This window comes from Tauraco erythrolophus, chromosome 27 (genome assembly GCF_009769465.1).
Source record: "Tauraco erythrolophus isolate bTauEry1 chromosome 27, bTauEry1.pri, whole genome shotgun sequence".
Classification (NCBI taxonomy): Eukaryota; Metazoa; Chordata; class Aves; order Musophagiformes; family Musophagidae; genus Tauraco; species Tauraco erythrolophus.
In genome coordinates, this window is record NC_141491.1 from 1,906,045 (window position 1) to 2,036,778 (window position 130,734).

Sequence of the window (130,734 nt, forward strand, 5' to 3'; positions counted from 1 at the left end):
GCAGCCTGTCCTCCGAGCGGCAGCCTGCGGGAGAGAGAGAAGGGCTCTGTTTACACACGTACGCCCACCCCGACCCGAATTTCGGTTGTTCGGTTGCAAAGGCCGCAGGCGCTGCGGTTTTATCGCCGACGCCGTTCCTTTGCGCAGTACCGTAGAAGGGAGGATGCCATTTCCGACGGCAGTGCGGTGGTAGGAACAGGGAGGGAAGAAGAAAACAGGCAGTAGGTGCCACTCCCCACTTTTTTTTCCTCTCTCCCATCTCCACCTTTTTTGCCTCCCCTCCTTTCCTGCCAGATTCCATAGGGAATTTCAGACTCTTACTGCAGTCGTCACAACCCCTCCTGACTCACTGAGCCTTCGCTGGCTGGAGCTGGCTCCCTCGGAGCATCCTTGCCTCCTGCAGCGCCAGTTCCGCAGAGCAGGGGAACAACAGGAATAGCAGCGACGACGGTGGTCCCTGCAGCAAGACGGACAGGCATAAACACACACACACACACACACATGGGAACAGTACGAGGCAGCCATGGAGGTAATCCTGTACAGCCAGGAGCTGGGCTCAGAAACGGTGCTGAGTTGCATGGAAGACGGGTGGGTTGAGTCTGTTTTACCGAGTGCTGTCTGAACGGACAACCCTTTGCGTTTTTCCCCGTCGCAGTTGTGGGGCAGAGGACCTCAGGAATTCGCAAAGCGAGAGCTTCTTACTGGCGTTTCTCAGTCCTTTGGAAGGAGACGCAACTGGCAGCCAGTGCACTTGCTCGGGCGTATGCGTAGTTTTTTGAGTGTCTGCCTTCAGCACAGGGATGCGTTTGGTTTTATTCCTTTCGCTACCGTCTTTCTGCCACAGTGATGGTTTGGTTGTGACTAAAGGCAGGGAGGGTAAGGAGACGGAGACAAAAGAGGAGTTATTTCAATGTTAAACTTCGGCTGTAAATCTCATTACTCAGGAATTGAGGTTACTGTCAGCAGGTAAATCTGTGGGACTGGCAAGAAAAAAGGCTAAGAAGGGGGGACACGGCATATTTCTGTAGGACAGCGGTGGTTTTGCGCAGAGGGACGGTGGTGTTACTTTATGTGAGCTGTACGTGGCTAACTGCTCCGTAACGGTTTTCTGCGGATTGCCGCAAAAGGACTTGGGAAAGCTGTAATTCCTTCCTCCCTCTGACACTTGTGTGTGTGACCCCTGTGTAAGCCGAACAGTTTTTCTGTATTTTGGTTTCCTTCCTTTCCAAAGTGGGGTTTATTGTATCTCTCAGCCTTAGTGCGGCATTGTGACGCAGTGTTTGTTAATGCATTGGGGCTGTTGGCAAAACACACGCAATTTTCCTGGGAGTTTCGACTGTTCGAGGGCTGCAAAATTTGTTAAAGGAAGTTAAGGACTGCAAATGCTCCCGACAGAAATTTAAAAGCATTACCATCTTATTCTTCTCTGATACCGAAGGGAGGCTCTGCCTGACGAGACAGCCATGATCCTTCTGCACTTGTTTTGCCGATGGTCATGTTACAGCTGTGACGCAGTCCCATTTTGCCGTCGGTCCCTGTCGGCGCTTTACGGAGTTGAGCTGATGAGGGCACAAGCTTGAATACAGTCAGAAACATTAATTCAATATTGATGTTAAAGTTCGCAGCCGTACCTGAAGCGGCAGGGGTATCGGCACCCACCGATTTCGCCACCCACAAAGGGCGGCGGAATGGGAATGTCGGAACACGACAGCACCCCTGGCCATTTTGTTGCTGGCACAGGAGACTCTAAGCCTGCAGCGCTGCTGCTGCTGCTGCTAATTTCCATGTCATCCAAATACAGCGTTGGGCTCTGTGTCAGGAGCTTTCCTGATGCTGTGAGAAGCTTAAAGTCTACGAGCAAATGTTTTTCTTTTCTTGTTTGGGAATATTCATTAAAACATCCAAATGCCAAGTATTCTACCCTCACTCCTCTTACGAATCACTGCCAGACCTATCCAGAAAATTCACTGCTGCCGTGTATTTTTTTCTAAAACTCGTTCACGGTGTTTTCTTACAGTTGAATATGGTTGTGGCTGGGGGGTAAGATCTGAGTCAGTTAAGCATCTGTATCGCTGATGTTAATGGACAGAGACGTAGGCATGAGATGTGAGTTGCCCATATCCTCTATGTGTCTGTATATATAGATAGTCCCAAGCCTTGGTTGTGAAGATGCCCTCGTTATGGAATAAGAAGGGAGCACTCTATTCTGTCCCCTCACCCACCCAGAAGTTTTGGTGCAAAGGCAGCAGCAGAAGCGGCCAACGCGGGAATCTCACAAAATGGTTTCAACAGCAATTCAGGGACGCCAGTGCCGTTTATACTGGCACGGCTCCGAGAGAGGTACTGGGAGCTGCCTGCTGCAAGGTCATTCCCCTGACTCATTGTAAGCGACCAGTTGGTTCAGGAACTCCCAATCCACATTTCTTGCAACCGTGGCAGTGCTCGAGTCCTGAACCTGGAGGTGAGGCTTGAAAATTAATGCTACTGCAGCAGTGGGCCACTGAGTCCAAAAGTGTAGATCCAAAAAATCCTGCATCTCTGAAGTGTTTTAAAATCCATATCTATAATTTGTTTCTTGAGCTAACTACAAAAACTTTGCACTAGTTCCCTCATCCCCTTTTCCCCCAAGACTTCCTCTGGGCTGCTGGGAATCAGGAGTGGCGTGTATTTAAGGACTAGGCATCAACTTACACTGTGTTCTAGAAAAAAAAGAAAAAAAGCATCTGCATATATTTGCATTTCTGCTCCTACAGTCGTTATCAGGTGGACACCGCAGGCTGCTCTGAGTTCACCAGTGTCTGTCACACTGGTGTCATCTCTCACGTGCTTTCGGCTTCAGGTACCTCAGCTCAATAGCTGTCCTGTCCTCTCCCAGGTTTCCACATTTTTCTCTGGTGTTCCTGTTTGTCCATGGCACTTGTATTTTCAGTTGACACAGGACCACATCAACCATGGGTATGTTAGGGCTGGCTCTAGTCTTCTCAGCTTCGCAGGCAGCAGTGGAGTGGTTAATGACTCAAGGATCTTGAGCAACAGAACTTATTTTGTCCCCATCTTTGCAATAACAAAGTTCAATTTAAGGGCACATTATCTGGCTCCTTTTGAACAGAGGGACACGGGGGCCAGTGCAGGCCAAGCCTGGACACCAGCGGACCCTTCCTGCTCCCGGTGGTGCTGGCCCACCTCCCCAAGCCTCCAGCCCTGGGCAGCCTCCTGCCCTGACCGTGCCTCAAGTCAGCCTTAGCCTTCAGTGCCATTATTCTCTAGTTTTCCAAGGGAAAGGACCTGGCTGCTAATCCCGATGCCAGTGACGACTCTTCGCCTACAGGGAGGCATATGCGATAGCTTGTCTGCTAAAAACTGAGCCAACACAGCGTGATTCAGACCTTAAGCTTTCCAAGGAAGAGAGCTATTTCTGAGTTAAGCACATCTCTTCAGCTCCCCACACAAACATTCTTTATCCTGTGTAAATGCTGCATAGTAGGTGTCCACCAGCAGCCACTGCTTTTGTATTTGGCTATACAGCTCAAATGCTTCTTAAACATTGACCATGGGTCTCAAATGATGTTTCAGTGACAGAATGATGGAAATCCTGGGAACAGGTACAAACCAAACAGCTCACGTGCTCAGGGGAGTCAGACAGGAGTTTGGTCAATGCTTTTCTCCAGCTTTTTCAGCAGGTCCTTCTCCTGCAGATGGCATTAAGATAAGGCCAGGTACTGAAGGTGTGTTTTCAAAAGTCTGGTTTAAGGGCAGGTTTTACTTCAGTGAACATCTGGCAGTATTTGTTTCCTTATGCTCTTCACTGGCACAGGACATTCTTTTGTCTCTTGAACGACAAAAAAGAAAATATGACTTCCCTTGACACTACCTGAAGTAGCTGGAACGGCGGTGTAGGGGGAACACCGTGTTCCTGAACTGACTATACAAATCACAACAGTAACCTCCCTGTGACTGCCTTCAAGACCTGCAATCAATACTTTATATTCTAAGGTGATGCTTAGGTACAGAAGTTAGGAACAGAAAATTACTTTTCTGGTCTCAGCTACTTTGGTGGATAATTTTTTTTAGTGTAGTTGCTTTTGTAAAGTGCTGTTCAGCCAAGCTGTGTATGGCTCGATTTGATGAGTTTTCACTGCTGCACCTTCCTACTGCTCTTCCTTGACCCATGGCACCTACGTGCAACACTTTTCTTCCCCTGTGTAAGCTTGCCCAGTCTCACCTCACTGTTCTTTGTGAAATCTGACATCCTCCATAGGACTCAGTGCTTCAGTAGTTCCCGTGCCCTCCAAACAGGCTGTGGATTCGCCCAGGAACTCTCACGAAAGCAAAGGTGGAAGAAAACTGTGTGACTCCAGGCAAGGCAAAGCCATTGCAGATGAGCAGCCAGGAATGACAAGCTCGGAAACTGTAGCCCTAATATCTGTCACTCCTAGAGTGGTCACGGTGCTAAAACCACTGCCTTCAGGTCAGAATAGCTTTGGGGCAAGGAACAGCAAAAAGAAGTAAGTGTTAGATTTTCCTTAACAGTCTGAAACAAAGTTCTGGGATGTAAAAAACGCAGATCTTGCGAATAAATCCTGGTTATTTTAGTGATGTTGCGCTGTCACGAACTAGCTCCAAGTTTCCCCAAAAGATCTGTAATGTGGAAATTAAAGGTCTCTTGCACTTTTTTTAGCCTCCTTTGTTGGGAGGAAAACGTGGATCAGTACAGCAGAACCTTAAAACGAAGGCTGGTATGGCCCATCCCATCCCGCCCCGCGGGATCCGAACCACCAGTGCCAGTTTGCCAACGCCGACTGCCAGACCGTGGCTCGGCGTTGTTCAGGAGAATCCTGGTTGGCACCAAACTCGTGCTGGGAACGAGCTCTATTAGAACTCACCCTAGTGAGGCACTGGGGTGCCTTCAGGGAGGCCACCAGCAAAGAGAACAGGCGAAGCTGCACCTCTCAGACCTCATCACCAGCCAAATTTCAGCCATCACGGACACTACCTATCACCTGGCCTGTCCGAAATTATCTGGAAAAGCTGCTTCTCCTTACATTAAAGGCAAACAAAAACCTGGCCTTCCCCTCACCCCCAAACCCTTGAACAACTGGACCATTTTAAAAAATGGGTTGGAACGACAGGCAGCTCTGCTGACAGTTCAGCACAGTGAGACAAACACCAGTGAGTGCTCTGACAGATTACCCTTAATAGGGACTGAAATTAGTCACTCGAATGTCAAGCAGAGCGACTGTCCCATTGCTCAAACAGAGCTAAGTGGGACAAAAGGCTCTAATGGGTTTTAAGGGCAGCACACCACAGCCCGCCGCTCACCTGCCTTTGGTTTTTGGGGTGGGGGGGGCAGACAGCACGAGGGTTGCAGACCCAGAGTGCCTGGATTTTAACTTTACTATTTGTACTGCAATTGTAAGGCTAAAGTAGTAGGACTAATGGAATAGACCATGTTCGCTTTGGAATGTGATCTGGAGTTTTTACTCTGGTCCTAATCAAGGCAAAAAAACCCCAAACACCATTACGCTGTACGCTCACGAGGGAAGTCCATGTTTTTGCTGCCAATATTTGCAGTAGCATCTCCAGAGCCGCCTGCTAGTCACGATCATCAACTCCACTACTCAACACAGTGTCTACTCCACCTTTACTCAGCCTCGGTCAGTGCTGCTGCTGACACAGACAGCATTACACACTGACAACTGGCTCCAGCTGCAAGCTCGGGCACATCTGTCCACACCTGACCCGTGCAGCACCACACAGTAACAGAGCTGCACAACAAACAGATGCAGTTACCTGCTCCCCCGGGCTGAGGAAGCTTCTTTGAAACCTCAGAAGTTCACTCATTTCAATTCCCCTTACAGGTCACCACTTGCACTGTCACACCCCTCTGTCCTGCACCTGGCCCCGCTCTGACTCATTCCTTGACGGTGAGGATGATGCATCAAACTCAGATTTTTCTGCACTTAAAATGGGAGCGTTTTCTCCAGGGGAGACCAGAGTCTGATGAACCATGAGTTTCATTCCCTGATTTCAAAATGGAGGAAAAAAATTGATGATGCACACGGGGTCATGCAGAGATCTGTTTTGCTTACTGTGGAAACCCCAGAAGTGCCTTAATTTATAAACTGGAGGTTGTGAAATATCAGGTCTGTGACATCCAGGCTTGCCTTGTTCCTGCAGACAAGATTAAAGGCCTTTGGCGAGGGAGGAAGCTCCCTTTCATGGGGGAGGCAGGGATTTCTTCCCTTTTTGCCTTTGTCTGGTGTAGAAGGTATAAAGCAGTGTGAAGTCCATGAAAGACTTTGAGATGTTCCTCTGAAAGAAGCTACAGGACAGTACTGCTACTAAAACCTGTCTGAAAAAGGAGGAAAAAAGCAGAATGATAGCATTGTACTTTTCTGCTATTATTTACTGAAAACTCCGGGACACTTTTGTCACGCCAACTATGACCGATAGTTTTTGCCTGTCTCCCCACACCCGTGTGTGTCCATATGTACCCGAGTGCTTGAGACAAGCAGGAGTTTATTTTCCTGGTGTGCATATTAATAGTTGGATGCTGCGCATCACTCGATACTGCGTCTTGAGCTGCTCTCTTTTTCCTCCTCCCCTCCGCCTGCTCGAGCACGCTGTTGGGTCTGGAAAGAACAGCATACGCTGCCACAGATGTATCCTGCGTGGAAGGTGTACCTGCAGCCTGGCAGAAAGGACCAACACCTTCTGGCTGCCCGGAGGGAAGGGGAGCTCGTTAAGGCGATAGGACAATCGTCAGGTAGCCTGGAGGAGGGGCAGCAGCATCTTAATTACGCTGAAGTGAAACCTGGTTTTATCAAACTATAAATAATGAATGAGCCATTGGTCTTCAACTGCTGCAAGGTATTTCTGGAAAGGTTAGTCTCCTTTGGAGAGGGGAGGGGAAGGTGTGGATGGGTGTTCAGACCCAGTTCAGGCTCTGTAAAGAGCAGCTCTCATTTTCAGCAGCTCGAGCATAAGTGACATTTCCACCAACTGTTTTTGAAAACCCTAACAAAGAGTTCTTTTTACTTTTAAGGCACATGCTTACTACTGAGACAAGAAAAAAACCAAAGCAACCCTCACTGTGAGCCTGTTTCTGAAAGATGCTGCTGTGGGACTTTATCTGTGCTGCAGCTGACCTCTCGTCAGCAGGAACTCTCGGTCCAGCTTTTCAGTAGTAAATCTTACGCTGATAATACAGGGTGCCTCATAAATAACTGTGCCAGCAAGACAGACACTGGGGAGGGAGCCTGCTTTCCACTTGTCTTTCACCCTGTTGCCCCAGATAATGGATTTAGAAACTACAGTAAATATGCAGACGCAGTAATCTGGTACAGTTCTTTCCCCTTCCTCCACCTCCCTGTTCTTGGAAGGACACGCTCTTTTTCTCTGAGCTTTTCCTCTGCTGCCTGTGGGTGTGCATTAGGACGTAGGCACTGAAGCAGATTCTTGGACCTGGTTACAAAACTAATGCAAAGAGTTGCCAAAAAACCCAGGGCATCGATAAGTGGAACTCCCAACTCCACTTTATTCCGTTTTACATCCCCTTCTGCATCAGCACAGGTTAGACACGGTGACCAGGGTTTGACAGTTCCTGAATTACACACTTGTGTAGTCGTTCACAGGCCTCGAGACACCCCATCTCATCCTGCCGTGCCAGGACGCGCGGGCTGCGGGTGAGCTGCCCCAGCTGTGCTGCCCCCCAGCACCACTCACACCTATCCCATTTCCAGTCACCATCAGCCGCTCATTTTCACACTCTCCTGCTTCCTCAACAACTTTTGTTGGAACCATTTACAGTTAGATTTGCAAATGCTCCTTCTTAGGTTTCGTTCTGACCCACACTCAAAGTAATGTCCATGTAATTTCTTTCCGTGTCCCTACAGAATTTAAAACTTGTCTCTCGAAAATCTGCAACTCCTTGCTTATGAACAGCAGGCTATTCCCAGGCTGTGATGCAGCTGACAAAGGAAGTTCCACCACTATAGTCACAGTTCCTTTCCCTGTCACAAAAAGCACCTGACCTGTCCTGTCCTCGCTCATGATGCTGAGACCAGCAGGTGATGGAAAGCCAGAACACTCACTACCTTAGAGCAAACGAGTTACAGCCTGGTTCTATCCACCATGCCATGAAAAAACTGTCCCTGTGCAACACAAACTTCCCTCGCCACCCCACCAGTATCATGCTCCGTGCTACAAAGAAGGCAGACCTTTTTCACAACTTGCTGGTAAGAGCTTCAGCTACGAAAGGAGATGAGCGGAGCATTGCCAGAGTGGTGGGTTCCTTCATCACGTGTTTCATTTCTGCTACATCAGCCACAACTAGTCACAAGATGCCAAAACACGTGTGTCAGTAAAGTTAACTGTCTTACTTTCTAATAAAATTAAATAAATGAATTTTTCTCTAGGTACGGTGGAGATGAAGGATTTTCTCTCTCAGCCTGCAGCCATGCACGAGATGTGTCTTCCTCTGGAAGCTGGTTTCACATGGTGGCTTAGATTTTCCCACTTTGTATCTAGCACCATTTGAAATCAGTGTTCTAGGAGCAAGAATTACAGCGTGGGAGGAGATCAAGCAGCTGCTAACTTCACCAACAGCCTCTACTCCTTAAACCAGCACTTTTTCCAATGGTTATTTTTTTGCCAGCCATCCACTTTGTAACATCATCTGATTTCTAGACACTTATACAACCACTGTATACACTCTCTCAAGCTAGGGCCACAACAGGAACAGCTTCCTTCAAATGTATTTCTACTTAATAAACAATGGATATTGAGTTAAAGTTGTCCAGAGTAAAGTGATCCGAAAGTTGCATGAAAACCAACATAATTCTTCTTCCATCCTGACAGGCAGAGTACGTTTCCTTTATTATACGATCAGTAGGACCCTAACATTTAATTCACTAATTTAGAGCAAATGTATTTCCACTCTATGCTTGGGGACTCTATTGCCATAGAATTACCATTCCGTAGCTCCCAGAGACTTGCTCTGCAAACACAGAGCATTCCCTCCAACGATTTGATCTCAGTAGTTAAGCACAGAAGTGCCTTCAGCAATCATGATGATGTCACACTGGTGCACACAGAATCCACTCCTTTTTTAAGGTTATTGCTGGTACCTTCTAGTAACGTTTCAGGAGACTTCTATACCCTTGCATCCAAACCACCAAAACGAAGCTGAGCTATTTTTGCTTGACCTCGCTCTTGTCAAACACGTTACTATACACAGAAAAGACGACCGCTGTGTGGATGAAGCATTTGATCAGAGCACTGAATAGTCTTCTTTAAAGAATGCGTAGCTGTCATCTACAAGAGGATTCTTCTCTGAGCCAGGACAATGTCTCTTACACAGGCTGACCGATTTCTCTTGGTGTTCAGAGTCTCAGTTTTTGTCTAGCACCATTTGAAATCGGTTATGATGTAGGGGGAAAAGCAACAGTAATGGAAAACTTCATTCCCCCACCCCCCAAAGTCCTTACAAGCAAACACCATCAAAAGCACCACCTCGCTTCACAAACATGTTCTGTTATGCTCTTCTGTTCTCTGACCTGAAGCTACACCTACAGGCTGAACACCCTGCCCACAAGGAGGACAGTCAGCATCACGGCCAACTAGGAGGGATGCTTCCAGAGAAAGCGAAGCATCTGCTCAAACACCTAACTAAGGTTCTTCAAGTCAAGCAGCCAGGGCCCACGTGCGAGCGCACAGCCACCTCACCTGCTGACCAGTTCTATTCCATGTGCTATTTGTTTGCCTTAACCTGTTATTTACTCACATTTTTTTTTTTTTTTTCTCCTTTTAAATAAAATTGTGTGCTACTTGGTATTGGGCTCTGTCTCAGGTAGACAGATAACACGTTTCCCTGCTGGACGATCTCTCATTGCTGCAAGTCTCTTCGTTTCAGTCCCCAGCTCCACTTCTCCCCCCCCCCAGCACGAACCATGCTCAGAAGTGACCATTTACACGGAACTTAAGTGTAAGGTTGAGAAGCCTACCAACCACAGACACACCACACAACATGGCATTAAACTAGGAGATGCTGTACCCACGTTTTGCTACTCCAGCCGTGAGAACACAGCTGCTTTTACCAGCAGATGGCAACACCACATTTTTATTACATCCAGCCTTTTTCTTAGCACAAAGTTCATGTGTTCATGACTCTTAATTATCAGTTCCAGATTCCAAAATGAAATCATTCATGTGGGACTGAGTTTCAGAAAAATGGTGCAGAGCTCATGACAATTAAGACAAATTAATTTGTAGCATTTAAGGCACATTGCCTAGTAGCTGCCTGTCCCACCAGTGCTCACAGCAATCTCAAAAATTCATAGATTGTAGAGCTGTGCAGTCTACATACTGTCATCATTTGTAGTCCACACCAACTGATTTTGAGCATCACAATCATGAATTAAAAAAGATACAGCATATTAGTTTCCTATTCCACTCTCTGAAAGGCTTCATTCTATAAGGCAGCTGACTCCACACATTTCTTTGCAAAGAAAATTAAGTACACTTTGAGTGTGATCCTCATGCAATTAAAAATAATCACATTCTATTTCACATTTTACTTAAAAACAACTAAGCTGTTTTCCCTAAGGATTACATCTGTCACACACTGGACAGAAGTGCCAGAATGCTCTCTGGGCTTTGCTCTTGACTTGGTGTCACATCAGAACAGCCACAGGAAAACCTGCTGCTTCTCCATCAAGTTTTCACCAAGTTTTTCAGCAGTGAATACCATAAGGTTTTGGAGGTTCTGGGAAATTCTCTGCACTTCCAAAAGAAAACCAAAAGGCTATGAGACTGTTAAGCAAATTAAAAGACATTCTCTATGCTACCATTAAGTCATTCTGTGCACAAACTGCAAACTCCCATCTCAGCAGTCACCACCTAATGCAAGTTTGGTACATGAAAAATCATCTTAAGAATAATGGGAAAATACTGCTTACCACATGACGAATGAAAGACAAACACTTACTGCTAAATAATTTCACATTTTTATTTGCAATATTACAAGTTATCACTAGACTTTACATCTGGAAAAAAGTGTAAAAATAAGGCCATTTTTAACAGGTATTTTTCACTTTAGCATTAAGTGCATTTCAGCATATTTTAAACATTGAAGATACCATACATAATCGAGCTACCTAGTGACCACCACACTCGGTTCCCAGTATAGTATCACAGTGCTTACAAGCAATTATCAAACTAGGCATCAGCTAGGCAATGAACAGCAGTCATTCTGCGTGGCCAAAACCCCTTTTTAATAACCAGAGACTACTATGAACTCTGAACACACAACTGCTGGGATTGTCCCCAAGAGCCCTACAAAGCCCTAAATAGTTCTACGTTATTCAACCAAGCTGTTCGTGGCAGGGGAGAGCAGTGCCCATCTACCACGGGCAGGCAAGAATAGTTCCAGTGCTGCCTCAGCCATCTGAACTGAGGCAATTTGGTTCTTCTACCAAAATTGGTTCTCACAAGCTGCCTATATGTTGACAGCAAACTCAGATATTCACAAAGCCAAAACCTGTCTTAATTAAGCTTTTGGTTTTAATAAGGAATTAAAAATAGCCAGTATGCATTTAAAGTGACAGCTATCAATACGCATCCTGAGTCGCAATTCATGGCAAATTCTGTGATGGGAGCTCCTGGAGTCACAGTCTTGACTAAAACACTTCATGAAGCAAGCAGCTATCTGAAGACACCCCACATGTACCACCACTGCCAGCATCCCCATGCCTTCACCCCTGCAACTAAGCTGGTCTGGTCTTCCTTTGACACAAAAAGAGAAGGATCAGACAGGGGAAAGGCTTCTGCTTCTCAACGGGTATCTGATGGTAAATCTAGCATTACAGATTTAGTACCACAGTCTGTATACAGACATTGGAAATGCTCTATGTGAGATACATGATTTCAACAAAAAAAAAAAAAAAAAAGCAAGGACCCTTTCTATCCTGAAACAGCAAAATTATCTCCGAAACTGACATCAAGGCTCAATAAAACTCAAGCATCCTACAGAACGTACACCGTGCTCCTGACAGGAGATGGCTACTACTGATTTCTCAGCAGTTCTTTTAATTATGATTCTATGATCTATAATCATCTATAATCTACAATTCTATGAATTAGGTACTTTGTGTCAAAAGGCCAACAAATTCAAAGACAGGGGATACCTTTGCTACAGAAACCTCCAGTTTTCCATTCCAACAAATCCACTGTAGTATATTTCTGGGACTATATCGAAGAGCTAGAAACATATATGGCTTTTTTCCTTCTCAAAGGCAATGGAAAAGCTGTAAAACTCTGATTTAAAAGCACCCTTTTAATTCATTAGATATACAGAAACCAACTTTGGCAAACAAAGAGGTAGTATATACAAGATCTAAACTATGAGAGTTTCAAAAAGACACAGCCTTAAGTGGCACCAATCTCTTAAGGAAATTAAATCATTTCAGAATACAACCACCAAAATGAACGAGAAGCACACTTAGATTTTAGTGCGCAGAATTAATATTGGATAGTCTTCTGTAAGAAAAGAGGTGGCACTGAAGGCAGCAGCAGCTGGTACTAGGACAGCTGCTCGTACCCCGTACGCCCACTGGCACACTTGCACACTACACGTCTGTGCCTTTAACACCATTTCACATACACAGAAAAGACACTACGACTGGCCCATAAGTAAATATATAGAGAGATATATATATATCCTTTTTAACCTATTAACAAATCTCCTGCTACAGTTCATCAGTAGTATAAGACATAGTACAAGATATTAATCTACAGAAACTCAATGCAAGTGCAATCGTTTTCCATTTCTGATGGATATATTCAACTGCAAATTCCCTCCCATCCCAAAAAAAAGGGTCATTCATGCTTTACAGATCTTATATTCGGCAGTACATGGAGTGCTGTCACGTTTCCTACAAACAAAAAACACAAGTCAAATCAGACATTTTACATTTGAATAGCTTTTACATTTAGTCTGAAAGCACATCCTTAGTTTCATCATTAAATCAACAGGTAAACTCACAAAATTAAATCATTGTTTGGCCTCTTCTTACTAAGCAACTGCTACACTGAGAAGATTTTTGCTCCATTTCATGAAGCATACTGTTCTACTACCCACAAAGCAGAAGAGCATTTGATCCAAATGGATAATTTCAAGCCATGAGTGGACCATGCCCGAGTATTATCAAAAACTGAACACAGATAGAACATTAACAGGATTCCTGACTAATTTGGAGACTAGATCAGGAGCATCCCTTATAATTTATTTTAAATACAGTATGTTGTTTAGTATAGATTTTATAACCCGAAGCTGAATATTAGTTTGTGAGAATTTTGATTTCGTAGTCGGCTAACAGCAAATTCACAATACTTAAAAATATGAGGATTAAAATTCATAATTACATCCATATATATGTTTTCAAGTTCTTGAAAAACTCCTGTTTTGCTTTACATTAAAAAAAAAAAAAATACCAAACCCTCTACACTATTTTCTCTCCAAAAATAAGTCCAACTAACCCAGAAAACTAATCCTATCTCACTTAGAAACATCTTACTTCAGAGATAAAGATGATATTCCTTAATCTATACTCTATTCTGGAAGAAACTCCAAGCTTAATCTTCATATATGCCATCTCAAACTTATCAAAACCACAGAAAAGTCACTTGAAAAGTAAATAAAATCAAGATTATGCATTTTAAAAGACCTTTGCACGAAGTTAGAGACATAATGTTTCAACCATTACATCTCAGAATTTGTGCAATGGAGAAAAGTGACACAAATGAAGATACCAGTTTCCAAAAGTATCTGTAGTGCAAACTCGAACTGTTAAGGCAGTAATGACAAAACACTGACAAGGAACAGTCCAACTAAGCTGCCCTGTCTAAAATCTGCTCTGTTGTAACAAAGTTTGAAGTCAGGTTTTTAAAAGAGCTAATTTGACTCTACACAAGTGCAGGAGAATTTGCAACTGTCATCAAAACCATCTGACTACTGGACTAAGCAGTAGTTTAAAAGATAGTACAAAAGATCAGTTCCAAACAAGCAGCTCTATTTCGTCCCGTTTTAGGGCTACAGAGCTCTGAATGTGAAAAGGAAATCACCCTTTTTATAAAAAGGTTTAAACAGAAGACCTCGTTTGCATCTTAGTTTATTTATTTCATTTTTCTTAGAAAGCTGAAAACACAGATGATCAAAGAAAATCAGATTACAGGTGTCTCAGAACTCCTGAAGCACACTACCTCTGCAACTCTAGTGTCCATGTAATGCAGCAAAGGTGGCTTCCAGCTCCAACAGGCTTCTAATTATAGGAAATTCTACTATTAGCTAACGAAAGTAACTCGCCACTGGAATCCATCTCACATCACTGAAACAAGTGCAAACATCCTACTGAGTATGTGTGTAGTTTCTGTCTTACATTACTCATTTTTTTTAAAGACAGCCTAAAACTGAGATATGTGATACACAATCGGTGGAAGCTGTCATTTACAACGCTGAATGGTAACTCTTTAGGGAATATATCCCATTCTCCCAGAATGAGTGAATGGTTATTACAGTCCTTCCGACAGGAAACTGAGGTTCACAGCTAGCTAGATGCCACACTTCTCCTGAAATTCTAAGCAACCACAATAAAAAAAGACACTTAAGCTTCATTGCAAAAGTCCAAATTAAGTGGAAAGTGTATACCTTTTTAAGATTCACTTAATTCATTTGTGCAGTTTCTTCCATCTCAGCTGGTACATTAGTTTTTAAAATACACGTTTCCTTGCAACTCTCATCAACTGTGTACGCGCTGAACAGCAGAAGGGGAAAAAGGTCTAATTGAATGTCCTATAAAACTGGCAGATTAAACACACAAGAAAGAGGGCAAGACAAGATTTTTGCTGTAATTTGAAGACTACAACCCAGCAAGTACGAAGTACTGGAAGCACAACAGTTCAAAGACTCAGCTACATCAGGAACACAGAAAAAACAAATAGGGACATCTAGGCCTTAATAAAAGGAGATTAGATCAGGGTTTTCAGGCAAGAAAGAGGTTTAATAGCCAGATGTTCACAGCAAGGAAGCTTAAGGAAAGCACTGGGTGCAATAAGACTGTTCACGTAAAATTTTCCAGAATATAACATTCTTCAGTTTTTGATGATGTTGCTTGAGATGCCTCCTGCTTTCTACACCATGAGAAGTTTCTCTACAGGTGAAGGCAGAAAGTGCTGCCCTAATACTAATAGCTCCCACGTACTCAGACCATCCAGATTGCAGACTGTTCAGGTCATGGATGAAGAGCAATTGCTCAAGAGCATGGAATTACTGAGCAGCACACAGGTACACAGTCTCTCTGCTTACAGAGCTGTTCTGGCCCTTGGAACGAGACCCTACTGCCTACGTGTAAGATACTAAGGCTAAAACCTCACTGGATAGAAGCTAGCATCAGGGTTCTCCCAAATAGTACTGTGTGTACTTCGTTACAGATATGAACCACAGGAATAACTCCTCTGGTTTTCTTTATTTATAGCATCCCTTCCTTTGCTTCACCTACCCCAGATAAATCCCAACAGATTTGGTCAAAAGGTTAAGTCAGTTTTGATGAGATGCTTATCGTAACATTCTATGCGTACCACCTAACTGGCTCTGAATTTTCACTGTTTTGCATGTTACAAACTGTTTCTCCAACAAAACAGGCTTTTTTCAAGAAGATAAAATACGACGTCACTGCAAGAAGCAATGCACAAAGAGGCATTTAAATCTCCTACCACCCCTCCATGAAAAAGCATACATAACAATCAGCTGTTTTGAAGATAAAAGTTCAAAAGGCCCTGTAAGTCTCATTAAAACCAGAACACTACTACTTATGAATCTAATATTTTACAGTTGATTTTGCAAGTCCTCAACATAGGGACACCAATCATTGCTGCTGCAGGAGAAAAAAAATCAAGTGGATCCACACATTAAACATTCTAGTGGCAAAGCTGACTATTTGCTTTTTCGAACAGCACAGGAGCACCAGCTTGGGCCAATTTTGTTTTTTCTTTCTTTCACATTTTCCTTTTAACTAAGCCCATATTATTTTCTTCAAGGTGCTTCCGGTCCAAAACACAAAACCACAGTGGTTCTCCAGTTACCCTCCACAACCATTGGTGCATTTTATGTCGAAGAGAGGAAGCTCCTTAGTTCATCTCCAAGGCTTCCAGTTCATGTAAACCACTCTGGCTGCTAAAGCCTGTGAGACCCAGCGATGCCAGAGGGTATCCAAGCAATAAAATAACACAAGCCAAAACTACCACTGGTTTTAAGAGGCAAACTGACATGTTTTCAAGTACACCTGTGCTAAATACCAGCTTAAGAGCAGGGATTTTCCTTCCTTGAAATTAGTGCAAGTGTTAATTAGCAGCTTATCTGAATAGCAGACAAAAAAAACAAAGACAAATATATTGTTAGGCACTTTAGCTTCCCATCAGCTGCTGTGATAAGCTCACAAATAATTACCAGGCATTTGAAAGAGAAAGAGCAGATATAAGACCAAGAAACTTACATACATGTTAGCACTGCTTTTGCTCAGTCATTAAGAAATTTGCAATAATAATAATAATAATAAAGTAGGCTTACTCACCCATTTTGTGAAAAGAATTTCTTATAGATCCAGAAGGCTGCCAGGAACACCACAATTGCCACAATCACTTTAGGAAGAATTAAAAAAAAGCCTTAGAGTGATAAAAACCATCTCTAGCTCAAGAAAAAAGCCTCAAAAATTTTTAGTAGAAACAGCACTGTCTTTATCCACAGTCCCATACAACTCCTCCCCCATGAAATTAAAAACAAACCTTTAAATTTTGTGTGGCTTATTTCACAAACATGTTTTTGATGCTTTACTAGAGGCTCTTCGAGATAGTTCAGCTCCAGAACAGTGACCATCAAAACAGGTACATCAACATCCTAACATTACTTTTTACAAGTTTCTAGGAAAGCAGCAGGCTTACAAAAGTGGGTAACAAATTCAAGGACAGAAGATGGATGAAGCACTTTTGTTCACAGTTATTCATTTGTGCTCCCAGAAAACCCAAGCTCTGAAAAGTTTAGGAAAGTGACTGAGTTGTGGAAGACTGCCTTTGAAATCTGACTCCTCACATGCATGAAAAAAACAGCATATTTTATATGAAATTAATCTATAATTGCTGAGTAATCATAATGTTTCTTGAACTATGCAGTTTTAGGAGCAGACAAGCATTTTTAAAAGAACCAAAACTCCAAAATCACGTTATATTACTGCGGTCACAGGTGATGACCAAAATATCAATTCCACAAAGAAGATACAACGTGGTTGGGATCTTGCTCAGGTTTTGTAAGATACTCACCACAGATGATGGCCGTAATATACGCACCTAAAAACAGAGTGAATCAGTATCACAAGAGGAACACACATGCTTCTTATTCAAACACCATTATAAAATATTCATAAAGTTATTTCAAAGAGATCAAGCACTTCTGTCAACACAATCCTTGCAGCGGGACAGTTAATATCATAACAGTTACTTAGCTTAAAATATTCCTATTTTAAAATGGATTTTACCAAAACCTATTGTTCTTACATCAAAATAAAAAAGGAAGTTTGCATGAAATGATTTCTCCTAAACACAAAAGAATATCCCCAAGAAGTAAAGCATTTTCATTCTAGCAGAAATTCTTGCAGTTCATACTTACTTAATTGGCAAGTTGGTACTCCAGGAACCCATTTGTTTTCTCCAACATACTGAATACGAGCTTCACCATGCAACGTGTAGCCTGCATAACATTCAACTGTAATAAAATCCCCAACAGAATACGAAGGTTTTTGTCCATCAACTACTCTACCATAACTTATGTGTGGAGTGACACCAGAAATTTCAGACCCACCTGGAAAGAGAGGGGAGGGGAAAAAAAAAAAAAGAAAATAAAGTCCAAGAACAGAGCTGGTACATGAAGCAGATTCAAGAAGTTGCCATCAGAAAGCCCCTACATTTGTTTAAATATCATAAGCTTAAACTTTAAGACATTTTACACGCAAAGGTGTCCTGCTTCCAGAGGCTGCAGGCAGACACACTTCTGACGCACCAACAGAAATAACACATCTTGCCTTCGTTGGGACAAACAGTTGCATCGAAGTAATGACAACCTCTGTCTGTATTGTAACAAGTGATCGATCGTGTGGTGCAAAGTGAGGTGAGAATAAAGTCCACCATCATTAAAGACAGAATTTTCACAAAACACTCCCAGGACAGATCTTTCACACTGGCTTTTGAACTTTACCAATTTCCATAAACTAAACTAAGATGGAACGAGGACTCCAGCTCTACTGAAAAACCTTCCTCAGTTGCTGAAACTCCACCCCGTGACATCCACAACCCTCCTAACATAACCTGGTGGTGCCCTGCTGCAAGACCCTTCACTTTCGGGGTCTGCACCTTATTATGGCAGAAATTTGGAACCTGCCATTCGGCCCTTCATCCTACCAACTACGAGTTTTACTCACACGAACAGTTTTGTAAAGAACTCCACGTATTTTGTCCTTGACAAGTTGCTGTCATCTCTCCAGTGCCATCATGAAAAGTACAGTAAGCATTGCACTTTATCTGAACAGACTCTCCTCCTTCATACACAGATTTCAGTGGAATCACTACTCCATGTGTGATCTTTGGGGCACCACATGCATCTTCAGTAACTAAAGTAAGTTTAGAGATAGTAAAACTTCAAATATTTCATAAATCATTAACTCACTCCACAAGCATACGTTGCCTTTGTATGAGAAAAACAGATGTGCATATCTGAATAGTTCAACTTTACCACTACGCATGTCTGCAACTCAACTCGCTCTCATCCAAAAACTCTTTGGAGTTAAGAGTCACTCAAACCCCTAAAATGGTTGCCCAGAGATGAGGCTCCACGTCAACTTCCTTAGCTTCTGATTTCCAACTACAGCGTTACGATTTTAAATTTTAGCTAAGACAGACTTACAACATCCTCAACATCCAAGAGAAGTCTGATTCTTACTTAAAAGGCTTACTTTTTTCACAAGTTGGTTTTGGAGGAGACCAGGTGTTATTTTCTCCACAGGTAATTATTGCTGATCCGATCATGACATAGCCTGGATCACACTCAAACATGACTGAGTCCTTATAGCTATAGGAAGGTCCAAATCCCGTTTTTTTTCTTCCATTTTCAACTTTCGGGTTATCACATTTGACCACTGAAATAGGTAAAAGCAAAACAGCTCTGAGACATTTGTTAGCAATATTTTTACAACAGACACAGCATCCTTTCACTACTTCTAAGTTTTCTTATCTAACTCCTCAAACTGTCTTGGAGGCACTTTTGAAAAAGGTTATTCTGTTGAAGGTGGAGAAGGTCCTTGTTTCAAGCTGTTGAGCTGTAACAGTACACAGTCAAATAAGAAATTGCAATAACTGATATAATCATGTTCCACTTTCAGAAGACATAGTCCTGTACAGAGGCAGAATTTCAGAAAACAAAGTGATGTTGATTAGGGTTCAATGACAACGTGCAGGCATCTGGTACTTCTCCCAGCATCTGCAAAGCAAGACTTCGTGCTTACTGGGCTTTGCATTTATTTCTGCACTTGCACAGTAGCTGGGTTTTGAGAGTTCTTCCTTACCTTTTTGCTAGCCATAATCTAGTTTCCATGTTCTTGCCCCTTACACAATTTTTCTTCAGCTACCCAGGCTTTATGGTCTCTCAGCTCCTTCGCTTTGTCCTTGTCACTTCTACCAACTGCACGCTCATACATGTGTTTTTAAAGTTTTAACTTAAATTTTAGTCATATTCTGTGTCATAATCAATCAGTATCCATAACGCAGTTGATCTAATCTCCACTGGAACTACATCAAACTTAGCACCAGAAGATCTGTTTCTTTTCTACAGAGAAGTCCATCCCACCACCACCCCCCCTTTCCAAAAAAGGGACAGGTATTGATGTTTTGGAGTCACACAGGCTATAATAAAGAAGTATACTACAAAAAACAACCACCTCTACATTGTGGAAGTGGTTCACTCCAAACTCCATTTGAGTGTTCATCGTATGTGCAGAAAATAGTAGCTGGGCCAATCAGCGAGAAGGGATCTGCGCCTCTGGATGCAGCATCGCACGAATAGGTCACCGCAGTTTGATAAACATAGCTCTGCAGTTCAGTGTAGCGCCCGTTGGCTATACTTGGAGGTGGGCCACAAGGAATTACTAGAAAAAAAAAAAAAAAAAATCACACAAATTGTGAATTTTGACAGAATTTTGCTGTTAACTTGTCCATCTCAGAAACAGCGAGCCTTGATTTTCAAGTAATTTCATTTAAAATCTGACATACAGTTATTTCTACGACAAGCTACAGTTATAACTGAGTTACCTATGGTTATTTATTATAGGGAGTCTCAATCTGAAGAAGAGGTTGACTTTAACTAAACATGAGCTAATTATCAAAATAACTGGTATTTTTCAGTGGTCATTCCTCAGGCGCGTCCCCAGTAGCTAAAAAAAACAACCAAACAAAGTCCTATTTTATCATCATTTCTTGTACTGGAAAGTTTACGGCACAGCTGCTTTTAAATAACTACCATCATCTCAATATAAACTAAAACATGGTAGGAATTTACTTACTTTCACAGAAAGGAAGATCTTTATTCCAGTCAACAACATTATTCTTAATCACACAGGAAATTTCATCAGTTCCACGTAATCTGAATCTAGACAGGTAAAAATTTTTAAAGAGGTGAAACTTAAGAAATCTCTCTTTTCTCCAACAAGCCACTAGAAGCGGCTTATATAATTCTGTTCTGTGATTATGGGGACACGACATACCAAGTTTTTTGTTGTAAGGGGAATAGTATCTTAAATTGTTTATTTTGCTAACAGTCTCAACTTTGATAACAAAAGAGAAGCAAACGAGACATCACTAAAGGAAGTGATGCAAGTCTCACAATTTTAAGATACTAATGCCTTAAAGTTACTAATACTAAAAAAAATAAGCTGTTAAAAGGAAAGGGAGGGAAAAAACCTTGCGAAAGGTTAGTGCTTTTGACTTAATATGCTATATGCAGATGGGTGGGCCATTATTCAATATCATAATGACGGGTGATGAATAATTTGTTTACTCCCTCTGCCACAAAAGCATTAAAAGAATTTTAGTCATTAGAGGTAACACTCTAGTTTTCACTTTGCAAAACCTCGCTAAAAAGCTTAAACCTCAGCTGATGTAAGCAGCAAGTAAAAACAGGGAATCAAATCAAATTTAACTGTAATTTCATTTGCTCCAGGTAGAATTCAGGAGACATTTCAAGTCAGAACTAGAATGGAATCTGTGTAAGAAAATTTGGGTTTGGTTCAAATCTGGTCTAAACAGAAAAAAATGAAAAAGGATTCATTCACTTCACCAAAATACTTACCCTGCTTCGCAAGAAAAAGTAGCCTTTGAACCAAATGTAAGATCTGTCACGTTAATAAAGCCATGTTGTAATTCTCCTGGGTGGTTACATTTTCTCGCTAGGGTGAGGGGGAAAGAAAAGAAAAAAAAAAATCTACTTCTTGGTAGTTAGATGTAACGACTAAGTCATTGGCATATATTGCTCTTGCAGTCATTAGCATTTTTCGAGCTTTGTTTAAGTATTACAGAACACTAATTCTCACTTGGAAAATCAATTAAAATTGTTAAATATCAAAGGGAAAAAGCCAAAGAGCTCACCACACATTACCTCTACAGAACTCCTCTGTAGGTGACCACTGTAAGTCTTCACCACACGTACGATCTAGCGGTTTTCCAGGGATTCTTATATACCCTGGCCGGCAGACGTACGATACCGTGGTTCCAACAGGAAAACTCTTCATCGTGCTGAAACTCTCCTGGAGCTCTGCATATTGCAGCCTCTCTGGAGCCATGCACGTGCCTGGAGAGGAAGGAAAAAGCAATAGAGAATCTTGTCCACAAGAAGAGATGCCAGCTGAGGCACAACGGCACAGAAGCCAGGCTAATTCGGCAGGTTTGAAGGACTCATCGGTAAATCAAAGAAGTGACGTTCTTAAAAGCCGGAGCTATCTGGATACTCAACTAGGTTTCAGTTTTTTAATTCATATTTTAATTGCATCCGACGTCCAACCTTACACCAGTACAGGTTAGAATCACAGAATGGTTTGGGTTGGAAGGGATCTCAAAGACCATCTAGTTCCAACCCCCGTGCCATGGGCAGAGACACCCTCCACTACACCAGGTTGCCCAAAGCCTCATCCAACCTGGCCTTGAACACTTCCAGGGATGGGGCAGCCACAGCTTCTCTGGGCAACCTGTGCCAGTGCCTCACCACCCTCTGAGTGAAAAATTTCTTCCTTATATCCCATCTAAATCTCCCCTCTTTCAGTTTAAAGCCATTGCCCCTTGTCTTATCACTACACACCCTTGTAAAAAGCCCCTCTCCAGCTTTCCTGCAGGCCCCCTTTAGGTACTGGAAGCTGCTAGAAGGTCTCCCCAGAGCCTTCTCTTCTCCAGGCTGAACAGTCCCAACTCTCTCAGCCTGTCTCCATAGCAGAGGTGCTCCAGCCCTCGCAGCATCTTCGTGGCCTCCTCTGGACCCGCTCCAGCAGCTCCATGTCCTTCTCGTGCTGGGGACCCCAGAGCTGAACGCAGCATTCCAGGTGGGGTCTCACAAGAGCAGAGGGGCAACTTATTAAACAATAAGTAGGCTACTTATTGTTTTCTCCAGTTCTTTAGCATCCTACCCAGACAATGCATTTCCTTCCAGTTCACGGTTTTTTCTGCTTTTTTCCTCGCAGCGAAACACACGACCCGAGGCACGGCACGCCCCCCCGCCCCCAGCACAACGCCTACGGAGTTCGCGGCAGGAAAAACAACCCGAGGCGCACAGTTAACTTCCCTTTCCCAGACAATAGGCCGGGGGATCACAAAGGGCAGCTCAAACCCCGCTCCGCCACCGACCGAGAGCTGCGGACCCGCGGCCGCTTTCAGCTGCGGTTAACGCTGAAGATGCCGAACTCCTCCCAAAAAGCGGATCCCAAAACGCCCTCGAGACGCGGCCATCCCGACACGGTGCCGGCGCCGCGACACCGACACGCGGCAGAGCCCGTTGGGCGACACCGATTCCTTTCCCATCTATTGATCTCATTGTTCAGGGATTTAGCGAACCGCAAAGCGGGGCAGAACCGGCACCCATCAGCACCAAAGCCAACACGCCTCTTTTCGCAACACCGCTTTTTTTTTTTTTCCCCCACGTTTTCGCCCCAAACCCCACCGAAGCCGCCCGCCAAGTCGGATTTCCGCCGCCACCTAACGCCGTTCCCTTCCCCCTCCCCGAGCGGCCCCGGAGCCCTCCTCCCTCCGCCTGGCAGCACCCTCGGCGCCCGGGGAGGGCAGCACGGGCGCTCGCCCTCCTCCCGGGAAATCCCCGGGGCCGGGAGGCGCGGGGTGACGCCGCGGGGGCTCTCACCCCCCCCCCCCCCCCCGCTCCCCGCCATGGCGCGCTGCGGGCAGCGAGCGCCCGTTCCTCACCCTCAGCCCGCGCTCCGCCGAGCCACGACAGCACCAGCACCGGCAGAAGTCCCCGCGGCGGCCCCATGACGGCGGCGGCCCCGGCGGCAGCGACCGCGCCGCCACCCTCCCGCTGGCGACGGCCGCGACGCAGCGCGGAGCCGGCGCGCATGCGCGGTGCGCGGCACGGCGGCGCGGCGGCGAGCGCGGGCCGGGACATGGCGAGCGCGGGCCGGGACATGGCGAGCGCGGGCCGGGACATGGCGAGCGCTGCGCGGAATGGCGGTGCCGAAGCGGAGCGTGTCTTTGAGGGGACCCCTGGAGGGGAGAGGCCCCGGCCGGCGGAGACCGCGCCCTTTCCTGGGCGGCATCCGCGGAGAGGCGTCCGCGGCGAGGCGGGAAAGCCTCAAAGCGCGTTGCGTTGCGCGGCTGTCGCGCTTGTATCGCCGACAAAGGCGAGTTCACAATAAAGGCGAGTTCACAATAAAGGCGAGTTCACAATAAAGGCGAGTTCACAATAAAGGCGCCCGTTGCCAGCCCGGGGCGAGCAGCTCTCCGCAGGGCTGCGGCTCCGTGGAAAGACGATGCGCCTGTGCGGCCGCGCAGAGCGGTGTTAAAAAATATAAATAAGGCGACTTAAAAGTGTGGGTGGACGAAGAAAAAGGAGAGGCAAAAGCTAAAGCGGTTCTTGCCCCGCGTTCAGCTTTTATTAGGTGAAGCGTTCGTGGGGGAGATGGGAATACAGAATGCAGCTGCTATGAAAACAATCCTTGGTTTAGCAAATTTTGACTGCATGGAATGCTTTCCTGAGCCTTCCTTGTCGCAGGGTTTGCAAAATAAGAGGAAATTTTCTTCATCAGACAGCAGCAGTGTACAGAAGTCCCTCTGAAATAGTGTGCTGTGCACCATTCGAGCTTTGTTAGATCCTTCCAGTAATTTAATGAATGGGAGCAGGATGAACATTAATGTTAATTCTACAATAAAGTGCCTTTTTCATCACAGAATGCCAGTCTCGACGTGAGCAATGCTTCCGTGCAACCTGCAGGAACGAGTCCTGGTTAGTGGCAGCACGGATGCCCAGCCTAGGAAAAAGATGACATCCTGTAGTTAAAATGAGACTTTTCCTTTTTTTCACACTGATGTCTAGAGACAACATCATAGGGAGGGAGGAGAGAATTTCTGGGAAATGCGTTGTTTAAAAGGAGGAATCATCAAAAAATAGCCTTTACAAAAAAAAAAAAAGGGTAGTGTTTACAGGTGCCGTTCTGTAGTCAAAGCTAATTATGTTGAGAGTGCTGCTGACAGTGAAGATCGATCGTTATCTGCGATAGATTCAGCACAGAAGGTAGATTAACCTGTAAGAACAAATGGCAGTAAGTGTAAAAGCAAGCAAAAAAAACCCCAAAGGCCCAGTTCAGTCTCCTCTTCTGACACTGCTGCTGTTAGGGAAGTTTTCCAAGGGAAAAAGCTCTCCCATAATCCTTACAAAACAAAAGCAATTCTGTGTCAGAAGCAAGGCATAGTCTGGAAGCCTGACCTGTGAACACCATCTATTCAGATTGTAGAAAAGGAAACACACACATCTAGGGTGGTGTCAGGAAGAAAAACGGGATGTTTAAAAAACCCAGTGTGTTTAAAAGTCTCTTTTATTCAGCAAAAGCCAGCATCTTCCCAGAAGATTCAGAGGAAAGAGCTTTCTACTTGAATGACTATATTGGAACAACTCAAATTTGCAGTTAGAACTGATATTTTATGTTGAGGAATATAAATCCATACCTTCTATGGAAGAGATGAGCGTTGCTGTTCGGTTATCAGGCTCAGAGGGGTTTGGTAACTGTAGTTTTCATATGTATGATAATAGCTACATTAAAAACAAAAACAGTGAACTGTATTAGTTTGTAAAAGAACACTCACGTTGGTTTCCTCTAAGGAAGACAGTCTTGAGACAGAACAACATAACCACACCATCAATTCCAGGTTTGCTGAGCCTTGTACTGTTTGCAAGCCTCAACTGAAGATACAAAATTACAAGACTTTGGCAAATATCTCAAGTGTAGAAAGCGCATAAAACTTGGGACTCGACAACAAAGGCAAGGAATGAACATCCACAAGACCACCTTACCCTTGCTTCTGCTTAGAAATAATTTTCCAGACAATGCCTGCCCCCAGGAGAAGCAGAACCCCTGCAGCTGCTGCTCCTGAGAGAGAAAAGCGGGTGTTATTCCCAGTTTTAAAGCATATCAGCACAAAAGACATAACGAGGCACATCTTCAAAGTCAGCAGAGGGAGACGGTGCCGCTGAGGCCACTGCATAACTAAAGATCTGGCCACAAAAATGTTTCTAAGTTGCTTACCTAGGCCTACTGACCCAGACTTGTGTGACGCTGAAGGGAAGAGAAAAAGAAAAATCAGCAAACTATTCTACCAAAATACAGCATTTCTCAATAGTTAATCACTTTATCAATAAAGCTTTTTTTGCCAAGGCCTACAATACAAGTTCTTAAGAACCACACCATTATGTACTTTTTTTTTTTTTTTTAGCTACAGAAAGAAAATTGCATGTTTAAGATGCATTTGCATGTTCCTGTTTGATCTTTGCTTTGGTTTGATTTCACTCACTCAGTTTACAGGCTGGTACAGGAGGGTCCCAGCTGAAGTCCTCTTGGCACTGAATCTGGCTGATGCCTTCCAATGTGTAACCATCATCACATTCAAGAGTGATGTTAGTCCCAGAGCGATAAGTATTTCCTTTTATGGCTTTCTTAACACCTTGAATTTCTGGGAATACACATGCGATCTCTGAAATTAGAAGCAACAAAAAAAAAAAAAAAGGACATTTAATGAGAAGGAATGTAAAATTCGAGAAATACACCTGTGGGTTATTTAAGACGTTGTTCCTGAATTCTTTCTGATTGTAACAAGGAATTCATTCTTATTCCACAGGGTAATTCCTTTTGTTGTAGCTGCAGAAGAGGTTTGGTGTCTCACTCCCACGTGTGAATATTTGTACAGATCACAGATTTGTACTCCACACGGATATGGCAGATGGGAAGTCGTGTGTAGTAGCAGTACCTTGGGAGAAGCCTGCCAGAGAAAGATTTTTCTGATATTGGGCTACCAAAACATTTGGAGAAGAAAGATGTAGCTGGGAAGAATGCAGTGAAGCTTTAGAACTAACTGCCTGTAACTCACTTCTAGTCTGTAGAAGTCCCTTGCCCTTCAAAGATGTCACCAGCCATATTATTTATCAATAATTAATTTATTAATTAGGCCAGCCATCTAAGCTATTTATAGCACTGATTTCAGTGAAGTGAGTTAGTGGCTTTAGTTTAAGTGCCTAATCACCTTTGAAAATCCAAGCCCAAGAATTCTGTAGGAGCAGGTTCTCCATGGAGACCAAAGGGGTAACATTAAGGTGTAACTTTTAACCTTTGTTTCACATCTTTTTTTTTTTTTTAATATTTATTTTTACTTTCACGTGTAATATTTACTAAGGAAACTTCAAAACCACAAGAACGTGGAATGGCAGGGAGAATTTTTCTGTGAGACTGCTTCCTTCAAAGAGCCTCTGACTTATTTACATAAGCCTTTGGTACATTATTTCCTCTCATTGTTATCCAAGAACTTTCCAGCTCTTGAGTCACCGAGGTGGGTGCAACTCCACCGAGGAAGTGCCCTGTGTGGGTGATGAATTTATTCCAGTGAATGTCCAGATTTCCGTGCAGGAACACCCAAACTAGGAATCTTGTGACATTCCAGTTGAGTTTGCCAGAGGCTGACCTTGGCAGTGAGCTACACAGAAGTGCCAAGTCACAGATATAGAGACGTTTTTCCGAGAAAGGCATTGCCAGGCTCACGTGTAATCTATAGACCGTCCATCTGAGGACAACTTCTCTGATATAATCACTTCCTTTATTTCCTGTTAGTGATAACTGCGGAGTGAGAGACACAAAAAGGGAAGGAAAGGGAAGGGGAAAAACTTTCTACTGTTCTGTTAAAAGTAAAAAACTTTTTAAGGAGGAAAGTTACTCTACAATTCAGTCACAGCAACAAGAGCAGAGATGGAAAACATGCAAGAATTAAAATTGCCTTCCATAATTCAGAGTTCTGCCACCATGAATTCCAAAGCATTTGAGCAAACTAAGCACTAACACACCTTTGCACTGAGGAGCAGGCTGGCTCCAGGTTCCTGACACCGTGCAGTTGATGAAAGCGTTCCCAACGAGGGAATAACCAGGATTGCAGCTGTAGGATACAGATGCTCCATAGGAAAAAGTGTCAGAGACGTTGCCTTTGAGCTTCCCGTTGCTGATGTGTGGAGGATGGAAGCACTTCACAACTGGAAAGTCAGGGAGAGACAAACAACAGTGTTGACATGAGGATCCTGATGGACTGCCAGAGAGTAGCTAAGGCACTGTACCTTCGCAGCCTTGATTGTTCCCTTTTAATTTCTTCACCTAGCCTCAGCAACAGATTTTGTAACCCTGTAACTCCATCAGGCTTTGGAAATAGGTATAAACTCGATCTTGTTCTTATGACCTATTCTGTAGTAAATGACTCAGATTTAGTCCTTATACAAACCTTTCCCTAAGGCAAGTCATGTTAAATGTCCTTTCTTCTTAGCTCTCTGCAACAAAAACACACCTTGACAGACTGGAGGAGGATGGCTCCAGGCTCCAGATTGTGTGCAATAGATGGATGCTGTCCCAGTGAGGGAGAAGCTGGGCTCACAGATGGGCTTACACACGTTCCAGGAGTGAAAAACGCTTTTGCTGGGCCATTGAGAGACCCATGAGTGATGTCTGCAGGCTTGGAACAGTGCAGTACTGAAAAGAGCAAAGTGCAGATCGAAACAGGGCATGTACAAGCAAGAGGAGAAACTTGGGGGCACCTGTGGACTCCCATAGGATTGAATCCAACGAGCAGAGCCAGCCCTGCCCAACCCTCTGCGCCCACTTCACCCCACATCATCTGTAAAGTCTATGGCGTCGCGCACGTTTCTTCTGACACAAGGGAACGTTGCCCAGCATCATCTCTCCTGTTATATCAGATGAGTGGTTAGTTCATATCTATAATGGGAATTCCTAACTTGTAAGACCATCTTATTACAACATCCATACAGGTTCCTTGCAGCTGGCCTAAGTTCATTTTTAAGGTGTTCATACGGAGAAACTGAGGCACAAGATACTGCAGCGATAAGAGTGGGAAAAATGGGATACATGGATCTTCAGATCTAAACACTAGACTCTGGATTCGTCTCGCCTCTTAAATGTGTTACAACACACTACCAAGAGGGATAAGGTCAGAAAGGATAGCTGTCTAAGGACATGTAACACATGTTTCCTCTTTCATAGATGGGGAGTGAAGGATCCCATGTGCCCTCAGGCTGGCACTGGGACTTGTGGAGGTCTTTTGGGACATCAGCAGTGTTGCATTCAATTGTAATGATGTCTCCAGGCCTAGAGAGAGGCTCCAATCTGATTGCTTTTCCATTCCAAACTCATATAGCCAACTGTGGACAGTGAGGGTGTAGAGAACCCTTTAGACTGAAATTTGTGCAGGATGGAGAGGAGTGTTTGGCCACAGAGACCTCATTCTTGGCCACAGCGACTTCATTCTTGGCCACAGCGACTTCATTCTTGGCCACAGCGACTTCATTTGTTCTTTATTGGTGGAGTTTGTTGAAGCAACAGCTTGTTTCAGCAAGTCCTTAGGCAAATATCGCTACGATTAATGCATTTAGAAAGTTGAGAAGATTCAGCGAAAAAAGCACAAACACACCTTTGCACCGAGGAAGGGGACGGCTCCAGACTCCGTATGCCGTACAATGAACAGACTTATTCCCAAAGAGGGAGAAGCCGTGTTTGCAGTGGTAGTGCACAAGTGCTCCTACGTCAAAAGTGTCCGAGAAGTGGCTGCTGTGTTCCCCATTAGCAATGCTCGGAGGAGGCAGACACTTCACTGCTGAAAGAGGAGAGGGTGAGAAGGTGACGTTCAATTGTAAAAAAGTATTATTGCCCCTCTTCCCTGCAAAAAGCAGGACAGGTTGGGAGGAGGAGTTAGTGTGTAGTAAATCTTGCCTCTTTTTACACTAGACCTACCTGGCTTTGTTGTGGCGTTGGGGTGATGATAGTGTTCTGCCACTCCATCTAGATGCAGCATTAAGAGTTTAGAATACACATTAGGTTGAGCAAATAAATGCACAAATTTACCTTCATTTGCCATCATCCTGCCTTTACATTTCCAGCAAAAAATTCACTCCTTTCTGATAGTCACTGTCCTGCCATGAAGCTACCAAATTTCTCAGTTTCAGGAAATGAAGACAACGTGGATTATGGATTGCAAGAAGCAGGGGGAGAAAAGTGCAAATCACGCTTTTACTTACAGCATTACCCAAAACCTGGCTCATCTCTTGTGTGAGAAGAGTGGCATAAATAAACGGAAAAATTTCTGGCTTCTCCTTGAAGTAGTTGAAGCAAACAGGAAAAATAAAGCCAACTTTGGCTTCTGTGAGTGGGTAGGAGCAGTCGGGAGGAATCTGCAGGGCTAACAAGTCGGAGTGCTGGCACTCACCCTGCTCACAGACGGGCACGGGTGGATCCCAGGTTCTATCAGCTTGGCACTGGGCTCTGCGATGGCCTCGCAAGGTGAAACCTTCGTGGCACTTAAAGCGAACAGTATCTTTGTATGTGTAGTGATGTTTAAGAACAGATACTCTCCCGTTCCGGATCTGTGGGACTGGACACACCACCTCTGAAAAATAAATTCCTTATGTCAAAGAGGGAGCCATCTGTATGCTTAATTGATGCGTATATAAAGTCCATCCTTAACGTGCCACTGCTCAGAGGAGTTTCACAGGTAATACTTGGAGACTCACAGAAGAATAATTTCAAGAACTGAGGGCTTTTGAGTTCCTTTAGGTACCCTGGGTTTACCACATTATTGTGTATATAAACATAGTTCTGTGCCTGTAAGCAGAATAATGCAAATACATTCCAATAAATACATTAAATGGTGTAGAAATGCCTAAGTGCTGTCAGTCATTCTCATGACTGCTTTACTATACCAAGCTCATGCCATCCAAAGCAATTCCATCGGAAGGAAAGACACCTTGCAATGATCAACCCCTGCAAAACAGCCTTGTGGTTTGGATAGCAGAACAGTATTTGGAAGATCTTAGTTCAATTTTACTCAATATCTCACTCTTCTACCGCAAGACACATTTCGTCTTTAATTTATTATTTATTTTTGTGAAACAAAAGGGATGAATCCCTGCAGGCACCTGACAACTCTTCATTCTGCGTAACTCTGAAAGATCAAAAGCTAGCATCTGGAAGACTTTTAGGAGAAACCAAACAAGCAAACCGAACAAAACAATCTTAGAGGAATATTATGCTTTGAAAGTCTTATTCCTCAAGGCTCTATATATTTTAAGGAAATGCCACTTTTTAATTTTGAGGACTTAATTTGGCAATTCTGGGCCAGATCTAGTGGTGACCTACTTACTCTGACAAATGGGAAGAAGACCACTCCATGCGACATCTGGTCCAAAAATCTCACATCGCCTATGAGGATGTCCAACCAGTCGGTGCCTGGAGTTACAGAGAAAGAATTATCAGTTGATACCAAGTCATTTAACTCGGATTTTGCACTCCCACTCTGATACTACCCCCAGAGGTTTCCTTCTGCAGCCTCCTGATTCTGGCTGGTCACCGAGGTGTTTCTGTTGGTTTGACACAGGGGAACGAAGGACCCCAAGTTCCTTCTTCTTAGATCCAAGAGCAACAGCAGTGATCCCAAATGACCCTGGATTAGATTGGTCAGGTGCTAAATCAGGACTCAGAGCCAAGTGATTTCCAAACTGCTGGAGCCTCCTTGCAGCACGTGCTTGCTTGCCCTCTCGGTGTCTGCTGGGGGCCGTCTGAGAAGGCAGGCTGAAACTGAAGCTTGCAAAGTAATCGGGGAAAAATGAGAGACACTTCTCCCTTTCCCAAGCAGGCAACTATGGCATAACTGGAACCAAAATACAAAAGCTCGGAGCCTTTCCTGTAAGTTTCCCAACACTGACCTCAGAAATGGAGCCAGCAAAGGCAGCGCGGGACTCACCCTTCTTCACACGTGTGGTTCACGGTTGACCCAAAAAGGAGATCTGTCAGAACAACAACTCTGCCATTCTTTGGTGTTTCTGGGTATTTACATTGCTTCCCTGAGAAAGAACAAGGTTGAGTTTAAACTCCTCTCCTGCCGTTTTGTAATGTGCTATAAGAAAGTACCTTAAGGATCTGTCCACGTTCAGACACCAATAAAGATGTGATTTTTAGAAGGCCAATAGCTGCCCAAACTATGTGACTAGTGAAGCCATGTATGAATCATTTTTTTAAGAACTGCTTTAAGAAACCCACAAATGTAGCTTAGACAGTTTTTAACAACCAAGACCAAACGGAGTGAGCTATTCACTTTTGCAGAACGCTAGCGCTTCAGACCACGTGTGGTTTTTGAGGCATGTCAGAGTTGGGGATGCTCCGGGGTGTCTCATGAATCCGGGCTGGCAGCTGTATCGCACAGTGTCCCCAACAGCAAACTCCGTCAGGTTTCTGTATTCCTCAGGGAGCTCCGCAAAGGTTAAGTTGGGAGGTGCACCACAGCCACCTAGCAGGAAAGAAAACGCGGGGACAAATGGAGATGTCAACTGCACAAAGTTGTTTTAAAATGTATATCGGGTACACATAGATAATAGTTTACAAGCAAAACTGAAAACCAAGAGGAAGGACTGAAGGATTCAAGATTTTGGAAGGAGTAAGGGAAAGGACGAGTCCTAAAAGCTTTCAATGGCAGAAGCTCCTGGACTATCCACAACTCCTGTCTTGAAACCACGGTGTACCTGCACAGCGAGGAGGAGGAAGGCTCCAGTTCCCAGAGTCGGTGCAGTAAATGGATGCCTCTCCCAGGAGGCTATAGCCAGGCTCACAGCTGTAATTTACAGCCATCCCAGTAGTGAAAACATCCAAGTCCTGACTGTTGTGATTTCCTTTGTCGATGTTTGGAGGTGGAGGACAGTGCAGCACTAAAGAGAGGACAAAACAAAATATTTGAAAAAAGGGCATGGACAGGGTAACGTGCAGGAAGGATGGATGCACAAAGCCACCAAAGTGAACACAGCTCCTGCATGTGCTGGAAGCACGCCTGGACCCATGGGTGTCAATGGACACGCCGTTCCCCCCCAGCCCATCCCAGTTCTGCAGGTTGGCAGGTTTGCCCGCTCCAGGATCAGCCATGCACAGGACGGATGCTCAGGCAGCCATGGGTGCCCGGGGAGCCACGGCAGCAGCCAGCCCCACCTGCGCAGCGTGGGTACGGGAGGCTCCAGTTCCCGGAGGCTGTGCACGAGACGGAGGGGTCTCCGAGCAGGGAGAAGCCGGGCTGGCAGCTGTAGCTGACGGACATGCCGCTGGTGAAGTTTGCCCCGAGCTCCGCGCTGTGCGTGGCGTGGGCGATGACGGGAGGTGGAGGACATGGCAGCACTAACGGGGCAGGAGCAGAGAACGGTGTTTGAGTGATTTTGCACAAGGAAGGAGCGATTGTAACGTGACAAACAACTGTCACAGCTGAAGTGCTGTGACTGAGGCAGAGAGCACGACCCCAGGGACCCTCCAGCACAAGGATGGCCCGAAGCATCCTCCTCCTAAACCCAGTGGTGCCCGCGCTCACCTGGCTCGCAGGCGGGGACCGCGGGCGCCCAGTGGCCATCAGGCTGGCACTTGGCTGCCCGGCTGCCCCGCAGCATGTAGCCCGGGCGGCACTGGAAGGTGACATTGGCCCCAGGATGGTACACAGCGCTCTGTCCGTCGGCCACGTCTCCGTTCTGGATGCTGGGGCTTTTGCAGGTGATCACTGGAAGTACAAAGCAGCAGAGCGTGGGCTGGGGAAGCAGCTGCCAGAGCTGGAGGTTCCCCCTTTGGTTTTGTGAGGTCAAATTGAGGAAAGCGTGTGCCCACGATGCTCTCCAGCATTCTCAGCTCACCTTCACAGCGGGGATACGGGATGCTCCAGGTTCCAGATTTCAAACAAGAAACTGTTGTTTTCCCAGTGAGGACGTACCCTGGGTCACAGTAGTACTTCACTGACATTCCAGGGATGAACACTTTCACACCCTTCTTCTCAAGATGGCCATTTTTGATATTTGGAGGGGAAGGACACTGTGGCACTACAAGGAAGAGGAAAAATCATAATTGGTGAACAGCTGGTACCACAAACACCCACTGTAGGGTAACGCTGCCTTTTCACTTCTTTCTTTCCCATTAACTTTTCCCAAACAGCTAGAGATGTCAATGTGTGAAGTATGTTTCCATCCTACCCTCACTCATCTTCCTGCCTTCATTTTTTCCTAGCTTATTGGCATCGGGGATGATCATTTCTCACTATATAGCTGTTTACAGGGGTTAGTTTCCATCTGTGGCCCTAACAAGCTTGCTCTGTCCTTTCCGTGGTTGTGAAGAAGATCAGACTGCAGCCTGGCTCTCCCTCTCTCTGTGGATTCATTTAAGGAGGTGAAAGCCCGACATAACAAGGGTCTGGATGGGGATTATGAAGATGGGAGGACACATATTGCACGTTTTTCCTTTCCAGCCCTGGAGGGTGGCCCTTAGGATCCCTTCACCTCCAAGGTGGGGCAGTTGCACCGTGCCAGGTGCACTCCCACAGCGGTTCAGAAGAAATCACCTCCCACCCACCACCTCAGGGACTCTTACTCTTTTCACAGATGGGGACAGGAGGGTCCCATACGCCCCCAAACTGGCACTGAGACTCTGGAGAGCCCTTCAAGGCGTAACCAAAATCACATTCGAAGACAACGATGTCTGTGAGTCTGTACACAGTCTCCAGCCCGGTCGTTCTTCCGTTCTCAATCTCTGGTCTTTTGCAGCCGGTTGCTGGAAGTGAAGAGCACGAGGCACCGCTTGGGATGTGGAGCCCATCCTGGGTGCGGAGGAGCACTGACCAGGGACAGTACCTGCTGCTGAACCTCGTCTACTGTAACTTATTCTTACACAAAATATCATTATTGAACTGCACTTGAGAGTTTGTCATTACTGGGGGACACAAAGGTGAACCCCAGAGGCAGGTGGGGCTCCTTCCACCAGTGGGACCTTTGGCCTCTGCATCTCGCTGGTGAGATGCATCACATCTTCTGCAGTGATTAGGTGGAGAGTCAAGAAGGAAGAAAGGACCTGGGAAAAGATAAGAGAAGCCAACACAAACACACCTTCACATCGGAGCCGGGGCCGGCTCCATGTTCCGCCGGCGGTGCAGGTGATGGAGGCGTTGCCGATGAGGGAGTAGCCGTCCCTGCAGACGTACTGCACGGCCGAGCCTGGAGGGAAGGTGTCGGAGGGCTGGCCGCTGTGCTTCCCGTTGGCGATGCCCGGAGGGGGAGGACACATCACCTCTGGTCAGGAGAAGGAAAGACAGATAAGAACCACAGACATGGCAAGAAAAAAAAAATTAAAAATCCAGCCTTCAAAACCCAAAGGAGGAAGACAATGAATTCCATTAACTCCTTTGAATAAATATCTGTCATGTTAGCTGTCTTCCTATCGGTGCGTGCTGCCACCGTCATTCCTTCTGTCGCTCCCAACCGACGGGCGCCCGTGCCCCGCGGAGCCCTACCTCCGCACCGCGGCGGCGGCCCGCTCCACGCGCCGTGCTGCCCGTCCGCCGTGGTGCAGACGATGGAGGGCTCCCCAGCCAGCGCGTGGCCGGCGTCGCACGTGTAGGTGACCACGTCCGCGTAGGAGAAGGTGTCCGTGGCGTGGCCGCTGTGTCTCCCGTGGGGGATGTCCGGGGGCGGGTCGCAGGTGATACCTGCGGGCAGGTACCAGGTGGGTTTTAGCATCGGCGCTGCAGCAGCACGCGGGGTCTGCAGGGCACATGCGCTTCCCAGGAGGGCAAACCACGGGATGAACCTGTCTCAGCGGTGATGCCCTCTGGATACAACGAACCAAATTATCCAGTGACAATCCTTGTATGGAAAGAAAATCACATGTGAGAAGGAAAACCTGTGCCCTCCTGTGAGTCACTCCCTTGCTGCCTGTGTCCGGAGGTGGTGGGACAATTCTTACCTCCCTTTCCATAAGCATTGGTGACACATGCAGAGGGAGACTGGTATTCCTACACATGACCAGTGAGAAATACCTATCCCAGTAACAGGGAGTTTAAAATATTAAACTTTAAAATATCCCAGTTTGGACCAGAATAAATAAAAGACCTTTGGAAACATTTTCAGAAGCGTATGGAACAAAACAAAATGAAAAGAAACATGGAATATTTTACATGTACAGTGACTTAAGAAATCTTTTGCAATAAAATCTTTGTCTTGAAAGATGTGCCACTTTCTCTTGAAAGCCATTGCCAAGGATGTTTTGCCTACTTACGCTGGCAGACAGGGGCATCTCCACTCCATGAGACACGTGTGCCAGAGAGCTCGCATGTCCTCTGAGATCCTCCAACCAACTTGTACCTGGGGTCACACGGAAGGATTTATTAGTTTACATTGAGAGACTTGAGTTTTCTTAACAACCTTCGTTAAGTGGCAGCCGAGACTTCTGACTTGGGAACTGGGTTCCTTCTTGCAAAGCTGAAAAGTTGCTTCGCTCTCACTTGGCAGCAGAATTCAGCCAGTTGCAAGACTCACCCTTCGTCACACGTGTAATTCACTTTGGACCCGAAGAGGAGGTCCGTCAGGACAACAGCTCTGCCGTTCTCTGGATCCTCTGGATTCACACATTGTTTCCCTGGAAGGGAACGCCAGCCACTGTGAGCCCTCGCCTGCTCACTCCCACCCCACCCAGGGCTGCTGACACAGAGTGTGGACCACATAAAATAAAGAAACCCCTAAAGCCAGAAAAATGTGAAAATCCAGCCAAGCCTGACTCTTTAGGTTTTCCAGCACTTGCAGGACATACTTTTACAGAACTCCAGCGCCACAGACCACGTCTGATTCCCGAGGCATGTGATGGTCCGGGACATGCCCAGGTGCTGGGCGTACCCAGGGCGACACACGTATTCCACCGTCCTCCCCACGGGAAAGACGCTCTGGTTGCCGTACGGCTCCTTCGGCTCAGCAAACGCCAGTCTGGCAGGTGCATTGCAGCCGGCTACGAAGAAAGATAAGCCAGCCCGGTTGTTAAAGGAGTCAAGAAGAAGCAAATTTGGGAGAGCAGGGGGAAGGGTAACGTTCAGAGCACGGGTTGGACACTTGCCCTGCTCGCAGACTGGCAGGGGTGGCTCCCAGGTGTTATTTAGTTGGCACTGTACCACTCCGTGGCCACGGATAACGTAGCCTGGCTCGCACTCAAAAGCGACAGTGTCCTTGTGTGTGTAGGCATTCCGAGGAGGAGACACTATTCTCCCATTCTGGACCTGCGGGACAGGACATCTCGCCTCTGGAAAAGAAGTGCAGGTCCTCAGGACAGGCTCTTAGGCAGCGTGCGGAGCTGTGCAACCACCACTTAAGTTTGCAATCCCTTTTAAGACACAAGCCTGAAAATAATTTGCCCATAGATGGTGCACTGCCTGCGCCCAGCGATGCCAAACACTGCGGGAGAGACCCAAGCTGAAAGGTGAGGCTGGGGATGCTGGAGGCAGCAGGTGGTCCTCCATCCCCCTCCCCTCTGCTGCAAACCAGCCCTTGCAGATCCTGCCCCAGCAGGCACTCGGGCAAGACGTGTGGTTGACTGGAGGTGTCCTGGTCTTTCCGAATCTGAAGCAGTAGGGCCAGGAGGATTGCACCTGAGTGTTTGCACATGCACACGCAGCCCTACCTCCACACTGGGGCGGGGGGCCGCTCCACACGCCGTTTTTCCCATCGTGGGTGGTGCAGTAGATGGAGGGCTCTCCGTGGAGCGGGTGCCCGGGGTTGCAGGTGTATGTTACAGATGTGCCAAAGTGGAATTCATCCAGCAGCCTGCCCGTGTGCTTCCCATTGGGAATGTCTGGGGGTGGCTCACAGGGGATACCTGCAGAGATGCAGAACAAGGCTTCCAAATTCAACAGCAGCACCAAAGTATTTTAAATTCCTCAGTCTGTGGCACATAAACACTTGTCCTAGAGATGGAGTAACTGCAATGGAGTGACCTTCTAGTTGAGGCCTTGTAGGCAATTGAATCTCATCTCCCTGGCCAGCTGTTTCTGTGATAGTTAGAAAGCAGACCAATAAGACATACCTCTGAGGAGGAAACACCTACATGCTTTGTCTTTTTTACTGTTTCAGAAATAAAAAAGCAAATATTTCCTTTGTATTGTAAAATCGTGATTTTGCAGCTGCAGACAGCGCAAAGGCACACACAGGCAGAAATTTGTGTGTGTCATAGAATCACAGAATACCAGGTTGGAAGGGACCTCAAGGGTCATCTGGTCCAACCTTTCTTGGCAAAAGCACGGTTTAGACAAGACGGCCCAGCACCCTGTCCAGCTGAGTCTCCAATGTTGGGGAATCCACCACTTCCCTGGGGAGATTACTCCAAGGGCTGATTGTTCTTACGGTGAAAAATTTTCCTCTTGTGTCCAATCAGCATCTCCCCAGGAGTAACTTGTACACATTACCCCTCTTCTTTTCCATGTGAGTCTTTGTAAAAAGGGAGTCTCCATCTTCTTTGTAGCCACCCTTTAAATACCGGAACATGGTCATAAGGTCTCCCCTGAGCCCGTTTTCTGAAGGCTGAGCAAACCTCGTTCTCTTCAGGTTAATATGTACCTGGAGAACCTGTAAAATGCTGTAAAATCCCAGAATGTCCCAGTAGATGTTTCTTACTCATACGAAACTGTCACCTAATCAGCAACAGTACTTAATGAGCAGAGGAGCACCCAGGTGTGATCACCAAGGTGCGGCACGGCAGCGCTGTGGGTACGCAGCAGTTATCCGTGCCCGTGGTGAGCGGGAGAGCCCGCGGATTGGGACCTTGGGATTCCACTTCTGGCCCTCCCACAGTGCTCTGCCTCGTCTTAGGGTTGTGCCTTGGCCTCTCGCTGTCTAACAAGAGCAACCCTTAAGCTTTTCAGCTTAATATTTTCCCTTCCTGTCTTGTAATGGGTTCCTGATGTCAGTCGTGGACAGGATGCCCAAGTACTGCTGAAAAAGCTCCAGCTGAGACGTTGCTTTCTATAATCCATTAAGCTTTGAGATCTTGCATCTTTTCCCAGAAAATTTTCTTATAACATCAAAACCTGGTATTTTTCATGCCCTTAGAGCAGAGAAATTCTCCGTGAAGGCTTTGATTGGAAAGATTTGGCAGTCTCTGCTGGAAAACATTTACGGGGTCCATGCAATACCCACCCCCCCGAGCTGTAAGCTACTTACGCTGACAAGTGGGAACGTCTCCACTCCATGCAACACGTCCACCAGAGATCTCACATCGTCTGCTGGATTGTCCAACTAACCTGTGCCTGGTGTTAAAAGGATTGAACGTTCATCCCAAGTTATTTCAGTCTGAGTCACTACCTCCTCCTGACCGCCTCGGACGGTGCGAGCAGTGGTCCTGAGGGAGAAGTTCCCTTCCTAGCCCTATTCCAGTTTCACAGTATGTACATGTATACGTCAAATAGCAAACACCTTATGTGTTCTACAGGTACAGAACTCTATACAGTGGCTTCTGCGTAGAATCCATTTATTGGGAGTGAAGGAATAGGTGGAAAAAAGGGAGATGTCCTCAATACACCTCTCCTTGCTGTTTTAAGCAGTAGCCAAAACCAGGACTTACCCTTCTTCACAGCTGTAGCGCACTGTTGACCCAAACAGCAGATCTGTTAGGAAAATAATTTTCCCATTCTCAGGTTCACCAGGATGATTGCATTGTTTCCCTGGGGGAGGAAAAATCCTCATTTTAGGCTTCTGTCTGTCTACACCACGGTACAACAGATGCAACTATTACTCCAGTAATCTGACCACATTTCCAGTTACCCCCAAAACAGGTTTCGAATAACATAAAGTTACATGGCTTTACTAGTCACATATTATTTGAACAGCAGAATAACGTTTGGGTTTTGCAGCATGGACAGAACCTAGCACCTATTCCTGCTTCAACAACGGACACCAAATCAAGGAGCTATTCACTTTTACAGAACTCTAGTGCTTCTGACCACACTCCGCTCTCAAGGCATGTGATAGTAGGTGACATTCCTGGGTGTTTAGCATATCCAGGTCGGCAAGTGTATTGCACAGTCTTCCCAACAGAAAAATCAATCTCATTTTTATGCCTCTCATTTAGCTCAGCAAAGTGTAACCTTGGAGGAGCACCACAACCACCTATTGAGAAAGAAAACAGATGTGAGGATCAGGCAGGGCAGGTGTGCTGGGTGCCAGCACAGAAAGAACACTGTTATGAGGAAAGGCGTTTGGTTTGCCTTGCAAAATTGCTAATTTTGATTAATATAACCATTGTTAAACAAACACAATATATTTTCCCAAAGGATTCCAGAGGATTAGGTTCTTATTCCCAGGATATACTTAAATCCTTCACTTGCAGGGTTTAACTACATTTTTTAAGCAGGTTTAGGGGACATAAAATAGTAGCATACCCCAAGGCAGCTATGTCACCATTTACCTGGAAATTCAGGCCTGTTTGAGAGCTCCTGGTAGTGGTACTGTCTGTCGCAGGTGGGCACAGGAGGGTCCCAGCTGCCATCCTCCTGGCAGAAGACTTCAGCACTGCCTTGCAGGCGGTGACCGTCGTGGCACTGAAATGTCACCGTTTGCCCAGGTGCAGAGATCAGCCCTTCACCATCCACTCGCCTTCCATTCTCTATGTCTGGATTTATGCAGACAGTTTCTGCAAACGATGGCGTGCCAAAGTGGTGTGCAAAAGAAGTCGGAACAGAATGAAACACAAAACCCACAGGCTGTTAATGCTGCAGCAGCAAAACCTACATGACATCTACATAAACCTCCCCAGCTCCCCCTTTGCAACAGAAGGGCTTGAAATTAATTTATATCGTGCAACACTGCATGGGATTAACCTTCTCTGAGGATGTGGCTGCAGCGGTGAGGGTCTCCCCTGTGCTCCTTCTCCCCCGAGGGCACAGACCCCAGACCCACCTTCACAGCGAGGGCCGGGCCGGCTCCAGTTCCCCGACACTCTGCAAAACACAGCGGCGTTTCCAACCAGGTAGTAGCCGGGATGGCAGGTGTACGTTACAGACATTCCCATGGTGAAAAAGGCTTTGCCCTGGCCGTTGTGATGTCCATTGCGGACCCCTGGAGGCATGGGGCACGGGCGGACTGCAAGAGGGAGACAGGGTCTAACTCAGTGAGAGAACAGCGTGCGCGGTGTGATGCTGCGTTGATGGTTAAAGCCCATCGCAGGAACGGCTCCGCCTGCACACGCTGCTCCTGCCTGCAAGGAGCACCCTGGGCAGGGCTGCCCGCGGGGGAGCAGCGGGCACCAGTGCTCACCCCTCTCGCAGATGAGCACCGGTGGGTCCCAGATCCCCCCCGGCTGGCACTGAGCCTCGTAGGTGTCTTCTGCGGCGTAACCGGCGTCACAGGCAAAGTGAAGAGTCTCTCCAGCTTTGTAGGTGCTCTGCAGCCCGTGGACCCTCCCGTTCTGCACCTCGGGTGTCTCACATCCGATTGCTGCGGGGAACGTGGACAGCATCCTTTAAACTTTGGTGCAAGGGCCAGATCCTGCACACGAGCCCCCTCCCTTCTCATCACTGCCACAAACCCGTTGCACAGTTCTTGCAACCAGGACACCCAGTGTCCTTTCTGCCAGCCCCACACCTCGCGGTGATGCACCCACCCACCTTCACAGCGGGGCAGGGGTCTGCTCCACAGCCCTTTCTCCGTGCAGTTGATGGACATGTTCCCCACCAGCTGGTAGCCATCCTTGCAGCCGTAGTACACGGTCACCCCCTGGGAAAATTTGTCCAAGGACTGCCCGCTGTGCAGCCCGTTGGCGATGTTTGGTGGCCGAGGACACATCAGCTCTGGAGAAGGAGGAGAAAAGCCCATGGGGAGGCAATGCCTGAGGGACAGCTCAACCCAAACCTCCTGCATGTCAGACGTGGGGGAAGGCGAAGTAGGAGGGGAGAGGGCTTGCACCCCGAGTTTAAACAGCCAGCCTTTGTGTGCCCCATCTCTCCTCTGACTTTTCTGGACAAAGAAGGTTGAATTGATTCACAAAAATCCATCCTGTCTACCCCTGAAGGCTGTCAGGCCCCGTGCCTGATCCCCAGCACCGTCACCAGCCGGCTCTCCATGGGTTTGCTGCAGCTGGGCTGCTGCCGGAGCGCTGGGAGGAGGATGCTGGTGCTGGAGACCCATTTGCACTTGGTCTCACCTTAAGTGATGTGCCAGTTCCTGAGCATACCCTGTGGGATCACCAGCACCCAGCCCCAGCATGAGAGGTATGGCATGTACAGCCACGACACAGGAATACCGAGCTCCGGATTCACGGATATCGGCTCATTCTTTACATATTATAAAACTGCGTATTTCGTGAAACAGCAATTGAACCCCTCAGTGAAGGGCTCAGTGACAACGGTGAGGGTCTCCCCTGTGCTCAGAGCCGCACTATGAGCTTCTCCCCCGAGGGCACAGACCCCAGACCCACCTTCACAGCGAGGGCTGGGCCGGCTCCAGTTCCCCGACACTCTGCAAAACACAGCGGCGTTTTCAACCAGGTAGTAGCCGGGATGGCAGGTGTACGTTACAGACATTCCCATGGTGAAAAACGCTTTGCCCTGGCCGTTGTGATGTCCATGGGTGATCTCCGGAGGCATGGGGCACGGGCGGACTGCAAGAGGGAAGCAGAAAGCCTAACTCAGCGAGAGAGCGGCGTGATGCTGCGTTGATGGTTAAAGCCCATCGCAGGAACGACTCCGCCTGCACACGCTGCTCCTGCCTGCAAGGAGCACCCTGGGCAGGGCTGCCCGCGGGGGAGCAGCGGGCACCAGTGCTCACCCCTCTCGCAGATGAGCGCCGGCGGGTTCCAGATCCCCCCCGGCTGGCACTGAGCCTCGTAGCTCTCATCTGCGGCATAACCGGCGTCACAGGCAAAGCGAAGAGTCTCTCCAGCTTTGTAGGTGCTCTGCAGCCCGTGGACCCTCCCGTTCTGCACCTCGGGTGTCTCACATCCGATTGCTGCGGGGAACGTGGACAGCATCCTTTAAACTTTGGTGCAAGGGCCAGATCCTGCACGTGAGCCCCCTCCCTTCTCATCACTGCCACAAACCCGTTGCACGGTTCTTGCAACCAGGACACCCAGTGTCCTTTCTGCCAGCCCCACACCTCGCGGTGATGTACCCACCCACCTTCACAGCGGGGCAGGGGTCTGCTCCACAGCCCCTTCTCCGTGCAGTTGATGGACACGTTCCCCACCAGCTGGTAGCCATCCTTGCAGCCGTAGTACACGGTCACCCCCTGGGAGAATTTGTCCAAGGACTGCCCACTGTGCAGCCCATTGGCGATGTTTGGTGGCCGAGAACATGTCACCTCTGGAGAAGGAAGAGAAATTGCCCTGTGAGTCAGCTGTTGACCATTTTGTGTGCCACTGAGGCTGTTCGGATAATGTCAGGGCCATCTCCTGAATTCTCCTCAGTCTTTGTTCCATTTGCTGGACCAAAGTACCGGTTCACAAAAGGTACAGCAGCACCAAGTTTACAATCACACTGCAGCTGGAGGAAATGACTAATAATAAGGACAGTCCCGAGAGGAGAACTCAGAAGCACATCATGGGCTTTGGCAGAAGATGCCCATGGACACAGAAGCAGCAAGAGCAGCGAGAAGCTGTGATTACTTCCCATTCCAGGAGGAAGATGAAAACATCCCACATGTGGCCAGAAGCAGAGTCACAGAAATCCCCCCGGGCAGCAGATCCTGCCCTCCCGAGGCTGTCCTGCCGCTCCTGAGCTGCTGGGGAGGTTGCAGCCTCCTGCTGCACAGCAGCTCAGTCCCAGGGTTAACTCCTTCCCTTCCCTCTCGGAGCCCAAGACGGGGCAGGCTGCCCGTGTCCAGCTCCTTCCTTCTGAGCCATTCCTGTCTCTCTGAGAGCCAAGCTGGCAGCGCTTTGGTTCGAGAAGAGAAGCCAGGAGGGCAGATGCATCCCAGCTTTGCTTTCCCACCAAATTTGGGAGGACAGAGAGGGAGCTTCCCCCGCCGCTGCCACGCTCGCACCACGCGCTGGGACACTTGCCCTTTTTGCACGCTGGCAGAGGTGGGCTCCATCTGAAGCCAGCTTGGCAGGTGCTCGTGCGGGAGCCCTGCAAGGTGTACCCTGTGTTGCACACGAAGCTCACGGTGTCCCCGATCCTGTAGAAATAGTGACCCGTGGGTATTGTCTTCCCATACCGGATGCGTGGCGCCAGGCATCGGGTAACTGGAAAAGGGAGAGAAATAAAAGGTTTTTTTCCTACATGGTTCTCAAGCTGGTCCTGCCAGTGACAGCTGCCATGCCCACGCAGCCTGTCGATCCCTGAGCGGTGGGACGTGGCAGAGACTGCATGATCTGGAATACTCCATCAGCCAGTTTGGCCCTAGATCATAAGTCCAAGTTCAAATCTTAAGGGGAGTTGGGGGCCCTTTGTCCCGGCCATGCTCTCCCCAAGCCTGTTGTGCTCCTGCACGCTGGCAAGAACATGGGAAGCTGAAAAGTCCTTGAGGTCCCAGTGCCAACTATAACCATCAGTGCACTATCAACATCCTTCTCAGAACGAATCCCAGACTAAAACCAAAACACAGAGCTCTTCTAGCTGCTAAAAATAACTAACGCTGTCCCAACTGAAACCAGGACAACTACCAAAACCACTTCTCAAACCTTGCCAGGGCAGCCAGGGCACAGCACCTTGCGCTTGCAAGACAGGAGGGGATAGACCAAAGCACACTGCAGAGATAGAGCCAAGGTTCTGTAGGTTTTGGCTATCCTTTCCCAAATGAGGGGCCACCTCAGGCTACCTGCCAGGCTTTCGTGCCCTGCGGGCTTTCAGACCCAACATGGCAAACAGCTCGGTCTTGTTTGCCATTTTACTCTCCTGCCTCATCCCAACGCATTTCTGTTTATCGCAGCAAGTTTCAACTTGACGGAGCTCAAACAAGACCTGTTATTGGAACAGGCTCCTCGTCTCGCTGCCGTGAGGTGCCGTATCCATGACCAACTTTGCTGCGACTGTTTAAACACGTAGGTCAAACCCCTTCTTACGAGAAGCTGGGCACGTTGCGAAAGACTCTCCGTAGCCTCCCGCAGCGAGGTTATAGCTCCTTTTCCCCCGGCCGCTGAAGGCACGAGGTGGCCCTGGTGCTCTCCCAGAGGGTCTTTATCATTAGCAGAAGAGCTCCAAGCTCTGTGATGCTCAGGGTCTGGTGTGCCGAGGTCCACCTGGGACCAGCACAGGGCTCCTGTCTGCCTCCGCAGGCAAAAGCAAAAGGATCAGTGAGGAGAGGAGAAGGGATGAGGCAGAGGAGGGCCATGGGAGGAAGGGCACCCAGAGGAGCATACCCGCCAGTCTCCCTTACCTTGAGCCTCAGCTGTGGTGGCCAGGAGCAAAGCAGAGCTGCCCAGGAGGCGGAGGGCGAAGGCGAGCACCATGCTCCGGTCCCTGGCGCAGACTGCGGCTGCTGGGGGGCCGTGGGAAGATATGGGCACTCCAGTTCCCCCTGCCACCCCCCACCTGCGGAAGGAGCCGCAGCTGCGGGGCTTCCCAGGGCCGCGGGACAGGAACCCGTGGGCACGGGGCAGGCGCAGCCACCACCCCAGGGGATGAAGGTCCCACACGCTGCTTCTGCTGCTAATTTTGGCTCCCGGTGCAGAGGAGGATGGGCCCCCTGGGACCCACTGCATGGCCCACGGGCATCTGTGAAAGAAGGGTGGGTGCAGGCACAGAGGTGCCCTCAGCCAAACCATGCCCTCAGTGAAGAGCATCCTCAGTGAGGGGTAGTGGCCTGGGCTTTGTCCCGAATCCCCAGCCCTTCCCATGAAGCAGCTGAAGGGCCAGGGCTCACCTGCCTGGCTATCGGAAGGACAGAGCGTGGCATTCCATCCTCCTGCACACCCTGGACCGGTGGCGGGTGGGGACACGTCTGTCCCCTGGGGCCACGGGTGCTCAGGCCAGGAGGCACAGTATGCAGCTGCGGTCCCGAATCCTCCCGAGCCGACCCTGGCTGCTGTAGGACTCATCCCATCTGGTGTCATCCCTCGCTGCTGCCTGGAAGAATATAAATCCACAGACTGGACTTCTTGGTGCCGGAGCAGCCGCAGCACCCTCCAGCTCCCCACCCGCAGAGCAGAGATGCTTTCTAAGCCTAAAACAAGCAGTGAGATGTGTTATTTCATCTCTTTTATTGACAGAGGTCTTCCAATATTTACATATCCAACACTTATAATTCAGAATTATGCTTGATGGGTTACACTCAGATTATAAAGTAAAATTATGTACAACTCAATTACAAATACAGTAGGTAAACACTCTTCCACAGTAAATTTTGGTGACCGCACCCGTAAGCTATGTCACAGCATTTACAGTTCCTTCTGTTTGGTTGCGGGGAGTTTGTTTCAAGCTTATCCCTAAATCAGGTGTTAAATCATTTGGAAACTCTGGACTATGCAGTAGGAACAACTGTGCTGGGAGTAAAATAACAAAACAGGACATAAAAAGCTACGAGGTTTTACATTTGTGTTTTGTCCATCCAGTCACTCGCACGGCTTACAGCGAGAGATATATAAAAATAACCAACAACCTGCAAGTGCTTGTTCTGCAAGACTGGCTTCTGAGAAGGGTCCCTCGCGGTGCCCCGGTGACAGCTGAGCAGGACAGTGCTCTGCTGGGAAGGGAGAACTTGGGGGGGTCTATCTGGAACAAGACTAATGCGTTGATGGGAATGGCCACTTTTGGTTTTCCCTCTAATTAGATGCATGTTCCTGTTAACAGGAACGCACTGGTGAAAATGCAGAAACAAAAAGTATGGAGTCGACACATTTCGAGTACTTCGCGTTCCCAACTGCGCATCATGAAGAGCTCACGGACACGTCATTTACCTCTGCGTCAGCCAAAACCCCCAACCTCAAAATCTTGCTTTACCAGCAGCTAACGGCCAGTGTCTCAAGCTGGATTCAGGCGATCGCTGAACACAAGTTTAAATCCTGTCACGGTTTTGTTTCCCTTATAAACAGGATTCCCAGGAAACCTTCAGATCTTTACTTCATTTTACGAGATGCTACATAGCTCTTTAGCTTGTATTAAGTTTATCGAGGCTGAGTAAAAGCCAGGAAAGGACAGTGCCACCACCACGTGGGCTTTCTATCCACCAAAGAAACCAAGGAGACTTCTGCCTGTGTCTTTGGTAGATACAAGGTGAGTGAGGTCCTCGTGGCACCGCCAAAGCCTGAGGGAGGGCTTAATTCAGCCCTATGAAGGACTAAATTAAGGCTTTGGCTTCATGTGCATCTACTTTGGTGCAGCGTCAGAGCAGCAGCCGCCCACCAGCCCTGCCACAAGCAGAGCAAGAAGCCAAAAACCTGCTTTTCCTGCCCAGCATCACAGCAGCCCCAAGGCATCCCAGGGCTGAGCTGGGCTCAGGGTGCACAGCACCACCCGACAAACCCTTTGGAGTGCAAACTCAGACAGCGATTCCCTGCACCAGAGTCACCCCGGGCAGGTGGCATCCGAGCAGAAAAGTGAAAAGGTTCACACGCAGAGACTTTCTGGTGTTTGGTGGCATCTGCCAAGACACCTGCAAGTTCTGCATCCGGCCCGGACACCAGCTGCATGCGGATGAGCTCTGCTGCCCCCGAGCACCCACCCAGCTGGGTTCCTCCCGGGGCTTTCAGCCCACTGAAAGCTTCACGGCTTCAAGAGAAACGCTGAGCCACTGCAGAGGCAGGAAGGGTGTTTCCGCGAGGTACTCGCAAAAAACCCTCAATGTGATGCAAACATAGTGCCAGCGCAGAGACCTTCAGCTGAAGTTTAAAACCGATTTTAGCATATACAGGAAGAGTCAGAATAGTAGCTCTTTGTCTTAAAGCATTCAAATTTTTTTCTCTCTGGTGAAATTACAATGGCTCCAACTTGCTCTGAAGTAACAGCTACAACTGTGCTTTATATGAACGCTTTCGATGTGCTCAGTACCCACAGGTAACACTCATGTGTCCTGTACAAAACTTCATTTTTTCAAACACCTGTCACTAACATGAAGACATTCACCATTAATCCCCGCAGCAGCAGCAGCACTTTTCACCTTGGAACACAAGAAACCTGCGGATCCTGATCAGGACCTGGCACAACATGACCTTAGCGGGGCTGAGAAACAACAAATGGAGGTACCCAAAGCGCACGAGTTTCTGGAGTCTACTCGATTGCCACCGAAGGTCCCTGGCATCGTTGCGACTTAACGTGGGGATGTAACTGCACTTGATCTCTGAGCAGGGCTCTCACTTGGGTGGCACAGAGCCCACAGCCCCGTGCATGAGCTGCAGCTGCAGCCAAAGGCATCCCAGGCAGTGGTGGGAGAGTCTGGGCTTTGGCATCTGAGGTCAGCGGGTGGCGGATCCAAGGCCAAGTTCACAGGAGAGAAATGCAGAGTGCTGGGACCAGCATGATCGAGTCTAACACATCTACAGGTGCCTCACTGCTGTGCCTGTGCACTAATCTAGATGTTCATAACCAGCGCTGCCAGGAGGAGGGGGAAGATTCCTACAAGAGACAAATAAGAAGCTTCAGTCTTCAAACATATTCAACCTCTTTTCCCTCCCTGGTCCCCTTTACCTTCCCCCTCCTTCTCACAGCAACATAAACAACAACATAAATCTAACACCAGTCCATAGTGGAAGGTTTTTAAGCTTGTTTCAAGCAGAGTCAAGAACATAAAGACAGGCAAGAGCGTGGTACAGGGGTGCAGGAACAGAAGGTACTACTTACCAACAATGACCACGTTGGCTCCACCTGGAAGGGAAGTGAGCCAAAACGTGAAACTCGGCACCATTCAGCACAGTAATTCATCAAACCACACAACATGCAGCATCTCAGATCGGAGCCAATGCACGTGGAAGACAATTCAAGCAACACACAGCCCAACTCCACAGATGTATTTCCCAGGACACAGTTCCACTAGCCTGCGAGTCCATGCCATACCTATTCATGCTCTTTTGGCACTAGATTTTAACTGAAGCTGTTTCAGGAAGCATCAAGGCTTACTCCTCAGCAGAATTATCTGATTTGAGGATTCAGAGGAAGGGAAAAATAGGTGTTTTGAAAATAGAGGAAACAGCAAGACAGAAACAGGAGATAGTCACCTCTGCATTCAGGAGCGGGCTTGTTCCAGGCTCCCCGGTATTGATCTGTTGCAACACACTGAAGAAAGGCTTCTCCAGCAAGGGTGAAGCCATCTTTGCATCCATAAGCTACAGTGGAGCCGTGGACAAAGTTTGTGCCCTTTGTGCCATTGTGCATCCCATTGTCAATCGTGGGGGGCTCTTCACAGAGAACATAAGGGAGCTGTCCCACGTCACCTCTGCACTCGGGAGTAGGCTTGCTCCAGACTCCATGGTGTGGACGATCTACTCCACAATAAATAGAGGCTGCTCCGGCAAGGGTGAAGCCAGCCTTGCATTTATAAACTACAACGGAGCCTTGGACAAAGTTTGTGCCCTTTGTGCCATTGTGCATCCCATTGTCAATCGGGGGGGGCTCTTCACAGAGGCTGTCGGGGAGCTGTCCTACAGAAGGAACATCAGCAAGAGTGTCTGAGTACTTCTGCTAACTGAAAAGGTGCAGAGGTGTATGGGGAGAGGGAGGTACAGCCGTGCATCTAGCAGCAACTGAAAATACTTTGAGCTTTCTTGGTTGGTACTGGACCTCAGTTACTGCCCGTTAGCCACAACTCCAGGATCTCACCCCATGAAATAAGCCACAGAAGTGCCTAATCAGGCTGGAAGAAACGTTTCAAGCCATTTCTAGCTTCACATAACACTATATACTGACTCTGTAACACCTGATTTCAGCATTATACCAATAGAGAGGACAGAGTTCTAACACCCAATTACCTTCATCTCTCCCTGGTAACTAGAGACAGAAAACTTTCCTCCTGTGACTGTTTTTTTCTATAGCTTCTGCTCTTCCCTTGCTCCTTCCACTTTGTTAGCATAATTTCTGAATCATATGAGAATACTGCACCTAAGCAATGCCTCACAGCATGAGCTGAAATCATGAATTTTGCAGTTGATTGAACGAAGAAGCGCAAGTAAGAGCGGCCCAAGCCCACCAGCAAGGCAGCTACACCAGCACAGTCCCAACTGTTATCTTAGTGGCTCTGTGCAGAGTTTTTCCCCTTACTTTCACAGTATGGAGATGCTGTATCCCAATCAACTCCATTTCCTGATACCACACATTTGGCAGAAGATGACTCCTTTAATTCATACCTAAAGAAAGGGAAGTTTAGTACCTTCCAGAAGACAACCCAAAGAGGATCCTTCCCTCTCCTCTCCACCACTGCAACAGGCGAGTTATTAACCAGAAGCTGCCCCTGCTATGAAATGGGACCTGGCCACATCAAAACCACTAAATCAGGGCACTAACAAGAGCTGAACTGAAGCAGTTCACTGCTCTCCCGAGCACACGGGTGTTGCCACATGCTCATCTCACTGAAGACATAATATATGGTTTCACTGGGGACTTGCACTGGGAAACCAGGGAGGGAGGGGGGTGGTGGACGTTACTGCCTGTGACCTCTGCCTTCTGACCGCCCAGTCAGTCCATTTTCAGCAATGATCAGCTCACCCAGGATGACAAGTGAATGTCACAACTGTCTCAAACAGGAAATTGTCTGCAACCACATCCCCGTTCTCTATCGTGGGACGAGTACACCGCTGTCCTAGGGGAAAAGAAAGCAGCACAGGAATTATGAGAACTCAGAGATGGGCATGATCCAAATTTCACAATAACATCTCAAGCACATACAGATCACTCGTACAGTCAGTCAGGGCGAGACAGGAGCAGAGATACTCACGGATACAGAAGTCTGGGTCTGCAGACCATGTGGCATCATTCAGACAGGTGACAACAGAGGACTTCCCACTTGCTGCAGTATAACCTGGTTTACACTGATACCTCAGCTTAGTTCCGGCAGGAGAGCTGTCACCTGCAGCCGTTACACCCTCAGCAAAAGGGAAGCCTGGGGCAGGACCACAGTGGACTAAAAATCAGAGACAAAAGCAAGGTTAGCTACAGAAGAGCACCCAAAGGGTCTGCAATAACAACGGTGAACTGCATGTCTCGGAGCACACAACAAACATTTTAACCTGTTTGAATGTCAGTGGTCTGGGATACACTTTGCATCCAACCCATTTAGCAAACAGCAGCATATATCGCTGTTTGCTTAAGCAGAGAAAAGATGGAGCTTGGGTGGCACCTCTGCCTTCGCTGACCACCCCCCTGACCCATGGGACCAGCTGAGCTCAGAAGCCAGACATCCCCAAAAGGTCTGGAAGCTGGTGCTGAAAGGCTGTCGGGTGTAGAAGGCAGTTTTGTCTCTCCTTTAGGTGCACTTTTGGATCATTTGCAGGTCACAAATATACAGCTTCAGGTCTAACCGGGCTGGGCTGCCATGCCAAGGAGCCAAGCCAGCACAAGGCTCACAAGGTGATCTGCTCAACAGCTCTTAGACCTACTTCAATGCCATTGCTCAAGGAAGTAAATGTTTGCACTCACTTGGGTCACATGTTGGCAGAGGTGGCTTCCAGGTATTGTCTGCTTCACAAGTAACTACACTGCTACCGTTCAGTAAGTGACCGGGATCACACTCAAAGGCCACTGTACTTTTATATGTGTGCCCAGTGCCAAAGCCAGATAATCTTCTCGCGTTTTTCACTTCTGGATTTTTACATCTGACCTCTGGAAGTGAAAATAAGACAATAAAAACATTTATTATGAGAAGGGAGAGAGATGTTTTCTGTGGGCTGAAGAATCCATTAAACCAAGCCCTGCCTCTGACCATGAGCTGCATTAAGCTTTCTGGGAATCCTTTTAGACTCAACTCTCTCATGTTTGGCAGCCCATCAGGAAAGCACAGATGGTGAGAGGGATGAGGAACAAAGTCAAAAGAATAAGGAGAGAAAGAAAACATTTACCTTTGCATTCAGGGGCTGGACTGCTCCATGTTCCCTCGAGGTTATCATCCACTGTACAGTCAATCGTGGCATTTCCAATAAGATTCAAACCTTCGTTACACTTGTAGGTCACAGCCATGCCAACGGTGAAGTCTCCGTCCCCGTTCATGATCTGCCCATTCTCAATCACAGGAGGTGGTAAACAGGGAATAACTGTATGAGAAAGCAACAGCAAGAAAATGCAAGAACGTTTCCATTGAATATGAAACTGAGGTCTAGCTGCTAAAAAAACCTACAACGAACAACCCAAACAAAAAAAAATAATAAAAGCCAAAGGAAAAAAAAAAACCAGTCTTAAAACAGTCTCAACCTAAAGTATTGAATGTGCCTTTAAATTATGAATGTTCTCCAGGTTTTTTTAATGGATAAATGGTACAATGACAAAACAGTATCTATTGTCCAAAAAGAGACACTACAGAAGAGGCCTTCTGCAGGCAATAAACATGGTCTCACCAAGCAGTCTGGGACCCTCACCTACTGATGATGGCATTTCCTACCTTCGTTGTGCTGACCAGGCTGAGGCCAGAGTACCTATTACAGCAGCAAATCATCTAAACTATCAGCAGCTGATAGTCAGGCCCATCCCACAAGATGCTAAAAAAGCCCAAATAGCACCAACAAAACTCTTAGAATTTTGAAAAACTGAGATATTGGATGCGCAGTCATGTCCGAAGGCATCCCAGTCCTGGCCAAGTGCAGCTCTTGATAAACAATTCAGCAACGGCTGCCTGACGGAAAACACAACATGAGGGATGCAGCATCCATACCAGCCGGGCGGAACGCTTGTGGTACCGACACGCAGCCTCGGGAGCTGCTTCTCCCACACATGTGACTACAGAGCTGCTGCCAACATCCACAGATCCTCCTTAGAATTCAATTTTCACATCCAGCTCCAGCGAGAGTGCTCGTTTGGGGGAGAGGTAAGGAGTCACTCTCATTAAAGGCTAATGTAATTTGCATTAGGTGCCAAGAAGAGAGTATCCACCTGCCATTCCCCAAACTACCAGATATATTGGAATAGCTTTGAGGAAGAGATGTACACAAAACATTTAAGATCTGCTTACTGGTACAGTCTGGAATCCTACTCCAAGAAACTTCATTGTTTGTAAGCACACATTGTGCAGTCGACTTCCCAACTAATCGGTACCTAAGAAAAGAAAAGGTTGAATCTCTTTGAAAAAAGTGGAAAAAAACACCACTCGGGAAATTCAGAAAGTTGTACAGTTTCTACTGGTATTCTTGGGAGGAGCTGAACACTAGGGGGAAATCAGCTAGCCTATAAAATACAATTTTCTCAATACCTAAAGGAAAGCAATATCTGATGCAGTTAGAGATAATTTGATACTTGCTGTGGGTGGATACAAACTCACAGGAGCGCGGGCAGGACAGCGTCCCTGCCCTGAGTCTCTTCAGCCCCGTGCTGTGCGGTGGGAGATCCAAATAGCAGCTTATTTTCTGAGCAAAGGTAGTATCACTGATGTACCTTAACCACTCTCTTTCCCTCCTGTCCCGCTCCTGGCATCCCTAGGACACCGCAGCCCTCTTTTCCCAAGACTCCTTAGCTAAGGTGTGGACAGCCAGACCCATTGCACAACAGCAAACGCTGAATTACTAACAAGGACCACCAGGAAAGGAGCAAAATTCTTTGCAAAGTAGCCCAAAAGTGATCTGGAATCACTGTGCCCTCATGCCCAGAAGATCGCCTGTTTTGACAGCAAGAGCAGGAGAGAGCCTGATCCCCACGGCTCCCCGCTCCAAACACCTCCTGCCATGCCTGTGCTCGCCAAGGAAACAACCCCCACCCATGGAGAGCCTCCGGGTCTCCCACGGGTGCTGCCTCCCAGCCTCGGCTCCGTCGACTCACCAGGAGCCTGGGCCAACACTTACCCCACGTTACAGCTGTAGGTTATTGTCGCCCCGAACCGGAGGTCGGTCTCGCTGTCGAAGCGGCCGTTCGGGATGTCCGGTGGACTGCACGACTTCCCTGGAAGGGCAAGTCATCAGCATGTTAGCTTTATCTGATGGCGTGATAGCGAAACACAGATTACGGTTGTCACAGTGACCATTTATCGGGCACTGAACTTCCCTCCCGAGCAAGCACCAGCATTCCCAGCAAAGATATGAGATCCACATTAACTTCCGAGGAACTGAAAGTCTAAACACAACTGAAAAGCAAATAAAAGCACAGACGGAGCTAAGGACAAATAAAAAAAGTGAAGGTTTATATGCATACTGAGAAAGGAAACTGGTAAACAGCTAAACAGGCTCAGGGTGGAGGTCTTGGTCCGTAGGGAAAGGCAGTAGCGTGAAGGAGAAGGGGACAGGAGGGACTCGTTGACCACCTGAGGGCCAGTACAGGTGCGCTCCCATGGGGACAACTCTCCCACAGCCTTTTGCACACCGTATCTTGCTCCTGTGCCAACCTGTTACAGCATTTACACTATATCACCAGCTGGTAAAACAGGTAAGAAGGACAGAGATCATCTCCTGGAGACCACCGTTTCTAAGCAGAAAGGACAACCCCAGGCAGGCACGTGGGGTGAGTGCTTGTTCTCAGCTGTCCTAAAAACAGTGACCCAGGGAGATCCTTCTCAACTGGGCTGAACCACCAGTGGGGTCTGGGGTGCACCAGGGGACACGACCTCCCCCCGCCCCGATCCCAGGAGCCCGCGACGAGGGGAACCCACCGATGCAGAAGTCGGGGTTCTCCGACCAGGTGGAGTTGGAGAGGCAGGTGATGACGGGCATCTTGCCCCCGGCCATGGTGTACCCCGGGCGGCACCTGTATCTCAGCTGGGTTCCCACGGTGTAGGACTGCTGCAGGGGCGTGATGAGCTCCGCGAAGACAAACCTCTCCGGCTGCTGGCAGTCACCTGCGGGCAGTGGGGGGATGACAGCGGGGGGGGGGGGGAGGTCTCGCCTCAGCCCTTCCCCACGCAGCCTCAGCCCTTCCCCACGCCGCCCAGGCCCCCTTTCCCACGCAGCCGCAGCCCCTCTCCGCCCGCGGCCCCACTCACCCCGGGCGCCGGGCAGCGCCAGCAGCAGAGCGCAGAGCCAGCGCAGTGCCATGGCCACGGCCGGGCCGTGCCCGTGCCCGCTGCCGGTGCCGCCTCCGCGGGGCGGCGCGCAGCGCTGCGCGGAGACTCGGCCCTTTCCGGGGCGGGCGGGCTGTCACGGCTGGAACCCGGCGGGTGTTTATTCCGGCTGGGGGGGCGGTTCGTCTGGGCCGAGCCCCGCGGGGCTGCGGAGCGGGGTCCCCCCGCGCTGGCGGCGGGCGCGGCCGTTCCCCCTGCGCGGCCGCTTTCTCCTTTATCTGGTACGAAATGATGTCGCTTCACAGCCGAGATCCAGCAGAACCCATCCGGCGGCACGGAAAGGGTTTTAGCTGAGAGATGAGTAACCCCTAATCTGCATGACTTACCCTGAGCAATGCTGTAAACCCGTGGGAGTGCCCGCATTGCGAGGGTGCCGTGTCCTGGGCCCACCCCATCGCCCTGCCCTCGGTGCTCCGCTCCAGGGACACGGGGTTTCGCAGAGCTTGGAGGGCGATTGTTCGGCCGCACCCGGTTGCACCATCCTCTCCATTGCACCTCTCCCTCTGCGTCATCTCAGTGTGGTTTCCGGCGTGCTGGGGGTGCCACTGGGCACCCCTGGGACAGCTCCCGCTGCCTCCAGCCCCGTGTTCGAAGGGATGATCCAAAGGGGAGAGTGAGGGACGGCAGCTCAGGCGCTCAGGTGGCCGTTGTCTCTCTCTCTCCTCGAAGCAATATCGGGATCGCGCCCGTCAGCACAAGCCCACGGAAAAGTGCTGCATCCCTGTTTGACAACTAATGCCACAGCAGAACCGGGTAACTGCGCAGCACCTTTCTGTCCCACCAGTGGCATTGCCTGTTTCTTCCCAGAACGCCAGTAAACTCAATCTCTTGGCAAACACAAAGCAGAAAGGCAATTTTTACACCTTCTCTATTACCAGAGTTAATTGTCCCCATGTCCCACCAAAATAAGCCAGCAGACACCGAGCGCGGAGCAGTCGGTTAATCCTCTGAACCCCTTGCTGGGCTGCAGCCTGGTTTTCAGGTATAGAACATGACTGGTGCAGGAATACTCGGGGTCAGCCAAGGGAAGGTCATACCTGCAGAGGAGCACACACCTTCCCCGACACCACCCGGGTGGCACTGGGCTCCGCTCCAGCAGCGGCACTTCGCCTCCGTCACTGCAGTTCCCAGGAAAGGGCAGGCACGCGGCTACGGACAACAGTGCAACATGACAGCAGCAGTTCCCGGAACAGCAGCAATTATCTGAGCAGCTGATTACATCCAGCAAAGAATGAGACTGTAAAACCATTTAAAGCGCTCTATGAGAAGGTATGATTAGTAAATAAAAAAACCCCAAAACTCCAAGCCATACTAGTATTGCTCTTTTTATATTCCTTTTATTTACAAAACAGTTTTGCTATAAGTACTGTCATTTTCGCACTAGTATCTGCACACTAGTAAATGAATCTCAGTAAAAAAGTAGTTTGAAAGATACAAGTAAATCTTGCAAGAGTGTGCAAGGAGCGTGTTTACTATGAAATTATCTTCCTAGTGGAAAGAAACGTTTATCAAATTTTAAAAGCCTCACTTTAAGAGCAGCAAAAATTTTTTTCATACTGAAACAAACAAAAAAGTAGGCATTAAACCAACATGGAGCTGAATTTGAATTATGTTTGCTTCTCCTGCTTCTTTACAAAGAAACTCTTGGTGAAGTCAGCCCCTTGACTTCAGGTTGCCTTATTGCACTTAGACCTTCATCACTGATGATGTCAGGAGTTAGTGTAGCAACTCTCCCTTCTCTCCATCCAGCTTCGTGCCACTTAGGATGCCACAACCGTCGGCATTTCTCCTGCAAGAGGGAAGCAAGCAGTTAATTAGGGGTAGTTGCTGCGTGCTGCAGCCCCTGAGCTTGGGGGGGAGTGGGAATGACCTTTGCAGCGGCTCGCTTGTGGCACCTCGGCCCCCCGCTGACCCAGAGGGCGTTTTGGGTGCCCCCGCGCAGGTCCCTACCATCGGGTGCGTGGTGCCAGGGCTGGCACAGGTGCGCGTGGGTGGGCACCATGCAGACGCGGCAGACGTGGCAGCCGGGGGTGTGGCGGAGGACGAGGTGAGCTGGGGCCCCCTCCCCGGCCAGGGGACACACGGGGCAGCGCGCCGTGTCGCTGTGGACAAGGGAGAGGTGCAGCCGGTCGGCGCAGGAAGAGCAGACGGGACCCCGTGGGCTGCGGAGAGAGAGCCAAGGGTGAGCCCCGACGGGCTCGTGTCGGAAAGTGCTCCTTGCCAAGCAACACCACACAGGCTCCGGCGCCCAGGAAAGCGACTTTCGTTAAAGATCTCAAAGATGTTAACTTTTTAAACCCAAACAAGCAGAGACTCACAAGTGTAGAACTGAAACAGCTCCTCCAGGGTTACGGTAATAGCAAGGAGCAGCATGAAATAAATGATTGGTAAAAGATGTTCATACTTGCAAAAGCTAAGGCAGGCGGATGCACACCTCGAACCATGTTTATTTTAACCAAATATTTATTTGAATTTTCTGCTGTCGATGATGACTCTGTTAAGGAAGCTTTGTGGGCCTGATGGAGCACAAGACTCGCATGGGCAGGTGTCAAAACTTAAACTGAACGTACAGCATCACTTGCTCCGTGCCAAACAAACTAACCACGCCTGGAGATGGAACAAGCACTCGGCAGGGACGTGAACAGAAGACCCACGCTGCAGCATCTCCTACAGCACTGGGGCTCTTCACTGCGTGACCAAAACCAAAGCTGCATCGTGGGCCAAAGAAGACACGAGGCTGAGCCAAGCGAGGACAGCAGGGAAACCGCACAATCGTTGCCCGAATAAACCTCACACCAGTTTCACTTCTTTGCACACAAGCAGGCACCACGCTCTTCCCCTGACACAGAGCTATAAGCAAGCAGAACCAACATTTACACACTCCACCTTTTTTTTTTTTAAGTTAAGCGGTTAACTCAGTTTTGAGGACACTGGGCGCACACCGTGGTGCCCGCTGCTGCGAGGAGCTGCCGGCACCGGCCGCACCGCACTCACCCCTCGTCATGCCAGCAGGGCACCCCCGGCCGCTCCCCGGGCATCGCAGGATGGCTTTCGCACTGGTCAAGGTGGGCGCGCAGCCAGCTCTCACAGGTGGGGCAGATGTGGTGGCTGCTGTGGAGAAGCACCATTGAGGACATCCATCGAGTCTCTCTAAGGAGACCCAATAATCACCTATGAAGTTGGGCATCTCCAGCTTCCCTGGTACTGAGGAACCATGCCAAGCAGGATGAAGACCTGCCTTGGGCTGCAGACCCAACAGGGAATGAGCTCTATCACAAACCCCCTTCGCTTTGCTGAAATGCATGAGATATTTCTATGCCTCTTCTAAACTGCTTCATGAATCCACGTGCTCTTTACAGCTAGACCCCCACTTCCCAACCTCACCTTAGCAAACCTGCAAACCCAGTTCCACTTCAGGTCAGTGTTGCTCTCCCAGAGCAAGGAGGGAAGCAGGGTGGGCTCTGTATCGGCTCCGGGCATCACCACGTACGGCGTGACTGCCAGAGAGCCACACAAGTTAAAAAATAGGAGAAACCCGTGCACGTGCTGAATATGCCTTTTAAAAGCACTGGAAGAACAAAAATTGCCCGGAGCTCCTTTCTTTTAGGGGCAAAAAAGCAGAGAGATTAGTGTTTTAAAAGTGATTAAACACTGCAATACCCAGCACAGTATGGAGACAGGAAAGAAGTGGGAACAAACAAGGAGGTGCAGAATACCCTCATTCCCTCCTCAAACTGAATAAACACAGTTCTGCTCTACTCTGAAACGATTTTTATTCAAGCCCACCGTGGCACCTGTGTATTTTTAAGTGGAAGACAGACCTTTTGTGATCCATGGGCTGCTCTGCCTCGATCCGCTTGGGAACAGCTTCTCCTGCGCCGTCACCCCTCAGCACACCAGGGCTGAATTCAGAGAAAAGAGAGGTGACAGCCTGAACCCCCCCGAACGCATGGCTGTCCCAGAATGACCAGCGCCCTGTGGAACCACTTTTTTCTCTAAATAGTAAATACTTCCTACTATTAAAACTGGACTTAAAGGAACCAATGGAATTCAAACTGCAAAATCTGCTCTGTCCATGTATAGATGCTTTTTGCCCGGTGAGAAGCGCCCCTTTCCCCCTGTTTTTTGCTTTACGTGGATCCGTGTTTTACATGGCCATGGTACCTTGTCCCTGCAGGGCTCTGGCTCTCCCCACCGCCGATGCTGGGGACGCAGTAGGTGCGCGGTGCGCCGGGCTGGGCGCGCAGCCAGTCCTCGCAGGTGGCACAGCCGTGGCGCGCGGGCTCGGCGCGGGGGGCCACGGCGGCGTGGAGCCGTTCTTCGCAGGTGGGACACACGTGACAACTCGTCGTGTGGCTGCGGACGAGAGAGACGGGGGGAATAATCCTTCCTGCCGAGCTCCGAGAGCAGCCAGTGAACACCAGACCCTCCCGTGAAGCACCCGGTGCCTCTTGGGCGAGCGGCGTGGCCAGCGCAGAGGCAGAGGGGTTGGCATTTCAGAGTCGAAAACTGCACAAAGATGTGCCGTACCGGTGTGCTACGGCGAGGTTTGTAGCCAGAAATAACACCGGGGAGATCCGTGGGTATAGTTGGAAGAGTGGCACGAGATTTTGGGCGGACGAACGAGCAAACCTACCAGAAATAGGAATGCCATGGCACGGGCACAGGCTGCTTCTCGTCACCCATTATCTTTGTGTGCGGCGGTGGATCCCTTCCCTTCGCCTCGTGCTTTTGTAAACGCACGGTATTGTAAGAGCTGAAGAGCCAGAAAGGAGAAAATTCATAGAATATAAAGCGACTTAGCAACGTGGTACGAAAGTTCTAACCACGCAAATGTATACTGAAGGTCATTACCAGCACTCAGAGCTTAAAAGGAAATACCCAGTTATCCTTAGGGAAAGTTATAATTGATGAGGGGCAGCTGAGGCTCACTTACTGTTTTTTATTCTCTTTCCATCTCATCACAAGCCCAGCTAGAATTCCAAGGGCTACTAGGAGAACTAACAAACAAAGAAGCAAAAAAAAATTTAAAAATAAACAACACGTTTGGTATGTAATTTAATACTGCAGTTTGGTAAAAGACTGGCAGCAAAATTCTCTGCTCGGGGGCTGACTGTCACCACGCAGAGGGTCCCGCTCAGCCACAACAATGCAAACCCCCTCTGTGCCTCTGGAGCACAGAACCCACTGCGAAGCGCGGTGCCGTGCTGATCTTAAGGGTGGGATCCTCATTTGCCTAGTGCTTTATGGACTGCACCTGTTTGTTTTGTATTTTAAACACACTCACCATTTTTAGTACTCGATCTCTTTTGCAACAAGGATGTTCCAAGCTTTACTAATCTCTTTTTTTTTTTTTCCTAATGTCTGCCACGGCCTTTTAAAGCAACTTTATCAATTAAAGAGCGACAGGCTGTGCAGTTTTTGGTTGGCTTCTTACACTGCCTTCTTTGGCTTCTCCCATTTCATCCTCGATTGATGTAACCTTTAATACTAAGACACAGCCAGTCCATCCCATTGCTTGCAATGCTGCTGCATTACCCAGCAGCAGAGAACCCCTGAGCCCTGAGCAGAGACCCTCACTACTGGGGGCAGTGAAATGAATACCCCAAAACCACTGACTCCAGGTATTTAAGAGCAAACAGCAGCTTTGGGTTAGGAAAGTATATTTTCAATTTTAAACTACTTACCAATGCAACTAGGGATGAGGATACTTGCTAGAGAAGAAAATAAAGAAATTGATGTTAAAAAACCAAAGCCAGCAATGCTGATAACTAAACAGGGAAGTTCCTGAGTCTATGCCCACAGAAAAACATTATTCAAACCCAGATAACCATAACACTGCTGAGAAGACAAAACGCTATAAAACAATCTGTCATTAAGTACTACACACATCATTTATGCTTTTTTGAGTCCCTCACCCCACTCCTTGCCACCAAGAAAGCTGAGGTCCATAGCTCCAGGCTACCTCCACCCTTAACAATGTCCAAATACAGTCAAGATAATGTCAGTGGTTTCTACTGAGCTGCTCAGCTGTATGAAAGGAGATTCCAGCACCAAAAATCCTACCAAAAATCATGTCAGCTAAGGAGTCACTCAGCTGGGAGCGGAGAGAAAAGGAGATTAGACCAGGGAATAAAGCTGTGTGAAGCCCTGAGAAACTGGAAGATGGACCCACCAAAAGAAATGAAGGTGGCACAATGAGAGCAGAAATCCAACGGCTCGTGAAGCCACAGGCACACAACGTGGGTGCAATTATAGCAATTAAAATGAGCCTGAGGCAGAAAACCTCTCCAGGACTCTTACCTAGCCAGTAAGGGTTCTCTGCTATCTTCTCTTCCACGGTTTGGTTTATCACTGCTGTGGTGCTAACTAGAGAGAGAGAAAAAATAAAGGAAACCCACTCAAAATTACATTTTACATGATTCTCTGTTTATACATAATATAGAAAATACTTCAGTGAGGAGTAAATGTGGCATGGGCAGGTGGCCTCTGACCTGTCTGCCTGTGGCTACGACAGTGAGAGCTGTGGGAGAGTCACACGAGGACCTCCTGGTGACACTACCAGCCTTACGGAGAGCGGGCAGTCTGCTGTCCCTCTTGGCTTTACTGCCCGCCTGTTGCTGGACACTGGATATAAATCCATTCCGAGGCTTAGTCCACGAGCTTTGCAGTTACTGATACACTTTGTGTTTTGTTTATTAAAATTCTGCCTGTTTCTCTCGAAGGGAAAAATGTAAAACTGCACACGACTGTGCTCGTGTTGTTCTTCAGCACAGCCTGGCATCTGGCAGAGCACAGACCTGCTGACCATCACTGCTGCACGCAGGTGCTGCTCCCCTGGAAAAAACCCTACGGGAACACCCATCCAGGCTGGGGCCCTTCCCTCTCTGAGAGAAGGGAATTAGGACTAATTAACTACACAGCAAGAAAAACTACTCAAGAACAGGCTGATTATCCAGCAGCGCTTACCTCTGCACTCGGGAGGAGGCCCACTCCAGATGCCATCGACGCTGTTCTCCATTGTACAACGAAGAGTTTCATTTCCCACCAGCTGGAGCCCAGGGTCACACGTGTACATCACGACCGAGTTGTACGGGAACCCCTCCATACCGTTGCCACTGTGCTTCCCATCGGGAATAGCGGGAGGCGGAGGACAAAAAATAGCTAGGGGAGAAAAAGAGAAGAGTTCAGGAGGTGAACAGAATAGTGAATAGTTCAGAATTAAAGAATGGGTTGGGTTGGAAGGGACCTTCAAGATCATCCAGTTCCAAACCCCCTGCCATGGGCAGGGACACCTTCCACTACACCAGGTTGCTCAAAGCCCCATCCAACCTGGCCTTGAACACTTCCAGGGATGGGGCATCCACAGCTTCTCTGGGCAACCTGTGCCAGTGCCTCACCGCCCTCAGAGGGAAGAATTTCTTCCTTAGATCTAATAAAAATCTCCCCTCTTTCAGTTTAAAGCCATTGCCCCTTGTCCTTTCCAGTCAAGCACTGGACAACTTCACTTACCCCAACAAGCTGGAAGTTGACTCCAGGCAACTTCATCTCCGCTTAGGGAACACCAGATGAAAGGTGATGCTCCCTTTAACGTGTACCTGCAGGGGTAAAAGGCACATCAGCAAATCAGTTTGTCATCACCAACCAAGAACATGTCACCCCACAGAGGTGCCCAGGACGGGACAGGCAGAGTCCCTTGTCCTTGCGTGCACACCAGTGACTCTGGCCAGGTGACGGGGATGCCGTGGGCAGCTGCCTTCACACTCACCCACGGTTACAAACAATATCTGCTTTTCCACCGAACAGATGATCGTTTGCAGTAACTCTGCCATGTTCTGGATTTGGCGGAATACCACAAGATTTCCCTAAAAAAGAATAAGATTATCCTTAGGACACTACGAGGACAGGGTAAAAACCCACAGACATACTTTTCACAACAGTATGCCAATGTCAAATCAGGCATCTGATGGTATTTCATGCTAAATGTCATTAAAAAACCCCAATCCTTAAATACAAATCAGACGTGGCACTCCGAACACAGCGCTACGGATGCAGCTGTGGGAGGATGTTGGAGAAAATGAAATGAGATGGAGACACTCACTCTGACACAGCTGGGGAACTTCTGACCATGTTAAATTGTCAAGACAAGTGCTGGTGAGGAGCTGGCCTGTGGTATTCTTATAGCCTGGGCGGCAAATGTACCTCACCGTGGTACCAACAGCATAAAAATTCTGGATTTCATCTTCCGGTAATATTCTGGCGAAACGCAGACGTAGCGGGCCCGGACAACTACCTACCAACAAGGAACACAACCAAAGTGTGCACTTACACGGCAAAAATAACAGCATTTTGCATTCAACTATGGATAAATATAAATCCAAGTGATAACGCAAATCCCCAGTGCCAAACCTTCCCCCTCGGTTAACTCTTGCATCAGCAGCAGCTGTGCCAGCACTTTGCCACCACGGTCCTGCCCCTCTCCTCTGCTTCCCCAAGCGATTGATGATCGATGGTGCACAAGCACCAGCACACGGCTCCAATGGACTCAGCAGAATTAGGAAGAAGGGACAGCACGAGATTCTCTGACCAGCAACTCGATCGTGTGTCACTTCGGGTGAGGAAACACTCGAAACAGCAATTGCTAAAGCGGTACATATTTTCGCAAGCAGCACGCATCTCATTTCAGAGAAAGTGAAATACTTACGCCCACAAAACTCCTGGAGGTTGGACCACCTGGAGTTTGCAAGGCACTGCACGGTGTCCGAGAGCAAGGGGCGCTTCACGTAACCCGGCAGGCACCTGTACGTCACTCTGGAGCCAACACTGAAACTTCCCTGATGTTTAGCGTCTCCCAGGGGCTCTGCGTGGCTGACGTTTGGCAACGGCCCACAGCCACCTGCAGCAAAATAAACCAGGATTTAGTGGGGCTTCTACTAAAGCTCCCTGGGCAGGGCACAGCACAAAGGCACAAGCACGCAGGGGTCCACAGGAGAGCGTGGCACACGCACCCACGCCACGCACGGAGCACACACGGACATGGAGCGGACACGGAGCGCACATGAAGCACACACATACACTCACATGGAGAACACACACACGGAGCACACACAGAGCACACACACGGAGCACACACACGGAGCACACGCAAACATAGAGCACGCATGCAGCACAGGCACACGGAGTGCACACGGGCACACGCACACGGAGCGCACATGGAGTGCACACAGAACACACGTACACAAAGCACGCATGGAGCACACACACACGCAGCACACATGGAGCACCCATGCACGCAGAGCACACGCACGCACACGGAGCACACACACACGCACACAGAACACACATGGAGCACACATGCACACACGGAGCACACACGCACACAAAGCACACACACACATGCACATGGAGCACACACGGAGCACATGGAGCACACACGGAGCACATGGAGCACGCACAGAGCACACACACACGCACACGGAACACACATAGGGCACACACACAGAGCACACGCGAGGCATACACAGAACACGCACACAGAGCACACACGGAGCACACACGGGGCACACACAGGGCACACGCACACAGAGCACACACAGGGCACACACGGGGCACACACGCACACAGAGCACACACGGGGCACACACAGGGCACACACGGGGCACACACGCACACGGGGCACACACAGCACACACGGGGCACACACGCAGCACACGCCCCGACTGGCAGCCCTCACCGCACGCCCCCCCCATCCCTCCCCGTGGGCTCACCCCACGCCGCGGGCACCAGCAGCGGCAGCAGCGCGGGCAGCAGCGAGCGGCAGCGCCCGGTGCCCATCGCTGCCGCGGGGCGCCTGGAGCCGGGAGCGGAGCGGGAGGCCGAGCACCGCCCGCCCGGGGCGCGCCGGCGGGGGCTGCGGGGGGAGCGGGGCCGCCCCGGGGCCGCAGGGAGGGGCGGGCCGTGCTCAGCAGCACGCGTGGGGGCTGCGGGCGGCGGGAGGGGGCGGCTGCGGGGCTGCGGGCAGCGGCCTCAGCCGGGGGACGTGCAGCCAAAAGCGGCGCCGCTCCCGGTCCCCTCCCTGCGGTCTCAGCTCCGGGGAATTTTCTGAGGAAAGTCTTATCTGCGGCTGGGAGTGGGTTTGACGCACGCGGTTCTCCTCGGGGCTGCTCCGAGAGGCGTCCTTGGCATCCCGAGGAATGCAGCGCGGCTCTCAGCCACCCGCTGCCCCAGCCTCCCCATCACATCGTTTCTTCACACCTTCCGGCAAAGACACTCCTCGCTCCAAAGCTGTCAAGTCCCAAAGGAAAAGAAAAAAACCCCAACCAAGCAGGGCAGCGCAGGGGTCTTGCCAGCTTCAGCTGTGACCCCTGCAGCACGCCCCAAAGCCAGGAGGGGTAGAGACGGTCCCGTTCATCCTCCAGCACTGGCTCTGCTGCGTGCAGGGACGAGAGCTGCATCTTCATCAGCTGCCTCCTGCCCTCTCCGCCAGCGCCTGGCCCAGCCAGCCCAGCACAGCTCAGCAGGACCAGCCCCCTGCCAGGCCCCCAAACCATCTTCAAACGTCGCCTGCCCATCCCCAGGAAGGGACCTCCATGGAGAGAGGTTTCTCTGCAAGAATGGAGGAGAGGGCGTTCCTCCAGCCCAAGGGGTGCATGGGGGACCAGAGGGGTGTAGATCAGCCCCACTTTGAAGCTGCTAATTGAGCTGCTTCTGTTAACACCTACGCACAAAACAACACAGCGAGGATACCAGCATTTCCACTGTAACCCTCCCAGTTCGACACAAGACTCTTCAACAAGATGCTGAGTTGCCCACAGAGGCTCAGGGACGTCCTCGGGCTCTGCCGGGCACAGGAGTAGTTTGCCTCGGCTCCATGCCCGCATGGGACAGCAGAGCTGCTTGCAGGGGTTGCAGGAAGAGCCAAAGGAAAAGTTGTGGCTGTATTTGCTGTCCCGTCCAGCTCTGCTGAGCAGCGCTGCCAGTAAGGGACATGTGTCACCCCACCCCGAGGAAAGGGCAGCCAGCAGCAGCCTGCCGGGACCTTCCTGCCTCCCTCTCTCTGCCTTTGTTATCCAGGAAACAGTGATGTTTTCACTGAGAAGCTCAAAGTCATACTTTTTACTTTTTTTTTTCCCCCTACTTTATTTCTTTTTCCAACACATTCGCGATGAGGCCAGGAGGTGTTTTCTTAAGGGAGGAGTCAAGCAGCCTGGGTAATGTATTTGTTTAAAATACTTACTTGTGAACATGTTGGCAAATTAAATGGAGATGTCTCGGCCACCTATTTTTACAGGTCACTGGCCACCTGAGGTCTGAATTGGGATGGTGGTTGCATAATGCAAAAGGAGGTTGCTAACTGGAAAATAAATGCTTTAAATGCTGGGGAATTCTCTTTTAATAGCTTACAGGAGTGACCTCAGCGTGGGATAGGGAGATGTTGAAAAGTATTTGGCAAAGACTTCTGATAATGTCGAGTCTCCACAGGCAGTGGCTGGGTTCGCCGTACATCGGAACAACCAGCTGCTGCAGCTTCAACTGGGTGAAATCCCTTTGAACTGGGTGCTTTCCTACCTGAGGCCACGCAGAAGACATCTGTACCTGGCGAGACCATCAGGCTCAGACCAGCCCATCCCTCACCCTCTCTGCCACCACCTTTGCTGTCCTGTTTTGCCTGGCATTGCCCCAGCAACCGACTGGGCACCGAAACCTCCTGGGCAGGAGCTGCGGCAGCAGCTGAGCCCAGCGATAGTGGGTCTGCGCCTGCTCCCCTGGAGCTGCCGGGGTGACTCGCTTTATCTTGCTCCGACATCCCTTCCCGGCACCGCAGGAATCAGGCCAAGCAGATGGTGACGGCACAAACGCACACGTACAGAGAGAAGCTCCGTGCACCTCGCTGCCAGGCTCGGGCTGCAACAACGTGAAGTTTCCAGCAACACCAGCCAGCAAAAGCAGGGCTTGAGCTGCCAGAGGTGCTCTTGGCTTTCCACGGAAACCTGCCCTCGGCCCCCTGCCCGCTCCCACGCGCTCCTGCCATCCCCGTGCAGGGCAGCAGCCCGGGGTATCGCCCACAGCTCCCCACGCCTTTCGGGGACTGACACCCCGGGTCTGTGGGGTGGGGGAGCTGCAGCAGAGGGGCTAAATAGGATTAAGGGCTGGTATGCAGCGCTCCAACTTTCACTTTCAGACCACTTACTAGAAACACTCACATTCCCAAAGGTTACTGCATGGATTTTCTTTCTTTCGTTCTTTCCTTTTTTTTTTAAACCACGTTAAACTTGCATAGGAGGCCATTTAGGAAATAAAAAAGAGTGCTGATAAAGAACTGATTGAACAACAGATGTGACCGTTATCAAGATATTTCTAAAAGCTGATACCTTCCTGAAAAGAGCATAAAATATGAAAAGGGAACAGCAGGCAGCTGAATTCACAGGCTATTCTTTATAAACAATTACCATATATTACTAAATGTAAATAAAACGCCAGAAAGGCACCTAAACATAAGGCAATTAGCGTACTGTAAGATGGTAGGTAGCCAACAACATAAACCTGATATTTCCAGTTTCTCCATTGCAACATGGCAGCACTGGAGAGTATGTTTAGCAGTTACCTCTCTGTGTCTGCACGTAGTCGGAGTGCTCACAGCCTGCAGCCTTACAGAGCTGCCTTCCCCCGTCTGGAAGGCAGAAGTAGCTCCTTTACAACAGGAGATTAGTAGATACACAGACCACTCGTGGCTTTTATCTTTCTTGTAGGCTGAACAGAAATATAAACTGCAGAGAATTTATGCCTGATACAAAAAAAAGCTTATGCTAAAGAACGTGCTTAAAGTACCGAGGATATAAATATCAACATTTAATTTAGCGTGTGAAGTACTGTAATTTCTTAAAAGAAATGAGCACACAACTTTGCAAATCAGGCAAGTCACTATTTTGCTTTCAGCACCGCCCCGCTGGCAGCTTGCATGGGTGTATCTGCAACCGGACCGTGCTACAGCCAGAAATTCCTGCTGAGTGAAAGGAGCAGCTCAGCCCAGCACAGAGACTGGGGTGTTTTACAGCCTGTGCTGGGAGCCTCAGTATTTATGGTGCTTGTTGTGGCAGCAGGTCGGTGTTGCTAGAGAACGAGGAAACAGGCGGTTGTGGAAACACCGAGTCGGACGGGTTGTGACATACCCCGGCTCCGTCAGAAATTCTGCAGAAGGCCTGAGGGGTTTTGGGAAAACTGCAGCTTCCCACTCCCAGCCTGAAAAAAGGCTGATTGGATCAGTAGGGAGCAATAACTGAATTCAGGATGTTAGGAGGAAATTACTGAAAGAGAGAAAAACTCAGATGGCAGAAGCGAAGATGGGAATTAGCCAGCTCTGCTGCAAGCAATTTTCAATCAATTTCTTGGAACATGAAAACATATCGGAATTTTTTAAAATACATTTTGTACACGTACATGGGACAGACCTGCTCCAGCTTATTCTTTGTTTTAAAGCAAAGTGCAAGAGTCCTGACAAGTACAACCATTGCACGGGGCACTGCAGAAACAGAACACGGCGAAGGGTTTGCATGCTTTATGCTTCCAGTGCTATTTTTGTTTGAAAAGTTAACCCTCTATTTAGACAGGTGGGATCCCATTTAACTGCATCTCGTCTACATCTGCAGTGAGGTGGCAGGAGGAGCAGCACGTGCCAGTTGTCTCCACAATGATGCCAGGGAAGTGCAAATGCCTCCTCCCAGGGTGTCCACGGGGGTCCCTTCGTCACGGCGTTACTGGAGGAGGGCAGACCCATCACAAATAAACTGATTCAAAGCTACAGATAAATCTTCCCATGCACTTGCCATCACATTTCCCACGGGTCGTATATGCAGCCTGAGGGAAGGAAAAGTTTTTGAAAGATTTTTGAAAACCCACCCAGTTTGAGGCGACTTTTAACACCACACTTTAGAAAAGCCCAAACCAATTCCTCCTTCAAACACTAGAGGCTGTTTTCAGGCATTGTCTTGTTTTCCCCCATCTCATCCCTTGCTCCAACCTTCTGCCACGGAGGGGCTGCTTTTACAGGACCCGTGTTTTGGGATGGTGGAGCCAAGCTCCTGAAGTACAACGCAAAGTGGCGTTTCTCACGCGTTAGATCGTAACCAGCAGGAAGAGATTTTAAAATCAATCTTTGTTCTGAAGTTACATGGTCGAGCAAAAGTAAAAACTTTTAGGAAAACAAAAAAAGGACCAAGTTTTCCCCTTTCTTTCCATGTTGCAAGATTGATCTAGGATGCTTCTAGCCTTCATTCGTTCCTACCAAGGGCCCAGCATCGCCGAACTTCATCTCCTTTAAGGACTGCAAAGCCCTTCTTGGAGCCCTTTTTTTACACCAGTTTGACTGCAACATCTTTCCTACAGACACTTCCACAAGTGCCCAACCTCACAGCCCTGGTACCTTGCCTTTAACCTCACAAGTGGGATTCTTTGACTCCTTGTTTAGCAATCCAGACAAATACAATGGGGTTTCGGTCCCAGCCCGGCGATGCTGGCAGGTTGGAACTAACTCCATCTTTGAGAAACGATGCAGCAATGGGGAAAATCCCTCCTGGCCGTGCTGCACCTGCACAGGGACATTTCTGGACCTGGACTTAACCATCAGCCTCATCCAGGCTCCAGTGATGGAGTGAGACCTTCCAGTGGGTGTTTTGTCTTTATTACTTGTAATTAACAGACACTGTTTCCAACACAGCTGACACTCACCCTTTTTATGGGTAAAATAATCCTTTGCAACGGATGGGGAATCTGTTGTAGCAGCACTTCTGCCACGTCCAGCTTCTCCTGGCTGCCCACGATCTCGCTGGTGTGGAACAAGGTTAGTGTTAGTGCGTTGCCTCTCGCTGCCAGAGCAAGGACAGAAGGCCCAGTGCTCTTAAGGCTGCCTGGTACAAAGTTATCTGATTTGCTTTTCAATTTGGCAAAAAAAAGGAGTTAAACAAAATCTATAATAACACAAGGGCAAGGAAACAATTGATAAATTAAAATACATTTCATAGGAAGCAAAGCTTTTTTAAGAGGAGGAGGTTAATGCATTCAAACCTGAGCTTTGAACCAGATGCCCAAGGAGCAAAAAATACAAATTATACGGAGAAAACTTGTAGAAGAAAAGAACATGACAAAAAATAATATCACTCACTTCCACAAAATGATGCAACTTTAGACCATTTAAAGTTTTCAAAGCAGCCGGCTTGGGGGAGGATGCCAGAGATCCCCATGTACTTTGGAAGACACATGGATCCTTGGCTGGTCCCAGGAGAACGGTAATTTTGGGTTTTGTACAAAGGTACAACAAATCTGGACACTGAGGTAGCACAGCTCCTTGGCACTGGAGAGAAACACGGGAAAAAATGAAAGCTCCAGGTATAGGACTGTGAGTAACCGGGGAGTCCCATTGATGAGTTCCCCTGAACTCCAAACAAGTCCCCAGGACTGACCTGGTGTCCTGGAGAAAGAAGAACGAGAGAAAGAGTTGGTATTTTGGAGTGCCTTTTTATAAAGGCTGAGCTTCATTTCATACGTGGAAGCCTTCTTAGAGGGCTGGATGCCATTTCCACGGGAATCTGGAAAGAAAGAAAACCACAGAGTGAAATTCCTCAAATGGTTTTTTTCATAGAAATATGAAAAAGGAGCAAATCAAGTTGGGAAACACGAGACAATGTAGAATCATTTCAACTCACTTTGAGGAGCAGGACTCCTTTCCGTTCCTTTTGCTCCAAGTTTGGTGGACGTGCTTTTCTCTAGGGTATAAAGAACAAGCATTGCTGGGAGCACTGCCCTTTCCTGCACAGACCCTTCATTCCTTACTCACTCGAGCAGCACTGTGTTTTTTTTCTCTTTAAAATTGCAACATGACTTACACCAGACACGTCCTGAACTGAGCAATCACAGGATGTTAGCTGGTGCATACTAAACACCCAACTCGTAGTGAATACTGAACTCAGATGACACCACCTTTGCACTCAGGCACAGCTCCGCTCCAGACTCCGGTGGTTTTGTCCGTACTCGTACAACGGATGCTCACGTTTCCAACGAGCTGGAAGCCAGAGTCACAGCTGTAAGTCACTGTGGAGTTATACACATGTTCTTCTACACCTTCGCCATCGTGCTTTCCGTTGCTGATTTGAGGAGGTGAAGAGCAGGTGATTACTGCAGGGAAGAAGGTCGACATGAATATTGCTAAAAGCTTCAGTAGTAATGAAAATGGAAAATGTTTCCTGATTCCAGCTAAGGCTCTTGAAGACAATAAACTTTCTGGACAGCTGCAGAGAGGTGACCAGCACTGCCTTCTGTCTCCATTCTCTCTCTTGTTTGTGTAGTGTTTCTGTTGTCACATCTTTCTCCCTCTCACTCCAAGGGTCACAAAAAATAAACAGGCAACTTGTCATGCCCTGGCTTGTGGTTCCTTGAAATCTCATCCCACCACCTTCCCTGCAACCTGAAGTCATGAGAAAATATGTTGATCTTGTGGGAACAAAGCTGCTGAAATACAGTGTCAGCAGCAAAATGGGTATTTCTCAGCTGCAGCGTTGGTGACAGATCTGCCACATGATATCAACAAAAACAATGTGTGAAGGCAGGTTTAGACTAGAGGTTAGTATGCAGGATCTGGAGTGAAGTCAAAAGTAAGGTTGGATTGATCTTACATTCACAAGTTGGAAGTTTACTCCATTCAACATCGTTTCCTTTAAGCTGACACTGGATGAAATTATTCCCATCTAATTTGTACCTAAGTGAAAGTACACAAGAAAATAAAAACGTGTATAACTATCCAGAAACTGAGAACAATTTTTTTCCCTGATACCAGTATGACCAGTGGTGTAGAAAAGGCAGTTTCAAAGCAAGCAGACGTGCAGATACACGCTGGTTAACAGGAGAGCTCCTTCACCCCAGCCACCTCCAGTGCCACCTTTTCTCAGGATGCTGTTTTTGGGTGCTACAGCTGGAGCTGCTTTGCTAAAGTTTTGCCAGAAAAGCAAACAGCAGGATGCTGCTGGTGTACCTTCTGCTGGTCTCTGCAAATACTCAAACGTTTCCACTACACAGAGTGGGGACCAGTGAGGGGCAACGGGGATCTACGTTTCATTAAAGTGGCTTTTGGATCGGCTTGCTGGAAGCTAATACATCTTGTTCTGACAGCACCAACACCTTCTCCCATCCCTGAATTACATCCTCCTGCTCAAAAAAAAATTCACCGTTCGGACATGATTGATAGTATCTGATCTTGCATAGATGGATAACGTTATCCCTCCACTCTGATGTGTATTGCCAAGGACTAACTGAACCCCAGAAGGGTGGGACACGCTGTCATTTCCCCAGAGCCCATCCTAAGGGAATATCTGGAGAAAAAAAACTCTGTTACATTTGAAGCAGCTGCAAATACTGACAGAACAAGCCAGCTAGCTCCTGCTAGGGAGGGAGGAATGCTAGCCTGAGTCTCAACACTTCATTTTGCAAGTCAGTCTACTGCATATGGGCGCTGATTGAATGCACGCAGGAAGTGTGAGTCAGCTCACTGACCCATGGAAAGTGTGCTTCAGGGCAGTCTAGCTGAACATCATTAAGTTTTTAAAATTCAAGCATAACCCCTTTTTATTCAATATATCTCTAATATGTTAAATTGAAAAGTTTTAAGTAACCTATTCTGAAGTTCATAGTTGTAAACTGACAGTACAACCAGCTCTAATGGGATAGAAACGCTGGAGCGGTTACATTTCCTTCTGGATGACACTTGAAGGAAAAGGCAGCTATAAATTCAGACCCCAGTCCCTTCTCCAGAGCTGTGTCTTATTCCTTCCCAGCCCAAAGCTGTAATTCAAGTGGGAAAAGCAGCCCCACGCTCTGTACTTGGAGCAACACGTGGAATAGCTGCCCAGCCCGTGTCCACCAGCTCATTGCACCAGCCCGGGGTGTGTATTGCAGCACCAGCACTGGTGTACTGGAGCTCAGGGCATTGCCCCACCGCTCACCCGTCCTCGCAGAACACGCTCACTCGCGCACTGAACCGCAGGTCCGTGAGAGGGACCGTCCTGCCCCCGGGCAGCGCTCCGGGCTCGCCGCAGGATTTCCCTGCGGAGAACGAGGTCAGCGTTAGTGGCAACACGCAGCCATGGAGGAATAAAAAAGGTGAAATAAGGAACAGACTTGGAGGGTTGTACCCAAAGGTACCAAAGTGTTTTACTCCACACGTGTCACAGCTGAGCTGGCAGGAGCCAGGATCGGCCCTAGGGGAAGGTGGATCCCCGTAAGGGCTCCCTGCGGCAAACATCTCGCGGGAAAGGAGAGGAGAATATTTGCAGAGATATTTCCATCTTAACAGGCTGGCAGGAAGTTACTCAACTGTGCAAAAGGTGTTGCTGCCACATCATCAGTCTTAACGTGGATTTCACCAAGAAATATGCTCTGTCTGCATTTTAAGTTCAAAGTTAGAATTGCAAATTGGCCTTTGCCCTCTGCACGTGCCCTGTCCCGACGTGGACATATTTACTAACATGAAAATCAAACCAGATCCGTTCATGTCAGCAGAAAAAAGAAACAAAAAAAAGAGCATTATTGATACTCCTGCTGTTCAGTCCTAAATATTAAAGTCAAGGAGTATCCACCTACTTTTGTATGAAGGATGTAGCTGTTGGGATGACAATGACCCAGCTGCATTTCAGCATGAGGGCTGGAGCAGCTACCTGACCTGCTCTGAGCCCCACCACAGTTTTTTGGCAAAACAACAGACATACTCACTCCTGCACAGCTCAGCAGCTTCCGACCACTCCAGGTTTTCAAGGCACGTGCTGGTGGGGGAACTTTCCGAGGTGTTCTCGTAGCCAGGGCGGCAGACGTAGCTCACGTTGGTCCCAACAGGAAAGAAGTTCATCCTCTCGTCTGCCTCGGACAGGGCAGCAAACCGCAACCTGGTCGGGGCAGCACAGCTCCCTGGCAGTCAAGGAAAGGGCCTGAAAGATCTGCCAGCTGGGACACGCGCGGAATAAACCTTGGCATCACAGAAACGCTCCCGCTACGGCACTTTTGGAAAGCTCCTCACGTTCATCACGGGTTACTTCTGTTTTCCTACCAGGCAGCTGCTCCACCGAGCGCATCGTTTGCAAAGCACGGATGAAGATATGTTAACGGCACCGGCCAAGCTGGAGCAGCAGAGCGGAAGCCGCGGGATGCGCTCGAGCATCCTGGGCTCCGACCGACCCCATCCACAAAGGCACGGATCCCACACCCATCAGCAGCTCAGGGAAGCGGGAAGCTTGCAGGGAAGCGGAGGTGCCATCGCAGCCGTAAGGGGTGGAAATTTTCAGCCAAGCAAGAGACAGGGAGGGAGCCGTGTTTCAGAGAAAGGAGGTATTTACGGCCGCAGGGCTCGGGCAGCTTGGACCAGCGCGCGCCAGGCAGGCACTCCACCGTGTCCGACCTCCCGGGGATTTTGATGGCGCCTTCCACGCACGTGTACGTCACCCTGGATCCGACAGGGAAGCTGCTGGCGTGCTTATCGCTGGATGGTCTGGAGTAGGTCATGCGAGGTGGGGGCCCACAGTCACCTGTGGCAGGAGAAGACCTCCTCGGGTGAGGACCCTGTTCCCCGGCCCCTTCTGCAGCCCCAGCGAGCATCCCAGGAGGATGGCGGGCTGTGCCAGGCTTCTGGGCAACAGAGCTGCATCCGTGAGAGCATCAAGCAAATGGTCCCCAGGCTTGGGGGTGGTGGCACCACTCTCCCCAACACCTGAGCAGCAAGGTAGGACCTGGGCAGGTCTCGCTGGTCCTTCCCATGCATCCCATGCCCCCATACTCACTGCGAGCCACAGGCATGCCCAGGAGCCCCAGCAAGGCCAGGAGCAGTACGGGGTGGCCAGACCCCCGTGCCACAGTGGGTGTCCCGCAGCTCGGGGTTCCTGGGTGCTTCCCCTGTCCTGGTTCTCCAGACTTCATTGCAGCAATTTCTTTGCTCCTCTGTCAAGCACCGCTGGCTCCAAGGAGCTGTTTCTGAAGCTGGGAGGAGATGCAGCACGGCAGGCTCGGCCAAGCCTCTGGAGCAGTGGAAACCTTTCCAGAACACCCATGAAGCCAAACCCTCTGGCAAGGACACAGAGAGCAGACAGGGGTGGGTGACAACTGTCATCCACAGGCTCAGATAAAGCCTCCGGATCCTCCTGCCCCACCATAAGGGATGAGGGAATAACTCAATCCTTTTATTTGACCTGAGACTGGCAGCGAGCGCTGAGTAGCACAGTTTTACCTAAATCAGATGCTACCAGAGCAGAAAACATCCCCACCCAGCTCCAAGTTGTATCCAGGGTAGGAAAACACCTACTTCGCTATTCGCTGGCAGGTAACACAACACCGATCTTCCGTAAGCAGAGTTAGTGAAACAAAAACTTAAAGCATTTTCCTTTTTGTTTGCTTGTTAATTTTTTTCTTGATTGCCTGACTCATTTGTAATGAGGAACGGGTGTGAGCGAACACATCTGCGAACTGACTAACTCTGAAATATCCCGTCTGACATCAGTCAGGACTGTTCAAACACACTCCTGGATACACGCGGGACGTAACACCCAGCTCTTGTTCGTGTTTATGGGCTTTGAGCCTTGCACAGGTTGACAGGACACGTTCTGTTTGCAGCCCCCGCTGAGCTCATCGCGGGGGGGAGCGAGGTGTCACACCGGGGGGTGCAGCCCGGCTCTCCCTGTGGCACGGGGAGAACTGGAGAGGGTCTGAAAGTGCCTCTCGTTGCAGATCTCACCGGGATGTAGTGAAGCACAGGATGCAGCACGAAAGCATCTTTCTGTGTAAAGACAGGAGATGCCATCTCTTCCCTGGGCGTTGTGCTTTAGGCTCTAGTAACGCTTAAAGCAACTCATAAAAGCAGCATCTGGCAATGACACACCGCTGCAAATTGTGTGTGCAGGAGACAAGTGCTCCCCCCTGCCCCCCCTCTCCCAGGCAGCAGCCCACTGCTGTGCTGCACGGTGCCCGCAACCCCGCGCTGCCATGCCATGCCATGCCATGCCATGCCATGCCATGCCATGCCATGCCATGCCATGCCATGCCATGCCATGCCATGCCATGCCATGCCATGCCATGCCATGCCATGCCCACTGCAGCCCCCCAGTGCCCCGAGGACCAATCCAGGCTGCTGGGGCTCGGATCTCAATCAGAACAACCGCTGGACCACACTGCAAATCTGCCTGATTTACAGCCAGCGTGACAGATCACAAGACGCCCACGGTTACACCTGCATCTTTATTGTAATCCTGAGGGAAGGAAAAATTGCTGCACCACAGAGCTACGTAAACTGATCATCGTTTAGTAAGTCATAAGAACAATCTTTGCTGTCTGATTCTCTACACTTAAAACTTCCAACATCTATTCTTAGCATCTGCTTGCTGGAAACAGGGACATGGAAGATGACACCACCGCGGATATCTGCTGGGTACAGCGCTGGGCCAGGAACCTGTCGCCTGTTTTAAATCCAGGGATTGGGGAATAGAAGCCTTTACAAACACACTTCTTATATATAACTGCCCTTAACTAGATGAAAAGAAACCACGAGCTGGATGAACAGGAAATCGTGCAGCTGAACGCTCACTTCACTGCTGTTTCTAGATAGAAGCATGCTAATGCTGCGACAGGCTGAGTCTGGTACGGACAGAGGATGTGACATTGCACGAACCACCGGCTGGAAGATGACAGCAGAAGTACCTCCAGAGAGCCAGAGACTCATCTCAGCTGGAAGTTTCCTTCTGTGGACTCCAGCCCCCCTTCTCTCAGCTCAGCACAGTTTACGCAGTGACTCAAAGAAGCTCAATTTAATTTCTTACTGTGCTTCCTAAAATAAAACGTGCAACCACAGATCTGTTCAAAAGTGAACCAAGCTTGTCAGACTTCAGGTAAAAAAGAAAAACCCCTCTATGCTCTAGCATCTAGCATGGCAAAAGCAGTCTCCCATACATTGGTTATTGTTTCTCTGGCTATATGCAAGCAAGCATGAACCATGAAGTCACCGAGAGCCGCCTTATAGATGCTATGACTACATGAGCTGCATGTTCACCAAAAGTGATCGTGACAGGACTCACTAGTTCCAGTATTCCGATTCGAGTTTTAGTTTTTTAATCTCCATAAAGAGCTTTTGTATTTCCAGTAGAGTTTTCAGGTCTGCTATAGGCACGCCGCATTCAGAGACAGTTTTAATATGATGAATCTCTTCGCATACATCAGCATCACCTTCTTTCTTCTGTTAAAAAGTAAAACAGAACAAACAAATCCCAGAAAAAAAGCATGTAAGGTTGCCCTGCAGCAGATGGAGAGCCACCCACTCCTCAGCTCTGAGCCTCAACTTCTGTCCCATCTGCCGTGCGCTGTCCCAAGGCAATCTGCATCCCCCACTGGAGCCGTAAAGCAAAAAAGCTTCTAAGAAGTTCAAGCAGTTCTTTTTAAATATCAGAAATCAGGCAACACCCATTCAGGAGCTCAGCCAGACTGTGGTACTTACACACTTGGGCAGTGGTGTCCAGCTGCCATCAGGCAAGCATGTGGCTGTCCCAGGGTCTTCTAAAGACATGTCTCCGTTGTCTGAAAAGTCGTATCCATGAAGGCATTCAAAAGTAACGGTTGCATTTATTTGGTACCACGTTTTACTGTCCAAAGTGCTTTTCAGCCTTCCGTTGGCCACTTGTGGTTGTGGACAGAGAACTGAAAGGAAAACCCACAGCAGAAGGGTCATCATTGCATAGGCAGAAAAAAAACCCTAAGAAATTTGTGAAGACTGAGCCTGCGCAGGTGAACTTAAATCTAGGGAGCTGTGAAACCAGAAGTTAAAGCAAAGTTGACTTCCCCAGGCCCTTCAAGAGGTGGGGTGAAGGTCAGACCAGCCCTTGAGAGGTGTTAACACATTTGCTGTTTTCTAACAGCATCTCAATTCAGGTATCCCTTTGCAAGAGCCTGCAGATCAACGTTTGTCGGTAAGAACGTGCACTGAAGAGAAAGTCACTAACGATGGTGTCTCCTGACCTGTCCTAGAGCCTCCTTTGTACAGGACTGTCAAGAAAAGTTCAGCTATTGCCTGGCAAACATCAGCTGTTTCTTCTGCAAAGATGGGGGAGACGCTGGTGGAGCCCCAAGAACAGACCCAACCATGCAAACCTGCACCCCGACCTCTGCACAGTCACAGCAGCCGCTGGATCAGATCCTGGCTGGTACCCACCTGGCTGGCAGGTGGGCAGGGGAGGGTGCCAGGTGCTGTCGGCCAGGCACCGGCTCTCGGCATCGCCGCGCAGCACGAAGCCTTCGTCACAGGAGAACCGCACGGCCGCCCCGTAGGGAAAGGTGAACCTCTGCGGGGTCATCCTTCCCCTCTCGACTGCGGGCTTGGGGCATCGAACCACTGCGGGAAGAGAGCGGAGTGGGGAGTGGTGGGTTTGGCCGCTGCCCTTCCCCAAGGACAACGGGGAACGGGGCAGAGCTGCTCTTCCTGACCATCTGATGGCCATCAACGTAGGAGAGCCAGTCTCCTATTTCCACATGGATCATCCCCAGTCCAGAGTTGTTGAGCCTGCGAAGGAAGTGGGATCTCCCAGCAGCCCTGCTCGCATCCAGTCCCATTGTGCTGAAATCCCAAAATGTTGCACCCAGGTCCTGGCTTCAGTCTGGTCCCGTACAGGAGAAGCAACTCACCCCTGCACTCCGGGGCGGGTCCGCTCCACGTCAGGTTCACCCCATCGTCGGAGGTGCAGTAGATGGTGTCATCCCCAATAAGGGACAGACCCTCCACACACCTGTACTTTACTTGTACGCCATAGGTGAACGGATCTGGTCCAAAGCCAGAGTGCTGCCCGTTGGTGATTCGTGGAGGGGGACCACAAACTACAAGAGAATAGAGAAAGGAAAAATTAAGATTTTCTTCATTTGGTCAGAGAGACAGAGAAGTGCAGGGAAGTAACAGGAGAAGCCAGTTCCTGATATTTCTACTGAGGATTGCTCTCCTCAAAGTCCTCCTCTCTTCTTGACGGGTTTGGCTTTGGCTCTGCCAGTGTTCCCAGATTGGCCCAGCTAACCCTCCCAGCACGGCCCGGCCCTGGTACCTCAGCACGTGTCTCCATCCCCTCCCCTTCAGCCACCTTTCCATTATCTCTTTCTTTTTAACATGAGAAATGATCCTGCTTGTGAACAGGGTCAGGGAATTGTGAGTTTCGTAAACCCCTTGGCCAGTCCTCTGAGAAACAGGTGCGAGTCCCACTACTCGACATATTTAATCAAGAGCAGTTTTGATCGAGGACGAAAACATTCAAGCCACTTAATGCTGTGACTCAGACCCCTTCTCCTAACACCACCTTCTCCGAGAAGGGATGCTCAAACCACGCGATTTTCCCACCGCCGTTCCTACCCACTGCGGAGACGGGACTCGGGGCACCGCCGCCGCGCTCACCCTTGTCGCAGTGCGGCACGGGGGGCTTCCACGTCCCGTCGGACCAGCACTGGATCCTCCCGTTGCCCCTCAGCACGTAGCCGGGGTCACACCGCAGCTCCACGTAGTGCCCAAAGGTGTATTCGGCTTTCCTGGGGGTGATCTCTCTCCCGTGGTGGATAGCCGGGCTGGGACACTGCACCTCTGAGGAACACCAGCAGCAGAAAGAGCTTCCATGGTTTGGGTCAGGAGGGGAGAGCAGGAGATGTTTGCACGGGGGTGCTTTCCCACGGAGGTGACTTGCTGCCCCAGAGAACCTGTCCCGCAGCCTGTTAGTGCCGACGGACGTCTCTAAGCAGACCTGGCGCGCTCAGGGACGGTAATTATGTGATAACAGCCATTGCTCTTGCAATGCAGAATGATCTGAGCCCTGTGATTAGCTATAAATTGTGCTGAAGGGGCCATACGTTCCTGGCTGCATCGCTGCATCGTTATTTGAAAGGCTAAATGATCAGCACGAGCTGCAGCTATTTCTTTTCAGCCGTGGAACAGCAGAATTACTATTAGTGAGAGCCAAAGCACGGCACGATAAAGTCCTCTGGCCCAGCACCGCTAGCGGGTGTTTTGAAAACGATGTTATTTCCACGTCATTAAATTGATGCTTTGGTGGCAAAGCGAAGGAAGCAGCGTACTTACTCTGGCAAAGCTTTGGGATTACGGACCACGTGAAATTTTTAAGGCAAGTAGTTGTTGGAGACACTTCTGGGATCAAAGTGTATCCGGATCTGCAGAAGTAGGTCACGATTGTCCCGACTGGAAACTCGTGCTGAGGGTTTCGGTCCGCGTTGTTGACGGCAGGAGGGTAGGGACAGTGACCTGGTGCCAGAGCAAGGGACAACACGGGCCCTCAGAGCTGGGAGGTCTCCCCCACAGACCCCTGCCTTCGGGGAGCTCAGCCTGCCCCTGGGCAGGGGCACAAACCCCAGAAAGAAGCAAGAGACAGCAGTGACCCTGAGCATCCCTGTGGGGTGGGGGGGGGGTGAAGGGAAATGGAAAAAAATAGCGGTGACCAATTCACCAAATGATGTGAATCTAACAAGAGTCTTTACCCTTGTATGCTTTTGCACCTCACTGGGTGTACCCCGCAGTAAAGCAGGGCAGCCCAACAAGAGCAGCCCTGCCACGTTCCCCGGGGGCTGTGGAAGAGCAGAGGGGACTCCCACCACCAAACATCAGCCGCTCGCTGTGGTTCCCATCCTCCAGCCCCTCTCCAGCACACACCACGTGTGCTCCTAGTGAAATACAAGCAGGCAATCACATGCAGGAGACAAAGTAAGGAGAAACGGGATCTGTGCATACCTAGGGTGCAGGCGGGCACCCGTGGGTACCATCTGCCGCTGCCCAGGCACCGCACGATGGTGGTGGCTCCCACGGGGATGTAGCCGGCGTCGCACTCGAGCTTGGCCGTGCTGCCATAGGTGAAGTTCTCTGCGAGATGCAGCTGCCCGTGGGTGATATCTGGGACGGGACACTCAGCCTCTGTGGATCACCAGACAAACGGGGCTTTTCAGGGGAATTCTTACCGAATTCAGCCACGGTGACCAACCGTCACTGCCCCTCCAGCTGGCACGTATGAGAAGAAGCAGCAGTTTAACAAACGCAGTGATTGAGGTAGAGAGATTGGGGGTCAATAACTGTGCTTGAGCAGCTGTCATCATCAGGCCTCCAAAGATGTAGCATTTCCATGGCACACAATCAAAAAGCTCTTTCTGCCCTTTCCTGGCAGCACCAGCTCTGGCAGACGGCAGTACCACTCACCTGTGTGCTCAGGAGTGGGGTGACTCCAGGGTGCTGGCACCCCATCTCCAGCTTCACAATGAACAAGTGTTTCTCCAACCACCACGTAACTTCTATCACACACGAACATCACTGATGTTCCAACAAAAATCTTTTTTGTCCAGCTGCCCTCTCTCCCATGAGAAATATTTTGGGCCGGGTCACAAACAGTAATAACAGAGAAAACTAAACTAAAGGCAGCTGTTACTGGGATTTCCTCATGCCTTACAGTAGATGCTGGCAGGTCACCACGACACAACACGCCTCTGTTAAACACATACTCGGTTCACACCCTGGTACAGCAGCAACCCGGGCACCATCACACCTGCACTGTGCCAGGGCAGCGCTGGCGATGCCTCTGACACCCATACCCATGGAAAGATTGTCTCTGTACTCATGTGTCTTCCCCAGGCCCCAGCTTTGGTGCTGGGACATGGGTATTAGGTATTATATTTGGGTTGGGACAACAGACTTCTGAGAACCACTGTGAATTAAAAAAAAAAAAAGAAAGAAAAGAAAAAGAAAATGGGTGTAAAGGCAGTGCTGGGTGCTGGGCCAGGGGGCAGCAGGTGCCTCTGCAGATGCTGTGTGCACTGGGGAAGTTTCTCAAAAGGTCTGCTTTTAAAGGAACTGTCAACTTCTAGGCAGAAACTGCAAGTTATTCCCCTTCCTAGAGACACTGACCCATCAGCAGTGCCCCTTCTCCTGGGCTGAAGCCAGCTGCGGGGTGCAGGATGATGCACCAGCCACCTGCAGCATGTCTGTAGGCTGCCTCAGGGCTTCAGCATCAACCATGGCATCAACCCACTACCACCTACACTGCTAACTATGACCCTTTTGATTAAACAGTAAAAAATATTCCATGTCTAATTGACTCTCCCCGTCTTACCACCATCCCCATCCTGAGCCCCAGACCGTAAGAACAGCCTCCGACCCTGGGAACAACTTCTCAGCTTCCAGACAGGTGATTGAGGCCGATGGTGTCATACTCCCTGCGACACAAGTTCTGAACCCCAGACCAGGAGAAGTTCTGCAGATGAGACCTGGTCCCAGGCTGTCCCAGGGACACACTCAAAGCCTCTGAGCCAGCCACCCTTAACACTGGTCCCAGGAGGGATCCGTACCCCAATGTAAGACACTTGAAAAGCATTGGGAATTCAGTGGCTCTTTGCAAGTATCTTTGCAAGCCACTGAGCCCAGATCATCCTTACAAGAACAGCAGGCACAGAACGAGGTTGGCAGTGGCTTCAGCCAGAGGAAGGTCTCCTGCTGAATTTTCCTAACCCGATCATGACACACTGGATCCGCGAGCAAAGCTGAGCCCCAGAAGCAAAGCAAACGAGCAGGGGTGCGACACTCACCAAGACTCCCAGCCAGCTGCAGCACCAGCACCACCGCTGCCAGGAGCCGCCCCGGCCAGCGCAGGCACCCCGGCATGGCGTGGGGAGCTCTGGACCAGCGCTGCAGGATGGCAAGAGCCTCTCCCTGCCGACAGCCCGCTGGGGAAGCGGAAGCAGCAGTGGGAAGTTGGGGACAGGCCAAACGAGCCACGCTGACACTGCCACCCCCCAGCCCTTCTGACCTGCCCAAGGCCCCGGCTGACCTCTCTGAATTCTCCAGCCAGGACACGCCATGGGGAGGAAACGCTGCTCTGCCTTCTTCCCCGGTGGGGATAACGGCAATAAAGCTATTTTGCAGCTTGAACCGCTCTGCAGCATCCTGGGCTTGTTTCAGAAGGACAGGGATGGGTGATGACCCAGCTGCTGATGGGCGCACCGGGCAGTGCTGGGCATTTGTTTTGCCTCGTTACCCCGGGGGCAGGTGGGGTGGGGGCACAGGCTGCTGTGCAAACACCCCCGCACTGCGCTCAGGGAACGGCAGCCCTCCCTCCGTGCCTACTCAACAAAGACTATTGAAGTACATCTTTGCTTTACTACAGATAGGAGAGAACCAGTAAACACCAGACAGCTGCCATTACAACATCAGCTTTATTATAATCTCGTGGTGAAGGAGTACTGGTCCGATCACAAGACGTGAGCTAGCAGAGTGCTTCCCCTTTACTGGATGTTGCAGAAAAAGTTCGGCTTTTTCTTTCTTTACACTTTTATTTCCAACGACTGCTCTTGGTGCAAACACTAAGATGCAGCAAGCAGCACTGCTGTGGCCTCGGATACAGCTGTCCCACCGGGAAGAAAAGCTGGCAGTTTTGTTTTGCTAGAAAGCAGGCTTTGAAGTTTTCTTCATTGTGCCTGCTCTGAAAGTCACAGCTAATTAGGCAGCTAAGCACTTGTTCACAGTAATGAACGTGATATATATGAACAGAGTAGCGATGGGCTATACTGGATCGCAGCTGAAGAGGCACCACGGTTGTGGGGCGAGTGTGGGTCAGTGGCTCTTACCATGTTCATGCCTGTCTGTACGACATCCAACAAAAATTCACTTTCCACTCAGTTCCCTTCCACCCGCACGCTTGTCGATGTAACAAACATATCTAAATGTAAAGCTTTAAAACGCACAAAGTGATGTACCAGCCGAACCCAGCGAGCTCTGACCCAACCAGGCACAAGTCACTTTCTGACTCCCCATATGACCAAAGCTGTTCCTCAACTGATTGGTAGATTTTGTTCTGGCTACTGAAGTACTACCACGAATTACAAAGTCCCAAAAAATCCTCAGTCGGCAGGATTATCCGACATGTGAAAAGGACGGTTCTTACGATCCCAGTGATGACAGCCAGCCGTGCACTGTGGTTTTTATCCTCCTTTCAAAAGCTTCTGGATCTCCAGGTACAGTTTCTGGACTTCCAGTATAGTTTTCAGTTCTGTCAGAGGAACTCCACACTGGAAGAATTCCCCGACTTGAAGAATCTCCTTGCATGTATAATGCTTTTTCTTTAAAAGAACCAAAACAAAGACAGAGAGAGCATGAGACTCCGCCGTAGGGACCCACCTGCTGAGCACCCGTCCCGACTGCAGCCCCTTGTTCGGGCCACCCCTACTGCAACCATGCAAACACCTTCCTGAGGTCGGACCAGCGCTGTTCCAGGCTATAAATGGGGCAAGATACAGCCAAAGCCTGGCCAGATGGTGGTACTTACACACGTGGGCGGCGGTATCCAAGTGCCGTTGGCTGAGCAGGTAGTTAGTGTATTTAGTCTTCGAGAGTTATCAAGACTGCAGTAGAAGGACAGAGTTTCATTCACCTTGTACCAGGATTTCGAAGGGTAAACCACTAGGTTCTCCTCTTCTAGGGGCTGAGGACACTGAACTGAAAGAAAAACGCATGCCAAAAAATAGTGTAATGAGAGGAGATGGAGGAGAAAACTCCCTGCAAATTCCACCTGTTGCTGGCGATTCAAAGCAGCAGCACCCCCAGCCTGTGCAAACCAGCTGCGGGGCATCTGCCTGGCTCTGGTACCCACCTGGCTGGCAGGTGGGCAGGGGAGGGTGCCAGGTGCTGTCAGCCAGGCACCGGCTCTCGGCAGCGCCGCGCAGCACGAAGCCTTCATCACAGGAGAACCGCACGGCCGCCCCGTAGGGAAAGGTGAACCTCTGCGGGGTCATCCTTCCCCTCTCGACTGCGGGCTTGGGGCACCGAACCACTGCGGGAAGAGAGCGGAGTGGGGAGTGGTGGGTTTGGCCACTGCCCTTTCCCAAGGACAACGGGGAACGGGGCAGAGCTGCTCTTCCTGACCATCTGACGGCCATCAATGTAGGAGAGCCAGTCTCCTATTTCCACATGGATCATCCCCAGTCCAGAGTTGTTGAGCCTGCAGAGGAAGTGGGATCTCCCAGCAGCCCTGCTCGCATCCAGTCCCATTGTGCTGAAATCCCAAAATGTTGCACCCAGGTCCTGGCTTCAGTCTGGTCCCGTACAGGAGAAACGACTCACCCCTGCACTCCGGGGCGGGTCCGCTCCACGTCAGGTTCACCCCATCGTCGGAGGTGCAGTAGATGGTGTCATCCCCAATGAGGGACAGACCCTCTGCACAGCTGTACGTCACCTCCGCGCCGTAGGGGAACTGCTCCCGTCCCAAGCCGGAGTGCTGCCCGCTGGAGATTTGTGGAGGGGGGCCACAGACTGCGGGATAAAGGGAACTGATAAGAAGAGACGCACGGTTATCATCTTCAGGTGACAATCAAAACCGCTTCTGGGAAATCAATACAAGAGTTAACTTCATGTTTGTAGCACAGCAAATTCATGTGAAGTGGCTGCCTGGCTTCTTGCTCAGCTCCCACCTGGGTCACATCTCCAGGGAGAAGACAGCCCAACACTTTCAGCCCATGAGCTGGTGATCATCGCCCCGTTCCCCAGAAGCAGACGCTGAAGGCAGGTCACCTACTGGCTGCTGCTTCTGAACACTGATGCACGAGTTTTCTTCCCAGCACTGCGTTACGTGGATGTACCTTTATCACAAAACGGTAACGGGGGAGCCCAGCTCGAGCCAGCCTGGCACTCGGTCGAGTCCTGGCCCCTGAGGACATAGCCCGGATCACACGCCAGCCTCAGTCGGGTCCCAACTGTGTAGTCATTTTTGCTTTTGTAAATCTCTATTCCATGAGCAATGTCTGGCTTTGGGCAACGAGGTTCTAGAAACAACAGAAAATAAAGGATGCCATGAATTTTCAGAAAGAACTTCTATGGAGAAGACAGTTATCAAGAACATCTGAACCCTGGGAAAAAAGGCGATGATCATCCAGACACAGGTCTCAACACTTCCTTTATGACTCTAAAGGAGTTTCTGCTTCTACAATCGGGTTTTTCTGAGGCTGTTGGAAAAGGAACATGCTGCAGAGTTGGGTCCATGCCCAACTGAGCCTCCCCCACCCACCATTGCCTTCCCAGGGGCTGCAGCCCCTGCTTTTTCACGGAGCTGCCCTGGTGAGGCTGCCCAGCACCTCGCAGGCAGCGGCAGGGCCAGGACCAGGAATCATCCATGCTCTAATGCTGGCTGCCCTGGGAAGTGGAGCACACTCTTTCCTCCTGGTAAGGTTTTGCTAAGCTTTTGGGCTCAGGCTGCTTCCAGCAGCTCACTCGTATTGCTGTGGTGTCCCATTGTGGGGTCATTAATTTCAGCAGCATCAGTTGTTTATGCTGTTACATTTTCTTCTGAGAGGGGAAATGCAGTGAGAACGTCCTCTGCTCCCAAGCCTTATATCAGCAAACCAGCCCAGCTGTTGTCTGAAGCACAAACCACATCCCCTTCCAGCTGGGTAAACATCTCCCAGGCTTCTTAGGAACCTCCTCAGCCTCTAAAAGCTACCAACACCCCCCTTTCCCATCCCACCTCCCCAGGCAGTAGCTCAGCCCCCTGCCAAAACCCTGCACTTCTCCCACAGCAATCCCCAGGTGATACAATGATCCCTCTGGACCTGCTGCTGCCTGTTTCTTCCAAGTTAATACAGGAGGACTAAATCTGGGGATATGTGACAGCGTATCCTGCTACTACCAGCATCTAAGGCCACATGTAGATTTTTCTGCGGACGTCAGCAGACAGCTACACTGTACAGAGCGACCCAAACCTTTGCAGTTAAAAATAAGCAGTTGCCAAATCAAGGTGCTTCACCAACTCTCGCCTACCTGGAGCGCACTCCAGTGCTGCTGGATCCCATCTACCATCACTTGTACACCGAAGCACAAGGTTACTGCTCCGACCCTTGAAAGCATAGCCATCATTACACGTAACTTCCAGTCTGTCTCCATACACATAATTGTCTTTTTCTTCCCATACATGTAAGTGCCTTCCATTCCTGATGTCTGGATTTGGGCAACGAATTCCTGAGAAACACCAGACATTAGCAAGGGTGAAACCATGGCAAAGCCACCTGGGCAACAGCAGATTCATTGTAAACGGAAGGATGAATGTTTTGTAAGGCAGAGACACAGCACAACACTAAATCTGCCCCAACACTGTTCCTGGGCACTCCTGGGGGAGGGGGTGCTTGCAAGAGAGTCTGCAACTGCAACCTCCCCTTGGATGGAGCAAGGGACTCTCGACACCGCAATGACTTTTTCCGCAGGTTCAGGGGACTAGAAAGTACAGCTGGTGAATAAAGCAGAGAAAACCCCGTGCCTGGGGAGCAAATCAAAGGAGTTCAGGAGTCACAGCAAAGCCCAGAGACTCACCACGCTGGGCACCCGGAGCATCCCCCCCCGCCCTGGGATCTGCACTACAGCAGACCACGTACGGCTTCGTCATTCAATAATAATTTTGCTGAATCACAAGGGTAAGAAAGCCAAAGGAACACACACTTACTTTCACAAGGATGTGGGGGTTCGGTCCATGTAAAATCTGGCAAGCACTCAACGTGCCGTGTGGTCTCTCCCGGGCTGAACTGGTGGCCCTCTGCACACTCGTAGGTAACCACAGTCCCCGCAGGAAACAAATTGCCAGCGAGTTTTGCTTTAACAGCATTCTGCACGTCTGGGGGGTCGTCACAGCTGCCTGGGGATGCAAGAGCACCCTAAGGACATTGCCAGCGATAAATCAGCCAGGCCCATAACAGTATGTAACACAACACAGGGAATTTAGGGAAAAGTCATGGGCTCACATCGTTCTTTCCAAGATGCACCTAGTCATCTGAGTTCAGTCATGCTAAAGAATGAATGCAAAGGGGACAAATGAAAATGTAAGAATAACTTCAGCCTGCGTAGTAATTTCCACTGTTACAACGAGATGTAATTTCTAATAAAGTTCATACTGTCTGAGGCTCTGCCAAACTTCAAAAATATTAAGTACAGAAAGGTTAATCGAGTCCCTTTGAACGCTGCCAAGAAAAGCTCACGAGCTCGAACGGGACCAGGCTTTAGTCTCTATGGCCCCAAGTCAAACTCCTGAAGTCATGTACAGAGAGATGAGCTAAAAGAATCCAAAAAGTCAAATCTTGGAGCCATCCCTTTCATGACCTAATGCTTTCTTAGAAGGGTGGGGACTTCACCGAAGCAAAGCCACTGGATCAGGCGGGGCCCCCTCACTTACTGAGCTGACAGAGCGGCAGCGGAGGGTCCCAGAGGCCGTTTTCCTTGCACGTGGACGTGTCGCTGCCGCTCAGGGTGTAGCGGAAGTTGCAGTCGAAGATGACGGTGTCTCTGAAGGTGTAGGCAGCCTGGTACCTGCTCAGCAGCTGCCCGTTGGCCACGCTGGGATGCTCACAGTTCACCACTGTGAATTGAAAACATTCTCGTCGCACAAGATGCATTCACCAAAAAGGCTGGAAACGGACACGACAAGGTAGCAGGCTGACGGGGAATTTTTTGTCTCCTTACTCCATATTACAGCATTTTTTTGTTTCATACTTTTTAAGGCAAAGAACATAGGAAAGGCAGCAGGTATCACAGCAGCTTTCCGAATTCTTTGCAGGCATTTTTACACAAGCTGGTAGGCAAGATGCATCGTCTGGCCTGGGAACGCCGATACAAACCCCACTCCCACGTCCCCCGCGGACTTGGTGACCGTGAGCAGGCACGGTCCCTGCGAGGGGAGACCCCAAATCCCGTTGCTGCTATCAAACTCGGAGGGTCTCATCTGCAAGAGGCAATTCAACATAAAGGAGAGAGACGGCTCCGAGGAAGAAAACAGCTTTAGCAGAGGGGGTGGCAGAGACGGGGCTACGGCCAGTGCTGCTGCAGCGTCCCGGCCAGCTTGCAAACGTGCAGGAGCAGCTCACCTTTGCACTCCGGGGCTGGTTTGCTCCAGACCCCGTTTATGTTATCTGTGGTCGTACAGAAAATCGAGGCGTCTCCCACCAGCGAGAAAGGTCTCTCTCCTCTTCTGACAGTGTCGCACCGGTAAGTGACGGATGCTCCGTATTCAAAGAGCTCTTTGTCAGCTCCACTGTGCTTCCCGTTGGCTATTTCTGGAGGGGGTGGACACGGTATTGCTGGGGAGGGAAGGGGGAGAAATGGTAGAAAGAGAAGAACAAGAAAGAACGAACTTAATTCATTTTGAATCAAAGGTCTGGTAAGAAAAAAATTGAAACATGAGGTGCCAGAAGGGTCAGAAGCCAAGGGCAGGTCTCAAGGGAGCTGCACACCAGCCCAGAGGCAGCAGAGCCCTGACCCAGGCACCAAGCTGTTTTGGGATACACCAGCCTTATGTGCAGCTGCCTTCCTTACTCCCAGACAGTGAATAATTTTTTCTGCAGGACAATGCAAGAAGAACATGACAAAAAAAAATAAAAAAAAAGTCTTTCCAGACTCCCCCTTGCATCCAACTGCTGAAATCCTCAGCAGGGCAACGTGATGCTTCTTCATCCATCCCCACAACACTGAAGCAGTAGATCAATTAAGGAACTCTACTTACGCTCGCAGATGGGAATATCTCTGTCCCATGTAACAATCCCATTTTTAATCACACAATGAATTTGAGAATTTCCAACCAGTCTGTGCCTGTATGAAATAAGGGAGAGGGAATTACTCAACAAACTCAGTTTTGATGTATTACCGATACCACCACCATCAGGATGGTGGTTTTGGCTTCCTTATCATAATCACATCTGTTCAGAAATTTGCCATCAGTGTCATTCTTTCAATGACACACTGGCTTTTGACAAAAGCATTTTTTAAATAAAAAAATTGCATGGCTTTAAGGAAAAACATCTACTTTATCAGCCAGTGTGTATTTATCCCAGTTCAGTATTGATGTCTTTTCTTCAAAAAGATACTGAAATATTGGAAATGGTTTAGAAAGGGCCAGGAGAGCAAGCTGGAGTTCAGGCAGAAGTGTCTCAAAGTATAAGATTAGGAAAACTCAATCTTAAAGCTCTCAAAGGAAAGCTTAAAAGCTATTTCAATCACAGTCTGCAATTACCTAACACTGGTAAGGCTTCTAACAGCACAGGGTTTAATCTAGAGGGAAAAGACTTCAGAAAAATTGCTGGGGAAGAAAAGGACCCGTGCCCCGAGTGCTCCCGGCTTACCCAGGGTTGCAGGTGAAGTTCGCTGCTGAACCAAAAGTGAACTTTTCTACCAGGACGAGTCTGCCGTTGGCCGGCTCCCCGGGGTAGCTGCACTGCTTTGCTGCAGGACAACAGCACTGGAGTTAGTTCTTACTTCACTTTCTTGAAGAACTGGGAAAACGCAGCAGGAAAGCAGAAGACTCCTCCAATACTGAGCAAGGGGATGGACCAGAGACCTCCAGATTTCCCCTCCAATCCTGAATTACTTCATCATTCATGATGCTGTTAAGACTTGCATCAGGACCTGCAGTCAGCCTCTGCAGCCTACGTGGAATTTGCAGTAACCCTGGCAATTGCGACAGCGTTTCTTCCCAGCTAAAGGATGCTCCTTCTACAAGTTCAAAATACTTTTTTTGAACCAAGAGTTACAAAGTGTCCGAGCAGAAGAACACCCTTTGAATCAGCAATCAAACACAGCCAGCATCAAAGCAGATTTCAGCTTTGCCACCATTGCCAGTGGAATACAACCAGTGCTTTGTGTCTGGGCACTCATCTCCCACTGTCCCATGAGGCCACTTCAGATACTGCTCCAACAAAATGAGCTGATAGCATCAGGGAATAAAAACCCAAATCAAAAGTCAACCCAAAATATACTCACGTATACAGATCTCCATCGTTCCATGCCACCTCCCGTTCCTTCCACAAACAAGGAAGTTGTCAGCTCTAATATTTCTCACGTACCCTGGACGACAGACGTATTCCACCTTTGAATTATAGGAAAACGAGGTGATGCCACGGTACCGCTCTTTGAATTCTGCAGACGGGAGTCGTGGCGGAACATCGCAGGCACCTACGGACAGAAACTCATCAGAAAAACGCTGGGAGAAAAAGCCATGGGAGTTCAGGTCTGATGTACTCTGAAGGTCCAGGTGAGGACACTTCAGTGGCCTTAAAAACTCCTTAAAGCCAGAAAAAAAAGAGGAGAGGTGCAGTCCGTGACTGGGGATGGCTGTGGCTGGCAGGGACAGGGGAGGAACATCACCCCACCGGGTCCTGTTCCCTCCTCACATCTCATCCAGCAGTTTCAAAGGCTGATCACGAAGTCCAGATGAATTATTTCCTCTCCCCAATTAGTATAAATCATTACATCTTTTTCAGCTGGAATAATTTTACTACTGTTTTACACAGAAAGGAAAAAAAGGCAAAGGAAGACGGATTCCGATCACAAAGATTTACAATGTTCTCAAAATGCAAAGGCAATGAGGAAAAGAGAAGGATCCAAGTCTTGTGAACCCCAGGAGAAGGTTTTCCTTGGAGGGATCTTAGTTCATCCCAACAGACTCCCTCGCTCCTCGTGTTCACTTACTCTGGACAGACACAACAAGAGCAGCGGTGAGGAATAACCCAAGGGCAGCGGCGCGACCCCTCTGCCTCCCCGGCTCCAAAACTGGCATCTTCCTTTCTTCCAGCCTCCCTGTCTGGAGATCCCACAGAAGTTACCACATTCTTTTTCTAGGCCGAATACCTGTAAAAATAGCAGGGAGGGTATTTACACTCAGGATGACCACAGCTCATACGGACAGGTCTCCTTTCTCCATCCCCAAGCAGCTCCTACAGTCGTGGCTGGGGACCAGAAGGTGCAGGAGCTATTGCAATGCTCTGCAGGAGAGCAGAGCCACTCGCCTGCTGGCTCCTGTCCGGCCAACGGGACCGAGACCCAGTGTGGAGGAGCTGGGCTGCTGGGCAGAGCTGGGTTTGGGTGAGGAAGGCTGGCTGCTGCAGACCAGAGACATGAAAAACACAATGACACAAACAGGACAACTGATTGTAGATGTTAAGCAATTCCCATAGGCTTTATTCCACCAGTCTCTGTTTATTTGCATTTTTGAGAATGCAGCTTTTGATTAAAATTTTAAAAAAAATGAAAAAAAATGAAAAAAAAGAAAGACTAACAGCTCCACTCAAACCATAACATAAACACATTGTAGTTTGTCAGGTTCAACTTAAAACCATTATATTGCCAACATAGTGTTCTTCCCAGCCAAACTAATACCTGCAGGGCTGTGAATTTATCTATGCCTTCTGGAAAAAGTCTCCTGAAACTTATCTCATGGGTAAAACGTTTTGGTTTAGCAATAAATCTCTTGGAAACAAATCCATAGTCCGATGAAATCCTGCTGGAGTCAACACAGTCCCCTAACAATAAGCAACGTGCAGAGAGAGAGATGTACCTAACCAGAAAGATACAACAGGTTTGTGCAAATAACATCAAGTGGAGCAAAGCTGTAAAGCATACAAGTCATTCAGGAGCCCGAACTGCTTTACAAAATGGAATTTAAGTGCAATTTGGACTCACAGAAAGCCGTATGGCTTGAGCCACCTTACCTGGAGGTCCGGCAGCAGGAGATGGGGAGACCCGGCGTGTGCGGCTCTTGCAAGACAAAGTGATGAGTGTCCTTGTCCAGTCACCCGGCGCTGAAGGAGGAGTTATGATACGCCTACGTGCTCAGATATGGCTCCACACAAAAAAGTTTGAATTCTGCAGAGACCAGAGTTGTGCCAGTTGACCCATAAATCATTAACTTCTCCCCTGAGCGAGAAGGAAGTAGTTTATTCAACCCAGAAAGCGAAACACTACAAAACCGAATGCAACCCAAGCAGATGTTGAAATTGTTTGTTTTCTGTGTGCAGCTGCCAACAATTTGCTGAAATGATCCTTGCTGAGCAGGACACGCTGCCCGCTCCATCCTGCAGCAACAGCATCAGCCAGTGCCGGTGCCCTCGCAATGCCCAGGGACCTCAGGCATGCTATGAGGGTCTCAAGAGGTCTGCTTCACCCTGGGCCATGTCAAGCATGTCCTCATCCCTTCTGACCTCAAAAGCTTATGGCCAACACTCAAAACACAGTTTTGTTCACAACCAGCTCCACACCTAATCCCGTTAAAGCAACACCCGCCGCAGCTCAGCCGCACACACAGTCCCAAGGAGCATCGCTCGGAGCTGAGCACCCACGTCCACGATGGAAACCCAGCTGCCCTTCATCTCACTGAAAGGTGTTCCCGAATCCAGCTGCCACTGGTGGGTCGTTTTCCAGAAATGGGGAGTTTTGGCAGACGTAACCGTTTGCTCCTCGTGCACGTTGGCAGCAGTTTCCCCCAGGCTTGAATCGCCACCAAGAACCTGGCAGTGGCCTTTTTACCCCGGGTAAAGGCTACTGGTTTGTTCTGCCAAATCTGAGGGTTCTTGCCAGGAAAATTTATCACATTCCTACATTGAATGGGATATATTACCTTCCTGAAGTTCACCCGAGTCCATGCCAAGATGCAATAAAACAGATGTAGTTCTCACCTGCTGGCTTACAGATATCTGAAGCATCCCGTACCACGCAGTACAGGGACAAACATTGTCATTTTTAATTAAATAAACAATATTGATCTTTGAACAGCTGTAGTAACCCAACAGAGATTTCCAGCAAGCTTTATGAAGGGTTTTTCATGCAGACTTCAGACCTCTCTTTTTTCAAATAAGGTAAATTTTCTGTTGACTTGTCCTTGCAAAGCCCTGCGAATTTCTTTGTGTAGAACAAGAGCTGTTATAAGGCAGAGCTGCGTTTTCTGAAGTTTGACAGCTCTGATTTTGTACAAGAATTACAATGATTTCATACAATTAGACACATGGCATTGAAAATATAGATTTTTTTTTTTTTCAGTTCTTAGTAAAACACAGCAAGAGCCTGCCTGCCCTCACCCCACAAGCAGGGGCTTGCTCACAACAAGTCCCTCCTCACTCCTGACCAGCACTGACCTCCACTAAATATTCACAAGAATCCAGTTAATCTCAAACACAAACATAGGCTTTCTAGATTTCCTTTTTTCCAGATGACTTAGAACAAAGTGATTTGTGTGGGGGAACATCAGCAGCTTCCCCGCGGGCACCCAGGAGGTTAATTAATACCTGCGGCCACGGGTATCAGCCAGGGCACAGCCACACCAAAAGCCACCTCCTGCTCCACACCCTCTAAGACCACCTCAACCCACAGCAGGATAAAAAGGATAAAAGGGGTTTTCCTTGACCATATCCAATGTCATTTCTCTTCAGGCTGTGGCTGGTGAGTCCCTTTAGGGACCAGCTGGTTTCCAGCTGCAGACACTGGAAATCACAGCTGGAGTCCCACTAGTTGCTCCTCTTGATTTTTTAATTCTTTTTCCTAGATAAAGAGATGTGCTTTTTTTTAAAAAAAAAAGTGTGTTCCTACCCTAACAGCTCCATGGAAAACCTGAAAAATCTGAATTCCAATAGCTCCAATAAAAACACCCTTAAAATCAATAAGGGAAGGGAACGGCAGCAGCAGCTCCGGGGTGCAGGATTCCCCACTTCCAGCCCAGCTCCCAAAGCCAGCAACGCCTGCCCTCCCCTCCAGACCCTCTCCCTCCAAACACTTTCCACAGACTCCCTGAATTCACCGTTACCCCACAAAACCAGCCCACACTGGAGAGTTATGGCAAACAATAATGGAAAGTAACAGAGGAAACGAGACCTATTATTTTTTTTAAAAATCTCTTTATTGCAAATTAAAGCTCATGGGATATTTATGCTCAAATGCACAGCGTACACAACGAACAGCACAAGTTTACACACATTGCATTCTTTTTAAAACCTAAAAAAACATTAGAAAGCAGCAGCAAACTGCAAGCAGATGTGTAACACCCATCTCAGCTCACACTGGACACAGGGAGGCAGAGGAGCAGCGGGAGGCGGAGGCGGCACCGGCAGCGCTCGCCCAGAGCCCTTCAGAGGGGCACGGGTGAGGGTTTGGGATATACCCAGGGGCCAGTGGTTCCTGGAGGTGCTGCCAGTGATGCCTCTCCTCCCAAAACGGCTCCTGGGCCCTGCGGCAACCAGGCTGGGCATCCCTGGCACCCACCGCCGAGCTGCCAAGAAGAGGACGCCTTCGAGAGGGGCGGCAGCTCTACGGTCACAGCAGTGTACCCAAACTCAAGCCACCCAGCCTAGTTATAAGCCTTTTTTCTCACTTTCCAATTTTCCCCATGGCTGGCAGCAGAGCTGGCAGAGGTTTTGCCTGAGCGATTGTTTTTTCCCCTAAAACGACCCGTAACACTGACGGGGCAGCGATGCAGGTCCCGTGGGTGGCTGTTGGGGTGACAGCAGCCACCACCACCACCTCTGCTGATAGAAACGGAGAGAAAGTCAGGGAAATACAAGAAAACCCCGACTCGTGGTGCGATGCTCACGAAGGCACCAAGCCCACCCCCACATCTGTGCAGCCCAAGACGGCGGCTCCGCTCCCACCGGCAGCACAAGCTGCTGCTAATCCTCAGCTCAGATCCATTGTGCAATCCTTGTTTATTCCGGGGTATTTGCAGCACGGTGCCAAGGAAATCAGGTGATTTCAAGGAAATACCTGGCACGGGGACCCGCCAGCCCGCTGGGGGGTGGGGAGATGCGTGGGCTCGCTGGCATCACCCCAGCCCCGCTGCCCCCGGGGGCTCGGCAGGACCCTGGGAGTTGCTGTGTCGGGTACGACTCACCCACACGGCAACGACAAGGACACAACCACCACAAATCTGCTGCTGCTGTGCTCTAGACACACGTATTTACACCTTTCCAAAGTTACAATGCAGGAGGGGAAAAGCTGTAGTTAGGCTTTAATTAAAGCACGGAGGCACAAGTGCCGCCTTCCGCAGAGACGGCGGAGAGGCTCCATCCCACGAGCCCAGGACGTGCTCGATAGGAATAAGGGACCCACAGTCAGTGATGCAAAACCACAGACCTGATTTTTAGCAGTGATTAAAAAAAAAAAAAAGGTTACGACCACCAACATTGAAGCAGCTACATTCGTAAATCCTGGCAGGTAAAAATATAAATATTTTATCTCCTTACAACTATTAACTACTGAATGATACAAACACAATTAACTCCTTAGCAAGTTACTACAGCATGTTGTGCGTAAACATCCTACAGTACGTTCCCACTCCTTTCCTCCCCGTGGAGCAGGTGTCTGGGCAGGAGCAGCCAGCCCAGCGCCGTAGAGCGTTACGGCAGAGCGACGGCGAGTATTGCCACGCAACAGCCTACACAGCTCCTCCTTCAAAATTTGATTTTCCTTCCCTTTTTCTGGTTATTTCTAAGCACAGTAACATTTAAAACCGAAGAACAGAGGGTCCTGCTCTTGCAGAAGGCTGCAGCAAACCTGCGCCCTGGTGGGAACGGTCCGAGGAACAAAACCAGTAAAACTCAGTTTCTCACCGAGTTTCCTCCCTCTGTGGCTTTAGATCAACACACGCTTCTGCTCTGCATAAATCCTAAAGGCTTAGGATTAGAGCCTGGACCTTTGCCACAGACATCTCCATCTCAGCTTTATCCAACTAAAGCTCTGGGAGTGTTTAAAACAACTGGGTTTGAGCCCAAAATCCCCAGGTAAACCTCAGGCTTCGGGGCTGCTGAGCTCCTCCGCAGCCGGGGCCAGGGTGCTGATGTTTCTCAGCACAGATCCCTACTGTGGGTATGGCCAACATTTATCTATACATTTAAAATAAGCAACCTGGGTCCCAGAAGTTGCTCCTATAAATCCTGGAGTCACTGGAAAGAGCAGGTCCAGAACAGCCTTCTGCTTTGTACCTCAACGCTCCTTTCTTCACCCAACCTAAGGATTCTGCCCTTATTGCAACAACCAGAGGAGTGGAGGAAAATGGAGTTTGGCAAAACACAAGTCAAGACTCATGGGAGGAAACTGTAAATTTGGGGTATTGCTCCCCCCGACCTCATCGGGGGATTTCAGTAACGCGCAGCCATCGCACGAGCCGCACTGTGGGAGTTCCACCATCCAGGCACTATGCACTAAAGCAGCTTCAGCTCTATGAAAGGCAGCAATCTACATTAGGAATATTCACAGCTTATTTATAGGCAAGGTTAAAAACTTGTTGTGGGCCTAAAATTTGGTACGTTAAAAAGACAACTGGTAAAAACCATGTGCTTCTTGCAAACCCTGCACACGCGGCCCCGCTGCTCCCAGGCACCGAGCGAAGCGGTGCTCTCATTTTTCCTGCTGGAATAGAGAAAAGCGTCCATAAAATGCAGGAAAAAAAATGAGTGAGAGGATGAGGCTTAGATCAGGGTGCAAAGTTAAAGCAGGAGTCGAGTTTGGATTCAACAGCGCTGGTAGCGACGCTGTTCCCAGTGCAGGAGCTTTTATTCCCTTCTGCCCCTCGCGGGAGACATCCCGCAGGATTTGCTGACCTGACACGTGCCTCGTGTAACGCCACGTGCAAAAAGCCTTCCCAGAGCAAAGGCACAGGCTCAGACCGAGGGATTCAAATCACTCATGAAAGCAAAGTCAAATGATACCTGAAGCTTTTTCGATGGCTGAACAACACAATAACTGCGTTTGGACTTGGTAACAGTTAATAAAAACTTGGGGGTTTGGTCTGATAACATCTTCCAAACAAAAGCTGCTTCAGCAAGGATGGATATGATCCCTTTGTCCTCACATACACTGCGGTTAATTTTGCCACCTAACCAGGAGGAAAGACGCAGGACGCTATTTTCACGCCTCAAAGCCCGGCGACACGTTAGCTCACATGTATTAAAAGCGGGTTGAAAAATCTCCGTAAGAAATTTTCTCCAATCTCAATGACAGACACGGCAGCGTTCAGAAAGAAAAGACACAGACAGACTCTAAAAACACATTTCAGAGCAGAGTACTGGCCGAAGCGGCGCGTGGCTCACTGTGCTCCGGGGATGCTCGAGTCCCATCCGCAGGGCTCTGCCTCGCCACGGAAATCCCAGCCGAATCCAAGATGAGAGCGCAGGCTCTACACTGTCAAACCGGCCATCCTCTAGGAGTAAGAGAGAATAACTAGATAGATAACCTGTACCTCTGGGGTGCAGGTTATCCCCAGGGTAAGCCAGGGGGTAAAGCAGGGGACAGCAGAGCTCAGCTCAGCGCTGGGCACGGACAGACAGACACTTTGCAGCAACGAGCGGCAGGAGGATCCAGTCAGCTCTGCGTCCTTGTTCTGTGTGACAGTAACCCTCTGAGGATTTACTTATTTTACTTCTAACCAGGCAAATAATGAGCTGCTTCCCACTCTGCACCGTCCTTCGACCTCCCACCCAAAGGGTTTCCCAGTCTCAGCCTGGGGCCACGCGAGCTCAGCGACACCGGCGTGTCCCGCAGGATGGCAGGCAGCAACGAAGCGGGCTGGTTACTCAGGGTTACTCGCTTTTATTTGTCTTCTCCATAGGAAAGGACGCTTCCAGGGCAAACATTAAAACCATTACAGTAACCATTTTGCACATTAACCACAGTAAATACTTCTAGTTTTGATAAAACCCCTTCCATTGCCCCACCGAGGGTCGGACAGACGACGGGAACACGCTCAGGTGAGCACGAGTGAATTACAGATTTAGTGCACGATCACACAAGGTAAAAGCCAACAGCCAGGATTTCCCACAGCTGCTGGTCATGCAGTGTCCCAGTGCACAGAAAGTGCTGGGATGGGCTCCGAGTCGTGGTGCCCAATGCCTGCTCTGCTCAGCTGTGAGACGGCAAACCAACGTGTAAATTGGTCTGTGTGATTTGTCTGGTCACCTAACCAGCACTGTTTTGTAATAAAAACCAACACAACTATGCAGCCAATTTGCTGAAAAATTAACAGCAGGTATCAACACTTAAAATCCAACATTCAGGAAATCCAGATCGTACATATTTTCCATTGCAATTAAAAACAAAACAAAACAAAATACTAAACAGCTTTCCTGATAACAACACTTAAAAAGTTAACATCACCAGACAGAAGTAATCCATAATAGCTGCTCACATCATTTCTGAAGCAAGTCCTTCTGGTCACTGAAAGCAAATGGCCATTTCTAGCAGGTATTTAAGAGTGTTTCAGTTTAGGGACTTCTTTTTGAAAAGGGAAAAAGCCAGAGTGGCACAGCAGGACTTACTGAGTTGAGGGAGGGTTTGTCGCGGTGGGTGTTCACTGCTTCCACGTTCAGGGTAATCGTCTCCACTTTACAACCTTTACCAGAAAGAAAGAGAAGTTTATATGAGGAAGGTCAATTTATTAAATAACCTTTTTTTTTTTTTCCACTATTGAAAACAGCATGGAAAGTGAGCAGGAATAAATTTATCTTTTTATTTTTTAACAATAAAACAGCTCATAAATAAGCAGTTCACCCTATTAACAGCCTTCTACGCTTTACTTTCTGGCTTTGACCTTCACTGCAGAAGTGCAGCCCTGTTATGTGAAGTACAGGTCTACACAGAAAAGCCAGTTTAAACTCATTGCACCCCAGAGCCAAATCCAAGTTTGGAGGCACAAATGGGCTTCTTCAACAGGTGAAACCCACAATCGTCGCTCGTTTAAGAGAGGCCACAGGAGAACACCCCTGCACCCACACATCTCCTCTCCCACTGCCCCCTTAAAACCTTCCCACTCTCCAGTAATGTATTTTAAAATACATTAAAAATATGTTTACAGCAAGTCCAGTTGCTGCTGCGCACGGACACAGACTCGCATCAGATTCACACACACTCAAGCAAACCAGGGGTGGGGGGAAAAGAAAAAAAGACCATATTTACCATATGCAACAGGCGTGAGCTTGAGAATGGTGTGGAGGGGGCAGCGCAGGTAGGGCAGCTCGTCTAGGAGGGAGCAGGTGTTATGGGGGCCTCACGGCTGCACCCGGGCTCCCCACCCCAGTCACCCTCCACCCCACCCCAGGCTTTGGGTGGGACCCTTCACATGGCACATACTGGGCGCTGACTCCACAACCACCTTGTGCCCACGCAGGCGGTGCCACAGCCCCCCCAGACCCCTTGATGCCCTCCCCAGCCCTGGAGCAGTGGGATGGGACTGTCCCCACCGTTTCCAGTGCACGGGACCAGCCAGAGCAGACCCCTCCAGCAGCACACAGCTGGGAAAGCACCACAGCAACAGCTGCCACGGACCCATGCAAGCATTATTTCAAACTTTTAAGAAAGTTTCTTAATTTTTACTAAAGTTTAATAAAACTCCAGCACCACTCTCTGGAGTTTAATGAAGTAGCTTGCAGCAGACTGGAACTAGCTTCCAGGCCAGCATGCCATGCAAGGGAGCAGCGTTTCGCCGAGATACAGCACTACTGCCAATCTCTCACAGGCTACTGATGCATCAGAAAACTTTCTTTACATGAAAAAAATCCTCTTGACATTATCTAAATGCTACTGGTGGAAACAGCTCCAGAAACAACAGCCAAGCAGAAAAACAGCAGCATACACATCTGCATTTCGTGCAAAGAGAGCTTCTTGCTAAGCCCCATGCACTGCTGAAATATAACAGTTAAAGTGTTTCAGAAACGTTTTCTTGTCTTCTTTTTTTAAGCAGCTCTTCCGTTGTGAAAAATCAAAACAGTAATTACAAGCCACCCTCCCAAAAAGCTCTGTAAAGGAAGCAGCAAGAGAAGCCAGCCCCTAACATCATGCATTTATTTTTGTACCTGCACTCTTGTCGAGAAAATAAGCCAACAGGCACCTCATAACTGCCTGGTGGCAGATGACGAGGACGTTGCCTTGCCGTTCTAGCTCCATAATTACCGGCTCCAGGCGCTGGACCAAGTCCTGGTAGGACTGAAAAACAAAACAGGAATTTTTCGAGAAGTTTTGTAAACAGAGGCTTAAAGCAGAAGTAGCAATTAACACAGCTTCACAGTCAGGAAAACATCCAGTTAAAACATCAAAATGTAGAAGTTAGGGATGATTCGGTAAATACAGAAAAAAAAGCAAACAACAGAAGGTGAAGTTTAACGTGGCTAACCCTCAGATTACAGGAGGATTCAGATTACCGGTAACTCTTAACAAGTGCAGCAAGGAAAACAAATAAAATAGTAAATTATACACTTCAACAAGGTTGTGAAGTAAAAGCAGAAATGACTTCATACCACACCCACAATCATTTTCTTTCCAAGATGTTTTTTCATGGTGGCAATTTGGGCCTTGGCCAAACGAGCACAGTGCAGAAACCCCTCTGTATCAGAGGGGAGCCTCGAGGGACTCAGCAAGCTGCCCAATTAATATGATTGAAAGGCATCATTTGCACACCACAATAAAGGAAATCAATAAACCTTTCCTCTAAGAGAGCGCTGAGGATCCTAATGTTTTCGGTTTCTCATACAAACAATTTAAAATTAACAGTTAAAATTAAATAAAGTCCTTCAATTCTACATGTGTTTGTTTTATGCATATTGTATCTTATTGTTATTTCTTAAGGGTCTTCACCTCTCCTCCAGGATAGCGATAAAGATATTTCTCTTGATCCCTCAAGGCAAACTCATCTGGATACTTGGCTTCAATTTCTGCGTAGGTCATTTCTTCACATATCCCCTGAGGGAAGAACAACTTGTCACACTTTGTTTCAACAGAGGTACAACAGTGCAAGGAAAAGCAAGTGCCTGAGATCCGTAATCCCTTCACGTGACACAAAGCTTGGGCATCCTAGCTGACACAGCCATACACTCAGCATTTGTGCACCACACCTCCAGGGTGGTTTGAAAAGGGCGGCCTTTTGGTTTTATTTGAAAACCCTTGTTTGCCAGGGATGAAAACGAGAGCTCATTTCCACAGCAACAACCCTGCAATTTCTTTTGCCTGAAAGAATTAGAGTGGGAGCAGTAACTTTTGTCCACCCAGGACAGCGTGACAAATGCCTGAGATATGGACAAAGAAAATAACACGGAACACCAGCTGGGTACACTCACAGCAAGGTCTGGCAGCTCCAAGGCACTGCCAGCCCTGTACCAAACCACCCTAAACCTCATGACGACGGCTGGAGTACATTATATATGGACATGGTTATAAATGCACAGGAAACAGCCAAGTTTATGGTGACAAATTTGTCCTTAAACATTATTTTCAACCTAGAAAGGCTTCCATCAGCATCTCACTCACAGCATCGATCTCGTTGAGAATCTTCCACTGCTCGTACGTGACCCCCAGGGACTCGGCCGTCTGGATCGTCCTCTTCAGCTGGCTGGTCCACACCTTCAGATCAACAATTTCCTGCTCTTCGATGAACTTCTTCAGCGCCTGAGCAAACTGGAAAAAAAAAAAGTCAGGGCGGGTGGGGAGGGAGCAGGAGCTGCTGCCACCGTTAAAAGCATCATTTCAAGGGCTGTGGCTGTCGCGGCAGATCCAGCTGCGGGGCTGCCCCTCGCAGGGGGCGGATGCAGAGCCCGGCTCTGGCCCTGGTCACACAACACTTTACAAATACAGCAGCCCGGGCGCTGCCGAACACGTACCTGCTTCCCACGTGGTGACAGACCAGAATCCCCACCAATCTTGCCAACAAGATTATATTCACTCTCACCGTGTCGGCAAAGGTAGATGGTACGCGGCTGGACATGAATGTTCATTAGGTAATAGACGATTTTACTCTGGATGTAATCCTGGACTCTGTTTACTAGGAACCGCTGTCCCACATTGATCACTTTAATGAAGGAAAGATCTCTGGAGTCAACATAAAATAAGAACACCCACACGACTGGTTTTAAAAATGAAGCACGTGCATCTGCGGGTGTAATCTAGCTATTTATCCTCTAGTAAAGGCATCAGCACTACCACTGGGTCGCTCCAGCAGACAGAAGAGACCCTGAACTGCCGTGCTTAAACACGGAGCTGCGTTACGCTGCAGCACACGAGAGAAAAATCCTTTCAAATCACTTGGGACCTGAGGACATCACCTTCACACGAGCAATTGTGCTTTGGGGGAGCAGAGGCTGCAGCAGACGCGTTACAGCATCCTGAGCCAGAGAACAGCAGCGACAAGGCAAAGCAGCTCACGTGTTCAAGGACAAAAGGCAGCCCAGAGCTTTGCTTACTTGTCATAGGCATCGGGATCAAGAGGCTGGTAAGTGACCTTGTAGCACTCTATCCTCTTCAGGAAATCATCCATCACGTTCTCCCTGTTTCTCTCCGGATAGTCGGGGCTGGAAACTTTCACCTCCTGATCAACAGACAGCGACGCTTTGTGAGAGTTAAGCAAACTCGACTCAGAGCAAAAGCAACGCTGAATAACATTATTCTTCCCTTTTGAAACAAATGAGCATTGTTTATCGCTGCCCTGTGGAAAAACCTGCTCCTGGAGAGGAAACAAAGGGCAGCTCTGAAGGCGCTGTAGTGCTTGGCCCTGCGACAGACACAGCTGGCTCGCTGTGAGCTGTCCCTGCGAGCCACCCGCTGCCTGCCTTCCCTTGACAACAGCTCCAAGGTCAAACATTTCCCAGCTTCACTGGATTTCCACGTTCTCACATAACAAACTGCATCTCTTTTATAAACCTGCAAACCTCAGCTGCTAATTTCCAAGGTGAAATGAAAGAGCAAGGCATTAGCAGACACTCCCACAAGCTCCCATAGCTGGTGACCTTGCACCGAGCACCCGAGCTCCCAAGGTAAGTACTGGAAAACATGGTACACACCAGGATATTGGCAGCAATGACTTCTGGATCGTCGCAAACAGACTCCACAAAAAACACCTATGCAGAGGGCAAGGAAGCATATTTTAGAAAGTCAAGGTCTCTGCCCTCAATCAAAACTCAAGAGCTCCTGCTGCAGGCACCAGTTAATATCCCTGAGTGCAGCAACTCCAAACACAAATTAAACACGGGAGCACTACCTTGAAAGCATTTTCTTTAGCAAAATTTAAGATCAGGTCCCGTCTTTCTCGAGTTGTGTTGGTGGCATCAAACACCTACCAGAAAATTAACAAGTAGCAATAAGCGAGTTTATCTAAGGCTTTTAAACCAGCCCTAAATCATTTGGGATCACAGTCAGGTCCCCAAATGCCCTGGGCAGCTTTGAACTACCCAGATGTAAAACCGTGTTTAGTCCAGAAAAGTCTTACAGCTATTTGCCCGCACTCCTCCAAGAGATAAGCCTTCACGTCTTCTAGAGCCACTAAGGCACATCGTCTGCAGGAGAGAAACGGCTACTGTCAGAGATGATGTCAAGCATTCCGACGGGAAGGCTTCTGAACCACTGGGGAGAGATGTAAATACCTTCTCTCTCTGCCCATGGACCACCCACCCCTGCATCTTTCTAAGAGCTCCAGAGGCTCTGCAAAAATCACAAGCATCTGTTATCTATAACCTGCCCCACGGCCGGGCACTCGCAGCCCCTGCTCTTTGTGCCAGCCTGGAGTCAACGACAGCACCCCCCGCACAGCCCCTCTGGCAGGATTCCTGCACCGGCTGCCCTGCCTCCTCCCCTGCTTCCATGGGCGTTACATGTTATTTTGTGCTTCTCAAACAAGGAAGCCTGCCAAGACCTGAGACTAACCAGACCACCACGGATCCGTTCCGCCCCCGCCACCGACTTACTTGCGGATTTCCATGGCTTCTTTGTTATCGTGCCTGAAGAAGTCATAGGACTTGTAAGACTTCACCGCTTCCCGGCGATACACTCCTAAATTAAACACTTGACACAAAAAAGAGGAGCGCGTGAGACTGATGGCGTTTCGCAGGCAGATCCCACAGCGCTTTCGGCGAAGGGCAGAGCCATCCCCACGCCGGGCCGAGCCGGTGGCCCCCGCACACACCTTTGGTGGGCACCCCGATCCAGTTGAGGTAGCGGGTGAGCTTCTTGGACACGTAGGTCTTGCCGCGTGCGGGCAGGCCGATCATCACGATCAGCGTCGGGGAGTTGGTCATGTAGGAAGCCCATGCTGGAAAAAAAAAACCAACCAACCAACCCCGGGAGCATCAGCAGCACTGTGGAGCAGCTGGGGGCAAAGAGTGAGCCCCAGCCCAAAGCCATACCCCGTGCAGAGCTGCCCCATCTCCTGGGACGACTCCTAACGATGTTCCTCTCCATCGTGTCCTTCAGCTAATTAACTGCTGTGAGCAGCGCCCGGACCGCTCTGCGGTCTCCCGGGCATCAGCTAATGAGGCGGATGAGCAACGGTGCACCTGCTGCACCTAATGGGTCTAATATGCACCTTTTAGCCTTAAAAATATTTACGGATCAGGCAGGAGCTGTCAAGGCCAGAAGAAAAATGTTTTTAACAAAACGGTCACGTTCTCTCAGAAAAAAAAAAGGCGAAGGGAGCTCAGAAAACGCCCGGGGAGAGGCAGGTTTAGGGGAAAAGCAACCCAAGGGGATGATTACGGCATCCCGAAGTTCGGAAAACGAGAGGATGGGGGTGAGCAGCGCCGGGCATCCGCGGGAGGGGAAAAGCAGCGCAGCCACGCGGGAAGGGCACCGGCACGTCCCGCACACCGCGGTCACCGGGACGGGCACCGTGTCTTAAGGAAGTCGCGCGCTTTGTGAAGCGGCACGAGCAGCGTTATCCCTGATTTTTTTTTCCCTCTTACGCGCATTAAAAGCGCATCCTTTCCCTGCCCCCGCCCCGCCGCCGTTACTCACAGCACTTCTTCTCGCCGCCGCGCAGGGCCCCGCTCCTGCCCCGCGGAGACCCGCCTTGCCGGGGCGCCGCCGACATGGCTCCGCGCCGCCGCACGCAAATCGCACGCCGCTGCGTCACGGGCCCGCGCGCTCCCCTCACCGCCGCGGGCCGGCGGCGCTCTGATTGGCCGCGGCTCTGCGCGCCGCGCCCAATGAGAGAGCGCGGCGGGAGATCTCGCGAGAGTGGGCGGGAGCCGCCGGGCGGAACGGGAGGCGCGGCCGGTCGGGGCGGCGGCGGCGGCGCGGGGCGGCCCCGCCGAGGATGCTGCGGCTGCGCTGCAAGGCCCGCAGCGGCACCCACCCGCTGCCCGGCCTCACGGCCCACTCCCGCCTCCGCGACATGCAGGCCGCCCTGGCCGCCCTCACCGGCGTCCCCGCCCCGGCCCAGCGCCTCCTCCTCGGTTTCCCACCGCGGAGCCTGGACCTCAGCGACGGAGAGCGGCGGCTCGGCGACCTCGGCATCCACTCGGGTGAGGGCCGGGCGGGCGCCCTGGGCTTGCGCGGGGTGGGGCGGGCACCGGTGCCGGCGCTTTATGGCCTCTGCTGCCCCACGGGCTGCAATTACGCTAATTAAGAGAGGCCGCGGCCCAGCACGCCCCTCACCCGGCTGTCGGGCCGGTTCCTCCTCCCGGGGGCAGCTGTCAACACCCTGGCTCGGCAGTGCGTCCTGCTCGCCGGTAGCGCCGGTGGTGGTTTCGCCCGCGTCCCGGCGGTCCGGAGGCAAAAGCGCGGAGCTGCTGCGGGGCTGACGGGGGACCGGGGCGCGCCGGGTGAGTACGGCGGAGCGCGATCGGCGGGTCGCCCCCCGTCGGCGGGTCGTGCTCCCAGCTGTTTGAGCTGAGGCTGTTTTCCATCAGGATACCGCGCTGCGGGGGAAAACGAGGGCGATCCGTAGTAATAACAACGCGGCTGCATCGTTCCGGTTCAGGAGCATCGTCTTTAGCTCCCGTCTGCGTATTCCTCTCAATTCTTCCTCCCTCTGTGTTCGGCAGGTGACACTCTCATAGTCGAAGAGGATCCATCCAAACCCAAGGCCGACTCGCCCGTGGTCGCAAAAAGAACGATGTCCAGCGCGGTCAGGGAAGCCGTGCCGGTGCTGGCGAGGAGGGTTGTTCCGGCAGATAACTCCTGTCTCTTCACCAGCGTGTACTACGTGGTGGAGGGAGGCGTTTACGACCCGGGCTGCGCTCCAGAGATGCGCAGCCTTATAGCCCAGATAGTAGCGAGTGATCCCGAATCTTACTGTGAGGCAGTTCTAGGGAAAACTAACAGGGAGTATTGTGACTGGATCAGGAGAGAAGAGACGTGGGGAGGAGCCATCGAAGTGTCCATTTTATCCAAATTTTACCAGTGCGAAATCTGTGTGGTGGACACGCAGACAGTCAGGATCGACCGTTTTGGGGAGGACGCCGGTTACACTAAGCGGGTCCTTTTAATTTACGACGGGATTCATTACGATCCGCTCGAGCGTAAAATTCCCAGCTCGGACGTTCCTCCCCAGACCATTTTCTCCACGACTGATGATGTTGTTCTTGCACAAGCGTTGGAATTGGCGGACGAAGCCAGACGGAAGAGGCAGTTTACTGACGTGAATCACTTTACGCTGAGGTGCATGGTGTGTCAGAAGGGACTGACTGGGCAAGTGGAAGCCAGAGAACATGCCAAAGAGACTGGACACACCAACTTCGGAGAAGTGTGACACCTACATGAGGATGGTTACATCGACTACCTCACCGATCCAGAATAAAATTCTGGGTTTCCCAGATAAGCTGTACGTAATCATAAAATTCCGTTCACAAAGCTTGAAAAGCGTATTAACTTAACGACGGCCAAGACGCACAGGTTTGTTCTGGTGAGTGACTTTTCCAGTGGGTTAGCAATAGGTATCTTCTCGCATGCTAATTTAGAGTCCTTCGGCAGGTGATACACCCTGGCAGCTAAAACTTGATTTCTGAAATAATCTCTTTGCGTATGTGATCTGAGCGGACATACAAACCCAGGCTTGTTCAGCACGAGCCTAAAAATCTAGCCTCTGAGTTGCTGAATTAATCTCTGTGTATCGTGTTTGCAGGGTAATTAATCGAAGGGTTTAGGAAACACACTTAGCAGCATTACTTAAACTAAGAGTTAGACTCTGCACACACGAGCAGTTCTTGCAGGGGAAACTGCTCGTTTGGTGCGTGATTTTTAATGGAAAGAGTATCTCCAAAGCTGCCCTGTGCTATGTGACCATCAGGAGTAGACTGTATTGTTCGTGTGAAGTCATGGCTTTAGGGAAAGAAATGGCCTCTAAGCTTTAAGATAGCCTTCTTTAAATTAGTAGGTGGTTAAGTGTTGAATAAACTTATTAATCCTCCATAGGTAGTTTTTAGTTGCTTGAAAAATAATCATCGACACCCCCCCCCCCAGTGTTTACACTGCATCAGAATATAGGCATGTTTCTTGAAATATTTTGGATTCTTCTTCATAATAGTACCTGAAATTCTGGCAAGAGGGAAATACAGTAGTTAGGGAAGTAACTTAATTTGCATCTGTTAAATACGTTTAAGCAGACTTTTCTTGGGTATAGCTGACCTCGTGGCCACAGTGTTACCGAGCTGTACAAGATTCCAAATACTGTAAATCAGCACTTTAAGGTGCAGTTCTCACCCTTAGCCGGTGAAAATTTTTGCCCTTTTTCAGAAGGACAGAGTGCTAACCCAGAAGGGAGGCTTGAAGTTCCTTCATCTGCATTCTGCCTTAGTGTGTTTGGTTTGTCACCGATGACTGTTCAGTAGCAAGACTTTAATTCTCATAATGAAGGGTGCAGATTAGTTTTCAGAACAGAATAAGCTGCGTGGACTGCCCTACTTCTCGTACTGTTCGGAATCAGGGAGGTGGAAATGGGTTTAATGTATCTCACCTCACAGCAGGGTTGTGAGGCTTAGCAGTAAGTGCTTTTGAGGTCTTTTAAAAGGTGCTGTAAAGGTGCATATTACTGATGGGGATTTTTTTTTTTTCTTTTAAATGCCTACAACACATACTTGTTTTATTGAATTTTAAAATATTCTTAGCCTGCTATTCTTCTGTTACTGTTTTGAGCTACTTCATTGCACTTTTACAAATGGAGAGCAAGAATGTGCATCTCCAGACTGAGGCAGAAATAAACCCACTTTCCAGGTGGAACCTGAAATCTAGTTTTAAAGGCCTCCATTCGTTAAGGCATCCGGCTAAACTCCTGGTGCCGCAAAAAATTCCTTTCTATAAAATCATGTTCCACTGAAGTTGTCAGCAGAGGCTCCCAGCTGGACCTTGAAATACAGGAGGGCCTTATGGAAGAAGGAACATAATTACATAAGTGCTTTGCTGAGTTGAGGCATGGATAATTAAGTATAAAGAACAGGATCACCAAGAGCACTATAGACCAGATTTCTTTTTAATTCAGTATTAAAATACAGATTAGCACTGTTGGGAGTTTCCCGTAGAAAACCACTTAGCTCCCAGTGTTAAACCCCACTTTGCTTTTAGCCTATCATTAGGGAAAAAAAGACAAAACCAAACCCCAACATTAAAACCAGCCCTCTAGAAGCTGATGCTTATAAACCTAAAGAAATGCCTGACAATTCCAAGGAACTTGAAGATTACACTGTGTCATAACTACTTGAGATGAAATACTGTCTAGGAATGAGACCAAGAGACTGTCGATCCTATTCTCAGCTTTCACACTGAAGTGGTGGGACGCCTGGGACGAGGAGCTGATCCTCAGCGATTGCCATCTGTAAAATGGACGTAATACCTACCTCAGAGAGGTGTACAAGGTGGCTGTCTTTGAAACAGGAGTGGAAGATACATATTTATTGTCTGCTGTGTTTGCAAATGCATTGACTTTGGGGAGCAACACTTAGATTTTAGCTTTGTATCCTGGATGGATTTCTGAAAGTGCGTGAAAATATTTTTTTGGGGTATTTCTCAGTTGCAGTATTTTTAAAATTAGCTCTATTTAATCCAGAGTGTTTAGCTTTGATATATCATGTTTGCATTGGAAATCTGCTACCAGGGAGTCAGTTCCATTTGAGGGAAATGTGTCAATATCACTGCTTGGATGTTCTATTTTGTTGCCTAGAAAATAAAATCTCTTTGGTTAAAAAATGTCAACTGAACTGCTGTAATTCATCTTTGTAAAAGTTGATGCTGTTACACGCTGACAATCTCTTTCAAAGAGCAAGTAACCCGTGGTATCGACTGTGAGTTGGAAACCTTATGTGATTCTCCTAAACTCTCCCAAACAGAAAGTATCTACGTTATTTAAAATGTAAGATATGGATACGTTTAAAGTACAACTTTTTTTTCTAAATGTTGTAAATGTTTGGGTTTTTTTTAAATATCCTTTTACCAGCGTTTGCCTGCCCTTAATTACACAGTTATGGAAATATCACAAATACACCATCCTGGTACTAGCAGGGTGAACTTCTGAACGTCAGTAGTACATTTGCACTGAACTGTTGTTAATTATACAGCAAGATGTTAGTTCCAGATATTTTAGAATAGAGGTGGTGTGGGGCGTGGGCTCCACCGCTGGCAGGGACATGTCCCCTGTCCAGACCAATCCAGAAAGCCTGTAAGATACAGGCTTGTGTCCTTACCATTACTCTTCTTCCTGTTCCTGTTTAAAATGAGCACTCATTTACTTGCTGAACACCTCAGCACAAAGGGGCAGTAGCTAAACAGACCCTGGAAATGGAGATTTTTGCCTCAGGGGTGTGCTTACTAGAAGCTGAGTTATTGGTGGTGTTTTACCAATCTACTTCAGTTAAGTAAAGAGTTCTGGTTTCCTGGTGCCAGTCGGGCCGTTTCGCCAGTGCTAAATTCCTTCTTTAATTAAAGAAGAGCCTGACACGCTCTAATCATGTGGCCTTTCACAAGCATGTTGTATTGTATGAAGAGATAGACATCTCCTGGTTGTAACAGCACTTCCAAAGCTGCTCCGAGTTTACAGGTTGAGCAGATGTTGAGCAAGGGACGTTCCCACAGCAGTAAAACGAGTGGCAGGAGCCCTTTCCAAAAGTCTTACTCACCAACGTAATTCGGTGGTACAGCGTTCTGGTTCGTGTATCATCAGTGCAGATCAGTTGGTACAACACCATTCCTTAAACGTGTGCCCTGGATTGGAAAAACTGTTGATGCACCAATAAACGTGACATGCATGCTTACTTGTGCAGCGTAGTCTGTGCCTCAGTTCTTGAATTCCAGGTTTGTGCCCTAGTCCCTGCTGTGCACCAGTGTTTTCTAGGTCTGCACTTCTGTGCAACGCAGCCTTTGAGCAGTTTGCATCTGCTTTCCCCTCTCATTCCTTTTTTTTTTTTTTTTCTTGACTCTAAGAGACAATCGTGGCAAGAGAGGGACGTGGCCATGCAATCTGTTCAGGATGAAACTTCTTCACTTTCACCTTGTTCAACAATGATAGTAAAATATTTTCTCTGTGCAATTAGAGTCAGGCATCAAGAGGGACAACCATAAAGAGTTCTACGTACCTCCAGAAACTTTTATGCATTAAAATATATAAACCATTAAGCAGACAGGTTTGGGGAAGATTTAGGTTTGGTAGCTGACTGCTTTAGACACAGAGATCCACGTATCGATGGATTTTTGGTGAAATCAGACTGATTTCGCTCGCGCAGCACAGGCAGCACCTGACGGCAGCACCAGCTCCCCCCGTGGGTGAGCCCTGCAAACCTCTCCCTGGCAGGAAAACTCTTTAATAGAGGAGCAAAAAAAACTTTTCAGCGTGCTGTTTTGAAAATTACAACTCTCTATCATACAAATTAAATGTCTGCCTGCGTTTTAAATCAAACTGTGCATCCAGCTGTAGAACTGCCATCAGGTTTCACTCTGCTCTGGACTGGGCAGAATAAAACGACTTCGAATCGACTGAAATCAATAGTGCTTTTTCACTCCTCCGAGTCTGAGCACCAGAATGCTTTCTGTAACAAAAGAAAGCAATAGGGGAGTTACCAAAATTAGTTTGTCCAAGGTTGCAGTATCCTTGTCTATTATTTTTAATTAAAGCCTTGGGGAAAATGCTGGGGAACTGTATCATACCTTGAGACCTGACCCCTCATTTCTGATGTAGCCTTAATGCCAACCAAGCCATGGAAACAATTGGCCTCAGTTCTCTACCTCTTTTCTGTAAAATAGAGATAATAAATAGGGTTCCCTGCTCAGTTCACAGCCCAGTTAGGATTTAATTATTTCTCTAAACTGCTGTGTAATACTAGATATTAACCACTTAGTGTTTTTCATAATCGATTTGTCAGCATCCACACTGTACCTACAATTTGGTCCAAGGAAAGTGTGGAACAGTCCTCCAGAGTCAAATAAACGTCATCACGTCAACAGGTACCTTATCGGTGACGCCACATGGATGCGCTTCCTTCAGGGGCAGGGCTGAATCATTTGTGTCCTTTTGTTTGTGAACAGGGAGAGGCACAACGGGTCTGTTAACATGCCAAAGTCCTTTGGTGGCTTTGTGTAGTTTTCTCTGCATCATTCGACTACTCGCATGCACTTCGTGCCATATATATGAAATCACGCTTTATTTTGGGTCGTAGCTATTTATATTCGTTGGAGGAAGAGGAACGTGGAAAAAGAACAGGTTCTTTCTGGGTATCTGATTCAGAGAAGCTCGAGACTTCTGAGTCCTGCACTCAGCTCTGCACAACCAGCTGTTGCAACACTGGGGCTGGTGCTGCTGCTCCGAACGTGCCGCGTTCGCATCTCCTACCTCTGCTGCAGGCTGGCGTGGGAGAGCGGGGCTGGCCGGGGCTCCCGGGAGCCTCTGCTCTGCTGGTTTGCTCTTCCAGGCACATGTTCCCTTTCGGAACAGTGCACAGCTGGGGCTCAGCAGCGCTGGTGGGAACCTCTGTGCTTCTGGGCTCATCCTTTCCCTCCATCCTACGACGGCTTTAAATAACTGATGTTTCCACTTCCCTGTTCTGTGCGGCAAGGAACATGCATTGCGACACATCCTTTTTCTAAAAAAAAAAAAAAAAGAATAAAATAAATTAAATCATTGAAGCACAAAAACTTGAAGGAATCTGGTGGCTGTATCAGTTCTGGAAGTTTGCTGCAGGGTTTCTACCTGGATATTTATAGTTATCCAGCGAGGAGCACCTTGCAGAGCAGACACAAGTCTATGCTGGAGTGGGGAGTACCCCCTGGACAGATCGGGTGCTGCTGGGGGTCATTGTCATCCCCTGCTGCCCAGGGTGCTGCGGATGGAATAACTGGGCTCTTCTTTACCTTCCCCCTGGAGAGAGGCAGCAGAGGAGGTGCTGAGGTGGTACCCTCGTCCGCAGAGCAGGGGATGCTGCTGAAGGAGACGCCCCAGCAGCGGTTTCTGAGAAGTGTCGGTGTGAGCGAGGAGGGTGGCTGAGGGCAGGAGGAGTGTGATGGGTGTCTCGGGGGCTTCAGCTTTGCCCGGGCTCTAGGACTCAACCTCAAGCTGCCAAGTGAAGAAGAAAGTTCCCAGTATTAGAGACAGGGGGAGTGAACCCGCAGGGAGTGGTGCCAGGAGGGGCGAAGGGGGACCTGTAGCCAGGCAGCACGTGCGGAACAAACCCTAGAGCTGCGCAGGGCCTGGGCACCCCCTCCTCGAGCACACGGATAGACCTTCCCTTCTAAAATGGCTTTTTACCTGTCTTTACAAGAACCTCCATACAGCAGCAGGCGGCAAACTTTCAGTCTCTGGGAAAACTTCGGCGACAGGCAAGTACGTACCTGTCCCCGTGCGCTTTGAGAGCCGGGAAGGAACCAGGTCCTGCCCTGGGCTGAGGGACCTCATGCGCAAAACCACCCAAGAGAATAAACCTGTTGTGGGGTGATGCCTTCAGCAGCGCCCGGCGCAGGGCTTAATTAGTGTGTACGAAAGCGCCTCGGTCAGGGCTGCGCGTTGGACGACTCCGCGTGTCAGCCAGCAGCTATGCGGCAGAACAGGCTGGAGGATTGAGGAGTCGCCGGCGAAACCCGTGCCCAGGACACCAGAGGACACCAGCCAAGCCGGGAAGTGAGTGAGCTGGGTGGTACCGAGCAGAGCTGCCCGCAGCCTCCCAAGGCAACGGGCGCTGGTGCTGCCTGCGCCGCCTCCGCCTGCACCGCTGCCGGCGCCGCGCTGGCTCGGAGCAGAGCTGCGAGAAAGGACGGCACGCAGGGACCTGGCTGCTTCAGGGCAGGACGTGAAGCTGGTGTAGGGCTTGGCTGTGCCGTGAGCCCAGCCTGGAGCAGCAGCAATCCTGCTTTGCATGGCCACGAGATGAGTTTCTCGCGCCCCGGCGCGGGGGGCTGCAGGTGAGGGGCCAGGGGCTTGCCCGTGAGCGCGGATTTGCCGAGCACCCACCTGCCAAGCAGCCCCGCAGCCTTATCTCTGCCACGGAGGTGAGTTAATGTGTAACTCGTCTCTGTTTGGTTAGCCCAGAAAAGCAAAGAAGTCCTGGGATAGGCACGGCCGGGACGAGGATTTGGGCACTGCGGAACGACGGACGTTCTGGTAAAAAAAAAAAAAAGAAAAAAATATAGTAATTTCTATTTCTTCTTGTCCTTTGCTTTCTGTCTTTTTCCTGCTGAATGGGCTGCGGGCGAGGGGCTGAGCACCTCTGCCCAGGTGGGACACAGGACTGTGGGCATCCACGGGGCGCCAGATGTGCTTTGCTTTGGAAAGGGGAAAGCGTGGTGGAGGTGTCACCAGTGAAGACGGATGAGGTGGTTTGAAGGTGGTGGTGGGAGGAAAGCTGGGGAGACCTGCAGCTGCCAGCAGAGAGCCTGGGAAAACTTGCGCTCAGGACAGCAAACAGCTCTGGCAACTGCTACGTGCACTTGATTTACTTGTTTAAATAGAAGGAACTATAGATCTGCTGCCATCGTGTCCTTTTGCTCCGAGGTGGGATCCATCCTGCTGTGCCACTGCCAAGCAGGAGCAGCTGGGATGGTACCTGCAAATGGTGTTTTGCTTTTTTCTTGGTATTTTGAGCTGGCCAGGACAAAGCCCTTTGTTGGCAGCTGTGATGCTGGGGGGGGGGGATACAGCTGCTCTGCCTTAGACAGGAAAAACACCGAGGGTCTGGAACATCCCTGGAGAGCTGGGATAGAGTGCTCGTAGTAGCACCGGGCTTAAAAGAAAGTAGCCTCTTCATATAAAGCAATTAGCATTAATTGCTACCCAGCACCTCTTTGATGTTTGAGGGCTCAGGGAGCTTTGTAAAGGACAGTTACAGCAGCTGTCACTTTTGTTTTTGATAAAACATAGCTTCTCCTAAAAGCATTTTTAGTGGGGGAAGACCTATAGCATTGAAAAACGGCTTTTCAAGTACTGCATCTTTTAAATGAAACGCTCGTATTTTTAGTTCGTGGCTGAACTGCCATGTTATTCAGCAAAAGGAAGAAACTGCAAAATCCTTCTGAATCATAAAAACTGGGATTTTTCAACACTGATTTTCCCCCTTTCTCGAGTCGGGTGAACGTGTTAGAGCCGTAATCGCATCAGAGAACTGGTGGGCAGGGGAACAAACTTGTTTCTGCGCAGATCCTCTCCACCCTCGGGCGAGCTCGGGGCTGAACTTTGCCTCCCGGGAGCTGGGGCTCGGTGGGTGCAAAGCCTCAGCAGCTGCTTTGTGTTCTTGTAAAGGCTGTTTGAAAGAGCAAATTATTTCTTCCAACGGGCTGATGGTAGTGGGCATCCTCACGGAGAAATTAGCTCTGTCGAGACCCCTAATTAGCCCATGGGGCTGCCTTGCACAGAGGACGCTGGCCCCGACCGGCTGCTCCAGCTGCAGGGGTCAAGTTTGAGCAAGACTTTCGCTTCCCCAGGAGCGTTTTGCTCTCTCAAATTTGCACGGGAGGCAGCGAGGAGCATTGCAGCAATCCCGGCCGAGCGAGTAGGGGCCTCTCATTGCTTGGAAGTAGATTAATATTTCACATTGCAAACGTTTGGGTGCCCAGCAAAACCCCAAGGCTTGCAGAAGCCTCCACACCCCCTAAACTCAGATGGTGCTTGTGCTTCTGACAGAGAAAAGTTCTGGCTAGGAAGTTGTCCAAATTCAAAGAATCGAGAGTATTGCTGTTCCAAAACCACCGCTTGCTGAAATGTAATTTAAGCAGTAAATAATGCAAAGCCGAGACTGAAATATTAAACTCCTCCTGTATGGAAGGATTGGATCTGTCAGGGCGTGGGTGTTGAAATCTGATTTTTGCGGCATATTCCAATTACAAAGGAATTCTTTCAGGGTCTAACGCTCTGAACAAGCAGCCAGTTCTGCTCGCTTATCGCTAGATCTAATTCCCTGATCCTGCTACTAGAAAAAAAAAAAGCAGCAGCGTGTTCCTGCGTACCACAGCCAGGTTACAGCACAAAGAGCTCCTCTGTCTCCCGACGAGCAAATCCTCCTGCGTGGGTCCGTGTGTGTCGGAGGGGATGTTTGTTTTGCTGCTCTCGTCAGCCCCCGCAGCCCGGTTCTCCTCTCCCGAAGAACGGGTGGTGCAGATGAAGAAAACACGTAATTGGTGGTGTCAGTACATTTTGGAAGGTTAATGCTTTATAATATCCATAAGTAATTATGCCTTTTGTAGGCTGCCCAGCCTCTCCCTGCAGGCAGCAGAGCTCTCTCGGCCACACACCCTGCGAACACAACCAGCCCCTCTGCCCCCTGGGACGGTCTCGCCGTTGGCAGCCCCGATGGCAGGTTGGTGGCCAGGCAGCCGCTACCACATTGGGGTCCCATCGGTGTTGGGGGTACAGGCTGCACCCAGAAGAGCAGCAGGGCTGCGGTGCCACGAGCAGAGGGGACACGGCTGCAGGCACAGGACATGCCCGCAGCCCGGGCACAGCTCCTGGCACTGCCCTGCTCCGTGCAAACTACGGCAGGCGTGTGCCCAAACACACCCAGGCGTGCCCCAAAGGGACAGGGGCACCTCCCTGCAGCCACAACACCTCTGTGGCCCCCGAGGAAGGGTGGCAGAGGAAGGTCTTTGCCAGGAGGAAGCTCCCGGCAGGGCAAGGCTGTGACTAAGCAGCCGCATTTCGGGTCAGCATGTTCAGAAGTTTGAGAGCACCTCGGCGGCGTGGCTGGCAGCAGTGGTGTGCTGAGGCTTGTGTTGGGTTGGGATTGCTGCTGCCAAGCTGAGCTAGGCTTACAATCTCTTCCTTCACTCAGGAACCACCTTATTCACACCTCCAGGATGATTAAATAACCACCATGAGCTGGCCATGGATTGACAGTCCAGAGCTTTCCCTATTTCCAGTTCTTTGGGGGAAAACTTCAATTCCAAACATGCTTTAAAAAAAACCCCATCTGCTCCTTCTCCTGCAAAATGCAGCCAAAGATGAAGCACATTTCCATCCATCCAGCAGCTTCACAGCCCCTGTCCCCCCTTCCCCCCTCCAGCTGAGCCAGCCTGCTTGCATCACCCTGGGGGGGGTCTCACAGCTTAACTCCTCTCCTTTCTTTCACTTCAGCCAGAACATTGTCCCCCACGCCGGACGCTGCAGCAGCCCGTGATATGCCCAGGAAGGAGCTGGGGCTGGGGATGGCTGGCTGCAACTCGGGCAGCTGCGACAGCATGGTCAGCACGGCCTCCAACCACTCGCAGCACGTAAGTAGAATCATAGAATGGTTTGGGTTGGAAGGGACCTCAAAGATCATCTAATTCCAACCCCCCTGCCATGGGCAGGGACACCCTCCGCTACACCAGGTTACTCAAAGCCTCACCCAACCTGGCATTAGTAACCCCGTTTCACCCAGCCCAGGCATGGCAGGGGCTCAACTCTCCCCTCTCGGCAGCTGAGGAAGGATTTCGGTCGGATCTCTGCTCCAAACCACTCTCCATCAGTGCTTTGGAAGCACCCAGGGGGCCCTGATTCAGCACCACGCTAAGGGCAGCACAAGGGCCAAATTAATTCCTGCCCCAAAGCACTCCCAGACTTTCCGTCCTGCCACGTGCGCAGCGAGGTGCCCTCGGAGACACAACACCAAGAGCCCAGCGGATCCTGAATCGCCAGGAGATGCCAAGGCAGACAGTGCAGGTGCTGGGCGAGAGGAGCCCAGTGAGCTCCCCGGGGAAGGATTAAACCAGTGGGATAACTGGGTCAGACTGGCTCCAACAAAGGTGACATCACCTGGAAAAGACAGCAAGCCGTACTCCTCCCGGCCGACAAGAGATTAATTTCCTAATTAAGGCAGAGATGAGTTTGGACCATGGGTGTAGATGTGTAATTTTTCACTATCTGTCCATTAAAGCTTGTTTGTCTCCCAACACTGATTCCAAGATTGATGGACTAATTACATCCTGTCTGACTTGGAGCATAATTGATACGTGTAAGTGCAGCGCTCCGTCCTGAACAGGTTTTCCACTTGATGTATTGCAAACCAGAACCAAACCCTCTGAAATTTATTAGGGATGGAAAAACTGGTTGCAATATTGCATGGTAAAAGATTTGGGTACGTGTTTTTCTGCAAAACAGCTCCACCTGGGACAATTTCTCCTCCGTGTTTGTTGATCTGATGCACACTCCATTCTTTCCTGCACATCAGTTTTTTTTCATGATATATTGCGTGTATCACCTTGTGACACAGCAATCATACCATGGGACTCGAAATACAACAAAAAATTAAACAGGATCTTGCTGTACTCCCTTCAAAGCTGGGATATAAAGAGGAGAACAAGGAGAGAGACCACCACCCACAGATAAGCCTTCAGTATTTATGATATTTATACAAGCTTCTAAGATTCAGCATTGCTGATCGCTGTAGATGCCCGTACCTATAGAGCACCCGTGTTACCCATCCGCTCGTATTTCAAAGTAAACTAAAGAACTAAAAGGTAGAGGCCAAGTTCCTGAGTTAAGAGTAACCCATTTTCTGATGCTCATGGTAAGACTGTTTTTATATTGCTCTAAGTGTGTATATATATTTTTTTTTTTAGAAGAAGAAACTGTGTAGTTTTCTGTACCTGTATCAATTTTTGAAGTCACTGGCCAAGTCTCCTGGCCAGGAGCTGTCATGGGTCTCTCCTTACCTGTCAGGGCTGGCAATAATAACACATTTGTGACTCCTACCTGTGCTGCTTTTTTCTTTTTCAGAGTGATAACAGTTATGACTACTTATCTGTGGAAGAGAAAGAGTGTTTGATGTTCTTAGAAGAAACTATTGGCTCCCTGGACACAGAAGCAGACAGCGGGGTCTCTACCGACGAGACCGACTACGTGGAGCCCTCCAAGCTGCCCGGGACGTGGCCTAAGGGAGACTCTGTTGCCCAAGGTAAGATGGGAGCCCGTGCTCCAGCCTTGTTTGTGAAGGGACTGTGATGGCCAGGGTGCGTTCCCTTGGCAGGCGGGGAAGGAGCATTGCCCCAGTTTTTTCACGGGGGAAGCTAAATCAGCTTGTTTTCGCGGCTCCGGGGCGAGCGGTGGCTGCAGGCAGCGGGGCAGGCAAGGCACCAGCTGCATTCCCCCAGTTCTCACGTGCAGGAGCTGTTGGCAGCGATCGAGCAAGGTCAGCAGAACCGCAGTGCAGAGCATCTTTGCTCGTGCTCCGAGCTCACACAGATTAACAAGGCTCCTCGTTCACCACGTGTTTTGTCAAACCCAAAGTATCCAACTTTCTAAGCAGTGGCAGCGTATTAGCTGGGGTCAGGGTAAACTCTGCGGGTGCAAGTACGCTGCCATGGCTGCACCGGTTTATCAGGCATGAAGCAGCACGTTTTGCACACAGGAAGGTGTCCTGTGTCCAGGTGCAGAACAGTGTGTGACTCCGCATCTCTCCCCTTGCCTAGATTTGGAAAACGGGGCTCCCCCTCTGAGCGTAGGTCAGCAGCGTGCGGCTGAACAGAAGAGTGGTAAGAACATCTCCACCTTCTCAAGCTCAGCTCCAGCAGCAGCTCCAAGCCCAGGCTATCACAGCCTTCCAAGGAGCATCGCAGCAGCAAATGCACAAAGAGCAAACGGAGCTTCTGATGGCAAAGCGACTGCCCGCACGGTGGAGGACCCAGTGCTGCTAGGTCAGTCTTCACAGGAGATGGCCAAGGAGGACAGGCTTGACCAAGCCAATGCAAGAAGCCAGATGAAGCCCCTAGAATCTTTGATTATCCAACCTCCAGATCCCTTCCAGGATGACCTGGTGAGCCATGAGTGGTCACGTAGCAATCGCTCAGATGCCAAGAGGAAAACAGCCAAGGAGACCAAGAGTTGGACTTCGTGGGGCCAGCCAGAGAAATCCATGTTGGAAGAAGCTCCTCAGGACCCAGACGCCAAGCGTGGGCCTCCAACTGCGCCCAAGCCACGGAAATTGCCACCAAATATTATTCTGAAAACTAGCAAAAACAGCCCAGTGCCACTCGCCACAGAGCCTGGCCAGAAGGTAAAAGCACCACCGTCATCCTTGGCCGGCTCTCAGCCTGGCTCTACTGGCAACACTGCTGTCGAAAAGGCAAATTCAGGGCACCTCGACCCCAAGGAGAGGGAGAAAGCCAGGCAGGAGGCATTGGAGAAGCTTGGACTGTCACAGGACAGGAAGGAGCCCAGCACCCATCTTCAACCTACCATACAACCCCAAGCAAGGGAGATGCCATTCCCCGTTCCTGGAGAGCCCGAGGCACACTGCGAGGCAGCGGAGAGGTCGGTGCCAGGTATCTGGCAGATGAACTTCAAATCCAACACCCTGGAGCGCTCCGGCGTGGGACTGAGCAGCTACATGACCAGTGCCAAGGAGCAGAACATCAAGACCAGCAACTCCCTGGGCAAGATGTCCTTCATCGAGCGGCTTGCCCCGAGCTTCCTCAGGAGCAGCCGCCCCCGGCCAGCATCCCTCGGGACAGGGAAGGACTTTGCTGGTCTGAAGGAGCCCGAGCAAGTGGAACAGGAGAAGAGCAGCAAGCGGAGATCCCACCCGCTGCAGAACTTCCCCAGGCCGCACCGCTCCTGCGTCAGCGTGAAGATTTCCCCCAAGGGCACGACCGATGAGAACCGGCGAGAGGCACTGAAGAAGCTCGGTCTGCTCAAGGAATAGCTCCACGAGCAACGAGACAGCTGGAAAAGGGCTTTTCATCCTGGATCCAGGCGCCTTCACTGCCTGTCCTGGGGCAGCAGAACCATAAGCATCTTCTGCAATCTCCTGCCCCAGCGTCTTGGTACCACGAGAAGTATTTGGAGCTTCACGCCAAATAAAGTAATGCCACGTGTACATAATATTTTGTATATAGCAGGTGTATATGAGCTATTTATATAAAGCATCCTTCAGCATGTGGATGGGGCATATTCTCCTACAAGGTCTTTAATGCATTTGGGGATTCATCACAACAGGGAAGCCAAGGAATCGGGGGTTTGGCTTATTTTAAAAGGGGTTACCCATGGATAAAGCCTCTCTGGGAAGAACTGCAAGATTCTGCTGCTCCTTTAGGATTTTATGGTCATTTGTTAACTTCCTCAAAGCCTCAGAGGCCTGAGCAAGTGCCTCCCGACAGCCACCACTGCCACGTACAAACTGTCAGACCATCGGGGACCGGAGGGGGCTCAGCAAAGCTCCCACTGCCGCTGCCAGGCTGCCCGCACAGCCGGCCCCGACACCCTGGCATGGCACAAACATCCACAATCATCGTGAAATGACAGTTAAGAGGCAACAGACGGTGTGTTTGGGGCAGAGCCAGAAGCACTGCCCAAAACAAGAGAGATGCAGGTGGGAGACCCCTTCAAACTCTCCTCCTGTCTTTCAGACCCAGCTGATGCTGTCGACGTTTGTGCTGTGCACCTTTTCTAACAAAGGTGGTTTATTTCTGTAATAAACTTGTACATGATCCAAAAATGAGTGTGTAGTACAGATTTATGTTGCAGCTGAAGCTCTGGTAGAGCTAAACAATGAGTTTTAACCCTCAGTATGTCTTGACTTGAAGAGTGTGAGTGACCCAGACAGCAGCTGGGCATCACATGATGATACCTGAACCAGAGACTTGGGCCTCCTGCAACCCAGGACCCACACAAGATGGGATTTTGTGGAAGTGTTTCCAGTACCATAAGCAGATGCAAAGTCTTCCACAGCACTGTCAGGCCAGGACAGGTGACACGGGACCTGCTGCTGCTCCAGTCGGTCCCTCCCAACCTGCAATATCTCCCACAGCAGCCACGTTACTCGAAAAGCCGCACTGACAGCTTAGCTTGAAAGGATCATTGTATTTCCTTCAGCAAAAAAATATTCCATGCAATCCCGGCTTTCGGTGTTGGACATCTAGAGAGAGTCTCTGCTAATAAAGCAAGCACCTTTGTTCCCAACAGGTGATTTAATTTCAAAACTAATGTAGGTTTTCTTTAGAGAGAGCGACTGACCCATGCAGGCAGTGGCACTAAACAATTTACTGATGTTAATTAACTGCTGGCAGCATTAGGACAAAGTTGCACTCAATAGTTTTCATCACTGACCTTGCAGTACAAGCAGCTTCTCAAGACAGCATTTTCAACACTAAACCAGGCTCACGCTGACAAAACCCAGACTCAGTCTTCTAATTCCTCCCCAAAAAGACACCAGTGGAGCTTTGGTTTTGCGTGGAAAGAGAGGGCATCCTTCTGCAAAAGCGGCATCATTTCACAAACCCCCATATAATAAAGGTGTGTGCAAGTGGAGGGAATAGCACTGACCCACATCAAGAATCCAAGGAATGCAAGAAAATGATGTCTGATTAGCTACACTTCATGAAAGCAGGGAAAAGCGTGTTTGTAGTTAAGCAATTAACTGAATTAGTTTTGGGCTGGCCAGCAGAAACACAAACCTGTACGTCAGGGAGGCGACAAGGAGAAGCCGCACGGGCTGAGGTCGGACTGAAAACTCAGCAAACACCGTGTTGCGTGTGCATGGGCTCCAAAGGGGGGAAGGAGCCTGGAAGGTGATTAACTCCCCCAGCCTGAACCCAGCACCTCGTTCCGAGCCTGGAGCCGGGTCGGCAGTGGCCGGGCAGGACTGGCAAGCTGCCGTGTGGCTGCACGCCGTGGGCAATAACCGCAGCCCAGAGCCCCTTGGCCAGGCGCGGGGATGGCTCTGGGGAAGCAGCTCTGCTGCGAGCCTGGGGCATTGCCAGTGGTTTGAGGGGTTTGGGGGAGGTTTGGTAGGATTCAGGCTGTTTGAATCGGGGGCTGATCAGGGTGAAAATGCTGCTCTATGCACAGCACTCCAGGTGCAAGCCTGTCCCAATAGAGTGGGTCACAATAAACATGGCCAGAGCTGAGGTCCCTGCTGTGAAGCTTGGCTCACACGGCCTTGGGAAGGTGCCCGTGGGCTAACATGTGGCCAGAGAACAAGGGGATTGCTCTGTGTTACCATCAGGGTGCTCACATCCACGCTGTCCTGCCCCTCCTCCTCCCCAGCTGCCCGCTTGTGCCCAGGGCACGGGCCACCCTGGCTGAAGCAGGAGGCAGAAAGAACAGCTTGGTTTTAGGAAGCCACTCCCAGATGCTGTGAGAAGCTCCATGGGGCTGCAAGGTGGCCGTGCTGCCCTGTGAGAGCAGGATCCGTCCCTCAGCAGCAGGGCTTGGCTCTGGGTGGCACCAAGCAGTCATGTGTCTGCCCTTGCGTAAGGTGCCAGCCCAGGAGTCACTCAGTCCCTGGGCATAAGCACCTTTGCTGCACACGTAATCCAGCCTGTGAAATGTCATATTCTCTCGCAGGATTAAACAGCAGCACCTGCTTTTGGAACGGGGCTTGCCCATGGTGAGTGACTCAACCCAGAGACCTCAGTGGCAGCAGAAGCACTTCACGCCACGGAAAGGCACAGACCTGGAGCTCATTCCCACAGGAATGACCCTGATCTCCTGGGGCTCTTGGTTTAATCCACTTTTATTTCCATTTCATGCCAACCAGGCCATGTGCACAACTCCTGTTAACGAGCATCACTCCACCCCATCACAGCTTAATAAGCAATCTTTGGAAGTGAGATTTCTGCAAAGTCTAATCAAAACTTATCTTCCACACTTAACATGTACGTTACACTGCAGCACTCCCTGGTTTTGACTAACGCCAAGGACTGAAGGAGAATTCTTTGTTTCCAAACAAATCTGTTTTTAAGAGAAGTTAAGGTTCTGTTTCAGGCCAAAAATGCTTTGAGAGAGACTTTAATGCTCTCCTCCTTTCTCATTAGCTGAACAAGGTGGGATTGCCTCTGAGACTGCAGCAGTCACGTATCTACACTATGGAAGAGACGTGCAGCAGGACAGAGCGTGGAATAGCCCAGTTCTGGAACCCGCAGTAGGTAAAAAGGAGCGGTCAGAGGAGAGAAGCACGAGGTTTAAAATACACCATTAAACCACCCTCATTGTTACACCAGGAAGGATGAGGAATAAAAGGCAAATAAAGGACCTACATAGTACCAATCCTGCTAAAACTGCAAAGTCCATTTATGTCCAAAGAGAATAGAAACAAACTTATCCATGGGTGCCAGCTAAGTTTTCTGTCTCTGTGATACTCCTACATGGTGCTAGTGGTCAGGACAGGGCAGACAGAGCTGGAGGAGCCCTGAAGGAAACAGCTTCTGCTTGGAACCAGGAAATTTGTTCTAGAACGGCAACGGGCCACAAAAGATGGAGTTACCAGATCCCTTGCAAGAGCTGGTTTCAGAGAGCTGACCCCTTCACTCAGAACTTAATCTTGCATCTTCATCTCCTCTTTCATTTATAAAAATGAAAGGGCCTTTAAAGTCCATCATTTGCACTTGAAAGTCTACAGCCTGAGGAGCGCTGGGTGGGAACCTCTGCTGCTGCCTGTCTGCACATCAGGCGGGCTGAAGCCTGCCAGTTCACCCGGGTATTCCCCCATTTTGTTTGCAGGGGGGGCCGGGAAGCAGCATCAGTCACAGCAGCCCCACATTTACAGTCACCCAGATAATTGCTCCCCAAACCTGGCCTGCTGGAGCGCTCCCTCCGTGCCAGGAGCCAAGGACCACAGGGAGCAAAGCTCTCCTGCTCAGATGTAACCCAGAATCCATAAACCCAAACAAAGGAAGAGATTTACCTGTGCTCTAGCATCTCTCATCAGCAGGGCCTCCAGCAACAAGCTGCTCCTCAGCCAAGTGCCCACAGGATCCTCTCCATCACCTGATGCAGGAGCAGCCAAAAGAGGCACCATTTGCAGACTGGCAGAAGCCTGAACAGGGTGATGAGCCTCTTTTACAAGGGGAAAAAGCTGGTGGGCAGTCAGATGAGCTACTGGCTGCTGCAGCTGGGCTCCTCCGGCACTGACACAGCTGATGCTGGGAGCTGCAGTGATGCTGCTCTTACAGAGGCAAGGGAAAGGCTTCTCCTGCCTATTAATGCCTATTAATGGCATTTGGGGGTGCCTGGGAGCTGGATGGGAGAAAAGCAAGAACAGAAACAAAATCTAAAATCTACCTCCAGGTTCGGCCAAAGTCCAGCCGAGTTCCTGGGCTCTTGTATGGGCATCTCTGAAAGCAGGCTTCGTACTACTAAATTCTGGGCATAATTTGCTTGATTTGTGCCTTGAAGTCAAAATCACAGCAGACCCCAGCCAAGAAAACAGCCACGAAGAGGGATGATAATATTTCAGACGTAACCTGAAGAGTTGACAAATGCACCCTCAACGCCTTAATGCAGATTACACAGACTGTGTTTACGCAGCACAACGATGTTAGAAAAGACCCAAAGAAAACACTTGGCATTTTGCATGGAGTATTCATCTCCTCCTTAACTATCAGTCCCATACTGGCTCAGACATATCATTTCCATGTCTACATGAGCCTGTCAAGACCTACTATCCCAATTAAAAGCGTTCTTGTGCACATCTTTCATTACAAAGATCAAATTCAGGAGAAGTGGTTTGGTAAATTCTGATGGTATCAAAGAACGTCAGCTGTACTGGGCCACAATTTCCAGGAGAAATGGGTCATCTTAATAATAGACTTTGTCCCTGTGCAGCAGCTTCAGTGTGGGTGTCAGCAGGGAGCCTTGGGGCTGGTGTCCCACAGGAGGTCAGGGAGATGGGCTGGCTACTGCTGGCCCGACACATCTCCAGCTGGAGAACATCAAACCTGGGCAGAGACCCGGGGTCCTGCTGGAGTCACCCCAGCTCTGTGGGAGAGGCCTGTAGATGTCCGAGGGTTTTTGACCACGTCCCAGCGGGGTTTGGGCTAAAACCAGTAGCTGAGGCTCTGCCCTTTCCCTGCTCACACGCAGATGGAGAGAAAGACCCTCTCTGACTCCAGCTACTCTGATATGAAGGAGGAATAAATTACCCCTATTTCAAGGAGTATTGCATCTCTCTCTGCTTCATCAGCAAGGCACCAGGATAACCCCCATGCTTTGCCTGATCCATCCAGGGCCTGTTTCTCTTCCATTCGGTGCTGTGTGATGTTGACAGTAACAGGTGGCACATGGAGGAGGTGTGGGAAGGGTTCCTGTGCTGGTGCAATGGCACTTCGTATTCCTGTTGCCCCAACCAGCATAAGTGACCGCTCAAGGGGGCAGGCAGCGGGTCTCAGACCCCTGTGTGTGACCTCGGAGTGGGGACCCATCCAGCTGCATGTGGTGTTCAGCACAACAGGCTGCTGCTTCAGCCAAACTGGGCAATGCCACGATCCCTGCAGGCGTGCTGAAAACCCGTGAGCTCATGGTGCTTGTCGTAAACAAAGGCTTCATGGAGCCAGGCATGGTCAAAGTGCTGCTGGGGTTCAGCTCATGTCACCTGTCCCAGGTCCCCATGCCCAAGGCCAGTGCAGAGCTGAGCCCAGCCTGCTCGTCCGCCCTGAGCATCACAGGGGCATCTCTCCAATTACGCCAACCGACCAAGGCAAGCCCTGGCCGTGCACAGTCATTAATAAGGAAAACACAATGTGGCAGACTCTCAAGCGTAGGAGCAACATTCCCTGAACGTCGGTGTCCTCCTAATTCCCCTCAGCCAAGGTCAGCTGGGGTACGGAGCTGTCCCATCGCGTTCAAATGTGACAGTGCAGCAGGTGTCCTCAGGTGAATCCGCGTTCTGCTCAGATCGGCACCACTGGCCTGGGTGACGCCTGTCCATGCTCACGGCAACCTAGTGCAGGATTTGACACAATATACTCTACCTTTCTCTCCATTACTTTTTTCCCCTGTTCTTTGTTTCTAAGGGAATTTTGAAGGAAAAAATGCAGACGTACCCCCAAACCTTGTCGCTGCCGCTCCCACATCTGCCGTGCTTGCACTGGAGGAATAACGACCTGCAGGTACAGAAAAGCCAGACAGCAAAGCCGATCTCCACCGACCTCCTTCAAACCCTTTACTGCAGACTCCTGCTGTGTTCAAACGACCAGGATTTTCCTTGGGTTGGGTTTGTTTTGCTTTACTTGCCAGCGATGCAAATTTACCTGATACCTTAAAACCAAACCAGACCCAATGTTCCTCATTCCTGCTCTGAAAACCCCCGCTCTGGCTCTGCCGCAGCACCCACCGGCTCAGGCTCTGGGAGCCACTGGTCCACCCGTGGCAGGGCAGGGGTGAGGGTACGCTCCTGCTTCCCAGAGATCTCAGATTGTTTCCAAATGTCCTTTAACAGTCAAGTAAGAGACAGAAAGGGTCACTGTTGTTCCTTGCACGGGGGCTCATGCGCAGTGATAACATATCTGACTTGTTCCAAGAGCACTGCCCTGCCTCGAGTTTAATCATTAACTCCTCCGGGCACGGCAGGTCAAGCCGGGGTTCTGGCGATTTATTCCCAACAGCTCTGAGCACGGGCAAGCTGTGCTGAGGTGCTGACAGCAACCTGGACAACTGTGCGTTGGTAAAACACGTGGGCCCAGCGTCGCGGCGCGACGCCCGGTGCTGCGTGGTGCCCGGTGCTGCGTGGTGCCCGCCGCGCTGCTCGCTTGGGCTGTTCATGGGGACGAGACTCGCTGGCCAGCACGTGCCCGTTACAGGAAGGAAGAGAAATTTCCTTAACAAGCATAGCCCAGAAGAAGAAATTCTGTAACTTGGCTGAAAGTTAACTCTGATTCAGCAGTTGGAGAAGGTGCGAGGCAGTGGTTCTCCCCCAGGAGCAGTCTTTTCCATGTGCTGCCATCGCTGTTTCCCTGCTGGAGCCATCCTCCTTGCTGCTGCCTGCCTACTGCTCCCAGCTGCTCTGTAAACCACGCTGAGAACATGGCCCTTGTTGCTTCCAGTGCTGCTGGCCCTGCGGAATTGATTTGCTTTTTTGTTTAAAGGGGGTGGGGTGCCCAGATGTCCCTGCTCCCAGAGCAGGGGTCAGCTTGGGACATCCAGGGACCTTCTGCAGAGACCAGGATGAGCATTCCCACCCCGGATGGGTGAGGAAGCAGTGCATGGTGCTGAGGTGGGTAAGGTTACTTGTTACTGCCCTTTCAAATCACCTGTCAAAGGCCATCTGCCTCCACCCAAAATATCTTGCCATCTCATTGCTCTTCAGAGCAACTCGGGACGTAGTACCTGGCCCGACTGGCTCCTCACAGGAGAGCTTGTTTGACAGCAATCCCGCTGCGCCTGTCGCTCCCTTTGATCTCTCCTGCGGAGGCAGGAGGTCCCCTCCTAAATCACTGCGTGGGTTGCCTGTTTCTCCCAATTCTCCAGCGATTCTGCTCCTTTCTGTCCGCACACGGGCTGTGATCCTAGCTGAGGGCTCTAGCAATCCCAAGCCACATCCATCACCTTTCCTAAGGAGCCTGGGGGACGCCAGACCCTGACAGCTCCCTCTCTGGGGGCAGCAGGTTTTGTGCACCTGGGTGATGTCCTCCTGCCTGGTTGGGCTTCCCGGGTCTGCTTCCCTCCCTTCCAGACGTGTTCATTATTTCCCCCTTTTCTGCCAGCTGCCTGTGCCCCTTTCCATAGCACGAAGGAAATGCAGAGCTGGAGCCAGGTCCTACCCTGTACCCAGAGGGGTCTGGAATCAGCATCCAAATAAAACCCAACACAGTCCTCTAGAAGAGCCATTTTCCAGCTGCGGCCTGGGGACCGCTGGCTGTCCCCCGCCAACGGATCTACGAGAAAACCAGCAGAAGGGAGCTCAGCCCCTCACCGTGCTGGGGGCTGCGGGGCAGAGGGTCCCGTCTGCTCCAGGGGCAAAACCTGCAGCTCTGGAGAGGAGAACAGCCTCTTCCTTCGCCCGGGTTTAAAAAGCAGCTGCGGGCAGAAAGCCATCACGGACGAAGCTGGGTGCGGGGAGCAGAGCCGCGGCAGCCCGGACCCGCCGAGCCCCGCGGGTGCGCAGGACGGGCCGTTCCGCTGCCCGGCTGCCCCCGGCCCTTCCTCCCGGACCCTCCTCGCCGCAGCTCCTTCGTGCCCGATCTGTGTCACCGCCCCGGGACCCGCGGCGGGTGCCCGGTAGCGGCACGGACGCGCGGTGGCAGTGCGGGCCCGCGGAGCGCAGCCCGCGGCTGGGGAGCCTTTCCTGGGGGAGGGGGGCTGAGGATGAGGAGGGGTGACACACTGCCAGGGGTGCTGCTGAGGGGGCATTTTCACCCTGGGAGCCTGTAGATGCCTGGGGGTTTGCTGCTGGCAGCACGGGCAGGGTGCTCTCCCGTGGGGTGCGGTGGGGTTAAACACCCCCTTTACCCACAGGGTAAATAATAATTAACGCACAGGGATGGTTCTTCCCGTGCCCGGCCGTATCCGGCTCAGACCCGCGCCCGGGGGCTGGGACTGGCAGGGATGGGGACAGGGCACAGCTGCCCAGGCTCACCCAGCAGAGGGGATGTCACCTTGCCCAGTAACAAGTTCCCAGGAATAGGAAAAGAGAAGAGAAGGCAGGATATGTGGTAATTAACCTAGTGCCACAGTTAAAATGAATTATTAACATCGCTGCAGAGGCGGAGAGACTTTGCCTTATCGGAAGCAATAAAACAATTATGAGCACAACCTTTGGGCAGACAGAACACTTCCCAAACGCGGGGCACAGGTTTGCCCCCAGACCCTTTGGCATGTCTCTGGGGCCGAGGTCTCCCCAGGGTGGCTGCAGTTCCCCGCAGTGCTCGGTCTGCCTGTCCTCGCCGTCCTGCTGTCGTGGCAGCACTTGGGATCCTGCGGTGGCACCGCTGCTGGGGTGGGCTTCACCAGTTGTCACCCAGCCGAGGACAACTGGGGTGACCAGGCTGTTGGAGCCCCCTCTCCCCTCTTGTCCCAGGATGAGGTTTGCTGCAGGGCAAGGATGAGGACCACCAGCTCAGCTCCAGTCTTCAGCTCACCCTTGCAAACCCCACTCTGCCCCAAAGAAGTGGCATCAGCTCTGCTTCTCCTTCAGGCCCTTGAATGCAAATCTGCAGAGGCATCTCTGAGCACCAAAGGAAGGAGCTGCACCCCAAACCACCACCTTACCTCTCTGCATCACTCGCAGGGTCTCCCCGGAGCGAGGGGCTTGTCAGGGGGTTCAGACTGAACATTTCAGCCACATTTGCAGTGTGGAGAAATGACACTGAGCAGTCTTAGGGTTTTCCCATCATCAGTTTTGTGTATCACATTTTATTGCTAATGTAAGGGCAATCCTATTGCTTTGCTACTGGTATGGTAATAAATGTTCTTAGATTAATTCTGCTGAAGCCTAATCAATATTGGGAAGTTTATTGCACAGGTTTGATATGGAACAACAACAATTACCGGAATATGTTCATCCAGGGAGATTCCAAAGTGCTTCAGTGATTGACTCACACGAAACACAATCTGTCTTCAAAGCATACCTGCGCCCAAGGACAGAAAGAGTAGGACCTTCGGACCTCACCAGCACACAATTGGGTCAGAATAAAGTCATTTCTGTCAACTCTCCCGTGAGCACTCTCAACCACACGCCGTTCACACTCACATGCTGAGTATTTTCCTGCAAACCCTGGAGATAGAGTGCTGGGAGCAGCCCAGGGTGTTCTCAGAGGTGCCACAGGTAGACTTTTCTTCAGTCAATCATTTTTATTCGAAGGAAAACCAGACCAAAGTCCCTCGTGATGACACAACTGTTACTCTACCTACATAGTTTTGAAATAACTATCACCACGTCTACACTTCTCTCAATTAGAGTTATTTGGTTAGTGCACAAGAGGAATTGGGTGTGTGTGTGCACGAACAAACTGCTCTTAGTTACATCTTCAGATCCTGCGAGGCATCGAGCAGGATTATCACAGAACAAACTTGAATTGCTCCCAATGATCATGCCTCAAACCTGCCTGGTATTTCGTTGTGCCTGTGCAGAGCTCTGGGTTTGGTGAAGGGTGACGGTGCCTTTCCTCTGGCAGTGCAACCCACCACCCAACACATTTTAAGTGTGCAACGGTTACAATGCAGCAAGATTCAATTTAGAGAGAACTTCACCACCACAAAATGTCAACTTATTGAGTGAGCTTAAAGACACTTCCAGGTAAAAACCCTGTGCCTTAG

The 130,734-nt window shown here is 49.6% G+C and overlaps 10 protein-coding genes across 13 annotated transcripts; 2 read left to right on the forward strand and 8 right to left on the reverse strand.

Moving 5' to 3' along the window:
• Positions 1 to 12,602: 12,602 nt before the first annotated feature.
• Positions 12,603 to 23,617, reverse strand: CD46 (CD46 molecule). Of its 2 annotated transcripts, XM_086627376.1 has the most exons (12): positions 23,551 to 23,617; positions 21,746 to 21,937; positions 21,440 to 21,536; positions 20,655 to 20,740; positions 20,034 to 20,240; positions 19,053 to 19,235; positions 18,522 to 18,710; positions 17,714 to 17,905; positions 17,368 to 17,394; positions 16,626 to 16,692; positions 14,705 to 14,810; positions 12,900 to 12,932 (listed from the first exon to the last, which is right to left on the reverse strand). In XM_086627376.1, the coding sequence occupies exons 1-11, from the start codon at positions 23,615 to 23,617 to the stop codon at positions 14,720 to 14,722; spliced, it is 1,398 nt and encodes a 465-aa protein (XP_086483502.1). In that variant the 3' UTR covers positions 12,900 to 12,932; positions 14,705 to 14,719. The 2 variants fall into 2 exon arrangements, with proteins under 2 accessions (XP_086483503.1, XP_086483502.1); XM_086627377.1 differs by lacking the exon at positions 14,705 to 14,810 and having other exon boundaries at positions 12,603 to 12,932; positions 23,551 to 23,597.
• Positions 23,618 to 24,263: 646 nt separating this feature from the next.
• On the reverse strand, positions 24,264 to 45,101 carry LOC104384484 (complement receptor type 1). Its single transcript, XM_086627118.1, is given in 33 exon segments — positions 24,264 to 24,568; positions 25,306 to 25,390; positions 25,652 to 25,727; positions 25,884 to 25,913; positions 26,149 to 26,328; positions 27,686 to 27,868; positions 28,174 to 28,266; positions 28,269 to 28,360; positions 28,878 to 29,068; positions 29,309 to 29,493; positions 29,923 to 30,282; positions 31,036 to 31,121; positions 31,636 to 31,747; positions 32,411 to 32,593; positions 32,868 to 33,050; positions 33,238 to 33,420; positions 33,551 to 33,733; positions 34,278 to 34,457; positions 34,790 to 34,972; positions 35,194 to 35,388; positions 35,958 to 36,043; positions 36,218 to 36,317; positions 36,489 to 36,680; positions 37,347 to 37,541; positions 40,125 to 40,349; positions 40,616 to 40,798; positions 40,973 to 41,152; positions 41,323 to 41,505; positions 42,132 to 42,314; positions 42,482 to 42,661; positions 42,832 to 43,014; positions 43,713 to 43,895; positions 45,029 to 45,101. Coding segments are annotated over 32 exon segments (5,106 nt in total). The 3' UTR covers positions 24,264 to 24,568; positions 25,306 to 25,308.
• A 733-nt stretch (positions 45,102 to 45,834) lies between these two features.
• Positions 45,835 to 56,003, reverse strand: LOC147526808 (C4b-binding protein alpha chain-like). 3 transcript variants are annotated; one of them, XM_086627373.1, is made up of 12 exons: positions 55,093 to 56,003; positions 54,359 to 54,544; positions 53,559 to 53,655; positions 52,736 to 52,818; positions 51,633 to 51,824; positions 51,214 to 51,396; positions 50,513 to 50,698; positions 50,284 to 50,377; positions 49,840 to 49,925; positions 48,801 to 49,223; positions 48,427 to 48,450; positions 45,835 to 48,201 (listed from the first exon to the last, which is right to left on the reverse strand). In XM_086627373.1, exons 1-12 carry the CDS (start codon positions 55,127 to 55,129, stop codon positions 48,158 to 48,160), a joined length of 1,635 nt encoding a protein of 544 aa, XP_086483499.1. In that variant the 5' UTR covers positions 55,130 to 56,003; the 3' UTR covers positions 45,835 to 48,157. The 3 variants fall into 3 exon arrangements, with proteins under 3 accessions (XP_086483499.1, XP_086483500.1, XP_086483501.1); XM_086627374.1 differs by lacking the exon at positions 55,093 to 56,003 and adding an exon at positions 54,689 to 54,740 and having other exon boundaries at positions 49,017 to 49,223; XM_086627375.1 differs by lacking the exon at positions 48,801 to 49,223.
• A 489-nt stretch (positions 56,004 to 56,492) lies between these two features.
• LOC104371548 (uncharacterized) lies at positions 56,493 to 64,600 on the reverse strand. The gene is made up of 15 exons (XM_086627372.1): positions 64,534 to 64,600; positions 63,471 to 63,662; positions 62,868 to 63,059; positions 62,535 to 62,631; positions 62,279 to 62,364; positions 61,736 to 61,930; positions 61,070 to 61,135; positions 60,454 to 60,480; positions 59,703 to 59,766; positions 59,403 to 59,522; positions 58,931 to 59,122; positions 58,588 to 58,668; positions 57,761 to 57,877; positions 56,717 to 56,928; positions 56,493 to 56,555 (listed from the first exon to the last, which is right to left on the reverse strand). Exons 1-15 carry the CDS (start codon positions 64,598 to 64,600, stop codon positions 56,527 to 56,529), a joined length of 1,737 nt encoding a protein of 578 aa, XP_086483498.1. The 3' UTR covers positions 56,493 to 56,526.
• Positions 64,601 to 68,476: 3,876 nt separating this feature from the next.
• On the reverse strand, positions 68,477 to 74,713 carry LOC104382638 (complement decay-accelerating factor). The gene is made up of 11 exons (XM_086627380.1): positions 74,578 to 74,713; positions 74,137 to 74,325; positions 73,520 to 73,711; positions 72,754 to 72,853; positions 71,431 to 71,513; positions 70,739 to 70,933; positions 70,465 to 70,524; positions 70,222 to 70,347; positions 69,924 to 70,112; positions 69,491 to 69,587; positions 68,477 to 68,620 (listed from the first exon to the last, which is right to left on the reverse strand). Exons 1-10 carry the CDS (start codon positions 74,711 to 74,713, stop codon positions 69,496 to 69,498), a joined length of 1,362 nt encoding a protein of 453 aa, XP_086483506.1. The 3' UTR covers positions 68,477 to 68,620; positions 69,491 to 69,495.
• Positions 74,714 to 76,121: 1,408 nt separating this feature from the next.
• LOC104382637 (zona pellucida sperm-binding protein 3 receptor) lies at positions 76,122 to 82,457 on the reverse strand. The gene is made up of 8 exons (XM_086627379.1): positions 82,382 to 82,457; positions 80,544 to 80,723; positions 79,881 to 80,060; positions 79,206 to 79,388; positions 78,455 to 78,643; positions 77,985 to 78,164; positions 77,274 to 77,473; positions 76,122 to 77,015 (listed from the first exon to the last, which is right to left on the reverse strand). Exons 1-8 carry the CDS (start codon positions 82,455 to 82,457, stop codon positions 76,857 to 76,859), a joined length of 1,347 nt encoding a protein of 448 aa, XP_086483505.1. The 3' UTR covers positions 76,122 to 76,856.
• Positions 82,458 to 83,011: 554 nt separating this feature from the next.
• Positions 83,012 to 92,827, reverse strand: LOC104382636 (complement component receptor 1-like protein). The gene is made up of 13 exons (XM_086627371.1): positions 91,284 to 92,827; positions 90,576 to 90,767; positions 89,939 to 90,038; positions 89,323 to 89,408; positions 88,688 to 88,900; positions 87,996 to 88,182; positions 87,277 to 87,461; positions 86,601 to 86,798; positions 85,427 to 85,609; positions 84,912 to 85,100; positions 84,442 to 84,621; positions 84,118 to 84,287; positions 83,012 to 83,911 (listed from the first exon to the last, which is right to left on the reverse strand). Exons 1-13 carry the CDS (start codon positions 91,369 to 91,371, stop codon positions 83,774 to 83,776), a joined length of 2,109 nt encoding a protein of 702 aa, XP_086483497.1. The 5' UTR covers positions 91,372 to 92,827; the 3' UTR covers positions 83,012 to 83,773.
• A 1,597-nt stretch (positions 92,828 to 94,424) lies between these two features.
• On the reverse strand, positions 94,425 to 105,414 carry PFKFB2 (6-phosphofructo-2-kinase/fructose-2,6-biphosphatase 2). The gene is made up of 14 exons (XM_086627378.1): positions 105,339 to 105,414; positions 104,512 to 104,637; positions 104,294 to 104,390; positions 103,819 to 103,885; positions 103,591 to 103,665; positions 103,394 to 103,450; positions 102,797 to 102,921; positions 102,218 to 102,425; positions 101,868 to 102,014; positions 101,199 to 101,303; positions 100,421 to 100,550; positions 99,525 to 99,587; positions 98,888 to 98,961; positions 94,425 to 97,773 (listed from the first exon to the last, which is right to left on the reverse strand). The coding sequence occupies exons 1-14, from the start codon at positions 105,412 to 105,414 to the stop codon at positions 97,750 to 97,752; spliced, it is 1,374 nt and encodes a 457-aa protein (XP_086483504.1). The 3' UTR covers positions 94,425 to 97,749.
• Positions 105,415 to 105,639: 225 nt separating this feature from the next.
• On the forward strand, positions 105,640 to 107,778 carry YOD1 (YOD1 deubiquitinase). Its single transcript, XM_086627288.1, has 2 exons — positions 105,640 to 105,847; positions 106,370 to 107,778. The coding sequence occupies exons 1-2, from the start codon at positions 105,640 to 105,642 to the stop codon at positions 107,074 to 107,076; spliced, it is 915 nt and encodes a 304-aa protein (XP_086483414.1). The 3' UTR covers positions 107,077 to 107,778.
• A 9,110-nt stretch (positions 107,779 to 116,888) lies between these two features.
• Positions 116,889 to 120,406, forward strand: C27H1orf116 (chromosome 27 C1orf116 homolog). The gene is made up of 3 exons (XM_009980066.2): positions 116,889 to 116,996; positions 118,483 to 118,660; positions 119,175 to 120,406. Exons 1-3 carry the CDS (start codon positions 116,904 to 116,906, stop codon positions 120,404 to 120,406), a joined length of 1,503 nt encoding a protein of 500 aa, XP_009978368.2. The 5' UTR covers positions 116,889 to 116,903.
• The last annotated feature ends 10,328 nt before the right edge of the window (positions 120,407 to 130,734 follow it).

Bases quoted from the DNA above. Each gene is read 5' to 3' on its own strand.
- CD46 (XM_086627376.1), bottom strand. From the start codon at position 23,617: ATGGGGCCGCCGCGGGGACTTCTGCCGGTGCTGGTGCTGTCGTGGCTC. The intron at 21,537-21,745 runs GTAATGTGTGGT...CCCTCACCCTAG, and splicing joins TACAGAGGAGTTCTGTAGAG to CGAGAAAATGTAACCACCCA. The intron at 19,236-20,033 runs GTGGTTGTTTTT...TACCTATTTCAG, and splicing joins ACCACTTCCACAATGTAGAG to TGGTCAAATGTGATAACCCG.
- LOC147526808 (XM_086627373.1), bottom strand. From the start codon at position 55,129: ATGCGGGCACTCCCACGGGTTTACAGCATTGCTCAGG. The intron at 51,397-51,632 runs GTAAATGTTTTC...TTTCACTTCCAG, and splicing joins TCCAGCCCCTGAATGCAAAG to AGGTCAGATGTAAAAATCCA. The intron at 49,224-49,839 runs GTAAGGGGAAAA...TTCCTTCTGTAG, and splicing joins AGCATCTCCATACTGTGAAA to GACAGCTCCCCGACAGCCTC.
- LOC104371548 (XM_086627372.1), bottom strand. From the start codon at position 64,600: ATGGGCACCGGGCGCTGCCGCTCGCTGCTGCCCGCGCTGCTGCCGCTG. The intron at 60,481-61,069 runs GTAAGAGTCCTG...TTTCTTCTCTAG, and splicing joins AGAGAACCCTTACTGGCTAG to CAAGTATCCTCATCCCTAGT. The intron at 56,929-57,760 runs GTGAGTGCGGTG...CTCTCTCCGCAG, and splicing joins CCCTGCTGGCATGACGAGGG to CCCACGGGGTCCCGTCTGCT.
- LOC104382638 (XM_086627380.1), bottom strand. From the start codon at position 74,713: ATGAAGTCTGGAGAACCAGGACAGGGGAAGCACCCAGGAACCCCGAGC. The intron at 70,525-70,738 runs GTGGTGTCATCT...TTTATACCCTAG, and splicing joins AGCTGTGCCTGAGTGCAAAG to AGAAAAGCACGTCCACCAAA. The intron at 69,588-69,923 runs GTGAGTGATATT...GTTCCACACCAG, and splicing joins AGTTGCATCATTTTGTGGAA to CGAGATCGTGGGCAGCCAGG.
- LOC104382637 (XM_086627379.1), bottom strand. From the start codon at position 82,457: ATGCCGGGGTGCCTGCGCTGGCCGGGGCGGCTCCTGGCAGCGGTGGTG. The intron at 77,474-77,984 runs GTGGGTACCAGC...TTTTCCTTTCAG, and splicing joins CCTGCCCACCTGCCAGCCAG to TTCTCTGTCCACAACCACAA. The intron at 77,016-77,273 runs GTAAGTACCACA...ACTTTTTAACAG, and splicing joins GGACACCACTGCCCAAGTGT to AAGAAAGAAGGTGATGCTGA.
- LOC104382636 (XM_086627371.1), bottom strand. From the start codon at position 91,371: ATGCCAGTTTTGGAGCCGGGGAGGCAGAGGGGTCGCGCCGCTGCCCTT. The intron at 88,901-89,322 runs GTAAGTAGAGTT...TTCCCTCCCCAG, and splicing joins AGATATTCCCATCTGCGAGC to CAATACCGTGTCCACCCCCT. The intron at 83,912-84,117 runs GTAAGTACCACC...GTTCTTTTAAAG, and splicing joins GGATACCGCCGCCCACGTGT to AAAAAGCATTATACATGCAA.
- PFKFB2 (XM_086627378.1), bottom strand. From the start codon at position 105,414: ATGTCGGCGGCGCCCCGGCAAGGCGGGTCTCCGCGGGGCAGGAGCGGG. The intron at 100,551-101,198 runs GTGAAGACCCTT...TTTGTTTTTCAG, and splicing joins ATCGCTATCCTGGAGGAGAG to TCCTACCAGGACTTGGTCCA. The intron at 99,588-100,420 runs GTACAAAAATAA...GCTCCCTCCTAG, and splicing joins TTTTCTCGACAAGAGTGCAG to ACGAGCTGCCCTACCTGCGC.
- YOD1 (XM_086627288.1), top strand. From the start codon at position 105,640: ATGCTGCGGCTGCGCTGCAAGGCCCGCAGCGGCACCCACCCGCTGCCC. The intron at 105,848-106,369 runs GTGAGGGCCGGG...TGTGTTCGGCAG, and splicing joins CGACCTCGGCATCCACTCGG to GTGACACTCTCATAGTCGAA.
- C27H1orf116 (XM_009980066.2), top strand. From the start codon at position 116,904: ATGCCCAGGAAGGAGCTGGGGCTGGGGATGGCTGGCTGCAACTCGGGC. The intron at 116,997-118,482 runs GTAAGTAGAATC...TTTCTTTTTCAG, and splicing joins CCTCCAACCACTCGCAGCAC to AGTGATAACAGTTATGACTA. The intron at 118,661-119,174 runs GTAAGATGGGAG...CCCCTTGCCTAG, and splicing joins GGGAGACTCTGTTGCCCAAG to ATTTGGAAAACGGGGCTCCC.